At 40.9% G+C, this 144,179-nt stretch overlaps 1 long non-coding RNA gene and 1 other non-coding gene across 4 annotated transcripts; one reads left to right on the top strand and one right to left on the bottom strand.

Annotated features, from left to right (window-relative positions):
• Window positions 1-15,776: 15,776 nt before the first annotated feature.
• On the bottom strand, window positions 15,777-15,883 carry LOC131820181 (U6 spliceosomal RNA). Its single transcript, XR_009349500.1, has one exon. It is a non-coding gene; the product is annotated as a U6 spliceosomal RNA (small nuclear RNA).
• Window positions 15,884-58,253: 42,370 nt separating this feature from the next.
• On the top strand, window positions 58,254-142,781 carry LOC131819925 (uncharacterized). 3 transcript variants are annotated; one of them, XR_009349383.1, is made up of 3 exons: window positions 58,254-58,458; window positions 131,537-131,596; window positions 142,580-142,781. It is a non-coding gene; the product is annotated as an uncharacterized LOC131819925 (long non-coding RNA). The 3 variants fall into 3 exon arrangements; XR_009349382.1 differs by lacking the exon at window positions 58,254-58,458 and adding an exon at window positions 122,983-123,069; XR_009349384.1 differs by lacking the exon at window positions 58,254-58,458 and adding an exon at window positions 129,200-129,286.
• The last annotated feature ends 1,398 nt before the right edge of the window (window positions 142,782-144,179 follow it).

Below are 144,179 nucleotides of genomic sequence, written 5' to 3'. Positions count from 1 at the left end.
AGATTGCTGTGCTTTCCAAGAGAGGATGCCACGGCAAAGAGGCTTTCGCTCTATTCGGGTTTCACCCTTCGTGCTGCGAATAGTAGGCTAAGGCAAGCAGCAACAGCAGTCCACAGAACCGACTCTGATTTCCCAGCGACTGCTATGCGTTCTCAAAGGTTTTCAGCTTGGCACAAACCGCACTTCGCTGCTGCTTCCTCAGAAAGTCATTGGGTGTTCACTCTGCGGGGCAGGGAAGAACTGCCGCGGGAGAGGTGGTGCCTCTTGGCATTTGATTTCCCTGGCTCCGAGGTTACGCCCGGGATTCACCTTGCTATGCTGAAATAAGCAGACAAAGTCACAACCCTGCAGCAGCGAGCTTGGCCTAGCATGGCACTCTATGCCTATTACCATCTCCTGGGGTAGGTTAGGCTTTGCTTTTTGTTCCGGCTCTAAGGCAGACTCGGCTAGGCCAGTGCCTTCACCACAGGAGAGAGGAGGCGACAGGATCCCTGCACACGGCCCGTGCACTGATTATGGAGCTTTTGGGGATTGTCCCCACTCCTTCCCCATAAACCCCGTGCCTCCTCCAAGCTTCCACATCCTAGAGGAAGACAGCATCTGACTCCACGTTCTTTCAGGGAGCTGTTTCTGCGAGTTTAGCGTAGGCGCCTGGTGACTAGCGCAGTCTGCCCCAGGGACAGGAGGCCATGGAGCTGCTGTCTCCTTAGGCAAAGAGGTTCAGGAAAGGCATGCTTTCTGCCCAGACTCCTTCCTAAGAGTGGAGCACGCACCCTGCCCTACTCATGCCCTCCTGTCTCCTTAGTAGCCAGGCTTCTTTCACTCTGCATTTCGAGCTGGTGACATTGTATTGCCACCGGCCGCTGTGCCTGCCAGGGCCGGATCTCCTGCTCCGCAACCTTTTCCAGACCAGAATGCCAACGGCACCTGCTCTTCTCCCTGGGCAGCATGCTGCACCTTCCACAGACATACTCCTGGAGACCGCACTGAAAAACGTGTCCCTTTCCTTAAAGCTCTTTCCACAGGCACAACCGCGCTTCTCTCTCTGGCAGAGGGGATGCCCAGGCAAAGAGGCTTTCGCTGTATGTGGGTTTCTCCCACCGCGAGACTGGGCTCAAGCAAGCAGCAGCAGCCCACAGAACATTTCTCAGCGAATGATGTGCTTTCGCAGAGGCTTTGGCTTGGAGCGAACAGCACTTCGCTGCTGCTTCCTCATCAAGGCTTCAGTCGCGTCAGGGAAGAAGAGCTACGGGAGAGCTGGTGCCCCTTGGGCCTTGCTTTCCAGGGCTTCATGTTCGTGTCCTGGGTTCACCCTGCCAGGCCGTACTAAGCAGATACAGCCACAGCCCTGCAGTAGCCTGCATAGCCTAGGATGGCACTCTATGCACACTACCATCTCCCAGTGTAGGCATCGCTTGGCCTTTTACTCTGGCGCTCAGGCGGATTCTCGGACTAGGCCAGTGCTTTCCCCACAGGAAACGAGAGGTGACAGGATCCATGCACACCGCCCGTGCACTGAATAGGGAGCTTTGGGGGACCTTCCCCACTCCTTACCCTTAAACCGCATGCCTCCTCCAAGCTTCCACATCCTGAAGGAAAGGAAGACGGCATCTAACTCCCCATTATTTCAGGGAGCTGTTTCTGCGAGTTCAGCATAGGCGCCGGGTAGCTAGCGCATGTCTGCCCCAGGGACAGGTGGCCAAGGAGCTGCTGTCTCCTTGGGCCCAGAGGTTCAGGACAGGCATGCTTTCTGCCCAGACCCCTTCCTAAGAGTTAGCATGCACTCTGCCCTACTCATCCCCTCCTGTCTACTTTGCAACCAGGCTTCTGTCTGTCTGCACAGGGAGCGGGTGATAATTGTATAGCCGGCTCTCCTGCTTCGCAACCGTTTCCAGACCAGAGGGTTAATGGCTCCTGTTCTCCTTGGACAGCGTGCTGCACCTTCCACAGACATGCTCCTGGGGACCGCACTAAAAAACGTGTCCCTTTCCTTAAGGCTCTTTACACAGGCGCAACCGCGCTTCTCTCTCAGGCAGAGGGGATGCCCAGGCATAGAGGATTTCGCTCCATGCGGGTTGATGACACCGTGCTGAGGAGACCAGCTCAGGCAACAGGAGCATCCCTCAGACCGGACTCTGATTTCCCAAAGATTGCTGTGCTTTCCCAGAGGGGATGCCAAGGCAAAGAGGCTTTCGCTCTATACGGGGTTCACCCTTCGTGCTGCGAATATTAGGCTAAGGCAAGCAGCAACAGCAGCCCACAGAACCGACTCTGATTTCCCAGCGACTGCTATGCGTTCGCAGAGGTTTTCAGCTTGGCACGAACCGCACTTCGCTGCTGCTTCCTCAGAAAGACATTGGGTGTTCACTCTGCGGGGCAGGGAAGAAGTGCCGCGGGAGAGGTGGTGCCTCTTAGGATTTGATTTCCCGGGCTCCGAGTTTACGCCCGGGATTCACCTTGCTATGCTGAAATAAGTAGACAAAGTAACAACCCTGCAGCAGCGAGCTTGACCTAGCATGGCACTCTATGCCTATTACCATCTCCTGGGGTAGGTTAGGTTTTGCTTTTTGATCTGGCTCTAAGGCAGACTCGGCTAGGCCAGTGCCTTGACCACAGGAGAGAGGAGGCGACAGGATCCCTGCACACGGCCCGTGCACAGATTATAGAACTTTTGGGGACTGTCTCCACTCCTTCCCCTTAAACCCCGTGCCTCCTACAAGCTTCCACATCCTAGAGGAAGACAGCATCTGACTCCACGTTCTTTCAAGGAGCTGTTTCTGCGAGTTTAACGTAGGCGCCTGGTGGCTAGCGCAGTCTGCCCCGGGGACAGGTGGCCATGGAGCTGCTGTCTCCTTAGGCAAAGAGGTTCAGGAAAGGCATGCTTTCTGCCCAGACTCCTTCCTAAGAGTGGAGCACGCGCCCTGCCCTACTCATGCCCTCCTGTCTCCTTAGCAGCCAGGCTTCGTTCACTCTGCATTTTAGCGGGTGACAGTTGTATTGCCACAGGCCGCTGTGCCTGCCAGGGCCGGTTCTCCTGCTTCGCAACCCTTTCCAGACCAGAATGCCAACGGCTCCTGCTCTTCTCCCCGGGCAGCGTGCAGCACCTTGCACAGAAATGCTCCTGGGACCGCAGTGTAAAACGTTTCCCTTTCCTTAAGGCTCTTTCCAAAGGCACAACCGCGCTTCTCTCTCAGGCAGAGGGGATGCCCAGGCAAAGAGGCTTTCGCTGTATGTGGGTTTCTCCCACCGCGAGACTGGGCTCAAGCAAGCAGCAGCAGCCCACAGAACATTTCTCAGCGAATGATGTGCTTTCGCAGAGGCTTTGGCTTGGAGCGAACAGCACTTCGCTGCTGCTTCCTCATCAAGGCTTCAGTCGCGTCAGGGTAGAAGAGCTACGGGAGAGCTGGTGCCCCTTGGGCCTTGCTTTCCAGGGCTTCATGTTCGTGTCCTGGGTTCACCCTGCCAGGCCGAACTAAGCAGATACAGCCACAGCCCTGCAGTAGCCTGCATAGCCTAGGATGGCACTCTATGCACACTACCATCTCCCAGTGTAGGCATCGCTTGGCCTTTTACTCTGGCGCTCAGGCGGATTCTCGGACTAGGCCAGTGCTTTCCCCACAGGAAAGGAGAGGTGACAGGATCCATGCACACCGCCCGTGCACTGAATAGGGAGCTTTGGGGGACCTTCCCCACTCCTTACCCTTAAACCGCATGCCTCCTCCAAGCTTCCACATCCTTAAGGAAAGGAGGACGGCATCTAACTCCCCATTATTTCAGGGAGCTGTTTCTGCGAGTTCAGCATAGGCGCCTGGTGGCTAGCGCATGTCTGCCCCAGGGACAGGTGGCCAAGGAGCTGCTCTCTCCTTGGGCCCAGAGGTTCAGGACAGGCATGCTTTCTGCCCAGACCCCTTCCTAAGAGTTAGCATGCACCCTGCCCTACTCATCCCCTCCTGTCTACTTAGCAACCAGGCTTCTGTCTGTCTGCACAGGGAGCGGGTGATAATTGTATTGCCGGCTCTCCTGCTTTGCAACCGTTTCCAGACCAGAGGGTTAATGGCTCTTGTTCTCCCCGGACAGCGTGCTGCACCTTCCACAGACATGCTCCTGGGGAACGCACTGAAAAAGGTGTCCCTTTCCTTAAGGCTCTTTCCACAGGTGCACCCGCGCTTCTCTCTCAGGCAGAGGGGATGCCCAGGCATAGAGGATTTCGCTCCATGCGGGTTTATGACACCGTGCTGAGGAGACCAGCTCAGGCAACAGGAGCATCCCTCAGACAGGACTCTGATTTCCCAAAGATTGCTGTGCTTTCCCAGAGGGGATGACAAGGCAAAGAGGCTTTCGCTCTATACTGGTTTCTCCCTTCGTGCTGCGAACATTAGGCTAAGGCAAGCAGCAACAGCAGCCAAAGGAACCGACTCTGATTTCCCAGCGACTGCTATGCGTTCGCAGAGGTTTTCAGCTTGGCACGAACCGCACTTCGCTGCTGCTTCCTCGAAAAGGCTTTGGGTGTTCACTCTGCGGGGCAGGGAAGAACTGCCGCGGGAGAGGTGGTGCCTCTTGGCATTTGATTTCCAGGGCTCCGAGTTTACGCCCGGGATTCACCTTGCTATGCTGAAATAAACAGACAAAGTCACAACCCTGCAGCAGCGTGCTTGACCTAGCATGGCATCAATGCCTATTACCATCTCCTGGGGTAGGTTAGGCTTTGCTTTTTGCTCTGGCTCTAAGGCAGACTCGGCTAGGCCAGTGCCTTCACCACAGGAGAGAGGAGGCGACAGGATCCCTGCACACGGCCCGTGCACTGATTATGGAGCTTTTGGGTACTGTCCCCACTCCTTCCCCTTAAACCCCGTGCCTCCTCCAAGCTTCCACATCCTAGAGGAAGATGGCATCTGACTCCCCGTTCTTTCAGGGAGCTGTTTCTGCGAGTTTAGCGTAGGCGCCTGGTGGCTAGCGCAGTCTGCCCCAGGGACAGGTGGCCATGGAGCTGCTGTCTCCTTAGACCAAGAGGTTCAGGAAAGGCATGCTTTCTGCCCAGACGCCTTGCTAAGAGTGGAGCACGCGCCCTGCCCTACGCTTCCCCTCCTGTCTCCTTAGCGGCCAAGCTTCTTTCACTCTGCATTTGGAGCGGGTGACAGTTGTATTGTCACCGGCCGCTGTGCCGGCCAGGGCCGGTTCTCCTGCTCCGCAACCTTTTCAAGACCAGAATGCCAACGGCTCCTGCTCTTCTCCCATAGCAGCGTGCTGCACTTTCCACAGATATGCTCCTGTGGACCGCACTGAAAAACGTGTCCCTTTCCTTAAGGCTCTTTCCACAGGCGCAACCGCGCTTCTCTCTCAGGCAGAGGGGATGCCCAGGCATAGAGGATTTCGCTCCATGCGGGTTTATGACACCGTGCTGAGGAGACCAGCTCAGGCAACAGGAGCATCCCTCAGACCGGACTCTGATTTCCCAAAGATTGCTGTGCTTTCCCAGAGGGGATGACAAGGCAAAGAGGCTTTCGCTCTATACGGGTTTCACCCTTCGAGCTGTGAATATTAGGCTAAGGCAAGCAGCAACAGCAGCCCACAGAACCGACTCTGATTTCCCAGCGACTGCTATGCGTTCGCAGAGGTTTTCAGCTTGGCAGGAAACGCACGTCGCTGCTGCTTCCTCAGAAAGGCATTGGGTGTTCACTCTGCGGGGCAGGGAAGAAGTGCCGCGGGAGAGGTGGTACCTCATGGCATTTGATTTCCCTGGCTACGAGTTTACGCCCGGGATTCACCTTGCTATGCTGAAATAAGCAGACAAAGTCACAACCCTGCAGCAGCGTGCTTGACCTAGCATGGCATCTATGCCTACTACCATCTCCTGGGGTAGGTTAGGCTTTGCTTTTTGCTCTGGCTCTAAGGCAGACTCGGCTAGGCCAGTGCCTTCACCACAGGAGAGAGGAGGCGACAGGATCCCTGCACACGGCCCGTGCACAGATTATGGAGCTTTTGGGGACTGTCCCCACTCCTTCCCCTTAAACCCCGTGCCTCCTCCAAGCTTCCACATCCTAGAGGAAGATGGCATCTGACTCCCCGTTCTTTTAGGGAGCTGTTTCTGCGAGTTTAGCGTAGGCGCCTGGTGGCTAGCGCAGTCTGCCCCAGGGACAGGTGGCCATGGAGCTGCTGTCTCCTTAGACCAAGAGGTTCAGGAAAGGCATGCTTTCTGCCCAGACGCCTTCCTAAGTGTGGAGCACGCGCCCTGCCCTACTCTTCCCCTCCTGTCTCCTTAGCGGCCAAGCTTCTTTCACTCTGCATTTGGAGCGGGTGACAGTTGTATTGTCACCGGCCGCTGTGCCGGCCAGGGCCGGTTCTCCTGCTCCGCAACCTTTTCAAGACCAGAATGCCAACGGCTCCTGGTCTTCTCCCATGGCAGCGTGCTGTACTTTCCACAGATATGCTCCTGTGGACCGCACTGAAAAACGTGTCCCTTTACTTAAGGCTCTTTCCACAGGCGCAACCGCGCTTCTCTCTCAGGCAGAGGGGATGCCCAGGCATAGAGGATTTCGCTCCATGCGGGTTTATGACACCGTGCTGAGGAGACCAGCTCAGGCAACAGGAGCATCACTCAGACCGGACTCTGATTTCCCAAAGATTGCTGTGCTTTCCCAGAGGGGATGCCAAGGCAAAGAGGCTTTCGCTCTATACGGGTTTCACCCTTCGAGCTGTGAATATTAGGCTAAGGCAAGCAGCAACAGCAGCCCACAGAACCGACTCTGATTTCCCAGCGACTGCTATGCGTTCGCAGAGGTTTTCAGCTTGGCAGGAAACGCACGTCGCTGCTGCTTCCTCAGAAAGGTATTGGGTGTTCACTCTGCGGGGCAGGGAAGAAGTGCCGCGGGAGAGGTGGTGCCTCTTGGCATTTGATTTCCCTGGCTACGAGTTTACGCCCGGGATTCACCTTGCTATGCTGAAATAAGCAGACAAAGTCACAACCCTGCAGCAGCGAGCTTGGCCTAGCATGGCACTCTATGCCTATTACAATCTCCTGGGGTAGGTTAGGCTTTGCTTTTTGCTCTGGCTCTCAGGCAGACTCGGCTAGGCCAGTGCCATCCCCACAGGAGAAAGGAGGCGAAAGGATCCCTGCACACGGCCCTTGCACAGATTATGGAGCTTTTGGGGACTGTCCCCACTCCTTCCCCTTAAACCCCGTGCCTCCTCCAAGCTTCCACATCCAAGAGGAAGACGGCATCTGACTCCGTGTTCTTTCAGGGAGCAGTTTCTGTGAGTTCAGCGTAGGTTCCTGGTGGCTAGCGCATGTCTGTCCCGGGTACAGGAGGGATGGAGCTGCTGTCTTCTTAGGCCCATAGGTTCAGGACAGGCATGCTTTCTGCCCAGACTCCTTCCTAAGAGTGGAGCACGCGCCCTGCCCTACTCTTCCCCTCCTGTCTCCTTAGCAGCCTGGCTTCTGTCTCTCTGCACTGGGAGCGGGTGATAATTGTATTGCAGGCTCTCCTGCTTCGCAACCGTTTCCAGACCAGAAGGTTAATGGCTCTTGTTCTCCCCGGACAGCGTGCTGCACCTTTCACAGACATGCTCCTGGGGACCGCACTGAAAAACATGTCCCCTTCCTTAAGGCTCTTTCCACAGGCACACCGAGCTTTTCTCTAAGGCAGAGGGGATGCCCAGGCATAGAGGATTTCGCTCCATGCAGGTTTATTACACCGTGCTGAGGAAACCAGCTCAGGCAACAGGAGCATCCCTCAGACCTGACTCTAATTTCACAAAGATTGCTGTGCTTTCCAAGAGAGGATGCCAAGGCAAAGAGGCTTTCGCTCTATTCGGGTTTCACCCTTCGTGCTGCGAATAGTAGGCTAAGGCAAGCAGCAACAGCAGGCCACAGAACCGACTCTGATTTCCAGCGACTGCTATGCGTTCGCAGAGGTTTTCAGCTTGGCACGAACCGCACTTCGCTGCTGCTTCCTCAAAAAGGCATTGGGTGTTCACTCTGCGGGGCAGGGAAGAAGTGCCGACCACCGGTGGTGCCTCTTGGCATTTGATTTCCCGGGCTCCGGGTTAACGCCCGTGATTCACCTTGCTATGCTGAAATAAGCAGACAAAGTCACAACCCTGCAACAGCGAGCTTGGCCTAGCATGGCACTCTATGCCTATTACCATCTCCTGGGGTAGGTTAGGCTTTGCTTTTTGTTCCGGCTCTAAGGCAGACTCGGCTAGGCCAGTGCCTTCACCACAGGAGAGAGGAGGCGACAGGATCCCTGCACACGGCCCGTGCACTGATTATGGAGCTTTTGGGGATTGTCCCCACTCCTTCCCCATAAACCCCGTGCCTCCTCCAAGCTTCCACATCCTAGAGGAAGACAGCATCTGACTCCACGTTCTTTCAGGGAGTTGTTTCTGCGAGTTTAGCGTAGGCGCCTGGTGACTAGCGCAGTCTGCCCCAGGGACAGGAGGCCATGGAGCTGCTGTCTCCTTAGGCAAAGAGGTTCAGGAAAGGCATGCTTTCTGCCCAGACTCCTTCCTAAGAGTGGAGCACGCACCCTGCCCTACTCATGCTCTCCTGTCTCCTTAGTAGCCAGGCTTCGTTCACTCTGCATTTGGAGCGGGTGACAGTTGTATTGCCACAGGCCGCTGTGCCTGCCAGGCCGGTTCTCCTGCTTCGCAACCCTTTCCAGACCAGAATGCCAACGGCTCCTGCTCTTCTCCCCGGGCAGCGTGCAGCACCTTGCACAGAAATGCTCCTGGGACCCCAGTGTAAAACGTTTCCCTTTCCTTAAGGCTCTTTCCAAAGGCACAACCGCGCTTCTCTCTCAGGCAGAGGGGATGCCCAGGCAAAGAGGCTTTCGCTGTATGTGGGTTTCTCCCACCGCGAGACTGGGCTCAAGCAAGCAGCAGCAGCCCACAGAACATTTCTCAGCGAATGATGTGCTTTCGCAGAGGCTTTGGCTTGGAGCGAACAGCACTTCGCTGCTGCTTCCTCATCAAGGCTTCAGTCGCGTCAGGGAAGAAGAGCTACGGGAGAGCTGGTGCCCCTTGGGCCTTGCTTAACCGAGCTCCATGTTCCTGTCCTGGGTTCACCCTGCCAGGCCGAACTAAGCAGATACAGCCACAGCCCTGCAGTAGCCTGCATAGCCTAGGATGGCACTCTATGCACACTACCATCTCCCAGTGTAGGCATCGCTTGGCCTTTTACTCTGGCGCTCAGGCGGATTCTCGGACTAGGCCAGTGCTTTCCCCACAGGAAAGGAGAGGTGACAGGATCCATGCACACCGCCCGTGCACTGAATAGGGAGCTTTGGGGGACCTTCCACACTCCTTACCCTTAAACCGCATGCCTCCTCCAAGCTTCCACATCCTGAAGGAAAGGAAGACGGCATCTAACTCCCCATTATTTCAGGGAGCTGTTTCTGCGAGTTCAGCATAGGCGCCTGGTGGCTAGCGCATGTCTGCCCCAGGGACAGGTGGCCAAGGAGCTGCTGTCTCCTTGGGCCCAGAGGTTCAGGACAGGCATGCTTTCTGCCCAGACCCCTTCCTAAGAGTTAGCATGCACCCTGCCCTACTCATCCCCTCCTGTCTACTTTGCAACCAGGCTTCTGTCTGTCTGCACAGGGAGCGGGTGATAATTGTATTGCCGGCTCTCCTGCTTTGCAACCGTTTCCAGACCAGAGGGTTAATGGCTCCTGTTCTCCCCGGACAGCGTGCTGCACCTTCCACAGACATGCTCCTGGGGAACGCACTGAAAAACGTGTCCCTTTCCTTAAGGCTCTTTCCACAGGTGCACCCGCGCTTCTCTCTCAGGCAGAGGGGATGCCCAGGCATAGAAGATTTCGCTCCATGCGGGTTTATGACACCGTGCTGAGGAGACCAGCTCAGGCAACAGGAGCATCCCTCAGACCGGACTCTGATTTCCCGAAGATTGCTGTGCTTTCCCAGAGAGGAGGCCTGGGCAAAGAGGCTTTCGCTCTATGCGGGTTTCTCACATCGTGCTGCGAATATTAGTCTAAGGCAAGCAGCAACAGCAGCCCTCAGAACCGACTCTGATTTCCCAGCGACTGCTATGCTTGCGCAGAGGTTTTCAGCTTGGCGCAAACCGCACTTTGCTGCTCTTTCATCAGCAAAGCTTTGGGTGTTCGCTCTGTCGTGGTAGGGAAGAAGAGCCGCGGGAGAGCTGGGGCCTCTTGGACTTGCTTTCCCGGGGTCCAAAATCACTCTCGGGGTTCACCTTGCTATGCCGAAGTAAGCAGACGCAGTCACAAATCTGCAGCAGCGTGCGTGTCCTAGCATGGCACTCTATGCCTATTACCATCTCCTGGGGTAGGTAAGGCTTTGCCTTTTGCTCTGGCGCTCAGGCAAACTCGGGATCTAGGCCAGTGCCTTCACCACAGGAGAGGGGAGGCCACAGGATCCTTGCACACGGCCCGTGCACTGGCATGGGGTACTGTGGGGGACTGTCTTCACTCTTTCACCGGCACACCCCCTGCCACCCACATCGCTGCCACATCTTGGTGGAAGACGGCATCTGACTGCCCGTTTCTCCGTGGGGTTGTTTCTGGGAGTTCCGAGTATGGCACCCGGTGGCAAGCCCAAGTCTGCCCTTGGGACAGGTGGCCAAGGAGATGCTGTCCCTTTGGGACCAGAGGCACAGGACAGGCCTACCTTCTGCCCAGACTCCTTCCTCAGAGTGGAGCACGCGCCTCTGCCCTAGAGATCCCCTCACGTTTCCTTAGCATCCAGGCTTCCATCTCTCCGCACAGGGAGCGGGTGACACTTGTCTTGCCACCGGCCTGCTGTTTGTGCCACGGCAGGCTATCCTGCTTCCCGAGCGTTTCCCGACCCCAAGGCCAACGGCTCCTTGCCTTCTCCGGGGGCGGCATGCTGTGCCTTCCCCACCCTTGGCTTCTCTCTCAGGCAGAGGGGATGCTAGGGCAAATGGTATTTCGCTCCATGCGGGTATCTTCCACCGAGCTGCAGAGACTAGCTCAGGCAAGCAGCAGTAGCATCCCCAAACCCAACTCTGATTTCCCAAGGAACGCTGTGCTTTCCCAGGGGTGATGCCCAGGCAAAGAGGCTTTCGCTGTATGCGGGTTTCTACCACCGCGAGACTGCGCTCAGGCAACCACCAGCTGCCCGCAGAACATTTCTCAGCGAATGCTGGGCTTTCGCAGAGGCTTTGGCTTGGAGCGAACAGCACTTCGCTGCTGCTTCCTCAGCAAGGCTTCCGTCGCGTCAGGGAAGAAGAGCTGCGGGAGAGCTGGTGCCTCTTGGGCCTTGCTTTCCCGGGCTCCATGTTCACATCCTGGGTTCACCCTGCCAGGCAGAACTAAGCAGACACAGCCACAACCCTGCAGTAGCGTGCATAGCCTAGGATGGCACTCTATGCACACTACCATTCCCAGTGTAGGCATCGCTTGGGCTTTTACTCTGGCGCTCAGGCGGAATCTCAGTCTGGCCAGACCAGCCCTGGGAAACAGTAGCAGCGCTCAGACTGGACTCTGAGTTCCCAAAGAATGCTGTGCTTTCCCAGAGGGGATGCCAGGGCAAAGAGGCTTTCGCTCTATGCGGGTTTCTCCGATCCTGCTGCGAATACTAGGCTAAGGCAAGCAGCAACAGCAGCCCTCAGAACCGACTGATTTCCCAGCGACTGCTATGCTTTCGAAGAGGTTTTCGGCTTGGCACGATCCGAACTTCGTTGCTGCTTCCTCAGAAAGGCATTGGGTGTTTACTCTGCGCGGCAGGAAAGAAGAGCTGAGGAAGAGCTGGTGCCACTTGGGATTTGATTTCCGGGCTCCAAGTTTACGCCCGGGATTCACCTTGCTATGCTGAACTAAGCAAAGTCACAACCCTGCAGCAGCGAGCTTGGCTTAGCATGGCACTCTATGCCTATTACCATCTCCTGGGTTAGGTTAAGCTTTGCTTTTTGCTGTGGCACTCCGGCAGACTCGGCTAGGCCAGTGCCTTCCCCACAGGAGAGAGGAGGCGACAGGATACCTGCACACGGCCCGTGCACAGATTATGGAGCTTTGGGGGACTGTCCCTACTCCTTCCCCTTAAACCCCGTGCCTCCTCCACGTGCTAAGACAAGTGTCACCCGCTCCCTTTGCGGAGTGATTGAAGCCTGGCTGCTAAGGAGACATGAGGGGACGACTAGGACAGGTACGCATGCTCCACTCTGATGAAGGAGTCAGTGCAGAAGGCAGGCCTGTCCTGTGCCTCTGGTCCTGTCCTGTGGCCTCCTTGGCCACCTGTCCCAAGGGCAGACGGGCTTGACCCCAGGTGCCATACCCGGAACTCGCAGAAACAATCCCATGGAGAAACGGGCAGTAAGATGCCGTCTTCCACCAAGATGTGGCAGCGTTGTGGGTGTCAAGGGGTGTGCCGGGGAAGGAGTGGATACAGTCCCCCACAGTTCCCAAACCCAGTCCACGGGCCGTGTGCACATATCCTGACGGCTCCTCTCTCCTGTGGTGAAGGCACTGGCCTAGACACCGAGTCTGCCTGAGCGCCTGAGCAAAAGGCAAAGCCTTACATACACCAGGAGATGGTAATAGGCCTAGAGTGCCATGCTAGGCCACGCACGCTGCTGCAGGGTTGTGACTGTGTCTGCTTAGTTCGGCTTAGCAAGGTGAACCCCGGGCGCGAACTTAGAGCTCGGGAAAGCAAGGCCCAAAAGGCACGAGCTTTCCCGCGGCACTTCTACCCTGTCTCGACAGAGCCAACGACAAAGCCTTGCTGAGGAAGCAGCAGCGAAGTGCGGTTTGCGCCAACCTGAAAACCTCTGTGAAAGCATAGCAGACACTGGTAAATCCGAGTCGGTTCTGTGGGCTGCTTTTGTTGCTTGCCTTAGCCTAGTATTCGCAGAACGATGGGAGAAACCCGCATAGAGGAAAAGCCTTTTGCCGGGGCATACCCTGTGGGAAAGCACAGCATTCTTTGGGAAATCAGAGTCGGGTCTGTGGGATGCTGCCTGCTGCTTGCCGGAGCTAGTCTCCACAGCACGGTGTCATAAACCCGCATGGAGCGAAATCCTCTTGGCCTGGGCATCCCCTCTACCTGAGAGAGAAGCGCGTTGATGCCTGTGGAAAGAGCCTTAAGGAAAAGGACAAGTCTGTCACTGCAGAGCGATGGAAGCCTGGCTGCTAAGGAGACACGAGGGGAAGATTAGGGCAGGGGAAAGGGCTCGACTCTGAGGAAGGAGTCTGGGCAGAAAGCCTTTGGGCTCAAGGAAACAGCAGCTCTTTGGCCACTTGTCCGTGGGGGAGTCATGGGCTTGCCACCAGGCGCCTACCCTGAGCTCGAGAAACAACTCCCAGAAAGAACTGGCCATCAGGTGCCGTCTTCCTCCAGGATGTGGAAGCTTGGAGGAGGCACGGGGTTTAAGGGGAAGGAGAGGGGAAAGTTCCGCAAAGCTCCCTGTTCAGTGCACAGGGCAGTGTGCAGGGATCCTGTCACCTTCCTTTCCAGTGGGGAAAGCGCTGGCCTAGTCCGCGAGTCCTCCTGAGCGCCTGAGTAAAAGGCCAAGCGATGCCTACACCGCGAGATGGTAGTGTGCATAGAGTGCCATCCTAGGCTACGTACGCTACTGCACGGTTCTGGCTTTGTCTGCTTAGTTCGGCCTGACAGGGTGAACCCAGGATGGGAACATGGATCCCGGAAAGCAAGGCCAGGAGGCACCAGCTCTCCCACAGCTCTTCTTCCCTGATGCGAATGAAGCCTTGTTGAGGAAGCAGCGGCGAAGTGCTGTACGCTCCAAGCCAAAGCCTCTGCGAAAGCACCGCATTCCCTGAGAAATGTTCTGCGGGCTGCTGCTGCTTGCCCGAGCCCAGTCTCTGGGTGGGAGAAACCCGCATACAGCGATAGCCTCTTTGCCTGGGCATCTCCCCTGGGAAAGTACATCTTTTGTTGGGAAATCAGAGTTGGGTTTGGGGATGCTGCTGCTTGCCTGTTCTAGTCTCCACAGCAGGTTGGAAGATACCCGCATGGAGCGAAATTCTCTTTGCCCTAGCATCCCCTCTACTTGAGAGAGAAGCGTGGTCGCACACTTGTGTCACCGCGGTACCCAGGAGCAAGTGTGGGAAGGTACAGCACGCCACCCCCGGGAAGAGAAGGTGCCGCTGGCCTTAGAGTCGGGAAAATTGAACAGCCACATGCAGAAAAATGACATTGAATCATTTCCTTACACCATACATGAAAATAGACTGGAAATGGATGAAGAAGTATAATGTGAGAAAGAATCCATCAAAATCCTTGAGGAGAGAGCAGGTAGCAACCTCTTTGACCTCAGCAGCAGCAACTTCTTCCTAGGAACATCACCAAAGGCAAGGGAAGCAAGGGCAAGAATGAACTATTGGGATTTCATCAGATCAAAAAGCTTTTGCCCAGCAAAGGAAACAGTTAACAAAGCCAAAAGATGACTGTCAGAAGTTATCTGGGTGAAGATATTTGCAAATAACATACCAGATAAAGGGCCAGTATCCAAAATTTATAAAGAGCTTATCAAACTCAACACCCTAAGAACAAATAACCCAATGAAGAAATGGGCAGAGCACATGAACAGACATTTCTGCAAAGAATACATCTAAATGGCCAACAGACACATGAAAAAATGCTCCACATTACTCGGCATCAGGGAAATACAAATCAAAACCAGAATGAGATACCACCTCACACCTTTCAGAATGGCTAAAATGAACAAGTCAGTCAATGACAGATGCTGGCGAGGATGTGGAGAAAGGGCGACCCTCCTACACTGTACGCGGGAATGCAAGCTGGTGCAACCACTCTGGAAAACAGCGTGGAGGTGCCTCAAAAAGCAGAAAATAGAACTACCCTATGACCCAGTGATTGTAGTACTGAGTATATACCCTAAAGATACAAACGTGGCATTCTGAAGGGGCACATGCACCCAAATGTTTATAGCAGCAATGTCCACAATAGTTAAACTATGGAAAGAACCTAAATGTCCTTCAACAGATGAATCAATAAATAAGATGTGGTATATATGTACAATGGAATACTATGCAGCCATCAAAAGAAATGAAATCCTGCTATTTGTGATGACGTGGATGGAACTAGAGGGTATTATGCTTGGCGAAATAAATCGATCTGAGAAAGACAACTATCCTATGATTTCCCTGATATGATGAAGTAGAGATGCAACATAGGCGGTTTCGGGCGTACGAAAAGAAAAATAGAAGATGGGATTGGGAGGGAGACAAACCATAAAAGACTGAATCTCACAAGACAGACTGAGGGTTGCTGGGGGGAGGTGTGTTGGGAGAGGATGGTGGGGGTATGGACATTGGGGAGGGCAAGTGCTATGGTGAGTGATGGTGAGTGCTATGAAATGTGTGAACCTGGTGATTCACATACCTGTACCCCTAGGGATAAAAACACATTATATGTTTATAAAAAAATTTAAAAAATAATTTTAAAAATCCATTAAAGAGAAAACACATATTGCAAGCCCAGAGCTAATCTCATATTCAATCAAAAAAGTTTGAAAGTTTTCCCCTTAACGATCAGAAAAAAGACAAGTGTATCCACTTTCACTACTCTCATTTGACATACTACTGGATGTCCTAGCCAGAGAAACAAGGAACACAAGGAAATAAGAGACTCCAAAAAAAAAAAAAAAAGGAAGAAGTAAAATTTTATTTTTTTGGATAACATGAACTTACATGTTAAAAAATCCTAAAAACTTCACAAAAAATTTTGAATAAACAAATTTAGTAAAGCTGCCAAATACAAGATCAATATATAACAGACAAGAATTTTGTTTTGTTTCATTTCTTTTTAATATGGAATGCTTCCCAGTTTTTCATGTCATCCTTGTTTAGTGATCACGCTAATCTTCTCTGCATCATTCCAATTTTAGTATATGTGCTGCCAAAGTAAGCACAAGACAGGAGCATTTTAACACTCTAATGATGAACTATCTGAAAAAATAAAGAAAACAATCTAATTCACAATAGCATCAAAAATAATAAAATACTTAGGAATAGATTTAACTAAGAAGATGAAAGATCTGTACTCCATAAACTATGACATTGATAAAGAAATTGAAGGAGACACAAACGGAAAGATAGCTCATATTTATGAATGGCAAGAATTAACATTGTTAAAATGTCCATACTACCGAAAACCATCTGTAAATCCAATTCCTATCAAAAATCCAATGTTAGGGGCGCCTGTGTGGCTCAGTGGGTTAAGCCGCTGCTTTCGGCTCAGGTCATGATCCCAGGGTCCTGGGATCGAGCCCCGCATCAGACTCTCTGCTCAGCAGGAAGCCTGCTTCCTCTTCTCTCTCTGCCTGCCTCTCTGCCTGCTTGTCATCTCTCTCTGTCAAATAAATAAATTAAAAATCTTAAAAAAAATCCATATAATTTTTTACAGAAGTAAGTAAAGAATCCTAAAATTTATATGAGACCATAAAAGACGACAAATAATCAAAGCAGTTCTGAGAAAGAATGAAGAAGAGAAATTACACTTCTTGATTTGAAACTATACTACAAAGCCCTCATGCTCAAAACAATAAAGTATACTGGCATAAAAAAAGACCCATAAACAAGTAGAACAGAATTGAGAGTCCAGAAATAAATCCTTTCATAGTCACCTAATATTTGACAGGGGCCAACATATGTAATGGGTAAAGATAGTCTGTTCAATAAATGATATTTAAAACTGAATAGTCACATAAACAGTAAAACTGGAACCTTATATCACTCATAAGTCTTAACTTGAAATAGATTAAAGACTTAAAGGTGATGCATGAAACTACATTTCCTAAAGGAAAACATAGGAAAAATTCTCCTTGACATTGGTCTTGCCAATAGTTTTCTGGATACCAGACCAAAAACACAAGCAAAAAAAAAGCAAAAATAAATAAATGGTACTACATCAAACTAAAGTTTCTGCATTGCCAAAAAAAAAAGAGAGAGAGAATGAAAACACAATCCACAGAATGTAAGAAAACACTTACAAATCTTATATCTGAAAAGAGGTTAATAACCAACAGATACAAATAGAAAAAATATATATAATTAAAAAATAGCAAAAGGATCTCAATAGACTTTTTTTTTTCAAAAAAGTTATATAAATGACCAACAGGAGCATTAAAAAGTGCTCAACGTAAAAAACTCAGGGCAAAGTCATTATGTTGTTGTTGTTGTTGTTTACCTCTGAAAAACACAGCAAGATATTACTACCTCTTATAATACATACTACCCAAAAATTGAAACTAACAAATTTTGGTAAATATTGGGGAAAATGGGGAACTTATGCACTGTGATAGGGATATAAATTTGTATGGAAAACAGTATGGAGATTATTCATATTATTAAAAGTAAAATTACCATATGATTCAATAATCCCACTTCTAGGTATATATCTAAAGGCAACGAAATCACTGTTCAAAGACATATCTGCACTCTTATGTTTATTATAAAATTATTAACTCTAAGCAAGAGATGGAAATAACTTCAGTATCCATTAATGGATGAAAGAATAAAATAAGTATGGTAAAAATATACTATGGAATACTACTTAACCATGAAAAATTAAGAAATACTGCCATTTACAACAGCATGGATGGATCTTGAAGGCGTTATACTAAGTGAAATATTTCAAAGATTGTATATATTTTTTAAATTTATGTATTATGATATCCCTTACATACAGAATCTGAGGAAAAGGCAAACTAATGGAAACTTAGAGTTGAGTTGACAAGAGGTGAACCTGGGTGGAATAAGGTGGTCAAAGGGTACAAACTTGCAACTATAATATGAAAAAGTTCTGGGGATCTAATGTACAGCATGATGATCATAGTTAATAATATATACATACATTTTTATTGTGCTTCCCTTTATTAAACTTTGCATATATCACATTCTTACAAGTTGAAAGTTTATAGCAATCTTGTATAAAAGAGGTCTGCTGCCACCATTTTTCTAACAACATTTGTTCATTTTGTGTCTCTCTGTCACATGTTGGTAATTCTTGCAATATTTCAAGTTTTTTCATTATTATTGTATTTGTTATGGTGATCTGTGATCAGTAATTATGACCCACTGAAAACTCAGAACTAGTTTACTTAAGGTATATACATGGTTTTTCTTAAAAAGCATAATGCTTTTGAACAGTACAGTATAGTGATTATTTTTTATATGCACTGGGAAACATAATTTTTTATTTGCACTGGGAAACCAAAAAAAAATAATAATTTGACTTAGTTTTTTGAGATAATCACTTTATTGAGGCAGTCTGGAACAAAACCCACAAGACCTCTGAAGTTTATCTCTACTATACTATATACATAAAAGTTGCTAAGAGAATAGATCTTAAAATTCCTTACGATACATGCATAAAAAACAGTGGCAACTATACAAGATAGTAGATGTATTAACATTTTTATATAGATTATATTGCAATAAAGATGTATACCAATTTATCAAATTGTACAAAATTTACACAATGTTAAAAGTTTGCAATGTTATAAGAAATCATTTCTTACATTTACAAATTATAATATGTCGTTTTTTTTCAATAAAGCTGGAAAAAACTTTTTGTAGAATTAATCTATTTTTCAAAAAAGGAAGTAAGGAAGTAGAAACTGCAACGAACTCTGAAATAATAGAATATAAAATCCATTTTCGTTATAGACACTGTGACAAAAACTATTACTTAGTTTACAATGAAGGAGTACTTATGAAGCATGAAGGATGGCCTATAAATAAGGCTGAAGGAGCTCAGTTTTAAGGTTTAAATTTAAAATCTTCTTTTGAAATACTAAACTGACCACCCATTTTTCCAAACATAAATGTCTTAACTGCATGAATTTATTTCATACAACTCTATAATCTAGTTTCATAAGAAAGCAGCATGCAAATTTTGAATTAGACAGACTTGCTTATTCAGTAAAGGATACTTCACTAAAAATAAATAGAAGAAAAATCAGCATATTTATTATGATAATTATTATTCATAATGAGATTCATATTGAATTAGGGAATATATATCCTCAGAGGGGGTAAAGTAAAATGAAATTTATTTTGGTAAATGTATCTGTGAATAGTCAATACAATGCCTCAATATAAATGAATATTACCATTTTGAACAATTTAATTACTATTATTAGAATTATTATAAGTATAAAAATAGCTATCATTTTAGCATGGAATATGAGACTCTCATGCTCCATGCTTCATCACATCCACACAACAACTCTGCATAATAAGTATTATCATCACCATTTCATGGGTGAAAAAACTGAGGCTAACACATTTAGATAACTGGTTTATGATTACATGGCTAGTAAAGATGCATCACACTAATTTAGGCTTTATGATTTCAGAATTGTATTCTTTCCACTGCACATTCTATTACTCTGTAAATACTTGGCTTGTTTTCATTTAGTTCTTTAATTTTATTCATGTGGTGATGGCTTAAAGCTTCATTTAAAGGAAGCTTAAAAAATTCATTTAACCAAAAGCTCCCAAGAATTAAAAATGTCATGGATCTAATGTAGACATGGATATCATTAGTTAATGGGTAACTATATATTTTCCACTCTAGTGAGATAACAATCAGAGTATTTTTCTATGTTTTAGACTCTCAGTGTTAAAAAGGACTTTGTTAAAATAGAAATATTTAGACAAAGGTGATCAAAAGTCTGGATCAGGTCACCTTAAGATAAATATGAGGAAACTGAGGAAACAAATGGAGATTTGAACACTGAGCTATGATATAATGAATGGTTTAAAGTATTTAGTAGAGCATAGAAAAGCCCTTTAAAGCCTGGTCTTAGCCTAGCATTGCAGCTTCTGGTATATTTGTCTATCTATCATCTACCTACCTATCTATCTATCTATCTATCTATCTAGATATAAATTTGAAAACTTTTTTAACTTAAAGATTTTGAGAAATAGAACATAATCAGCACCATAGAAGATCTGTTTATGATAACAACCTAGCCCCTCCTCCCAGTTTGTTAATATTCTCTCTTATTTAATGTAACATTGTGCAAATAGACCACTACTGATCTGCCGTTATGAATGAAATAGCTATAATCATCTGTGTGCATATCCTGGTGAAAATATTCATTTAGTTCCATGTTGTATTTCTAGGAATGGACCAAATCTTTATTTAAGTTTTTTAAGTTTTCTAAATATTGTCCAACTTACCTCAAATGTTTTTATTATGGGCACTTTCATTCTTTCACATTCTTGCAAGACAATTTTACTGTTGCCCAATATGGTAAGTGTGTAATAGTATGTCATTTTAGGTTTTAATTTATTTTTAATTTAATTCAATTTAATTCCAGATTCATAATAAAGATAAACAGTTTTTATATATGAGTGGCCATTTGGATTACCCTTTCTGTAAAGTACATGCTCAAATCTTTTGATTTGTGTCATACTGACTTCTTTAATAGTAGATATTCTGAATGAACTTTTAGCTGTGTAGGTCTTCTCTATTTTATTTTGAACTTGTTTTCATTTCAAAATCTTTATATTTATTTTCATAATCTGCTTTTATTTTGCTTTGTCTATTATCTATCTATCTATCTATCTATTTGCAAGCAAGAGAGAGCGAGCAAGTGAGAGCGCAGGGAGGGATAGAAAAAGAAGGGGAAAGAATCTTAAGCAGGCTCCAGGCTCAGCACAGAGCCCAACTCTGGGCTCTATTTCACAACCCTGACATCATGACCTGAGCCAAAATGAAAGAAATAAAATACAATTAAGGTGTTAAAAAAAAAAGGAAAATGAATTGGAGGTTTAATTAAGTGAGCCACCCAGGCACCCCTGTGGTATCTTAAATTAGCTGTCATATCTTTAAAGTTCTAGAGTATCCATTTGGTTCATTTATAAAACCTTTCTCAATATCATTTTTAGTTTCAGTTTTTTGTTCAATTTGCTTCCCCTCTCATTTCTTTGAGCAAAGTAATCAAGTCATTTTACAATCTTTATTGATCATTTTAACATCATACTTAATCCCATTTTGTCTATCAAATCTTGTTAATGGTTTTTCTTTGTGTGCTTTGTTACATTTTGCTATGTTCAAGACATTATATTTGAAACTCTTATTGAGTAGGGATAATTAAGAGCTATAATAATGGTATGGTCCTCCTTGGCAGGATTTTCTCTTATATCTGAGACTCTACAAGACAATCATACTCCAAATTCAATGATTGACTTTCTCAGTTTACACAGAAGGCATGGTAGGCTATAGTCTTATTTCTGCTTCTTCTTGTGCTTTGGGGATCTCAACTTAAATTTGGGTTGTACCAAAGTCCTCAAATTTGATTGCTGCTGGATTTTGAATTTTGTTTCTCTAGTATCAAGAGTCTATTAACAACACAGCTCAGTGTGTTTTAGCAGTTTCAAATGCTCTCATAGCTAAAATGGCTTCAGGGCATATATCTCTAGGCTCTCATTGTATTTCGTATTTTGGCCCAGTAATCCCAACCTTAATTTTTATAATCATTCTGATATTTTTAATTTTAAAAGCTATTTTGTCTGGATTATTAGTTGTCTTAAGTAGGAGTTTTTAGATCACCATTACTAGAAGCAACAACAAATATACATGAAAATGTCTGCAGTAGTTTATCACATCGTTATGGCTTTGAACTTCCGTAAGCTGAGGCATCCTTCTCTAATCACTTAGGCAAACTCCAATTTACCCTTTAAAACAACACAAGAATTGCTTCATTTAAGAACATGTTCAGGGATGACTCTTCCCCACTGTTCTTACCAACATTCCCACACACTCTTTGCTACCCACACCTTGTTTATGAACTTTCATTAGGTATATCAGCGTGACCAGAATTTTGCTCTATTGTATTTTTGTCCTTTAGAGCTTTAATTAAATATGAATTCCATAGGAAGTCTGTCCCTTTTCTTTCAAACCTGGGTTAGTTATTTCTTCTCATTCTTTGTCAGAAGTTACTTTATTAGAGAAACTTATAGCTCTATTGTGACTTTGGAGCCTTTACAGTTTTTTGACTGGAAAAATCACCCATCCCTGAGATTTTTACGCAGCTTCCTAGCTGATATTATTCAGAAATCTGTTCAAAACAGACTTTTTCAGGGAGGCCCTTTCGGACCACTCAGTTAAAAAGCCTCTTCTCAATCACTGCTCTTTTTAAAATGTGCTAATTTAGTTCAAATATGCATCACTATTAAAGAAAAACCAGTACGATTTTTTTTTAAGTTGGCTTACCTATTATCTATCTCTCCCACTAAAATGATTCCTCTGTGCTGGGGTTTTGTTGTGCTCATCTTAGGCCTGGCACTCCATAAATTGTCTCTGAATGATTGAATTGTTTGACTCCCTTGCTAGATTCTCAACTTCATGAGGCCAAGGATTGTTCTATTCAGTCCTTCTTTATCCTCCATGTCTGTTATATTGCAGTCCCTTACGTGACTAATGGGAAAAATCACAGAAAGAAAGAGTTAAAACAACAGAAAAACCCTGTAGGTTCAATAACACAAAGCTTTCTAAAATTATTTAGCCCAGGAATTGAATACTGGCTGCACTTTTGATTTTTTTTAAATGGTATTGAATTTAATTTAAATGGAAATACTTGAATGGTAGAACAATTAAAAAATTATAAAAGCAACTTGCTCCTTAAAGTAAGAATTATATAGGGCATCTCTCCTAAAAGCAAAATTTTCAAATGTCAAACATCTGAAAGCATAGAAGGAGAAGTAAGAGTGTGAATTGTACTTCAATGCTCTTTTCTTTATATTCAGCAAACAGCTTCATTCACACCTTTCCAATTTTTTCAACTCTTTTGACAAAGCCTTAAGAGGAGTTACTGCTGATGACAACCATGACAGCCTAACAGGAGAAATTTTATAAAGAAAAATAATAGCATGTTTTTCCCAAATTGTTAAGGATATGGTGAAGCTCTGTCGGATTCAAAGGAGGAATGTGCAATTCCATGCTATATATCATAATAACTTATTTTAATAGTGGCTTTGCAATTTTTCAGATATATCCATTTACTGAAACCACTATCAAATAAACAGAAACAAACAAATTTACAGGGGTTCGAGACAGAAGTTATCTAATCTAAAAATAGCACATGTTCACAGAATACACAACACATATCCCAAGTACTACTATAGGTTTCAAGTAATAGTCAAAACAATAGTAAAAATGATTCAGACCCTACCAGTCAAATCATAAATGGGACCTTAACTGTAAATCCTTATCTTTAGATCAAAGCGCGTAATTGGGTGCTGAAGATACATTATAGAACTAATATGTTATAGAACTCCTCTGAAATGAGTCATTTATTCCATCACTTTTCCTGCACAGCTGCTGACCCATGTTTTGGTTCCTGGAAATAGCTGCTACCCTGTCATACTTCTTAAAAGCACATATATTGATAACTCTACTCATTCCTCCATTCCTCTGTGACTGTCACTGTGTTAAAATGTGGAATCAGCTGACTCACTTGGGGTGGTAATAAAGTAGATGAGTTTGCAAAGTATTTTGTTATTTCTAAAAATGCAAAAACCAAATTACATTGAAATCATAAGGGGTGTTTCAGGGAGAGCTGTAGGATGTGGTTTCTTGTGTAATCCACAGAGATTAGCTCCAACACATATTTCAACTCTCCTCTAGGAGCAACCTTAGTGGTAAAGCAAGAAGATAAACAGATGTATACGCACCCTGGCACAAAATTATCACTTATGTTTGGCTTCCTAGTCTCCTCGTGTTACTTATTTATCTTAACTTCTCTCTGAAATCAGGGAACACAGAATCTCAATCAGTTGACATTTTTCTACTGAATGACCCAATAGTGTGATCATACCCCTAAGACTTTTTTAAATTATTTCACTCATAATCCCAAATCTGCTTTGCTTCCTCATCTGAGTACACTGTAATTTGATTTCAAAATGAGGACAGTTGTCAGTAATGCCACATTCATTAATCTATTTTACAATTCCATGTACTTAGAACTATGAAGATATGTTAATAACATCCATTCCAATAAGCCACCCTAAATTTATTATCATGAAACAAGACCTCAAGTAAGAGAATTCAAAATCATCCATGTATTTGCAACTTATTGCAATAAAGCCTTTATCAATAGACTTCCCTGTGCACATGGTGGTCAAATTGCTGGTGAAAACCAGCCAGATCTATTACAAGCTTTCTCATGGCTTCTAGGTAACCCAAGTGAGCCTTTATTGATACTGGGAAGGGATAAAGCAGGGAAGGGATAAACAGTGGTGTAAGAATTGGCTAGACAAAAGTAATGACTCTCATTGCAAAGTGAATATTTGAAAGCAAAAGAGCCTGTTGGGAATATTGTTTTATAAAATAGTGGTTTTTTAAATTAACTTTTTAAAATTCAATTAGTTAACATATAGTGTACCATTAGTTTCAAATGTAGATTTCAGTTATTCATCCATAGCATATAATAGCTAATGCTCAGTACATACTGTTATAGCTTCTTGAAAGCAGAATTTTAACCCACTGAGCCACCCAGGCGCCCTTGAAAGCAGACTTTTAGATCACATTTTCTGATTACTTCCATGTAGTACAACACTTTCCTGCTAGCAACCATCAAAACATACTGTTTGTTAGAGGAATTTCTTTAATAATAAATAAATAGGAATTTATTTAAATTTATAAATATATAAAATAAATAGGAATTTATTTAAATTTATTTAAAATTGCACACTTTCATTGTTCATAGTTGGTAGCACTGATATATCACTTTCTTTTTACTTCTCAGTGCATTCTCTTTACACAAAATAGATATATATTTTAAAAGAATCTGAATCTGTGGCAAACTTTTAAAAAACCCAATACAGTAAAGTTTATCATTTTTTTTTTAATAATTTTTTTATTTTTTATAAACATATATTTTTATCCCCAGGGGTACAGGTCTGTGAATCACCAGGTTTACACACTTCACAGCACTCACCAAATCACATGCCCTCCCCAATGTCCATAATCCCAACCCCTTCTCCCAAACCCCCTCCCCTCGGCAACCCTCAGTTTGTTTTGTGAGAATAAGAGTCACTTATGGTTTCTCTCCCTCCCAATCCCATCTTGTTTCATTTTAAGTAATCTCAATTATCTTCCTCAATTGTGATAGTATATCCTTCTATCTAGGCCAGATATTGTATGAGGGATTTGAAGAGACATACTTTTCTAAATTTCACTTTTCTCATCTGCAAAATGCTTATCAGGATCCTACAATAAAATACACTTACAATTTTTAGATGAAAATTTATTTACTTATTTTAAGATTTTATTTCTTTATCAGAGAGAGTGGGCGAGAGAGCAAGCACAGGCAGACAGAATGGCAGGCAGAGGGAGAAGCAGGCTCCCGGCCGAGCAAGGAGCCCGATGCGGGACTCGATCCCAGGATGCTGGGATCATGACCTGAGCCAAAGGCAGCTGCTTAACCAACTGAGCCACCCAGGCGTCCCTTTTGATGAAAATTTAATCTGTATAAACAATATATTTGCTGTAATGCATGGTTCATGGAAAACATCTTATTTAATTGTAAGCAACAACAGTATTAGAAATTAAGTAAATGTGTCTATAATATTTAAAGTTTTAACACATAATGCCAGTGCTTTGCCTTATTTTCTCAAATCCCTTTACCACTTTCACTGACAGAGTCAAATGTACTTTTTGAAAGAAAGATGCCCTTGTGAATTATTTATAATAGAGATATTAGCAATAATAATAATAATAATAATAAGTAGCAATGAAAATGTTAAAAAAAAAGTTTTCTTAACTAATTAGGGTTCTTAGACATCAATTAGAGGAACCACCTCTGGCAAGCAAATTAATCTGCAAAACATTCCCAGAACTAACAAGTCAGTCAGATACAGGGTTGTCCGTAGACTGAAAGGTGAAGCAAAAGGACTAGGTTTGGAAAATAGGTAAGGACAGTGAAAAAAATGATCAAATTTTTAGGCAAAATAAATTCTTAGGTGTCCTTTCAATGGAGTCCTGGGCATTATGTAGCAGAAACTCTGGAGATTATCTCAATCCATTGGAGTCACCCCGTTTATTAGCTTGCTATTGAAAAAGTTATTTACAAACTGTAGAGCAAGAGGTTGTAATGTAGAAAACTGATGGTAATGCACAAGATTCTTGGTAACAATAATGCAAGTTAGTGATTTTTCATTAGAGAACATAAATTCTATAACCCAAATTATGGGCCCAGAGCACTTCTGCTGCACAACTCTGCTTATATCCCAAATAACCATGTGAACTAGTTTTAATATCTGCTTCTCTTATTAATATTTGAATAAAAATTATTGACACAAGTATTTTATAATTGTGTGATAATCATATTTAATTTCATGGAGAACAAAACACACTTTAGCATAGCTAGGTTCGTTCACAGAACCAGCCTTGATAACACACTTCTATAAGTTAGAAATGATGTAATAAATGTAGAATATTGGGCACTTGTTTGGTATTCTTTGCCATGTTTTGCACTATCTAAAAAGAGATCAGTGAACTTGGACTGGAGTTAGTAGACATGGAAGAAAATAAAATATTACAGAGAAGAATACTCTGTGGTCCACAACCTAAACGGGCTGGGATTCCCATCATTTGGATCCCTGTAGCTTTACAAAAGTCAATTAAATTTTTGTATCTCCGATTAAAGTTGATCCCCCAGTACTTTTTCAAACATCTCTTGTAAAGTATTGTTTCCCAGAAAAAAAAGGATTTTGCACATATATCTGCCTTTGTCTCTGATCATGATCTCAGTCAGGATCCTGGGATCGAGCCCCATATCGGGCTTCCTGCTCATTACGGAATATACTTCTCAGTCTCTCTCTGCCGCTACATCCCCCTGCCCCACTCATGCTCTCTCTCTCTCTCAAATAAATAAATACAATCTTTAATTTTTTAATTAAAAATAAGATAAATAAAATAAAAAGTCTGGTCTTACTGCCCCATTTAGCTCCTTTTTTTTTCAGTTGTATTTAAAGCAGCATGAGAGAACATGAGGCTCTCAAACTTAAAAAAAAAAAGGAAAAAATTGAGTTTTGTTAGGATTTAAGATCTTGTCTGCTAGACAAAAATGTTGGCTTTGTTAACATGTGAAAATTAACAAAAGAGAATAAGATAGAACTCTAATAATTTTTGTAGAAATTAAAAATTTCCTCCAACCCAATTACATACAGACCCATTAAGTAAATTCATTCCAATGTCCCAAACCGACCTTTTCTAATAGTTATGCATCCGTGTAAACAGGGTCAACCCAAGGAATGAATAAATATTATTATTTTTTTCCTGTCTCTTCCACAGTCACATCTGGGTAGATTGGTAGCAAGCCAATTATCTATCTTATAAGACATGATATCATAAGGAAGGGTATTCTGTCCATTTGGAACAACTGAAAATCGTTGTAATTTTATCTTGGTGCAGTAACTTGAGATGGCACAGTGTGGGTTATGAATATATTTTATTTTTTTTACTGGGAAGAAGAGATTATAGAGATATTGGTTATCCAAGAGAAACTGACAGGTGTTGATAGTTGCCAGGTCAATATCCATTTACTTTTTCCTTTAATATCAGAAAGCACTGAGGGATTGACAACAAGGAAATTTAAAACAACATCAAATATTTTATTGTCTCTTTTCTAGTTACATTGTAACCATATGACAAAGTATCAGTCGTACAAGATATCATTCTCTTTTACCTCTATCTTTCTGCCAGAAATGTGGGCTTAATAGTGAGAACTCCAACAGCAATTTTTGCAACTGTGAATAAAAAGCCATGAAAACCTCTAAGATACTTCACTTGACTTTCTTAGGACTCTGAACCAACACCAGAAAACACTCTCTGTAGTCTTCTTGTTAAATGAAAAAATATGGTTAAACCACTTTTGACAGTCTACTACATACAGCAAAATGTAAATCTTAATTGAAATATGTCCTCTCAGCTGTGCTTAAGCAACTGAGTCCTGAGCTTTTCAGGTTTTCAGTCTGAAAGAGTACACCTCTGGTGCTCTGAAAGGGAAGAGAAAGGACACCCTGTTCTCCATATAAATTAAAGAAGAGAAATCTGTGCATTTAAGTGGGCCATATAAAATTTATCAAGCAATTATCTCCTAACTCCTTCCTATCCAAATTACCTGATATGCTCTCCCTACTCCTTTAATCCACGTTACTGCCTTTTCCAGGATTCTGTATCACATCACAACATGTCTTCTGTTATTTCCTTCTTGCAAGCTAGTTTTGTTTTCTCCATCTAAAAAAATCAACAATCATTGTGTATTTCAATTCCCATTTTCCTCAAATGCATTGATTCTTCTTATCTATTACTCTTTTCTCATACTCAGTGTCTTTGTCTTTATGGGGTTTGTACTTTGCTTTACCCCATCCTTTACTGCCCTTATATAATCAAATCTAATAACTTCTTAGAGAAAGTTAAAAATTCCTGCATAGCCACACGTGAACACAAAGTCACTGATTTTTAGCAAACCTATAAGATAGTCAGACATCCATTCAATTTCTTTTTTTAAAGATTTTATTTATTTATTTATTTGACAGAGAGAGATGACAAGCAGGCAGAGAGGCAGGCAGAGAGAGAGGAGGAAGCAGGCTCCCTGCTGAGCAGAGAGCCTGATTTGGGGCTCGGTCCCAGGACCCTGGGATCATGACCTGAGTCGAAGACAGTGGCTTAACCCACTGAGCCACCCAGGCGTCCCTCCATTCAATTTCTTAACTGAGTCTCAAATGCATCCTGAGTTCTAACCTAAACCTAAGTTCTACTTCTTACACGTTGTTCTATGACCAAATTCTTTCAGTTCAGTATTTTGTAACATGTAAATATTACTCAATTGATGCTTTGTTTGTGTATTTCTATGAAAATAATTTGAATGATTTATTGTTATATTTATAGATTTATAATCAAAGTTTCATCAGTTGAAGTTTTTGGAAATTTCAGATATAATGATTAACCTAAAATGATACTGCCTCAAATCCCTCTGATATCAAGGCCCAACACCTGATTATAGCCAAACCTGTGGTGGATAGTTCCATGGGAAATTGCAGCTACTTAACACTGATAGCATCTCATGTTCTCTCTCTCATTTTAGAATGTCTCCAACACAACCCAAAAGTGTAGGAGAGTTAATGTCCTCTGAGGACAGCTCTCAGTGAAGTGGAAATAAGAACCATAGGTAAAATTGTCAGTTTTCAGGTCTTCATGAGGACAACTTAAAGAAGTTTCTTAGGACCTTTCAGTAAAAGCAAGCCTTCATTTTCTATCCACAACAATTATATCAACAATGTACCTCTTTGACAAAGTTGCTTCTTCACTGTATCACTTTCCCATTCTTTTCTACCTTGGGTAATCTCCCAGATAAACTAACAGTACTCAAATCCTTTGTCCTACTCTTTGCTCTCAGGATAAATGGAGCCAAAAGTCTTAGATTAATATCAAGTTCTGAATGGGATCTTAGAGCTATTTCTGTCCAGATTTTCATAAACATAGGGACCTTTGAATTATCAGGCTATAAGTAAGTTCTAAATGGAGGGGGCAAAAGCAAAAAGTAGAAATTTTTATGTTTGATTTTTAATCATGATTAATTGACTTTATTGATTATTAAAAATACTAACATTATAAAAGCATGGATCTTTGTAAAACAATGTCATTATGTAAGAAATAAGTTGCATAGTCCTTTTGAGAATATTAAACCAAGTGTTCAGGTGCCATCTAATTTCTTGTTTAATCCAGAACTTTGGTGTGCATTATCTTGAGGAATAGGATTTTGAAGTCCAGACAGACTAACAGAAAACTGATCGAAATGTGTGTGTTTATATTTCTGCTTTTGTTGTAAAAATCAAAGTGTGATTGCTGGTTTAAAATGGTAAAACTAATAATGTTCATGGACTCTATTATAAATTTTCTAATTGTATGGGAAGAATCCAATAAACATAGAATTAATTGATTTGCAAATCCTCAAAGAGCTACAGGATCAGGTAGTGGTATGTTCTGATTCAACAGCATCATAATGCAGCATTTTATATGTGTGGCTAATAGATATTTTCATGAGTGTTTGCTAGCTAGTCATCCAATACAGAGAAATATTAGGTAGGGTAATTACTCACAGTTGTGTTTAATAAAATGAGAGAAAATTATCAAATGACACTAATAATAATAATCCTATAGCAGGCTAAATAATTCAATGATAATTACAAGTATTAATCCGGCTTTCTTCCCTGATTATGACTCTTTTCTCCTTTATCCTAATGGGAGTAGCAGATTGTCTGCAATGAATTGTGAAAACCCAGCAGTGACTTTGGCAGTGAAGGCCTCCCATCAATTTTGATAGGTTAAAATGATTCTGGTTGGTCTTGAGCAAATGTGCCAATTTTTTTTTCGGTGTGTGTCAGAAAAGAAAGAAGCAATAGTAAATTCTTGCTGTTATTCCATGGAGCCAATAAAATCATACTGCCAACAAGAGGCTGTTGACACCGTAACTGTAGTTAACTGTCTTGAATACTAGGCCTGGAAATAAAATTCCAATATTTCACATAACCTCTTTTTTTTTTTAAAGAAAAAAACAAAACAAAACAAAACAACTATACAGCTTACATATAGGGCCCTGCTATTGTGTAACTATTTTTGAACATGTCTACTGTGTGTGTATATATATATGTATTTTTTTTCTGTGCAATAAATTCATTTGGAGATAAATTTGGATTGCAAATTATTTTGGGGGAGGCATGGTATTTGTGGCTAGTCTTACAAGTAAAAAGGACTAAAAGAAAGAAGAAAAACATTGTTTATTACAGCATATTTACATCTGTCCAAAGTACTTATTTACTATAATACTGACTAATGTATAATACTGTACACAAAGAAAGAAGTTAAATGAGTTATAATTCAGTTGAAGTATAGCTGGCCATTTTAAAACTTACCACTGAATCTTTCTGGTATGAAATGTGATATCTGGCAATCTGGTCCAGTTCATTACATCAGGTCATTTGTATGTTCTTATTACCATTTTGATAGCATAGCACATTTTATAACCCAGACATTTTACAATGGAACTATGATGCATGTATTTTCAAAAGTATAGACATACATGAAGCTAAGAGGTCAAAAAAGATGAATGTCCGTAGTACCATATAGACTCAACAAATAAAAGTGTCCAAGGCTCTGAGTGAGATTTATGAATATTGTATAAGATTAGGCCAACATGTGGTTTTGATATAAATAATCTGTTCTTAAATTAGAATTACAGTCGTTGAGTACAGTGTTGAAAATGGCAGATAGATTTTAGCTATCTTTGCTCACTAGGGAAAATGGAAAAATGTTTAGTTTGGTCAGATTTTCACTTAACTTCTGAAAAATCTTAAGTTTGAGAGAACCCTTCTGAAATAAGAATCGTTAAAGACATAACCCCTTTGGCACAAGTTTTCAAGAAACTTGTTGGATGTTGTAGACAATTATATGGCACGCGTACTGCTCTAGATGTTTCATGCCAATAATATGTAATCCATACCAAGGCGACATATACATATAGAGATGTTCCTCAGCTTACAAGGGGGCTATGTACAGAGAAACACATAAAAAATTGAAAATGCATTTAATACCCCTAAACTATCAAATATCATAGCTTACCTTAAGCTTATTTAAACATACTCAGAACACTTACATTTGCCTGCATTTGGGAAAAATCATCTTAAGCAAAGCCTATTTTATAACAAAGTATCAAATATCACATGCAATTTATTAAATATTACACTAAAAAAAAGAAGAATGGTTATATATAGAATGGTTGTAAGAATATCAGGTGTTCACCCCTGTAATCTTCTAGCTGACTGGGAGCTGTGGCTCACTGCCGCTGCCCAGCATCACAAGATGGCACCACCACATGTCACTGGCCCAAATTTATAAAGACCCAAATTCAAAATTCAAAGTACAGTTTCTACTGAATCACTTTCACTTTCACATCATTGCCAAATATATCATAAGTTGAATCACTGTAAATCAGGAGCCATCTTATTTGAAAGGTAAATCACAGTCACCCATATACACACAAAAAAAGGCCTTCATGTAGGGCCATCTATGGATCTCTAAACAACATAGCATGACATATCAACGGCAAAAAATGGACGTGAAGGGGACAATTGCTTTGCGTCAGTACTCTGAGCAGTAACATACATGGCCTTACTCACCTAGCAGAACTCCAGAGCTAGCTGATGGCAAGGAATTTTACAAATGTTTGCTGAACAGATGAAGCACTATTCTTTTTAAATTAGTGTGCATATCTGTTTTCTAAAAATATGTTAATTTATTTTATTGACTTATTACAAAACCAAATAATTTCCTCTTATTTAAGTGGCAGGTAAACAGAATTCTTTTTAATTTAAATCAAATGGCTTTTTAGGGAAAATATACTAAAAATTCTGAAACTTGTATTGCTTATGAATCTTTTATTGGAATCCTTATCAAGTTGTATTTTTCAAGTTTTTCCTAAATAATCTTCAATGAATTGAAAATATTTTTTGGATTTTATTCAAGGCTATTAACACACAATTTCACTTTGTTAAATATAGTGCTAAACTTTCAACCAAAACGTTGTTTCTTTTTTTTTCCACTACCACATCCTCCATCTACTGAATGGATTCTCTCCCCAACTAGCACATATATACCATTGTCTATCTTTAGGATAAGTAAGGGTCATCTTTTGTCTTTATTCTATTCCTCGTATGCTTCTGAACTTGTTGAATTTTAATATAGTCACACCATAAGCATCACATATTTGATTCCGCTTTAAATAGTAAACAGTGCACAACCAGAGCATACCTTCAAAGCTATCAATAGACTTACTCTGATATATTATTTTTGTATTTTTGTAAATTAAAATAATTAAATTATAGAACAAGAGTTTCAGGTGGTAGGTATTGTAAGTTTTACCCAAACTGACTTTTGTCAAACTCGTTTTTGTCATCATATATGTCAAGTAGTTTTCTCGGGTTTATTTTTAGAATATCCTTGTATAATGAATATTTACACTGATATCTAGTATAAAAATCTTGCAATTTATTTTAGAAACATTAAGATATTGAAAATCAATCTATTTCTTTAATTCATTGAAGACATTTTTGGCTTGTTTCTAGTACTTTCTTACTGGTTAAAAAATAAATTTGAAGTAGTCTGAATTTCATTATCATATGGCACTTGCCCTTTGATGAATACAAAGACGATATTCTATATTAGCTATCTGAGAAGAATTTATTTTTTTAATTTTATTTATTTGTAAGAGAGTGAGTGAGAGAGAGCACAAGCAGGGGTAGCAGCAGGGTGAGGGAGAAGCAAACTCCCGGCTAAGCAGGGAATCTGTTGCAGAACTGAGTGCCAGGACCCTAAGATCATGACCTGAGCTAAAGGCTCAGGCGTTTAACTGACTGAGCCACCCAGGTGTCCCAATCTGAGAAGAGTTCTGTATGTTATTCCTATTAATATGCAGTTTAAAGTCTAGGTAATTAACTTAATATTTAAGTGGCTATTACATAGATAGCACTATGTTCCAGGCAGAGGGTAAGAAAGAAATATTAAATCAACCATATTCTATGCATTCTAAATGAAAATAATTAATCAATCATAATAAATCCTTCTATTTATGGAATATCAACTTATAAGCTTTCCTCCATATGAACAATGCCAAATACCAGAATAAAGGGTCATCTAATACAAATAAAGGATAGAATTAAAGAATTCTGGTAAGCCATTTAATTTTGAAAAATGGTGTTCTATTGTTGCTGAGTTGTGGTTTTCAGTTACATAATATCTGATAAGTGTAGAAGTAACATGAGTGTTACGTGAGATGAGAAATGGTATATAATTAAGATATTTTTAAATGTACAGATAAATACAAATTTGTAAACATAGCATTATGGAGGAATAAAAATAAATGATAGCTACACACTCTAAAGTGAATAAATCTTGGAAAGCTAATAGAGAAGTAAAACAAGGACAGTGCAAAAAGTATGGTACATTTTTATGAAGTTCAAACAAATTCTGTGAAACCATAGATGGACTTAAAGATACTATTATGTATCAAATATTGTAAAAATTAAGCAAGGAAATAGCAAACATAAAATAACCAAAGCATACAAACTTGGGTAGATACAATAGGTGTGATCATGTTCTACTTCATAAAGAGATGAGTTAATAGATAAATAAAAGTAACTAGACTTTTTAGAAGTTAATAAAACTTTGCCTGTTATTTCTTAGTCATATAAAATATATGGTTTTCTAACAAAAACGTTTATCTTAAAAATATTTAAAAATAAATTTCAGGCTACTCATAAGGTTATATTTACTTTTCCACTGAAGGAAAAGCTGGTTGTTGTAGTTGTAGTTGTTTGTTTGTTTTAGTCTCCTTCTAGTTTTTATTATTATAATGTGGAATGAGGAATGTTAGATTGAAAAGGGAATTATTTTATAGACAAAAATCATTACTTGATTCACCTCCTGGTACAGCAGATGGAACTCCTGAATATATGCCCTTTTGCCTTACGGAAGAGTAACAGTTACGCTTACTTCTGAAACATACTTGGTGGTGGCCCTAAATAGTGACACCATAGTAAACATTTTGAATATTTGCAATTAATTTTTATAGTCATAGGGCTCCAAAAGGCACTGCTGGTATCGTAGCAGGTATTTCAATAAAGCTTAAAGTTGCCTGACTGTTAAAAATATTAACAAGGCACAAAACATGGCAGAAGTATTGTCCTCAGATATTATTTTTTCCATATGCTCCTGATTCCAGACATGACAAGTTATTTTTTAAAAAATTTTTTAATAAAAGATTTTATTTATTTATTTGACAGAGATCACAAGTAGGCAGAGTCAGGCAGAGAGAGAGAGGAGGAATCAGGCTCCCTGCTGAGCTGAGAGCCCGATGTGGGACTCGAACCAAGGATCCTGGGATCATGACCTGAGCCGAAGGCAGAGGCTTTAACCCACTGAGCCACCCAGGCGCCCCCATGACAAGTTATTTTTGATAGATATATATACAATGTATTTTCCAGTTATAAGAAAAATGGTTCTGCTATTTTAAACCTTTTTTTAAAATTACATAATTTTTTAATTAAAATTTTATTTTTTAATGTTTTACTTTTCTTTTCTTTTTTAAAGATTTTATTTATTTATTTGACAGACAGAGATCACAAGTAGGCAGAGAGGCAGGCAGAGAGAGAGAGAGAGAGGGAAGCAGGCTCCCTGCAGAGCAGAGAGCCCGATGCGTGACTCAATCCCAGGTCCCTGAGATCATGACCCGAGCCAAAGGCAGCAGCCCAACCCACTGAGCCACCCAGGCGCCCCAATGGTTTACTTTTCAATATACTACTTAGAATATAAAACCTATTCCATTTTGTAAGAAGTTTAACCATTTAAAAAATGGTAATTTTCTCATTGTGTCTTCCCCTCACATTGCTTTATTTTGAAAAAAAATTTTCACAATAAACATAACTGATGCTTTCCTTCTGATGGTCCCTCTGTTGGTCATAGTGTATATGAGCCATGACAATTAGTTTTACAAAATTTATTGATGTTTGTTGATATGTTTTATCATAACTAATTTTCCCTCCCTTATCTAGATTCCCCAGCTTTCAGACAGGTGGACACTTCAATAAACCATACCCAAGGGTTGTATCAAGTACTTCTTAGACATTCTCTCAGATCCTTGAGGTCTAATCTTGCCTAGGGATTTGCAATAGGTTCTGCCAGAGGCACCACTGTGACAACTGATGTCCATGGTCTATCTCCTGCTAAGCTAAAGAGGTCACTGGTTTCCAAGTTTATCTATACAATTAATGCATTCCAGCAAGTTCTTTTTTTTTAATATTAACAAACTTATTTTAAAGTTTATATGGAGAGGCAAAGACTCACAGTAGTCAACATAGTGTTGAAGGAGAACAAAGACTGAGGACTGACTTAAAATTTACCATAACGATGGGGTGCCTGGGTGACTCAGTGGGTTAAGCCTCTGCCTTTGGCTCAGGTCATGATCCCCAGGGGCTTGGGATCGAGTCCCGCATTGGGCTCTATGCTCAGCAGGGAGCCTGCTTCTCCTCATCTCTCTCTCTGTCTGTCTCTTGCCTATTTGTGATCTCTATCTCTGTCAAATAAATAAATAAAATCTTTAAAAAAGTTTACCATAACGATAATTGTAAGCAAGATATTGTAATACCACAGAAAGACTAGATTAAAGCAACAGAATATATATTATCAATTATATTTTATATTTAATATAAAAGCAAAAGCAATACAAGAGAGCAAAATACAATCTTGTAAACAAATGGTTCTGGAGTAATGGTGAAGCTAAATGTAAAAATATAAAATAAAATAAATTAAAAATATAAAATAAATCCAGGCAGATATCATACACTCTTCACAAAAATTAACTCAGATTGGATTATAAACCTAAACATGAAACATGTAGAAGGTAATATAGAAGAAAATTTAAATGACCTTGGTTTTGGCAATAACTTTAGCTACAAAAGCACAAGCCCTGAATTTAAAAATGTCTACTCTGTGAAACACAATGCCAAGAGAATGAAAAGGCAAAGCACAGACTATGAGAAAAAATTTGCAAAATACACATCTGGCAAAGGACTGTTAATCAAAAATACACAAAGACCCCTTAAAACTCAACAATGGGGAAAAAACCTGATTAAAAATGAGCCAAAGACCTTAGCAGATACCTCACAAAAGAAAATATTACAGATGGCAAATAAGCATATAAAAAGATGCTTCACATCATATGTCATCAGGAAAATGCAAATTAAAACAAAAAAGAGACACCAGTACATACCCAGAATCCAGAGCACTGACAACAGAACACGAAATGTTGGTGAGGATGTGGAGCAACAGGAATGTTCTTCCATGTCTATTGAGAATAAAGAATGGAAAACAACTTGGCAGTTTCTTAAAAAACTAAACATATTCTTGCCAGATGATTCAGCAGTAGCAGTTCTTGGTATTCATCCAAAGAAGATGAAATCTATACCCACAAAGATGTCTATAGTAGTTTTATTCATAACTGACAAAAGCTTGGAAGCAACCAAGATATCCTTCCATAGGTGAAAGGAAAAATAAAGTGTAGTATAGGCAAACAATGGAATATTATTTAATGCCAGAGAAATGAATTACCAAGCCATGAAAATATATGGATATAAATATTTAATAAATATTTGATTTTAGGCTTCTACCAGTCTATCAATAGTATTAGTATATTTTAACAGTGAATGCTCAGCATTCATGAATTTACCTAATAAAATATTTTGGTCTCAATATTTTAAATACTTCAACCTCTATGATTATATTCCTAATAATTTTGAATTGGGGTAAATAAACCTTAATTTTTTGTAACTTGTTTCTTATTGCAAAAGAGATCAATGAAATTTTAGAAAATACAAATTTACAAAAAAAAGTTTAGTTTACTATTGCCAAATAATTTAAAACTTTATCTTATATTCAAATACATATATTTTTCTAAATTGATTTATATGCTACTAAAACCAAAAACTTTTAGTTATACTAGATTTCATATCATGCAATCAATGCCAGAAATCCATCTGGCAATGATTTGTCTTAAATAGAGTTAAGATGGGTGTTATTACAATGCAAGATGGAAACAAAGATAGTATAACAATTGGTGTTACATAACTTTTCCGTTTTGATCAAGTTACTAATCTACAAAAGGCTTTTATCAGTGACAGACTTGGGAATTTAACAAAACTTTTAAACTAGCATGTGCGACTCATTCCTAGAAAACAACACAAGAAAACAACACTTTATTTAGATTAAATCATGACTATTTCTCCATTTGAATAAAAAAGGTCGCAACCCCAATAAGTTTATTGAACATGAAAAGTTGAAATGCTATAATGCTCCTAAGGAATTAAATGATCCAGTCATGAATTACAAAAAAAGGATATAAATTACCAAAGTGTTTGTATAATTGGAATGTACAACTGCCCATTATCGTTCAATAGTGTAGGCTTGTACAAGAACTCTATAAAAGAACTCCACTTCTAAACTGTGGAACATATGTTCCCTTTCCCCCTATATACAACTATTAAGCCATTCATTTAGCTTTTAAAATATCCACTTAATACAGGCTTTTTACACATTTGAACAGGCAGCAGGGCTCTATTCTTATTGCTTACATCTGAAGGATAGACGTCTAGCGTAAGAGGTAAAGCCCATAAAGGAGCCCAATAATAACAACAAAATACAGTTTAGTGAGCCCTTACAATCTGCCAGCTACCTTTCTGAGAATACTTCAATTAATAAAACATATAAAATACCTGACCACAAAGAGCTTACATTCTTTTGAAATATAATAGTGAAATAAACCAATAATAGAGGGGCACCTCGGTGGCTCAGTCCATTGAGTGACTGCCTTTGGCTTGGGTCATGATCTCAGGGTCCTGGGATGTAACTCCCCAGCACGCTTTCTAGGCAGTGGGGTGTTTTCTTCTTCCTCTGCGCACCCTCCCAATTCTCTCTCTCTCTGTCTCAAATAAGAAAATAAACCAGTAATAGAATAATGATTGATGGTTGATGGTGATAAGTGTTACAAAGAAATACAAGAAAGGGAAAAGCCATTGCAGAATGCTGGGATGAAAGTTAATTTTATTTTGTGTTGGGTGGTTATATCTCATTTAGGAGATATTATTTGCACAAAGACCCAGGAAGTGAAGGAGAGTTTTATACAAATATTAAAGGAAAAGATTGCTCTAGGCAGAGCAAGTAAGTATATAGACTTTGTGTGAACAGCTTGTCTGTTGCTTTTGAGGAAAAGCAAGGAGGCCAATGTGGAGTTCATACTGGTAGAGAGAGGAAGAATGTATTGATGTATGACCTTCTAGTACATTGAAACGCCTTCAGTTTTTATTTAATATGAAAGGGGAACATACCAAAAGACTTTCAACAGCAGAATAAAATCATCTGACTTGATTTTTAGGTTAAATTGCTGTACCAAAATAAATTTGCAGGGAGAAAGGAGTGCAGTATGTGTGGAAGTGGGGTTATCAATCAAGTCAATAATTCAGGAACATATGATGGTGTTTTTAGCATGCTGGGTGTTAATAGAAGTGGTGAGGTATGGTTTTCATTTTGTATATATTTGGATGGTGAATATTCTGGTGAACGGGATGGGGTATGTGCAGGACAGACAATATCAACATTTATTTTACCTGCACAAACAGAAGGGTGGAGTCTTCATTTCCTGATATGGAGAGAACTCTGAGTTCAAATGTTCTTCCTCATTAAATGGCATAGTGATGATGAGGATTTAGTCAGACAGTGAAAGAGAGCAGTAAGCAAAGTGTTAAGCGGTAAGACATTATAATACATTTGAACATCAAAAAACGTTGTGTTGGATCATCTGTTTATGTGAGTAAATAAATAAATAAAGCTTCCTGGGGTTCTGATAGAGGTAAAGAAGACTGCTATATGATCCAAAGGGGCACGTGCACCAAATGTTTAAGGCAGTAATATCCACAATAGCCAAACTATGGAAAGAACCTAGATGTCCATCAACAAATGAATTTATATATATATATATATATATATATATATATATATATATATATGCGATGGAATACTATGCAGCCATCAAAAGAAATGAAATCTTGCCATTTGCGTTGACATGGATGGAACTAGAGGGTATTATGCTTAGCAAAATAAGTCAACCAGAGAAAGACACTATCATATGATCTCCCTGATATGAGGAAATGGAGGTGCAATGTGGGGGGTTTGGGGGACAGGAAAAGAGTAAATGAAACAAGATGGGATCGGGAGGGAGACAAACCATAAGAGACTCTTCATCTCACAAAACAAACTGAGAGTTGCCGGGGTGGTGGGGAGGGTAGGGAGAGGGTGGTGGGGTTATGAACATTGGGGAGGGGATGTGCTGTGGTGAGTGCTGTGAAGTGTGTAAACCTGGCGATTCACAGACGTGTACCCCTGTGGCAAATAATACATTATATGTTAATTAAAAAAGAAGAAGAAGAAGAAGACTACTATAAATCATATGCTCTGGTGTTCAGCAAAGAGTGTGTAATCAGGCATATTTTATTAAAGTAACCAAGTAAAATGATGGTCGAAAATTGGAATAACAGAAAACATAAAAATCAGAGATTTTAAAAAAAATATGGGACAGTGTAGAGAATATAGTCAATGATATTATAATAGTGTTATATGGTGACAGATGGTGGCTATATTTGTAGTGATCATAGAATAATGTATGGAGATATTGAAAACCTGAAACCAATGTAACACTGAATATCAACTATACTCAAATGAAAAAATAGTAAAAATTAAACATTTTAATTTAAAAAGATAAAAAGAGGGACAAGAATTTGAAAAGTCAATTTCAAAAAGAGTAAGATGAGGCTAAGACATACTCTGAACCTTGAGGAAAACACCATTTTGAAAATTCTTCCCATTCTGAGAAAACTCAAATGAATCAGTACCATAAAAGAACCCATTTTAACTGAGAGATGTAATGAATGCTCAAGAAATAATTTTATGACAGGATAATTCCTCCCTCTGAAACAGCATACAGAAACCAGGGGAAACACCTGGAAGCAAAATAAGCTATACTGAAAATAAGAATTAGGAAAAAGATAAATGATGAAAGATAAGAAAATTAGACCTGCGACAAAGACCTAGTGAAGAGAATTTTTAGCTTGTGGTTTAATGTTTTTGAGGATAATCTAGAGTTCATAACTGCCTTTAGGCAGACTGGTTGTAGGCAGTTTAGGCAGACCCCTAAGACAGGCCTACTTTGGGCAGGTGGTGTTGGAGGAGGCCATTGGGCTGGACAAAGACAAATCCAACCATTTGACTAAAGTGTCTGTGAAGATGTTGAAGTCAGATGCAACAGAGAAAGACCTGTCAAACCTAATCTCAGAAATGGAGATGATGAAGATGATTGGACAGCACAAGGACACCATCAACCTGCTGGGTCCTGCACACAGGACGGTCCTTCGTACACTCTCATGGAATATGCCTCCAAAGACAACATACAGGAGTACCTGCAGGCCCAGAGGCCTCCTGACCTGGAGTACTGTTACAATATCAGCCACAATGCAGCAGAGCAACTCTCCTCCAAGGACCTGGTATCCTGTGCCTACCAGGTAGCCTGAGGCATGGAGTACCTTGCCTCCAAGAAGTGCATACACCAAGACCTGGCCACCAGGGAAGTGCTGGTGACAAAGGACAACATGATGAAGATCTCAGACTTCAGCCTTGCCAGAAATATCACCACATCAGTTACTATAAAAAGACAACCGACAGTGGACTGCCTGTGAAGTGGATGGTCCCTAAGGCCATGTTTGACCAGATCTACATCCACCAGAGTGACTTCTGGTCTTTTGGGGTGATCCTGGGCAAAATTTTCACTCTGGAAGCCTCCCATATCCTGGAGTGCCTGTGGAGGTGGTTTTCAAGCTGCTGAAGGAGTCATTTGATGGATAAGCCAATAAGTGCACCAGAGAGTTATACACAATAATGAGGGGTGGCTGGCATGTGGTACCTTCGAGCTGCTGGTAGAAGACCTGGATCATACTGTGGCCTTGACCTCCAACCAGGAGTACCCGGACCTGTCCTTGGCCCTGGAACAATACTGTCTATGCTTTCCCAACACCCAAAGCTCCACCTGCTCCTCAGAGAAGAATTCCACCTTCTCTCATGTGCCGTTGCCCAGGGAGGCCTATCTGCCCTGACACCCAGCCCAATTGCCAATGGTGGACTCAAATGACTAGTATCCCTATTACTCCTGTCCAGATTCTGTCATAAGCTGTAACCCTTACCCCCCACCCTCCCTGAAAGACTCACTGCCTTCTCCTTTGTCCCTTTCCTACTGGCAGGAGCCGGCTGCCTACCTGAGGCCTCCACCCGTTGAAGTTCACCTCTCTTCCCCTTTCTCTTCCTCCTCCTTACAACCTGCTCATGAAAGAAAGGCACAGAGAGGCAGGTACTTGCTCGTGGCTACTTCCTTCCCTCCCATATGTTGGACCAAGACCCCTCCCTGTCATCTGGTACTGCCTGGACGTCGAGGGAGTTGGAGATGAGGCATGCCAGTGAAAGCTGTCGGAGCTTTCCTGTTTTGGTTTTGTCTGCTTAGCATAACATGTAAGACTGAGTTCTGGTGGCAGGGACCTAGTCCTTGGGGCTATAGCACTAGCGAGGGGAGGTCAACTGCTCTGGGCCTTGGCTAAGAGCAACCCCTGCTCCAGAGATATGGTGCCAAGGGCTTATTAATTTTGATACTAATTTGCTTTTCTGACCAAATACCTGGTATCAAAAGATGGGAAGGCAAAGACTGGAAGCAGTGTTGTGACCATTGGGTCCAGCCCCAAACTATGAAGAAAACACAAAGTGTATAAATCTGAGTAAGTATATATTTACACACCTTTTTAAATAGGTTGTTATCAAAGATTTAATCAATGGGTAATATGCTTCTCGTGGCTGGGAAGCATCAGTTGCCATATATTAAAAACAAAGAAAAGAGGTGTCTGGGTGGCTTCCTCCATAAGTGTCCCTTCTTTTCAGGTCATGATCCCAGGGTCCTGGGATGGAGCCCCACATCAGGCCCTATGCTCAGTGGGAAACCTGCTTCTCCTTTTCCCTCTGCCCTGCTTATAGTTCCTCTTCCTGTCTCTCTGTCTGTCAAATAAATAAAATATTTAAAAAAATACAAGAAAGAAAAAAATGTTTTTAAAAGGTCTTTTTTTTTTTTAATTTTCTAGGGGTGCCTGGAAGACTCAGTTGTTTAAGCAGATGTTTGCCTTTGGCTGAGGTCATGATTCCAGTGTACAGGGATCCAGCCCTGCATGGGACTACTTGCACCCCAAGGAGCTTGCTTCTTCCTCTCCCTTTGCACGTGATTCCCCCTGCTTGTGTGCTTCTTCTTCTCTCTCTCTCTCTCTCTCTCTCTCTCTCCTGCTGTCAATAAACAAAATAAAATCTTTTACTAAATAAATAAATAAACAAACAAATAAATAAATAAATAAATAAATCTACTTTCACTCTAGGTCCCTTAACAAAAATTGGTACTGCTTTATTTTAAAAAAAAAAAAAGATAATTTAGAAAGATGCTTCCAGAGTTAAAAAGCTGTTTTGTTTCTTTGTCAGGATTAAATATATAAGTGCTTTAAAAAGTAAAAGAAAATATATGCTATATTAACACTAATCACACTATAACTTTGGTGGTTATATCAAGATAATGAAAAGTGATTTTAAAGCAAATTTCATTATCAGACATAAAGATCAATTCAAAATTACAGAAGAGTAAAAGGATGAATTCATCAGGGAGTATAATAATTCTTGACTTTTAATACTTAATAACAGGGCACCTGGGTGGCTCCGTGGGTTAAGCCGCTGCCTTCGGCTCAGGTCATGATCTCGGGGTCCTGGGATCGAGTCCCACATCGGGCTCTCTGCTCAGCAGGGAGCCTGCTTCTCTCTCTCTCTCTCTGCCTGCCTCTCTGTCTACTTGTGACCTCTGTCTGTCAAATAAACAAATAAAATCTTTAAAAAAAATACTTAATAACTGATTTGGGGATATATAGGGAAAAACTAAGAACAAAAATCATAACTTCTACCTTAGAAGAGAAATGGAAAAAAATTTCAACACCCTTATTTTAAGATTATATAAGATTATATAGACAAATGGTCATCAAATTGGTAAGATATGTAAGACTTGAACTAAATTATCAACTAACTAGATATGCTTGATATTACAGAACACTCCCAACAACTGCAGACTACATATATCTTAATCCATGATTTTCTTTGCAAAATCAACATTGATAATATTCTAGTCATACCGCCGTGTACCAGGAAAGAAGTAGCATATTTCTTGAAAAACACAGCTATCAAAGCTCCATTGAGAAACCGTAAAGATGGAGAAGGGATTTGCAAATTATATATCTGATAATGGACATCTACTCTGATTATTAAAAAATGAATAAAAATAAAAAACCTTACTAATAACCAAACAGAGTATCCAATTTTACATGTGAAGAACATTATTGAAGAGACATGTCACCAAAAGTATATGGATGGCTTATAAGCACATGACAAATTTCTCAACATTTAGACATTGAAGAAATACAAATTAAAATCATAATGAGACATGCTTACATATCTATTAGAATGGCTAAAATTATGAAGGCTAATTGTACTTCGTCTGAGCTCGATTGGGAAGCAACAAAAAATCTAAACTGTTGTTGGCATATATCATGATACCACCACTTTGGAAAATAGTTTGAAAATTTTTTTAAATGCAAAATATGTTGCAGTTACACAAATAGCCATTTTACTTCTAGGCATTCAACCAAGAGAAACAAACCCTATGTTCATACAAGGACTTGTATATGAATTTCATAGCAGCTTTATTTTTAAGAATTGAAAACAGTGGAAATGTTCATCAATGTCCATCAATAGAGCAAAGACAAATTATGATCTTTTCATTAAAGAGATTACTGTTCAACATCAAAATGAACTATTTACAATTGGAGATTCTCAAAGTAATGATGCTGAGAAAAGAAAAGCCAGACAATGAATAGTATATACTGTGTGATTCCATGACTATAAAAAATCAAGAAAATACAAATTTATATATAGTCACAGTCATCAAATATATTGGTGTGATTTTAGTGCCTTCTTCTGTGCTCCCATAGCTTCCTCCACTTGGATCTCCGAGCATTTGTTACACCATGTGAAAATATGAACTCTTTTTCTTTATTCTGTATTACTAGAATAAGAATCCTTGAAATTTTATGGACATTTGAACTCTCCGTTATTAGCAGAAATTCTATCACACAGTAAGTTTCCAAATATAAAAGCCAGAGTTTTACAATGACTTCTAAGCTTTTACATGATCTAGCCACTCATTTAACCTCTGTGACCTCTTTCCCTGCTACTCTTCAGTCACTCACAGTGGCCTCCTTGCTATTCCTCAGATATGCCAGGCATGATCCAACCTTATGGCCTTCAAGATAGCCAATTCCTTTGTCTGGAGTGACCTTATTGCTGATAGTTCTGGGCAAATTCATCACCTTTCCATACCTTTGTTCAATTGTCAGCTTCATTGTAACTACCCTGATCTTCCTATTAAAAATTTTAACTCCCCATCCCCTGCCTAGCAATCTTGATTTTTCTCACCCTGATCGAATTTTTCTTTTTCCCCATTGTACTCATCATTTTTGAATGCACTATGCAATTTTTATTAAGGTGTATAGCTTTTGATTGTCTCACCCATTAAAATAAAAGTTCTACAAAGCCAAGTATTTCATTTACCAGTGTAGTCTGAAGTAATATCTGCCATATAATAGGTTCAGTAGACAACTGGTAAATTTCAAAATAAATTAATGTTGAGAGTATACTGAATTTCATAAGTCATTTCAATATTTTTTCCAAAAAATAAACTATGTAAAACATACTTTATATTTACTTTCAAAATATTTTATAGCATATAATGGACAATATACATAAGCCTTAAAGAAACAATCATATAAATAACCATTTCATACCTGCTTAAAAATTGCATAATACCACACTCCTAGATCCTCTCTGAACGCTCTAAAATAACCCATCAAAGGAAATACATTTTTAAAAATAACAGAGTTTTTGGCAAATAATTTAATAAAATTAAAGTTTCATTCATCTATGTAGATCATAATAAATGTTTTTAATAAGCATGAAATTATAACTCTGAAGTGTGCTAAAATGAAACCACCTGCGAAGGGTGAGAGAACAAAAATAAACATCATTTTTCCAAATAAGAGGAATTTATTGCCTTTGAATCAAAGCATGTGGATTTGTTCAAACTGGCAATAAAGGATTATGGAAACACAAACCATAGAAAGTCAGATTTTAGATTTCTAAAAGACTTCGAAGTGAAGAGTATACATTTTTTAAATGCTACATAATGCTACATAATGACAAGATGACAGGTTGTGACAAATAGCATTTTAAAAGCTCTACTCATAATGGAACGGAAGGTGTCATTTCCCTATAATTTTATATATATCATTAATTTACTATATCTGGATACAACATATTACCAAACAGATGTTCATCAAAGACTAAATCATTTCTAATGGAACATAATAATTTGAACCTACATGTATTAATCATTTTTTCCGATCTAACATTTATAGTCTCGCTAAACATTTTATCAGTTGTCGACAAAATTCAAATAAAATAGGATAAAAAGTCGTGTTTGGAAAAGTAGATTTTTTTTCAAATTTGCATTTAAATGAAAATATTTGCTGATATTTTTAAAACTTTAAATGTAATTTTATATATATCTGACCTATCAGATGATATAAAATTCTTAGAGAAAATATGACATATTTTTTTATCTTGGTTGAAGGTATTAATAAAGAGTAACTGTTTGTATTATTTGTATTGTGATATCTTAGTTAATAAACATGAATAACTGGTATAAAATATGTTTTTTTAAAAATTTTATTTATTTACTTGACAGAGATCACAGGAAGGCAGAGAGGCAGCCAGAGAGAGAGGAATGGAAGCAGGCTCCCTGCTGAGAAGAGAGCCCACTGTGGGACTCAATCCCAGGAACCTGGAATCATGACCTGAGCTGAAGGCAGAGATTTTAACCCACTGAGCCACCTAGGCGCCCTAAAATATGTTTTTTTTTATATAGAATTATAGTTCTTGCCAAAATATGGAACTAGCTGGAACTGAATGCCTCCTTCAAAGTCCGCTCTGGAGAAATTATGCAAGTGTAATATGGAACTATTTCAGATATTAACCAAAAACAAAGAAATGATGATAAATTCCTTAAAAGACTCAAAGTTGCTCTTGACTGGTATGTTTCAAGCTCTATTCCTGGTTTGAAGACAGGTTTTAACAGGCCTGTCACTGTAGAAATCAGCTGGATGTTTAGAGGCTATCAGAACTGTACAAAAACCTTAAAGGGGTAAGGACTTGAAAATCCTTTAGAGAGATTAGATCCCTAAGGCATTATTCCTCCACACATTTTCCTCCAATCAATTAAGACTGATGGATGAGGGGCACCTGAGTGGCTCTCTCATCACGTGGGTGGTGGGTTAAACCTCTGCCTTCATCTCAAGTCATGGTCTCTGGGTCCTGGGATCCAGCCCCACATCGGGCTCTACTCAAAAGGAAGCCTGCTTCCCTCCCTGCTTGCCTGCCTCTCTGCTTACTTGTGATCTCTCTCTCTCTCTCTCTCTTTCTCTCTCTCTGTGTCCAATAAATAAATAAAATCTTAAAAAATAAAGGCTGATGGATGATAAATTATGAAAACTGCTCCCTCCAAATGATGCTTCTTCATAAGGATTTAAGAATTTAAAATTTTAAGAATTTAAAATTGAAACTTGATCATAGGATTTATCTTATAGAATAACATCAAGTGAAGGCAGTTATTATTAGTTCTTAAGTATTTGTGATTCTGAACTCTTGGCCTCATTAGTAAATTTATTTTTAAATTCTCCCATGGAGTGGTGATTGGCCTTCAGTCTTTCATTGATGTACATCATTGGGTCAAATGAGATGTGTGAGCCCAGAACTATATATAATCTTCTTTGTATTTCACTGGAGATGGCATTTCTGAGTTTTGTTCAATTGAATTTGGACAGATGTTTTAATAGTCACTTCTAGAGTTGGCCCTGGAGAATATCTTCCTTTTTTTCTCTTCCCGATTCTCTGAAAAACCTAATTCACATTATCACAGTGATATCACAATTCAAGTTTTTCCAAGCACTATAGCTGCAAAATAGAAGGAAGCTACTCAGAATGTAATACTATTGTGAATGATTGAGAAAGAAAACATTATTATAATTAAGCTACCAGGTTTCAATGTATTTTATTGTTGCTTAGAAAATCCTAGCATACCCAGACTTTACAGAGATTTGATGATCCGAAGAGGAGCTGAACTCATGGACCAAAATAACTATGCACATAAAAAGTACAATTACTTACCTAAAAAAGATGATGTGGTTAACTTTATATGGCAATCCAAGTGTTATTGGAACAGGAATATAAAAAAAAGCTTAGGGGCGCCTAGGTGGCGCAGTGGATTAAGCCACTGCCTTCAGCTCAGGTCATGATCTCAGGGTCCTGGGATCAAGTCCTGCATCAGGCTCTCTGCTCAGCAGGGAATCTGCTTCCCTCTCTTTCTCTCTCTCTCTCTGCCTGCCCTCCTTCTACTTGTGATCTCTCTCTGTCAAATAAAGAAAGAAAGAAAATCTTAAAAAAAAAAAAAAAGAATGACTGTACTTTTAAAAAATAGCTTAAAAGGGGCGCCTGGGTGGCTCAGTGGGTTAAGCCGCTGCCTTCGGTTCAGGTCATGATCTCAGGGTCCTGGGATCAAGCCCCACATCGGGCTTTCTGCTCAACAGGTAGCCTGCTTCCCTTCCTCTCTCTCTGCTCGCCTCTCTGCCTACTTGTGATCTCTCACTGTCAAATAAATAAATAAAATATTTTTAAAAATAGCTTAAAAGTATATGATAAAATAATGATATACATATACAAAGAAAAGATACTATACTGTGAATATAAATTAAGTGAAAATTGTTGAAATAAAGAATACAATAAATGGAGACTAAGATGAATATAGCTGTAAAATGAATAAATGAGTTGGGAAAAACAAACAAACAAACAAATTAATGACTTCTGCCCAAATGCAGCAGAAGAGAAAAAAAAATAAAGAAAATATTTAAATAAGTACTGAGATAAATTTTGGAGAATTAAAGAAAGATAAAAGACACCAGACTTAAAATGATGCCAAACATGAGAAATCAGAAACAAAACAAAACAAAAACCACACACAAAAAAAAACCACTCATATACATTATGGTGAGTTTTAAGAATATCAAAAACAGAGAAGAGCATAAATGATGCCCAAGAGAAGAACAGATCACCTAAAATGTACAAGAATAATACTGACAACAGAATTCTCAATAGTAATAGCATATAAAGGAGACAGCTGGGTGTTTGTATAGATGGAAAAGATATTTGAAACTAGATATTATACATCAACCCAAATTATTTTTTTTAAAGATTTTATTTATTTATTTGACAGAGATCACAAGTAGGCATAGAGGCACAGAGGCAGGCAGAGAGAGAGAGAAGGAAGCAGGCTCCCCGCCAAGCAGAGAGCCCGATGCGGGACTCGATCCCAGGACCCTGAGATCATGACCTGAGCCGAAGGCAGCGGCTTAACCCACTGAGCCACCCAGGCGCCCCCATCAACCCAAATTATTGATTAAATTTGAGAGCACAGTAAAAATACAATGAAGCATGTTAGGTCTTAGAACATTTATCACACAGCGACACACATTTTAGAAAACTTCCTTGGAGGACAGCTCAATTTAGATAGAGAAAACAGAATTATGTACTCAAAGGCACATTTTGAAGGAAGGATTGAATATAGTCTGCACTGCAAATATTCTTTAATCGTATGTTCTGAATTTCCTAAATTTAAGAAGTATTTGTTTAAATATTTATCTTTAAATAAACCCTAGGAGACTTTTTCTTGGATTCTGGAAAATCAGTCCATTGGGATACAAATCTTTTTGCCACTGATGGAAATTGCCTAATGTATTGTTACAGCAATTGTGATTTGCCAATACATGGGTGATGTGTGTGTGTTGTGTGTGTTTATTTTTATTTTTGATGGTTTTACTCTTCTATGAGATTTTTAAGTAGACATAATTTTAATAAATTATGATTTGTTGAAATTTATCTGAGGTTATATATAATAAAATGAAATTTGTGTGAACTAAAGAAGTGCGTCTCCATTTTTTTGTTTTAAGAGTAGACTGGTCTTTAAATATTGTCCAAAGAAGTACATTATATTCATTATTAAATTTGATAATATACAATAAAGTATTTATGGGCATATGGAACCATATCAAATTCTACTATTAATTCATATTAATAATTACCATAAGAGGAAAAAGGGATATTTTTCAAAATGAAAATTAGCATATTCTTCGGAATATGATATAGTGTTATTCACTGAACAGAGGGAACAAATGTCAAAGTTTAACACAGTTTACAGAATGTTTTAACATAAATTGAAATTTAAATCTGACCAAATTTCACAGTTTTAAGTAAAATGGTAGCATTTTATATCCTTGAAAAGTGGTAAGTGACCCAAAACATTGCTTAGAAAAACAAATTTAACACTACACTAGTCTGCGATGGTTAAGTGATGGTACAACTTGCCATTGTGTATCATCAAATGGTATATTTTTTTCTTTTGGTCTTGTCATTATATTTTATTTTAGCCATTCTGGTAAGTGTGTAGTGATATCTCAGTGTCATTTTAATTGCATTTCCTTGATGTCTAATTATGTCAAAATATATTATTTTGATGTTTAATGTTCTGAGCTTTCTCAGTTCAAGACCATGAAGCCACTTGGGAAAAATACAGTTGCAGATGCACTCATAGACCAACTCTTATTTAGAAATAAGAAGAAACATTACTACCCATTCCAACAAAAAATAGACTTGTTATGCAGTAGGGATTTTATAAATTACCTGACACAACTTATATAGTAAGATGAAATGGGACAGGTGGCTTCTTGCAGCTATATACAACATCATTTTAATTTCAATTTTCAGTATAATTTTTCCAAGGTATACACAGAATATATATTTAATGTAAATTGTGAACATTTTAAACTCTGTATATGGAAATTAATCAATCTTAAGTTTATAACAATCAAAATTAACGGAAGTTTATTTAAAATTAGTTAGCTTTTTGCAACATGGAGGCTTAAGTGGGTAGAAGAATAAATGAAACAAGATGGGATTGGGAGGGAGACAAACCATAAGTGACTCTTAATCTCACAAAACAAACTGAGGGTTGCCGGGGGGAAGGGGTTGGGGAGAAGGGGGTGGGATTATGGACATTGGGGAGGGTATGTGATTTGGTGAGTGCTGTGAAGTGTGTAAACCTGGTGATTCACAGACCTGGGGATAAAAATATATGTATATAAAAAATATATGTTTATAAAAAATAAAAAATTAAAAAAAAAAATTAGTTAGCTTTCTCTGCATTGCAAGACAGAATAATCAAGAATTGGTAAGAAAAAAATAATCTCTGTAAAATTACCGGGGGTGCATTAATAAGTGTTCGGTAACCGATCAAACTCACAATTTGGATTGAATGGCAAGTGATTTTTAAAATCTGGAACTCATTGTCAATTTTTTTTTCTTCATTGTGTCTTAATAAATTACTCTGTTCATTTGCATGGAAGTGAAGAAAAATGCATGACATTTCATCTCAACACTAACACTTTTAACTGGCAACTCTGAATGTACTTTACAGCAGTGTCACAAACTAAAGATCAATGATGTTTCATGAAATATTTGTTATAATTCTCAAGGAGATAGGGAGTTTGTGCAAAAATGCAAATCACTTTGCGACTAAACACATTGTTTATTTCAGCTAATTTTAAGAAAGTATGCTAAGACTCTCTCAAAAAAGGAAGCAATGATTTAGGTTTTCCTTCAAACTCCTTATCTAATCCTGAACCAACAGCACATAGTTCAAAGAGCAACTAATTGGAGCAGCTCCAATTTACACGTTTCCTAACAATGCTTAATTTAGTGGAATTTCTGTCCAATTATGTTAATTTGGTGTAGTGAAAGACAAACATTCAAAAAGATCATCCTTAATTTATATAGATTGCCAAACTCTGCATTTTCTGAATGACGCCCAGGAACGTATTTTCAAAAACAAACAAACAATGGCAGAACCACTATTATGTCATCTCTAGGCAGAAAGTGACTCAGAGCCTACATTACTCTCTACCTGAAAGTATACTGTAGGCACTGAAACTACTACCCTGAGTCTGTGCTATCAAATTCCTTAAGTTAGAAAGTTTTAAACCCGTCTGTGTGGGAGTATTTCATTTACAGATAGAGACTTGGTTGTTTATACATTTTCATACTTGATTTTTAGGGTGTAATAACTATGTTTTAAAATTCATGGTGGTGGGACGCCTGGGTGGCTCAGTTGGTTAAGCAGCTGCCTTCCGCTCAGGTCATGATCCCAGCGTCCTGGGATCGAGTCCCACATCGGGCTCCTTGCTCGGCGGGGAGCCTGCTTCTCCCTCTGCCTCTGCCTGCCACTCTATCTGCCTGTGCTCCTGCTCTCTCTCTCTCTCTAACAAATAAATAAATAAAATATTTAAAAAAAAATTCATGGTGGTTTTGAATACTGTTGGATAATTGTGCTAAAATGGTATATCCATTCCTCCTAGGAAACAGAAATTATAGAAAGGTAGTGCTTTTCAGATCTGACATCTTTGAGTCATTGCAGTTTCAGTATAAATGCAATAGGAAAAGTGACATTCATGTTTATGATATTTTCTATAAATAAATTAGAATGTACTGGAGGCCTGATATAAAGTGGGATGCCTAAACTTCAGTAAGATCTTGTTTTCAATTCAAAATAAATTTTATTTTTTATTTTTTTTATAATGTCCCTCAATTTCAGATAAGTACCCCCCATTAGGTCCACTCCATTTTTTTTAAGATTTTATTTATTTTATTTGACTTATAGAGATCACAAGTAGGCAGAGAGGCAGGCAGAGAGAGAGGGAAGAGGAAGCAGGCTCCCTGCTAGGCAGAGAGCCCGATGCGGGGCTCGATCCCAGGACCCTGGGATCATGACCTGAGCCAAAGGCAGAGGCTTTAACCCACTGAGCCACCCAGGCGCCCCCAAAATAAATTTTAAAGTGAATTATGCACCTCTAAGTTCAGAGACAATAAACATCAACCAACACAATTAATAAGTTCTATTTCTTGAAATTTCGGGAGCATTGATAGTCTCATCTCCTGGAAGAACAACAGCTAAAATTTTTGGTCATGGATTCTTGCTAAAATATCACTTTCCCAAAGAAAATTAATCGAATTTTCATTGATTGTTATTGATCATGAAGAATATAACAACCACGATAAAAAGAATAGGAAAACCATGATATCTCATCTGTAAGGGCATGTGGAAAGTAGGAAATGCTAATAAAAATAACTACCATTATTTCCTAAGTTTACATAATATAACAGAACAAAAATATTTCATAACAATATTTTCTAGGCTCATTCTGATAACTCTTTTCTACATTCAAATTTAAAGGTTGAGGCATGTGATATATATTACACAAAAAACATCCCAAGGAATTTGTTAAAAAAAAAAAAAAACTCTTAATAAAGGACAAATGCAAAGGAATTTTTTTCTAATTTAATTAACAAATTGTGAATCGACTTACCTATTTCATCGCAGTGTATCAGGCACCAATAATATTTTTTAATCGTCATACCTGATGCAATAGTTACCATCTTTCAGACATACTGATCAGGAACAAGCAAATAAACAAGAGCACTGTAGCTTAAGATCTACCTGCATAAATATAGGACTACTTCAGACAATCTCTTCACCACAACATAGCAATGAATAGAAATCATACATGCTCTGTAATGGACATACAGATGAGATAGAAGGGGATGGGTGTTAATATATGCAGAATCTTTATTAATTACATTGTAAAACATAATATGGAAAAACAGAATACAATTTTAGAAATACCCAGGTCACCATCATTGTTTTATTTTTATATGTGTAGATAAGGAGTTTAATAAACAATCCATGACTATTCAACTTCTTATATTTTGTAAATTTTAGCAAAAGTAACAAACCTAGCAACTAGAAAATTGTATCGATCTGCAAAATACAGCTTTGCCAGTATGGTAGAGGAAAAGCAAAACAAAATAAGTAAGAAAAGTTTAACATTTCACAAGAGTTTTACTTTTATTTTTTTATTTATTATTTTTTATTTTTCATTTATTATTTACTTCTATTTTCTACTTTATTTTAATGAAAATGTCATGACCATAACATAAAAGCAGAATTAAACCAACATGAGAAATTATTTTTTCATAAGTTATAATAAACTAGCTTGGTGATTCATTCAAAAATTATATTACAAACTTCAGTGTTCTTGCAGTAAGTATCACTGCATAAACAAATGAGTCAGGAGTCATAAACTAATGATGATTCTAAATGTTATTTAGAGAGACATTCTGTTCTTAATATATTTCAAATATTCTACACAAGGCAAAGTGGATCCAAGTAATCTGTAGGCAAAATAAGATTTTAGAGAAGTATATATTTCCAACAGTATTTATAAAATATTACCTTTATGTAAGGCATCATCCTGGACTTTGTGGAGAACACACAAAGGAGTAAGAAGTGGCCCTTCAAGAAACATATACAATATCAAGGTTTAACATGAAGCAGCATGTCTTCTCTAAGTAAAAACACATTGTACCAACTGACTTTACTGAAACTTTATATTTATTGCTCTCGTTTTAGGTCATAGTGTCCTTCTGCATGCAGGCTGCTATAACGGACATGATATAGACTGAATAGCTTATAAAGAACAGGAATTTATTTCTCACAGTTCTAGAACTGAGAAGTTCAAGACTAAGGAAGGGGCAGATCCAGGGAGAGCCCACTTCCTCATAGATGGCTATCTTCTCACTGTAAACGTACATGATGAATGAATCAAGAGAACTCTCTGGGGTCTCCTTTAAAAGGACTGTCATCCCACTTATGACCTAATCACCTCCCAAAGGCCCCTATGTTTTAATACTATCACTTCCAGAGTTAGATTTCATAATATGATTTTGGGAGACACAAACATTCACACCATAGTATATATAAACAAAAAAAGACACAAAAACAACAAACAACAAAAATTATTTTAACTACCTATTATTTTCAACTACATAAAATTTTAATTTGTTTCTATATAATATTAAATAACTCATTTGAGTGATTCACTTATATCCAATGCATCTGAGTGCAATTAAATTTGCTTACCCAACATATCCAGCAGCACATTTCTTCAGACTATCCCATTCCCCACCTTACAGGATTTACCACAATTAGAAGACAGGGGATAGAGGATAGATAGATAGATGTATACGTAAACACACTTGTACATACACATATGCACAATTTTCCCTGTTAATGATACTCATGCAAATAAAATTGAAGCTCAAGGAAACCTGTCTTGTGTGTTACTTAATATCCAGTTTTTAGTCAACATCCAAAAACAAATAATCCAATAAAAACCTGGATAGAAGACATGAACAAGTGTTTCCCCAAAGAACACATTCAAATGTTCAGTAGATACATGAAAAGATGTCCATCATCATGTATCATCAGGAAATTGCAAAGCAATACTAGAAAGACATACCACCTCACACCTGTCAGAATGGCTAAAATCAACACTACAAGAAACAAAAAGTGTTGGAGAGAATGTGAAAAAGTAACACTTGTGGGGGCTGCCTGGGTGGCTCAGTGGGTTAAGCCTCTGCTTTCAGGTCAGGTCATGATCTCAGGGTCCTGGAATCAAGTCCCACATCGGGCTCTCTGCCAGGCATGGAGCCTGCTCCCTCCTCTCTCTCTCTCTACTTGTGATCTCTCTCTGTCAAATGAATAAAATCTTAAAAAAAAAAAGAAAAAGTAACAATTGTGAACTGTTGGTGGTGATGCAAACTGATACAGCCATATTTGAAAACAGTATGGAATTTCCATAAAATTTAAAAATAGAAGTCCTTTGTGATCCAACAATCCTGTTGGTGTGTATTTACCCAATGAATATAAGAAAACTTATTCAAAGGGATGCTAGCACCCCTATGTTTATAGCAGCATTATTTGTAAAGCTAAGATATGGAAAGAGCCCAAGTATCCATCAATTTATGAACAAATAAAGAATAAGTGGTATGTATATACAATGGAATTTTAATCTGCCATAAAAAAGACTGAAATCTTGCCATTTGCAATAACATGGATGGAACTAGACAGCATAATGCTAAAAGTGAAATAAGTCAGTCAGAGAAAGACAAATACCTTTACTCATATATGGAATAAAAGAAAAGGAAACAAACAAGCAAAGGGGAAAATAATAAGACATAGAAAGAGAAACAAAGCAAGAAACAGACATTTCATTACGGAGAGCAAACTGATGGTTACTTGAGGGGATCGGAAAGGAGTGATGGATTAAATAAGTGATGGGGGTTAATTAGAGCACTTGTCATGATGAGCACTGAGTGCTATATGTTATATTGTACACATGAAACTAATACAACCATATATGTTAACTAACTGGATTTCAAATGAAAACTTTTTTAAAATCCCAGTTTTTAGCTCACATTCTGGCTTACAAAAGGGATTTAGTCAGGAATTTGGAAATTAGTTAATGAACAAATAAGGGGTGAACAGGCAGTTGTTAGATAAAATTACTATCCTTTCTGGCATGATCTTATACCTTTTATCTAGAATTATTTTTAGCACATTAGACTCTTCTTATTTTATTTTGAGTCATTAAACAAAAATTTCCTCAAAAGACCTTAGACTCCATCCAATTTGAGCAACACTGTGAGAGAGGAAATGGTGTCAAAGAGGAAAAAAAAAAAAGATGAAACTACATGTGTTTACTAGTGAATGCATAGTTCTTCCACAGAAGAAGCTCTAAATGGTCATGGCTCCAGCTTTATATGTGTTCAGTCATATGTTCAGAAGTAGGTAACACTATCAAAAAATATAAAGCATCTGAGATTATTTTCCCTTATTTGAAAGCTGGTGTATGAGTCTGCCGTGGTTTCTTGGGTGTTGATAGAAGACGCAGACTCATGGTTCAGAAATAATATAGTTTATTATTCACAGCAATAGAGGTAGCCAGAATATTAACAGTATTTGTGTGTGTGTGTGTGTGTGTGTGTGTGTGTGTAGGGGTGGGAGTTATATATCAGTTCTGAGCCTCAGTTCCCACAAAAAGAATCAAAACAGAGGCAGATAATATTTGCAAACACAACAGGTTAAGTTAAAAAAAAAAGATACTATTTCTGTCTTCCAAGTCTATTCAATACAACCATCTTCAAAGGATGGTCTAGAACAAATAATAAATGCAGAAATGTAAGCAACCAATTGAAAAGTGTCTCCCAAGAAACACACTTTGAGAGTCTTCATTTGACAAAAATACTATAGGATATTACATGGATCAGGTGCATTGAATACTGGAAGGTTAAAATTACAAGGGACCAAATATTTTTAAGCAGTTCTGGCATCCAGTAGAGTTCAAATAGGTTTTATAAGATTGAGGAAAGAAGCCATCAAAACCTGGGCCCAGGGGCGCCTGGGTAGCTCAGTGGGTTAAGCCTCTGCCTTCGGCTCAGGCCATGATCTCAGGGTCCTGGGATCGAGCTCTGCATCAGGCTCTGTGTTCAGCAGGGAGCCTGCTTCCCCCTCTCTCTCTGCCTCTCTGCCTACTTGTGGTCTCTGTCTGTCAAATAAATAAATAAAATCATAAAACAAAACAAAAAACCTGGGCCCAATTTTCCCAAAAGTATGATTCTGATCCCAAAAGTATGATTCTGATTCTAGTCTCTATGATGTTATCCCTTGAAGACAATGTCTCTAATTGACTTGAATTAGTTTACTAAAGAGCATACCCCCATTTGTTGTAGGAGATGAACAATATTTTAACCTATGCTCACGTAAGTAACTTGGTGCATAATCCCTTTTCTATTAAACCATAGTGCAAGGACCAATGCCGCGTTTTTGAGAGAACCCCAAGCTATTTTTCTAGAATGGCCGTATGCCTATATATCAGGCGTCCTGTTTTCACTCCCTTTGTGGAGCACCTACCCTGGAGGTCATGTAATAACCAATGACCAAAAAACAATCAAAAAGCCCAAACATCCAGGTCGAAGTGCCATCCCTGCCTGGAGATGAGTAGACTGCTCAACAGATCCTGGGCAGGCATCTCAGCCCAGGCCTGTGCTGGGGAAGCTGGTTGCTGGCTTTGGGCGCAATCAGGAAGCCAGCAAACTGACTGGAGAGTGCAGCCAGGGTTAACAGGACTGATGACCTTTTCGCAGCCAGGCCATGGGCGGACACCCGCTCAGGGAGCCAGGCTAGGAGTCTGCCCAGAGCCGGCGCTGGCCACGCTTGCAGCCCCCCAGGGCTTCGGTCCCGCGCCCCAGCCCGGGCCGGCCTCAGGAGGGAGGGGGGCGGGGGCGGCGCAGAGAAGGGGCTTTGCTAATTGCCAAAGCGGGTAGTGAGCTCGGGGAGGACTCAGGAGGGATGGGGGCGGGGGCGGGTCGAGGGCGGCGGGAGAAGGGACTTTGCTAATTGCCAAAGCGGGAAGTAAGCTCTCGGAGGATGTGGCGGAGAGTCTGGGAGGAGGTGGAGCGGCTGGCGGAGGAAAGGCACGCAGCGCCGCGGTGCTGTGCTGCGGCCCAGTCGGGACTGCAGGACCCACCGGACTCGCCGTCCGTGGGCTCCTGCGTGAGGCCCTGCAGTCCCGCTCCTGCTGCCTGCTGCCCCTTCCCGCCCCAAGGCTTCTCCGAACCACCCTCTGCGCACAGGTAAAGTTACACCGCGCCGCGCCCTCACCAGGAGCAGAAAGCTGGGGACGCGACCTGGGGGCGGGGAGGGGGGTTGTCTAGGCCCAGCCTCCCAGGAACCCCAGGGCACCGGGACCACCCCGGACGCTGGGCCGAACCCGGGTCCGCATGGGGTCGGGCTGGGGACAGTGCCTTGCGAGGTGCCCCCCACCAGCGGGCGCACTAGCCCCCATCGTTGGGCACCCCCACTCCCGCGTGCTGAGGACCACCTTCCCTCCCCAGCCTTGGCCCCGCTGCTTTTGTTCTGGACTTGGGATCCCAGGTGGAAACTAGACCCTCAGACCTCCCTGGCAGCAAGGAGGGCAGGGAGGGATTCTTGGTCTTCTGCCCTGGCTCTTCCTCTCTCCCCATTCACAAGCCTTCTGGCTTCCCTTTCCTCTCCTCATTGTCAGTTTTATTAAATGGTTTTCTTCTGCATGTTGACCCGAAGAGCTATTTCATGAAAGAATATACACGAAACTGAGTCGGAGCCCACCTGTGAGAGCCCACCTGTAGAGGCCTTTCTTTAGAATGGTCTCTGGTTCTAGCCTCAGTTCAGAATACTGCATGTACCTGAGGACCTAGTCCAGATGTTTCTTTCATCTCTGACTTGAATTTGAAATCCTCCTCAGACTTCAGCTTCCAGGATTTCTCCAGTCCTTGCTCTCCCACTGTCTTGGTGGGGATCCGCCATGAGTGTTGAACCCAGGAATGAATGAATGATATATACCACAGATCGCTGGGGCTTTGTCTTGTTTTGCTGAGGTTGGAAAGGCTTGGGAGAGACCCCCTGTATGCAGATACAGAGCAGCATGCAATTGCTTAGATAAACGTGATCCCCACTATATTGCTTGGGCATTGAACATTTCGCCCTTAACCTGTGGCTTGAGCAGTTAGGAGGAGACAATCTGGAGGTGAATCAGAAGATGGCTGAATCCACATGGTGGTGGTCTGGGTTTGGGAGATTTTCCTGGAGATTCAAACGAAAGATCTAAATTCTTCCAGTGGGGAGTGGTAAACATTTTATGGATGGGAGATGGAAAATAAATGGTCTGGTTAACGTTTCCCTCCCCCTCAAAACCCATTATTTGAAAAAACAAAAAGAGAAGTGAAGGGAGAAATCCTCCCACTCCCATCCCCACTCACCTCCATAGCCACCTCCTCTTCCAAGAACCGAACAAACAAGGTGCCAAGAAGTGTTAGGTACCAGCAGTGGTCTCAGATCTCATTCAAGGATCATGGTGAAAGGCATTCAGAGATTGTGGGGGCACAGGGATCCAATTAAGGGGGACAAGTTTAAGGTTTGCCTGGCCCCCTAAAAATTAATGGCACTAGAGAAGATGAGTTTTGGGAACTATAGGTTAATGGATACAATGTGTAAAAAGCTTCAGTGAGTCATGGTGGGAAGAGGCCATGAGGGCAGCAAATACAGTCTTAGATGATGTTATTAATAGCACTACAGGCTCTAGATTTCCTGTGGTGGCAAGACCAGCCCGGCCAAAGTGGATACTCACAACCTGGAACAGAGGGTCTTGGAGATCCCAGCACGTGAGTTATGATGAGAAGGTAAAATGATAGGAGGTGTCCTTTGGAAGGGCTGTCTCCTTGACTTTAAAAGGGAGAACCCACATCTGTAGGTGAAATCTTTTTGGCTACAAAGAGGGCCGAGGCCTCCTAAGGTCAAGGTCTCCTCGTCACTTGCAAAGATGTTGAAGAACATATTCAGACATTTCAAAGATGTCCTCATGTCCATCGGTTCCCACTCTGGAATTCTATCAATAAGGTGAGAGTTCCTCTAGTTGCAAAAAAGATCTAAAAAGACGTCCCTTTCTCATGTAATTTCTGTAACCTCCAGGGCACACCCACCTCCACCTTCCAGCTCTGTAATGAAGCCACAGCTGGTGCCAATTTGTGGAACTCCTTAAAGGCTATTCTCCCTTATATACCCCCGGACCAAGTTCCCATGCTCCCTCACCTGATTTCCTGCACTCACCTCCCACCTGGTGTGTTCACACCTGCAAGTGCCTTTTACCAACCCCTTTGCCAAAAGGCAGCCAGAGTGACCTTTCAAAGACCTATCAGTTCCTGGCATTTGTCTCCATAGAAATCTGCACTGATCTTCTAACAAATTCCCAGTCCTCCAAAGGCACCCATAATCCTCGCATCAGTTTCTTCATAGCCCTCCAACTGACTGATGCCTGTTCTGCCCCATCTCTCTGCCCTTCAACCACACTGCCTCCCTCTTCCTGTGGAGACCCCTCATGGCGCCTGCCTCCAAGCACAGGTGATTCCCATTGATGGGAAGACCCTCTTCCTCTCCCCTATCTCCCCACTCCAGTTACTCCCAGTTATTCCTGAGCTCACAAGCCCCATGGTACACACTCTCCATGCAGCCTGCTCTCTCTTTTCTAGCACTGGCCTCCGTTTCTAGCTGTGGTTGTGTCATGGATGTCCCTCCCCAGCCAGCCTCCAAGCTCTCCTTCCCTTTAGCTCCAACACCTGACACAGTGCCTGGCACGTAGTAAGCCCTGGCTAGCTTCTAAGAGCCTCACTGAGGGACTGAAAGCATTTTAAAAACGTCACCACGTAGGCTCCAAACTGTAGGCAGAAAAATCTTTGCCTGGATTGACATTTTAGAGACGTATTCGTCAAGTTGGATATGTTCACTGACTTTACCTTGTAAAATTAAAAAAAAAAAAAAGGACCTCTGTATCGCTTCGCATCTAACGAAGGCACATGTATACTATTAGACCACGTTATGAGCTTAATGGAAGGAGACAAGATGTTTTCGCTAAGAAAATGTATAAGACTGTTGAGGTCAAGTGGGAGGAAACAGTCCGTTTGTTGGAGCATTGCTATCTTACTCTATCACAGCCACTCATAAAAATCTGACACGGGGTGAGTCAGAATTGTCTGTCGGAGATGAGTTAGATCTTGCTCATGTTCCTACAGACATGAAATCCAGGAATGAAGAAGGAGGCTTTGAAAGCCTGGGTTGAGGAGGCGGTGTGGTTCACTGCGATGAGCTAAGTGCCCAGGGCCACCGGAGGACATGCGGGCCTGTGTCCTTCCTTTGTTCTGGGGTCCCTCTTGCACCATGTGGTGAGGCTGGTGGCTGGGAGCAGCTCAGGTCAGGACCCGGTGGCATCTTACCTCTCCCACCCTCCTGTGGGCTCCAGTGGGCTCCAGTAGGTCCCAGGGGACAGCCTGCCTTCCTTGCAAAGCCCAGTAGCACTGGGAACAGAAACTGGGACCAAAGAGTGAGCACCCTGTTTGACAAGCTGGACCAGCCACCTCTTCTCCAGATGCAGGGGGAGCCCTGGCATGCTGACTCCTCCCTTCTCCCTTTCCCCTTTCCTCTCTTCCTCCCTCTTCCCTTCCCCTCTCTCCTTCCCTGGTGGTGCCCTTTCCCAATGCCCACTTCATCCCTTTTCCTTTCTACATGCCTGTCTTCTAGAGTTTCTTCTCTTTCCTCCCCATTACTTCCCTTCATCTGAATCTCCTCTTTGGTCCCTTTGTCCCTGCTCTCTGCTCCTCCTCCCCTTCCCTGGCCCCTGTTCCCCTCCATCCCGACTGCAGGCAGAGCTGGACTAACATGCTCACTTGCTAGCTCAGCCACCCTCCAGAGAATCACTCCTTGGTGGCCACCTTCCTGACCCCCTGGTCCCTTCTCCACTTGTTCAGATATTGCTCTGAAGTCTGAGGAGGACAGAGGCGGGGCTGCCACAGAATCAGGCCAGAGGAGAACCAAACCATGTGTCCACACTGTCCCCCAGCACTGCTGCTCTGAGAGCTTTCAGAGTCCTCAACAGGGTTAGGATTTAGGGGCTTCTTCAGAACCGGGAGTGAAAACAACCATAGGTCAAAAGAAAAGCTATGGCCCCCACACAAAAATAATAATCACAAATGAAAACTATGTAAACTCTGAAGTCCCAAAGTCGAAGAATTGCCTTGAATCTGTCGCCAGAAAGCACCCAAGGCCTCACTCTCTGGGTTCTGGGTGCCCTGGGAATGGCAGGAGGCTCTGACATGCTCCTGCCAAACGATGGGGGCTAGCCCGCCCACTGGCGGGGGGGTGGGGGTTACTTCGTGCAGCGCTGTCCCCGGCCAGACCCCTGGCGGACGGGGTGCAGGGAGGCGTCCGGGGTGTTCCCGGTGCCCTGGGGTTCGCGGGAGGCTGGGCCCCGACACCCACCCACCCCGCTCGTGCTCGTGGCCCGGGTTTTCTGCTCCAGGTGAGGGCGCGGTGCGGTATCACTTTACCTGTGAGCAGAGGGTCCTCCGGAGAAGATATGGGGCGGGGAGGGGCAGCAGGCAGCGGGAACAGGACAGCGCGGCCTCGGAGGCTAGGCTGGAGCACGGGAGCGCAAGGGCGGCGAGTACTGTAGGTCCTGCAGTCCCGACTGGGCCGCAGCACAGCACCCTGGCGCTGCGCGCCCCTCCTCCGCCAGCCCCTCCACCTCCTCCCGGACTCTCCTCTGCATCCTCCTCGAGCTCACTTCCCCCCTCAGGAATTAGCAAAGCCCCTTCTCCGGGCCGCTCCCGCCCCGCCCCCGCCCCCCTCCCTCCTGAGTCCTCCGCGAGCTCACTTCCCGCTTTGGAAATTAGCAAAGCCCCTCTCTGCGCCGCCCCCGCCCCCCTCCCGCCTGAGGCCCGGGCCCTGGCTGGGGTGCAGGGCAAAGCCCAGGCGGGCTGCGAGCATTGCCAGCGCCCACTCTGGGCAGCCTCCTAGCCTGGCTCCCTGAGCAGGTGTCCTCGCGCGGCCTGGCTGCAAAAAGATCATCAGTCCTAAATGCCAGCTGCACTCTTGGGTCAGTTTGCTGGCTTCCAGATTGCGCCCAAAGCCAGGAACCAGCTTCCCCAGCACAGGCCTGGGCTGAGATGCCTGCCCGGGATCTGTCTGAGCAGTCTCCTCTTCTCCATGCAGGGATGGCACTTCGACCTGGATGTTTGGGTTTTTTGTTTGTTTTTTTTGGTCATGGGTTATTACATGACCTCCAGGGTAGGTGCTCCACAAAGGGAGTGAAAACAGGACACCGTGATATATAGGCATACGGCCATTCTAGAAAAATAGCTTGGGGTTCTCTCGGAAACGCGGCATTGGTCCTTGCATTATGGTTTAATAGAAAAGGGATTATGCACCAAGTTACTTAAATGAGCATAGGTTGAAATCGTTTACTGAGAGTAAATATGTAAAATAGTTATATTTTAACTATAAATCTATCATCAATCATAAATCTATTACACGAAGGTTACAGGCAATTGAAATGCAAGAGCACTCTCTTCAGGGTTTTAAATAATCCGTGTCTGTCTTGGCACATGAGAATGCAAAGATAGGAAATGGTTTGTAAAAGATCATATAATAGCTTTTACTAATTCTATTTATTTGACAGACAGAGATCACAAGTAGGCAGAGAGGCAGGCAGAGAGAAAGATGGGGAAGCAGGCTCCCCGCCAAGCAGAGAGCCTGATGAAGGGCTGGATCCCAGGACCCTGAGATCATGACCTGAGCCCAAGGCAGAGGTTTAACACGCGGAGCCACCCAGGCGCCCCCAGATGAAATACATTTCTGACTTAGAAACTCCATATAGAATTTTTTTGTCCATGATGACAACTGAAGAAAATGTGTCATCCCTAAACCTAACCTTAACCCCTAACAACGCTGAAACCTAAGCTGACCTTAAAGCCCAAACTAGAACCCTGAATCCCAAACCTGAAATGGAACCCAAAGCCTGTACCTGAGCCCTGGATCCAAGCCCTGAACCACGAACCCAAACCCTAAACCAGACCTCCAAGTCATGAACCCTGAACCCAAATCTCAGCATGAAGCCAAACCCCAAATTTGACCTTGAACTTTATCCCCTAAGCCCTGAGTCTTAAAGCCTAAATCATAAACTTAAAGCCCTAAACTATAACTCTGTTCCCTTGTCCTTCACTCTAAATCCTCACCCTAACACTAAACCCAAAGCCTGATCTAGAACTCTGACTAAAACCTGAACCTGAACCCAAATTCAAACCCTTCACCACACTTTGCTTATGCACTTGCCATGGATGGATATTTGCAGTTTCTACCTTTTGATTCTTGTGAACATTGTTTGGGTTGGGGGCTAGGGTTAGGGTCTTGGATTAGGGTAGGGTCCAGGCTTGAGACCAAGTTGAGGTCAGAGTGTGGGTCTGCATCAGGGCCATGTTCAGTGCCACTCTTTGGGTCAAGGACTGTTGTAATTCCACATTGTTTCCAATTCATTGTTCCTTAGCTATTTGGGGGGAAGTTGGGGGGTATTGGGCTCCATGCAGCTTGAATTTCCGGAATGAAATGGCGTCAGCTGGACCCCGGGAGGGAGCAGGACCTTCCACTGAAGGGTGAGCTCCCACAGTCCTGCACTGCCTTCCACCGCCTGCAGAGGGCGCCAGACCGCAGCTCCCGCCCTGAGCCCAGGCTGCGCAGCCACAGCTGGGTTCGGAGCCCCGGAGCCCCGCCTCTTCAGGACCCACTGTGGAGACTTCTGGAGAATGTGGGGCGCCTCCCACCCTGACAGGACAAGCTGAGGAGGGTGTGGCTCTGCAGCCACACTGACCGGACCCGTTGTGGAGGACGCGCCCACACTGGCAGCAGTCCGACCTCCTAAGGACTCTGGAGGAGGTGAGGAGAAGCCGCCTGAGTGGACTGTCAAGGGGTTCGTGGTCTCAGGACCCCACAGAGGAAGGGCGCCCTGTGTAGACACTGGGGCTTCCGTCGTTTTGTGTGAGGAGACGTGGCCTCCTGCTGTGCTGTGCGCGGGGCTGTGGGGTCCCCCCTTTCTGGGCTCGGGTGCTCCTCGGTCCTTGTCTGTGTTTGTGTGCTCGCGGATTCGGTTCCTGGGGCTCCTCAGATGGTCTGCAGTCAGGGAGCGTCCGCCTGCTTCGGTGCTTGTGCTCCCCCCACCTCAGCCCTGCGGGGTCCTTCCCGTGTCCACACCCACTCCAGGCTTGTGCCGAGTCCCGAAATTCAGGAGCCAGAGTGAGGACTCTGTAGACGGTTTTGGGGAGAGTAGGTATTTTCCCAGTGTGGGTTCTTCCCTGAGCACAGTGCCTCCCCATCTCCGTGTGTCCCCCTCCCTGTCTGTCGTCATTGTTGCAGGGCTGTCAGAGGACAGGTCTGTCACCTTCTTGGTTCAGGGGCCTCCCGGGTATCTTGCTGCCTTGGATGCAGGTGTAAATGAGATCGTTCTCCGTAGTCTCTTTCTGATGGTTCCTTCTGAGCACGTAGGAGTGCCACTAATTTGTGCATATTGATTTTTTTCCTTGCAAGTTCTTGAATGTATTAGTTCGATTTGCCTTAAACTCCATCTGCCAGTTATTTGACCAGCAGCATGGGTTTATTTGGGAAGAGCAGAGAATGGCAGTCTGGGCTGAGCAAGCTACGGTCCCATCACAGGCAAGTGCGAGAAACAAAGGAGAGGAACATTATTTCATGGAGGAGGAAGAAGTTGGGAAGGGTGCTTGAAGGAAAGTCCCCTGGAGAAAGGCAGAGTGATGGAGAATTCTCACCAGCTGAGCTGCAAAGCTCCTACAAAAAGTCAGGAGATGAACCTCCGGCTTCCCCTGTGGGGCCTGGAATTGGTGAGTCTCTCCTGTGGGGGATTGCAATGTGGGGTCTGTAATGGGCACTGAGCACCAGGCGCCCCCTTCCAGCCTCCCCTTCTGGCATCCCCCGTCCACTTTACTGGGGCTTCCCTTCCTGCTTTTGCACAGTTCTAACCAGCTTGTGGTGGAAGGTTGTGGAAAACTGAAATTCCAAGTCCACTGCTTCTACTGCACCTGAGATACAGGGGTCCATTATTTAATCCTCCCATGAGTCTCTTGCTAACATGTGTCCTCTCCATGTTGGGTGACCTGGATCTGGGAGGGCTTGGCCTCCATCCCAAAGTCTGATGTTCTCCCTGCTTCCGTGTCGTCGTGCTAACATGGATGTTTGGAAGAGTCATTTCCTCTGCGGTGATTTCAAAGTGCAGTCAGCTTGTTATAGCAGCACAAATACGTGCTGTCTCCACACTCAGATTCCCCAGCCGTCATTTCTTTACCACGTTTGCCACTTCACACGGGATGCTTCAGTGTGTTTGATCCCACACCAGGACAATGTCCTGCAGAACCACCACATAACCTGAAATGAGGAGATCATTACAGAACCCATCCAAGGGTTAGTGTTAGGGACCAGGGACATGGCAGGACTAACCTGAAGACCCCATGGAGAGCTGTCTGGGTGGCTGAGTTGACAGTGTACGTGAGGGTGTCTGGCTCTGGCTTTGTGTCCAGGAGTCAGCTCTGTGTGGGTGTGTCCTCAGCTGGGCATGCAGATTTCTGCTCCTCTGAATCCTTTCCGGAGTTCCAAATGGCACAGTTTCCTTCTGGGCGGCAGGCTGAGTCCTCTGGGATTGCCCAGGTGTCCCCAAATTGTAGGGCACCTACTGCAAGGCCTTAGGGGTCAGAATCCTGAGAACCAAACCAAAGGTTATGGTTAGGGCCCACCACATGGCAGGCCCGATCTGCCAGCACTCTGTCCATCTTTCTGGGGGAGGGGGCAGTCGAGGGATTTGTTCAGGGTGAGTGTCAAGCTCCAGGTTTGCATCCAGGGGCCTGCTGAATATGGGGGTGTCCAGAGGTAGGAATGCAGATTTCAGTTCCTCTGAATCCTTTCTGGGGTTCCAAATGGCATGGTTCCTTTCAGGGTGGCAGGGTGAGTCCTATGGTGTTCCTACTGTCTTCAATCTCTGAGGCTTTGGAGCCAGGCCGTCGGGGACAGACCTCTCAGGACAGAATCTAGGCTTAAGAGTTTGTGCCTATGGGCATGGCTGCACTGATCTGAAAGCACTGTGGCGAGGATCACAGGGGTCTGAGTTGAGAGCATGGTTCAGGATCAGTATCAAGGTCTGGGTTTGTGTCCAGGGGACCGCTGAATGTGGGGGTGGTCTCAGATGTTCAAGACGATTTCCCCTACTCTGAATCCTTTCCAGCATTCCAAATAGCCGGTGGCAAGCTGAAATCTCTGGGATTTCTCAGGTCTTGCCCTTGCCCTTGCAAGGGCAAGATACTTTTTACAGTAAAAGAATTCACCAGATGAGCTGAACAGCAGAAAAGACACAGCTCAGGAGTAAATCAGTGAACAGGAATATCATGCCAAAATCTTCTTTGAGAACACACTACAGAGCAAGGGAAGATAGGAGAGAAAGCTGAGATATAAAGGACAAACCCTCCAACTTTCCAACATCATTCCCTACTTGTTTATTTCCATTGCTGTCAGCTCCTCCCCAGTCAAAAATAAGTCACCTGAGCCAGCCTTTTTTCTTCCTGAGTTTGGGGCACTGCAAAGCCCACCAGAGGGGCCAAGGGCACCCCTGTACCTGCTGAGCTGAGCCCATTTGTACCCCAACATGGAGAAGGTACCAGCCTGGCCCTCTGGTGCTCCATGGTCTGTGGCAGTCCTTCCTTCTGGACCCTGCTTTGCTGCTCTTCCTTCCCTAACCCTGGTCTCAAACTAGGGATTGCTCCTGGAGGAGGAACTCAGGGAGATGAGGCTCAGGAGGGCCTCCCTGCCTGGAATCTCCGTGTGAGGAGTGCACAGCCAACAGATTTTGCGCAGGGACTTGCAAAATGCAGAGAGGCAGATTTCCTTTCTCTCTTTCTCTCTCTCTCTCTCTAGCCTCATACCAGCCGGGAGTTCTTAGAACTTTCTTCAGTGACTTCTAGGTGTAGCTTGGCCACTATTTCCACAGAAAGGCCACTTGAGCATGATCAAACACACGTATAAGCAATTACATTAAAAAAAAAAAAAACAATAAGCCAATGCACACAGACCTTTGACAGCAGCACAGGACGCTCAAGGGACCAGAGTTCCTACCTTGGGCAATAGTGGTAGAGGCCGGGTTCTGCCACGCAGGTCCCTAGACCTTTGGCAGTTTCCATGATTGCAAATCCAGACATTCAGAATCCTGAGGGGCAACATACTAACCACAAAAGAGCAAAAATTCATCAGGATTCAGAGAGTGGAAATCCATTTGTACTGGAAAAGAAAGAAGTAGGCTTGCTGTGAATCCAGCAGGGAGGACAGGCATAGATAAAGGCTGGTGTATGGGTCACGGAAACTATTGTTTCTCAAGGGTCATGCTGTCTCTGTAAAATGCTATGAGGACTGTCTCTTGGGGAACTCCTGCTTTCCTACCAGTGACGCCCCCAGATTCTGCTTTGCTAGTCCCATGGATTCCTGGGGATACCCAGTTGATAAGCTACGCTGTCCTCATGACAACACTTGCTAATGGACTGAATGTGTGTGTCTTGTCCCAATTCAGATGTTGAAGCCCTGACCCTCAAGGAGTGCCATCAGGAGGTATGGGCTTTGAGAGGTGATGAGGTCATGAGATTGGAACACTTGTGAATGAGATAAAAGCACTTCTGAGAAAAGACCTGAGAGATTGTTCTGCCAGCTGTCATCCATGCAAGGCTACAACAGAAATATGGGCATCTATAGATAATGAAGCAGTCTCTTGCTAGATATCAGATCTCCCAGGATCTTGCTTTTGGACTTCTCAGTCTCTAGAACTGCAAGGAATAGTACATGTTTTGCTGTTTCAGCCACCCAGTCTGTCATCATTTGTTGCAGCAACTTGAACTGAATAAGGCAGAGCCCAAGTCCTGGTTAATCCCTGCTTCTACTCATTTCCCCTCAGAAAGAGCTTCTAATCCAGAACTGACCTCTGCTTTCCATTCACGTGCTTCAGACTCCTTCTGTGAGAGCCCAGACTTTGTAAAAGACTCTTCCCTCATGGCAACCAGCATTCTGTGACTCCTGAGGAATGTCCTCCCTGACTATATTGAGTCAATCAATCTGATTTTGATTCTGGAGTCCCAGGATCAAGGACTGCATCAGGCTCCCAGCTTCATGGGGAGTCCGCTTCTCCCTCTGACCTTCTCCCCTCTCATGCTCTCTCTCTCACTCTCTCTCTCTCTCTCTCAAATAAATAAATAAAAATCTTTTAAAAATCTGATTTTAACGGACCATAAGCTTGTTCTTGCTGGTCTTTGGAAGATTAGGCATTAGCCCTTCGGAGAAAGTTCTGAATGTCTGCTTCATGAAGGGGTGAACTGTGTCCCCAAAGTCTAATCACAGATGCTGAGACAAATCCTCCCAGGTGCTGGTTTTTCAAAGCACTTAATGCTTTGGCTTTGAAGTTCCTCACTTGACAGTTCTGCTTTAATCAGTTTGTGACAAAACAACCAATTGGTGGTGGATGCAAAGTGCACTGATAAAGTTAATGTCAGGGAACAATTTTTTGAGTATCAAGCATGTGCATGTGTGTGCACACACATATCCATGTGCTAAGCATTATGGTAAATGTCTGACAAGAACTAAAACATCAAAATGTCAGGATACCCCATTAGCTGATATTTTTATTATTCCTACATCCTAAACTATGAAAATCAGGGTCAGAGAATAAGAAGTGGCAAAAAGAATCAAGATTTGAGGCAGTTCGATTTCACAGCCAGCCTTGATCAATAGGCATGTACACCTGTGTCTACTTTCAGCTCTGTGTAACCTTGCCATAACCTTGGATAAGCCATTCATCTCTCAAGTTCAGGTTCTTGGTCCAAAGAGGGAAGGGGCACAGGTTGAGTACCTCCGGTGGGACTTCCTGGCAGGCTTGTTCATCCAAGCATTCCTGTTTCAGTTTGAGTAATTGAATCAAGTCTTTGTTTTACCGAAGGCCAAGCTTGTCCAGTGTGTCCATGCCACCAGCCAACAACATTTGTCCATGCCATGTAACAACTGAGCAACGTTCATAGGAATGGGGGGAGGAAAAGATGTCCACAGGTGTTGACAGATGTTCTGCATGGAGGGACAGGAGCTGGGGCCATCACCTGCTGTTTCTAGTGGCCTTCTCTGTCGAGTTAAAATAAATGGCAATAATTTGCAACGACAGGGATGAAAGTAGAGGGTATTATGCCAAGCGAAATAAGTCAGTCAGAGAAAGACAATTATCATATGATCTCACTCATATGTGGAGTTTAAGAAACAAAACAGAATCATAGGGGAGTAAAGGAAAAAAATAAAACAAGATGAAGTCAAAGAGGGAGACAAACCAGAAGAGACTTTAAAAAAAAAAAAGATTTTTATTTACTTATTTGACAAACAGAGATCACAAGTAGGCAGAGAGGCAGGAAGAGAGAGAGAGGAGGATGCAGACTCCCCAGGGAGCAGAGAGCCTGATGTGGGGCTCGATCCCAGGACCCTGAGATCATAACCTGAGTTGAAGGCAGAGGCTTTATCCCACTGAGCCAGCCAGGTACCCCTCAGAAGAGACTCTTAATCACAGTAAACAAACTGAGGGTTCTTGGAGGGGAGGGGGATGGGTGGATGGGGTAACTGGGTGATGGACATTAAGGAAGGCATGTGATACAGTGAGCACTGGGTGTTATAAAAGACTGATGAATCACTAACCTGTATGTCTGAAACTAGTATTATATGTTAATTAATTGTATTTAGATTAAAATTTTCTTTAAAAATAATTTTAAAATAAAATAAATAACAATCAAATAATGATCAGAGTTATCCAGCAGGGAGTATCAGATCTAGATGTCAGTTAAATTTAAGGGGCTTGCCGAAGTTTAGGAGAGTCACGCTAGGTCATTTTCCTGTGTGGGGAAGTCTTCAGGGGCAGTTCCAAAGACAAAGAATATTAATATTTCTCCTTCCCCCATTCCTCCTAGAGCCAAAGATGTTTCCTCCACTCACCCACTGGCCCTGTATGTAGGTGTTGCTTTCTCTCTACCAATCAAAAAATCAGTGAGTAACTAGAACTTCACCTTTTCCAGTATCCCCCTACCCCCGACCTTTTGTCTTTAATGGCCATGGGCAACAGGGACAAAGACATTTTTTAAAAACTTACAGAGATCTATTATGCTCTACTACCTTGGCCCGCATGGGCCACTGCAAAGGGATTCTGTGAACCGTGTACTCAGATGAATGGTCATTATCTTCAAAAAGGCAGGGGCAGTGATAGACACAGGAATCAAAAAAGCAAGAGTTAATGGACCATCAGAATAATGGAGTACCAACACTTTTTTGTCCTTGGCTTGAATCCTCAAGGTCCAGTGTCTCAACAGAATTTTCATTTTGGTCTCATCTGACTCACTTGTCCACCCCTGGGCCAGTTGGCAGTTATACTGAGAACTGGAAATTTTCCTTAGAAGAGAGAAAGAGTATTTGTCAGGTAAACCAAGGAAATGTCCATTATAGGAAGTTAGGCCTTTTGTCGTGGTACTCCATTAGCACCCTCCTGACTGTTAAAGAAAAAAAAAATTTGTGACACCCATTAAAGACAGTAAGGAAGATTTTATTCAAGGGATGCTACTACGATGGGATTTTATTTTATAGTATGGGAGAGAAATCTGGCTCAGCTCAGACAAATGGAGATTTACAGCTAAAGAGCATGGTGGGGGTCACTGAATGTAAAATTAAGATGGAACATCAAGGGTAAGGATGAAGGGATTCTGGCTAAATCATCTGGACAGTAATATTGTTGAAGAAAGGCTAGGGTCATAAACTATTGAGATCAGGGGATAAGGAATTTTTTAAAAGACTTATTAATATATTTTAGAGAGAGGGAGCAGGGGTAGGGGTAGAGGGAGAGGGAAAGAGAATTTTAATCAGACTCTTCACTGAGCATAGAGCCTGAGGTGAGGCTTAATCTCAGGACCGTGAGATCATGACCAGAGCAGAAACCAAGAGTCAAACGTTCAACCAGCTGCACCAACCAGGTGCCCTGGGAATAAGGGATTTGATCAGATATTAAGCATTATAGATACTGAAGCACCTGGGTGGCTTAGTTGGTTAAATCTCTGGCTTTGGCTTAGGTCATGATCTGATCCCAGAATCAAGCCTGGCATTGGGCTTGCTGCTCAGTGGGGAGTCTGGTTCTCTCTCTCCCTCTGCTATTCCCCCTGCTCAGGCTCTCTCTCTGTCAAAATAAATAAATCTTAAAAAAAAAAAAAAAAAGAGTGGTAAGATACCAGGGGTGAGAGATAAGGAATTTGATCAGATATGAAGAGTAGGATAGGAGATTGCTGAAAAATTGACTAAGCAGATTTCTTGCTAAAACTGGGCTAAGTGGGCGGAGCCTGAGGTCAAGGCTGGACAGAAAGAGGACTCAGAGGAACTTGACTCCAGTCTGGTCAAGGAGAAAATCTTCATCATCCATGACCATTGTATTTTCTGCAGTCACACATTTTACTAATTCTTTTATCAGACATTCAGTGAACGAGAAACATGAACACAGCAGCAATAATATAACAAATGTAAGTGCTCTAGCAGAGACAAAGGCAGTATAGGAATCCACTTCATCAGATTTAGAATATGCATGACTCCATGACTGAATTACTATCACTGCTTGACTGTTGAGATTAAGATGTAGTACAGAGGATCAGAGGGAAGGAAGGGAAATCTGAATGGGAGTTATCAGAAAGGGAGACAAACCATGAGGCACCTTTAACTATAGGAAACAAACTGAGAGTTGCTGGGGCGGGAGGGGAGTGGGAGACATGGAGTAACTGGGTGATAGGCATTAAGGAGGACACGTGATGTGATGAGCACCAAGGGTTATCCACAACTGATGAGTTACTAAATTCTCTGAAACCAATGATGTACTATCTAATGGCTAATTGAATTTAAATATCTAAAAAAGACACTTAAAAAAAAGATGTAGCATAACTCACAATATCCTTTGAGTGGAAGAATGTGCGGACTTTCCACACCTCTGCTGTCCAAGTCCCATGGCTAGTAGCCACATGTGGCTAATGACCACTTAAAAGGTGGCCAGTTCAAATGGAGAAATGCTGTAAAAGCAGGATAAACACTGGCTTTCAAAGACATATTGTAACCAAAGGTCAGAGAGTATTGCCACCCTCACATCACAAACATCGCATGACTTCTACAGCTAATGAGAGTGGGACCCAAGATGGGAGAGGTCAACCTGAAAGTCCAGGATGTCAGAAAGAATATGGGGAAGAAAGAGTCACAATCCTGGAGTGGATGGGCTGAGGACTGTCAGATTGCCTTTCTTTTTTTTTTTTTTTTTTTTTTCTTGGTGATTCTGTCTGTATACGGACAAGGATAATTCACTGGAGATGACATCTGTATGCCTCACCTTTTCAAGGGAAAATTATGAAAACGCATATACACCCACAGCCATAGTTTAATTATATTTGAAATGTATTCAGAACTACTCCAGTCAGTAAATTGCATATTTTCACATTTAGCTTCTCAATTTTCTCTTCGGCACCTCCCATTCTTGAAATGCCAACACAAATCCCATCTCTTGACTAAGGACCATAAACTACCTCACTATCAGAGTCTACACAGTTCATTCATTCATTTGATTCATTCAAAGCAACCTAATCTTGAGTGATGTCTTAGGCGCTCTTCTAGGGACTGGTGACACGGTGAACAAAATAGGTAAAGATCTCACTTTCATGGAGCCTATCTGGTATTTAGGGGAAAATCTTTCCTTATCAACATAAAAAGACTTATTATGGATGTTGCTTAGAATTTCAGTTTTTTTTTTTTCTTGACAGTATCTCAGGTGATCATCTTTGAGGGGGTTCTCCTGAAAAATACCTTTGGGGGGTGCTGACTCGACTTTCTGAGTCAGACACTTTCCTAAAGACAGGGGTCACAGAAAAAGTGACAACTGTCACTCTTGCAGTAAGAACAGGGATCACAGTACTTGAAACAGAGATATGCTGCTCAGCTGTCAGAAAGTCCACAAGGCTCCAAATGTGTGTGGCCAACTAATGGAACCTGTAACTCAGAGGTTGTCATCCTGAGAGCAATGGGAAATCCCTCTATTTAAGGAATCTCCTTGACGGAAGCTTGACAATGGCCTTGATTTACTTACTATGATGTTTAGGTGATTATACACATTAAGAAAAGTGCACAAGGCACTTACATTTCCATGATACCATCAAAGATATTGTTGTTTTATTAAAATGTTACATCTAGAGCTGTAACGTATAGAGTAATTAAGTCAATCAGTATGTGGTACAGGTGAGACTATTGTAACAGCCATACTTCCATAAAAAAAGAAAAATTTTTTGTGGTTTCTGATCTAGGAATCAGCCAGTGAATAATTCTATATCAGTGTCCAGTTACCGGGCTAAACATGTAATCTATTTATATTTCTGAGGGTAAGCTGAATTGTGATCACTGAGCCAGCTGTGTTCTAGTAACTACTCATTTACCCAACATAACAGATATAAGAAGGTAAAAGGCTTCTAAGGAGACTGGTTACTTATATTTTGAACCACATTTTGGCAGGTATAACTTGCAACTTGTGCTTAGTGCTAAGATTTCTGATATTTACTTTCTCCTTCCTTTGGCAAGTCAAGTTAGTTAAAAAGTAATTAGAGTTGAGTCCATTGTTTTCTTAAATGTTTACAGAGATATAGAACTCTCAAGTTTCTTTACTAGACAGGATTAGATCACATTAGTGATAAAGATCAGAATGATTTACATTGCTAAAACGAGAACTTCCTGTCAGTTTGGAGAAAGCTCATTTTTATAACCAACATATTGGCTGGGCTAGAGATTAATGAGTGCTATGGGTGGGGTGATGAAAGTGATATATTCAATGACCTGTGGAATTTGTTCTGTAATTTCCCCACTCCTCTGGTCAGCAGAGCGTCTTCTTCAGTACCCAGCACTGCCCATAACTGCATTCAGAAAATCACTCTCCAAAAATGGTTATTTGTTTTGCCTTTTTGATAATTTTTTAAAACATTTGATTTATTTACTTGTCAGAGAGAGAGAATGAGAGCATAAGCAGGGGGAGCAGCAGAGGGACGGGGAGAAGCAAGCTTCCTGCTTGGTGGGATTGCACAAGGGCTGAAGAAGACAGAATGGGAAGGGGACAAGGAGAATAGTGGGTTTCAGATTCTTGGGAACAAAGCCCACATTTATTTCTATGTTTATCTCACTGCTCTAAACCCAGGTCACAGCACAGTGCCTGCAGCAGAGTCATGGAAGTGCTCCAGAACTGATAACTATTGCTATTTATGCTACTCAAATTCCTCCACAAAGGGCCAAGTGTCATAGCTTCTCCCAGTTCCCCACACTGAACGCAATGAAGAATCAAACTATCGGGTTAAGGATGGCGAGGGGCATTTAACAGGACCCAGATCACAGGAGCCATATTGTATTGCAGGACCAGGGGTCTTACCAGTGACTAGGTATTCACTCCTCTTGAGAGGCTAGCTCCTTGGATCTCCCTCTTCAATCCTCTGAACCCATGTCTGGCATCAGAAACAAAAGTAAACATAACGTATCGCCCTCGTTTATTTTTTACTATTATTTGTTACAGAGGAAGAGAGAGATCACAAGCAAGGGGAGCAGCAGGCAGAGGGAAGGCAGGCCCCCTACTAGAGCCTGGTATGGGATCCAATCCCAGGACCCTGGGATCATGACCTGAACCAAAGGTAGATGCTTAACTGAGTAAGCTACCCAGGCATCCCTTATTGTCCTTCTTTAAAATTTAATGTATTCTCTCTCCCTCTCTCTTTGTCCCCACTCTGTCACTCATACTCACACAATCACAGAGTCACAGACAATAGCAAGGTATTTCCCATTCTAATTCGCTAAGGCACTATGAGCTTAAGCTCAACAGAATCACTTTGCCAGCTGCTGCTCTACCGTGCCCTGATCCCTGCTCTATCCCCAAGCTCGATCTGTAACTCAAGTGTCATGGTGGTGGCTCTTTCTGCCCTCCCTCCACAAGGCTGTCATCAGCACACTCTTCCCCGTGGCTCCACTCCCCGGCACTGGCTGCCTTTGGTCTACTGGTATGCCCTCTCCTAGAGCTTTTCCACTCTCCCTGAGGGGAAGACAACCCTTACTTCTCCCCTGTGGCTGTCACGTGTCCGCTATATATTGTGACGATCAGCCCAATTAAGAGATTGGGAACTAAAAGACCGGCTTCTGCTTATGGATAAAACTAACTCTGGGGTTTGGGACACATGACAGCAGCACATGGTGGTAGAACTGAGATGGTTAGGGAGTTAATCTGCATTTTCACATCTGGTCAGCAGCAGAACAAAGAGGACACCCCAGATCTCCTATCTCCCAGAACAGTACTCTTCAGGTAACTTACAGCACCATCCTTCTCCAGCTTTGGAAGTGGCACTTTTCCAACCCCAAAGTCTTGATTCTAGGCAGCACTCCGAGAGATACTCCCTCCAGAATCACCCCTGGCTGGAAGTAGTGGTTGGCCAAGGCCTCTCAAATATCTTCCCTTCAGAGTTGCGCTTGCATCAAACTCAAAACTGTGGCACGTACGGGACTTTCCTGTCGGCCTCTAGCTCTAATGACCTATTGGACTTCAGAGGTGCTCTTTTATACCCACTTACCTTATAACATCAACGTGTGACTCCTCTAGAATTCTCTCCATGGTTTTTCTCCTGTACTAATTGTTATGGACTGAATTGTGTCCCCACAAAAGTCATATGAAGAATTCCTAATCTCCAGTGTGACTGCATCTGGAGATAGGGCCTACCCAGAAGGGGGTACTGAAGGCTTGGTGAGGTCACAGGAGTCCTAATCTGCTAGGACTGGTGTCCTCATAAGGGCCCTCATAAGGGCCCCCTCTCTGGGGGCCCACAGAGAAGAGGTCATCTGAGGGCACAGTTGAAAAGATAGTGATCTATAGACCAACAAGAAAATGCTCACTGGAGACCAACCTTGCTGGCACCTTGATCTGGAACTTCTGGCCTCCAGATCTGTGAGAAAATACATTTCTGCCATTTAAGCCCTCCAGCCTGTGTTTGGTATAGCATCCTGAGTAGACAAAAATATACTGATAAAGCCTTCTGTCAAGCTTGGGAGAAACTTTCTATACACTGTGCTCCATGCTTTTGGGTCTAACCCTTCTCTCCATAGCCATTGCTAATATTTGAGCCAGAGAAGTCATAAGTACTAGCAATGTTGGAATTGGATAGGGGATCAATAACCATCTAACACAGTATCCCCAGCTATGAAGAATTAACACACAGACACACACACACACACACACACACACACACACACACACACACTACAAACATGGTTATCTCACTTAATTACATTGGTGATTTCTTGATACCCAAGCCCACATGCCAGCTCCCCTTCGGAGTACTAACCTCACTATCTCCCTGTGACCTACCCACCTCCATGCAGACCTAGGACCTTATAACTCAACTCCTGCTGAGCTAATGACAAAAGTTTATGATTCAGTTCCTATCTCTCCTGCTTTATTCATGACCTCTTAAAGTCTAGTGACCCATCCTCCTCTTCTTTCTAAAAAACAAAACAAAACAAAACCCACTGCTTCCTGGGAACCTTTCAGATTTTTAAAAAATTTTTAAAATTTTTTATTTCTTTTCAGCATAACAGTATCCAGTGTTTTTGCACCACACCCAGTGCTCCATGCAATACGTGCCCTCCCCAGTTCCCACCACCTCATTCCCCCTACCCCCCCACCCCTTTTAAATCCTCAGATTGTTTTTCAGAGTCCATAGTCTCATGTTTCACCTCCCCTTCCAATTTCCCTCAACTCCCTTCTCCTCTCCATCTCCCCTTGTCCTCCATGCTATTTGTTATGCTCCACAAATAAGGGAAACCCTATGACCATTGACTCTCTCTGCTTGACTTATTTCACTCAGCATAATCTCTTCCAGTCCCGTCCATGTTGCTACAAAAGTTGGGTATTCATCCTTCTTTCAGATGTTTTTTACCTCTATAATCTACTGGAGGATAACAATGTACCAGAACCCTTGAGTGACCATTAATGCCTATTGGTCACATCGTGTATGCTACGTAGGACCCTATTCTGTGTTCTTAACAATCATGGCTTCGACTCGTTCTGAAGGTGGACTTTAACTGGAGTCTATTGTGCAAATACCTGAAGCAGGAAGTCCCCTGCCCAGTGAATGAGGCATGCAGACTTCCAGAGGTCTTGAGGTCCTCTCTTCAAATATACACATTCACTTTGAGAAATCAGGATTCCCACCCAAACGAGAGACAAATGAAAAGAAAAAAAGTAAAAAAAGAAAAGAGGAAAAAAGAGAGAGAGAGAGAGAGAGAGAGGGGGGAAAGAAAGGGAAGATGAAAAATAAGGTTCAGCCCAGATGGGCCCCAAAATAAGATTAATGAAGTAGACAAACAAAAAGAGATAAAAAGACTGATACAAGTATATGACAAGAGAAATATATATATATATATATATATATATATATATATATACACACACACATATATGTATATATATACATGTGCAAATAAAGAAAGAACCTCGTCAAAAAGAACCACAAGTGTAAAATTTATATGCTATCAGGACAAACACAAAAAACACAGAAACACTGGTGGAAGAACATGGGAAAGTTCTTATAAATTCTCAGTGTGTGCGAGGAAGGTTGTTTTGATTCTTCCTGGATGTATCTTGATATCTTTGTTAAAGGACTCAACTTTCCTAAGATAATGGGGATTAAAAATTGGTTTACCTATAGGGGTAGTATTGATTGGGGAAAGGGGATTACTTTAGAGTTTAACTCTATATGAATATTAGAGGATAAAACTAAAAAGGAATAAACTAGACTAAACTAAAATTTTAAAAAGGGAATTCAAAAAATAAAAATGCAAAAGAAAAACATAGGTGTATGTATCGAAAAGTTAGGTTAGAAAGGTATTTGGAATTTGATGTACTGTACAACTCGCTGTGATGGTAAATAGGTTAAAAAAATTACCTATGTGTAAAAAAAAAAAAAAAAAAATGAACCGGAATAGTGGGAACAAGTGAACAATACAAGTTTTCCTATGAAGTAGTGGTTGTTCTCTTGTAGTCGTTTTTTTTTCTTTCTTGGTTTGTTTTCTCGGGGAGGGGCCTGCCACGTGGGTTGTCAGTCAATTATGAGTGGCTGCCTTCGGCTCAGGTCATGATCCCAGGATCCTGGGATCGAGTCCATCTTCAGTCTCTCTGCTCAGCAGAGAGCCTGCTTGTAACTCTCCCTTTGCCTGAAGCTCTGCCTACTTGTGCTCTCTCTGTCAAATAAATAAATAAATAAAATCTTTTTAAAAAACTGGAAGGGCTTCTCAGTCACTCTTTCCTACTATCCCCATTTGTACATAAGGAAAGGCAGTGCAAACCTGGAGGGAGGATCCAAGAATAAAAATGAAAGAAAGAAAGAGAGAAAGAAAGAAAGAAAGAAAATGAAAAAGAAAGAAAATGAAAGGAGAACTGGATGAGAGACTAGAACCAGAGCTTCACCAAAGTATAGCCTTCCAGGAAGTAGAAAATGGGATGTTTGCTTCCAGCTTGGAGAGTATTGGAGCTTGGGTAAAAGAAACAAGCAAAATCCCAATGATTACGAGGCTCTGGAGGAATGGGGTGGGGTACCCAGGTGACCAGTAGGTTACAAACACTGATTCTACCCATTTTCATTAGAAAGAAAAAAAAATACCCTGCAGTTCATCCTCTTCATGCCCCTCCCTCCTGAAAAGAGAGTACAAAGCAGTGACTCTCGAGGTACATAAAAATGAGTGAGACATAAACCAACAATCACAAATGTTTCAGAAAAATCAAGCCACGGAATAAAAGAACAGCTTTAATATGTTTTATCCTTTCTTTCAAGAGAGAATATGCACCTAAGGGGGGGAAAAAGTGTTAGACATTAACATCAATGTAATTAAATTAATCATATGGATAAGCCAGAATATCTTATCATGAAATGAGAGCAGGCAGTTATAAAAATAATTAACCGATATCTTGGAAATACAAATAGCAACAGAAGTAAAAAGAAACCTTTCAAAGAGATGGGTTGAATAGCAGAATGAGCACTGCTTAAAACCAAACCAGAGAGATGGAATATCAAGCTAAGGAATTCTCTAAGAAGGCAACCCAAGGAAGTAAAAGAAAAAACCTCTGAGTGACAGGTAAGGAATTACAGAAGACAGACCTAAAGTTCCAGTAGAAGTCTACAGACATCCCATCGGTTTGTTATCCTTCCTGCTTATCTTCTCAGCCAAAAGTAAAGCACCTTAGCGCCGTTGGACATTTTCCCAGTTATTGTTGGCTTCTGGCTCAGAGGCTCAAGTGCTGGTTTGGGCCCCAGTTTTCCCCCAGGATTCCCCTACCAGCACCTGTGACTTTTTCAGACAGCCTCCTCAGGAAGCCCAGGACAACCAGCAGCTTCAGCGCTACCCAGTCCCTAGCACTGTGCCTCCTAAGCTAACACTTCGTTACACTCTACCCGTCGAGAGCCGGTCCGAGGCGACGCCCCAGGACTCCAATGAGTCCAGCTGCCAGATGCCAATCCAGCGATGAGAAAGCTCCTGAGCTCCAGAAAGCCACATGGGGACGCTGAGCCCCAAGACCCCTGCATCATGGTCCCGCCCCTCCACGCAGACCCCGCCCCTTTATCAGCCAGGCTCTGTTGGAGTGCGGGGCCTTGTGGGAGTTGTGGTCCCCGCAGGGCCTCCAGCCTCCTGCGGGAAGGTGGGGCTGGCAGCTGGAAGAACCCGGGAACCACAGCTGCGAAGGACGAAGGACGCCTCTGCCTCCCTGGGAACTCAGGCTCTATGGCGGCCAATTAGGCAGGACCACGTGAGTCTCCAAAACAAAGAGCAGGAGCAGGCTGGGCGCCTTCCCCTAGGCCCGCCGCCCTCCTGTCCTCCCACCCTCTCGCACTCCCTCACTCCCATGAGCCCCCTCTCAGGTTTGGGACTTGATGAGGGAGCAGGAGGCTGACTGAGGAAAAAGCAAAAGCTGGCACCTTGCACCCCCTCTCCACCCGCTCCCCTCTGTAATATGTGTAACATTCCTCAGGCACCCCTGACCGCCATAAACGAGAAACAAAGAGTTAACTTGCAGAGCTCACAATCCTGCAAGACAGGCATCTCCCAACTATCTTGATGTTAATGGCTTGGTAAAAGACAACTCCTCTTTAGCATATGAAAACTCCCTTGAAACCTCCCTTACCCTCACCTTCCCCCAACCACAGATTTCTTAACCTGCAGCTCTTCCTGCCCACAGGTGCTGTCCCCATGCCTCAATAAACCACCCTTTTGCAGCAAATATGTCTCAAGAATTCTTTCTTGGTCATCAGCGCCGGACCTCAGCCCACTGAACCTCGACATTAAAGAAATACAAATTAAAATCATAATGAGACATGCTTACATATTTATTAGAATGGCTAAAATTATAAAGGCTAATTGTACTTGGTCTGAGCTAGATTGAGAAGCAACAAAAAATCTAAACTGTTGTTGGCATATATCATGATACAACCACTTTGGAAAATAGTTTGAAATTTTTTTTAAATGACTACTAATATCACCTACATTATTTTAAAGCCTGTTTAAGGCTTCTGAAATACATAGGTTTTGTAAACACTTATTAAGCATCTTGTATATATCAAACACTTTAAAAATCTCTGCTTTAAAAACAAAACAAAACAAAAAAACTCTACCTCAATGGAACTTTGAGTCTGAAAAAGACACAGGCAATATACAAGGCAACAGATAGAATAATTACATATTTGATTATATACTCCGAGGATGTCACATTAAATTGATATGAAAATGATGAGAAGGATCTGGATTTCTTGTCAAAATTTTTTGCCTTAAAAAGAAATTGATATTTAGGGAAAGTTGTTACTGAAAGAGGTCCTGTGTCAACCAAAAATGTTAAACCATGATCTGACTAAATTTTCCAGTTGTGATCATTGCTTTGTTTAGCTGTCTTATATTAAGACTGAATTTAGTAATTCAGTCTCAAATTTCAGTAAGTCTTTTTTTAATGATTTTATTTATTTATTAGAGAGCGAGAGGGAGGGGCAGAGGGAGAGGAAGAACCAGACTCCTTGCTGAGCAGGCAGCTGATGCAGGACTGGATCCTAGTACCCTGGCATCATGGCCTAAGCTGAAGGAAGACACTTAACCAACTGAGCCACCCAGGCACTCTAGACTGTAAACTTCTTAAAGGTAAAAACGTTTATTCTTCTAGTAGTTCCACAGACATTTCTAACATCCATAAGAAAGCATGTACTGATGTAAAATGCCAGCAAATCCAATTATTTAGAAAAGAAAGAAAGAAAGAAAAGATATATCTGGATAAAGAGAAAAACAGAAAATCTAATAATACATTGAATTATTAGAGCAAAGAGTGGAGGAAGAGAAAATAAATATGAAATAGAGATTTCCACTAAAAGAAAAAAATTGAATAAGGCAGGAGATTTAGAAAATTATTATGACAGACTTGAGAAAAAAATAAAATGGGAATTTTTAGAAAATAGCAATGAATGAAAAGGTAAATTGCTCCTACCTCTATAATATTAGCTGTTTGTTGTTGTTGTTGTTGCTAATTTACCTATTTAAGCTAATAAACAAAGAAAGGTTTCATTTAGGGATAAGGTTTATATATATATATATATATATATATATATATATATATATATTGCATTTAGGGATAAGATATATATATATATATATATATACATATATTAATTTTCATTGTTATAAAATGTGTCACAGGGCGCCTGGGTGGCTCAGTGGGTTAGGCCGCTGCCTTTGGCTCGGGTCATGATCTCAGGGTCCTGGGATCGAGTCCCGCGTCGGGCTCTCTGCTCGGCGGGGAGCCTGCTTCCTCCTCTCTCTCTCTCTGCCTGCCTCTCTGCCTGCTTGTGATCTCTCTCTGTCAAATGAATAAATAAAATCTTTTAAAAAAAATATGTGTCACAGAAAGTGTTTAAACTTTAAGATACAGATGCAACATGTAACGAACTACGTTGTTTGAACGTCCAATTTGTAAATGCTATTAGAGGAAACTTGGTGGAAATGTCCTTATGTGGTTGTGTTTCTGGAACTAAGTATATTTATTAATAAGGAATAGTTTAAAATTATGAAATGACCAGGAGTGGACAATTTTCCTAATCCTATCAGCTCTTTGCAGCTCTTTTATTAGCCCCCTTCAGGAATATCAGTTTTATTTATCTAATTAAATTTTATATTAATGTGCTTTTGACTTTTGGCCTTTCTCTTCCTTCTGTTCTTTTTTTCCCCCTAAATTACATGTTTCTGTTTAACAGCTACTATCAATTTTTTGATATGAATTCTCAGCATCAATTTACTAACTCCAGAGATGAAGCAGCATCAATATTTAGAAGCGAAGAATACAAAGCCTTGGGCATCTGGATGGCTCAGTCAGTTAAGCATCTGCCTTTGACTCAGGTGGTGATCCCAGGGTCGTGGGATGGAACCCCAGGTTGAACTTTCTGCTCAGCTGGGAGCCTACTTCTCCCTCTCCCTCTGCCTGCAGCTCCCTTTGCTTGCGTTCTCCCTCTTTTTGTCAACTAAATAAAATAAAATAAAATAATGTAAATAATACAATTATTTATTTATTAAAATGCATTTATTACACAATACATAATGTACTGCATAATTATAATAATGATTAAATAATTTATTAAATATTTATATTAAATATATCGATTTAATTAAATAAATATTTTTTAGAATTTAAAATATTTCAAATTTAGATTGTTAAATATTAAATCATTAAATTAATAAATATCTAAACATAATTAAATAAAATAATTTATTTATTAAAATGAATAAAATAATGTTGTCATTATCTGAGCATGTATTTTTAAATAGTCTAAAAAAACCATCTAATACAGTCTAAATACATTGAGTTCAGATATTTATACAAGTTAACCCAGACACTCAACCCACAGACAGTTTCAAAATATTTGTTTTTATCTACTACTCAAAATACGATTGTAATGTATTTATTTATAACTTTGACATAGCAAGGAAACTTGGAGGAAAAGGAGACATTTGCTTTTAATATTTGAAAATTATTTTGTTGATTTAAAAACAATAAAAACCTTAACACATGAGCATTTCTTCTTAAAAAACACTGTGAAGTTTCTGAGTCACATTCTATTAAAAGTGCTGATAAAATGGCCTCAGTTACTCATTTAAATTATCAGCTGAATGGGTAACAAATGAAGTAGAGAGCTTTTTAATTATTTATGAATGTATTGCTTGTGGATGGAGTGCCACATAGAGTTACCTCTCTTTTTGGCTTTGTTTTGTGAGCAGCAGTGGAATCTATGAATGAGATTAAACATAAGGACATTCACAGAAATTCTTAATGAACTTCTGGGGAAGGGCAATAAGTGCAAGGAAAAACTGCAGCAAGACTAATTACAAATTTCAAGTGGTCATCGCTTAATTATAGAAGCTTTTAAGTTCAAGTAATATATCTTTTTTATGAGCCTATCATATTGTATTAATTACCACAAACTGCACTCTTGAACACTTATCTTTTCACATATTTCTTATTCTTAGTACTTAAAATTACCCTTATGATTGATCAGTAAATGGATTTTACTGACAATGCATTTATTTACATAAATAAATAATGCTGTTTATATATATAAAAACAATTGAATATGTGTATGTGTTCAATGAAATTTTTTTTCAAATTAACATCTTAATTCTACCACATAGGTTACAAATAGATATAGACTTTATAGATTCATCAAATATTTTATTCTCAAATTTATATCTCCTTTGTGAAGTAAATGAAACTGTATATTTTAAATATAATCCTATCACATGTAACAGTTACTAGTGCATCCCAGGACATACATAGGTCAGGTCCTACTCAAGGCATCACGGATAACTGGATTTAACTTTCTATCCTGGGAGTCTTCTGTATATTTCTGTGGCTTTTATACTACAATCAGGAGGAAGAATTCTTTTGCTAAAAGCTTCCAAATCACTATGTGAGTAGATTATTTGTAGACTAGTGATATAATATTATAGTTTAATATGTAAAGCATGATAAAATAAAATGCTATTGCCATATTTAATTTGTTCAGTAAAGCATTCATTTAGTTATCAAGCATTCATTTGCTTTTTTTTAAGATTTTATTTATTTATTTGACAGACAGAGAGCACAAGTAGACAGAGAGGCAGGCAGAGAGAAAGGAAGGGAAGCAGGGTCCCTGCTGAGCAGAGCGCCTGATGTGGGGCTCTATCCCAGGACTCTGGGATCATGACCTGAGCAGAAGGCAGAGGCTTTAACGCACTGAGCCACCCAAGAGCCCCAAGCATTCATTTTCTTTATACAGAAGAGATAGAACAATATTATATAGTAGAAAATACAGTAAATAATCTAGAAACCTTGATCATTTTGTTTTGGCAATTTTAGAACATAAAATTAGCTAAAGCTCAAGTGCAAGTTATATTTGTATCATAGGAGGAAAAGTTAATTAAAAGTTTGTTTATTACCATAGTTTAACACTTCAACAAAATGATAACGAGTCAAAAATTAATGAATATATGAAGTATACAATAAAAACAATAATCTTGAGTGTACGTGACTCACTGTAGGTATTGATAGGCTAGAAATCAAAGGGAAAGTATCTATAGGGTTTGTTCAGTTCCATGCTCATCAGATTAATAGGCTTTCTCATATTGCTTCCTTCACCACATTAATTTGTCTAATGAAGTTTTCAAGAGTAAAAGACAGTGATAGGTTCATGGCTGGAGAGAAGGTACAGAATCTAAGATAGTTCAGCAGTGCTTATTATTTAAGAGAAAGACAGCATGGGAGGTGAGGGGTGGAAGTAAAGGGATAAGAAGAGAGAATCTTAAGCAACCTCCTTGCCCAGCACAGAGCCTATAGGGGCTTCGTCTCATCGCCCTGAGATAACAACCTGAGCTGAAATCAAGAGTCAGATGCTTATCTAATTGAGTCACCCAAGTGCACCATTTTTTTTTCCTGTATCTTTATTTTCATCTCTTTCTGTAACTGAGTTTCCCTTCAAAATCAGGACTTGCATACACAATCTAAATAATTATTTTGGGATTTGATCACGTGGAAGAGGAGAGAATGAGAAGAGCTAAGTGGTCCAGGAGAAACATATATGAGTTCAGACTGAGTGGATTATGATTGTGGACAACTGAGCATCAATCCTAATGCACAGAATACATCTCAGAATTATTTTCCTGAAACAAGAAAGAATCTGTTTAACCCACTGGCTTCTGCATCCTATCCACAGTGGTTAAAATTCATCCCAGAAGTAATTAATGTCCCTGACTTTTCTATTACTGGGCATGAGAGAGGAGCTGAGTGGGCTTGGTCAGTGTCCCACCTAATGAAAGGCAGAGCAGATTCAGGCAAAAAAAAAAAAAAATTATTAGTTCTTTCCAAATTAGATTTAATGGGATTCTATTTTTCATTCATGAATTCATTTTACATTTTATATTTTATCGATTTTTCTAAGCTTTGGCCAATATTCACTGCATTTTTGAATAGCTTTTATCTATTATTGTAAATCATTTTTCTGCTACATTTGTTTAGTCATGGTTATCCATTTCTTCTTCCAAGTTTTTCAGATATGTGATATCAATTTCCAAATAAATTATTTAAAATGTTTATTTTTTATACTAAACTTCTATGAAAAACATTGATATATGTATTATGGCATATTGTTCCCCTTTCAACTTATTTTTTAAAATGTGAATGTGCCTTGGCAAATATATATTGTTTCTTTTTATGTTTATGTAGATTCTTCATAATTTTCCCAAGTTCATTGGCTTATGGTTTCTATTTTTTAAATAATTTTCCTACTGCCAATTAATAGATTTTTTTCCATTACCTTGTCTAAGTTGCTATTGCCATTATAAGTAAAAAAGCATCTGGAAATCTATATCCCTGTCCAGTTTCCTCAAATCACTCATTATTTTCAGGATCTAGTTGGATTTTCTTACAGGTTCCAGGTGGACAAGCTTTTGAACTGGTGCTAATTATTATTTCTGTTTCTGGCTTCCTGCATTTACCAGCTTAGGGATCATTTTTAACAATTATGATGAAATGAGGCATCCTATTCTTATTCTCAACTTCATTAATAATGATATTAGTGTAACATGTCCTACAAGATAATAATAGATACATGTAAAATAATTTCATTGACCAAAAAAGTGGTGGAAAATGTAAATAAAACACAGTGGCAACCAACTAGTCATTTCAAGTTGAGCTATTTTTTTCCCCCTTTATCTCCCTGTCTCTTTAATTTCCTGTAGCACATTCCTACAAAGTATTTTAAGGTGTTTTATATGCACATACATAGAGATCATCATGGAGTCTAAATCTAATAATTCCTTGTCAGTTTTAAATATTTTAAGTATTGTTCATTCCTATGTCAGTTGTCTATTAACTTTTTCTCCACACTGCACTTAATTGCAAGGAAATATTTAATTTTAATATAAATTAATTAATCACTTTAATAAATATTTTTACCTTATGGATTAATCTTTGATGCTTATTTCTTAATTTTTTTTAACTTTTAAAATTTTATTTATTGAGAGAGAGAGAGAGTGAGAGAGAGAGAGAGAACAAGCGCAAGCAGGGGAAGCTGCAGAGGGAGAGGGAAAAGAAGAAGCAGGTTCCCCACCAAGCAGGGAGTCAAGCTCAGTCTCAGGGCCTTGGGATCATGATCTGAGGTGAAGGCAGAGGCTTAGCTGACTGAGCCACTGAGTCTAATTGTTATCTTTGATATTTAAGGAAATACTTTATCATCTCTAATTGATCCCCTATGTCACAAATACAGTTTTCTCTATGGTGCTATTAATTTTATTGTCTTCAGATTAGACTCTTTTTCTAGAAGCATTTTTAATCAGTCTCTTAGGTCTATAATTTAGTTTTTATACATTTCATTTAGTATTTTATTTTATCTTCATCATTTCTGAGTATTCCTGACCAGTACTCATTGGTCAAATCTTTCTTATTAATCTATTCCAAAAATTTGTTTGTTTCTATAAGATTTTGTTATTACTGCTGTCGTTCTTAGGTTTTGCCTTTATATTCTTTTTGTTTTGTTTTGTTGTTTTATGCTTTGGTGTTTTTGTTGTATTGTTTTCTCTTTCTTTTGAATTAATACAATCAAAGTTTTAGATTTCCTTCATACCTTTAATTATTGTCACTTATTTTCACAAATGATATTACCATAGTACAGTGATTCTAAATATTTCTGAATTAGCTGTATTATTTCTTTTTAGGTATAAAGTTAACTTCCAGTTACATGGACTTAATATTTTGGTCATTCTATTCTAGTTTTATTGCCTTATCATTGGAAAATATAGCCTGATACTGAACTCTAGGTAATGATGTGGGAGAGCTAGGTTCTTGTCTCTTGGAGTCAAAGAAGGAATCTCGTGGGCAATGGAGAGTGAGTAAGTGACAGAAGTTTATCAAGTGAATATTCTTTTTGCACCACACCCAGTGCTCCATGCAAGCAGTTCCCTCTATAATACCCACCACCTGGTACCCCAACCTCCCAACCCCCCGCCCCTTCAAAACCCTCAGATTGTTTTTCTGAGTCCATAGTCTCTCATGGTTCAGCTCCCCTTCTAATTTCCCCCACCTCCCTTCTCTTCTCTAACTCCCCATGTCCATGAAAAATTAACTTAAAAGCATTCATCCACCAGAGTACCCAAAGGGCTCCCATATAAACTATCTGTCGTTACATTATGTCCCAATGTGGAGCTCGATCCCAGGATCCTGAGATCCTGAAGGCAGAGGCTTTATCCCACTGAGCCACCAGCCCCAATGTATTCTCTTCAGTACCAGAATCTGTAACCAATTGACAGATGAAAAAGGAGGCAGTCAAGTGAAAAACAATAGGTCTTAGACCTGCAAGAAATTCGAATTAGATGAATTCAGCTACTCAGGCACTGTTTTACATTTTCAGATCTCTGCAGAATAGGGGTTAACCTTTTCACAGCATGTAAAAGAGAAGACTATAACACATAATATGTGTAAGCATGTAAATATCAAAATATATCCCATTAGCTGCTAAGACACACAGGGCCTATTTTTTCTCTCAAATTCATGAATATGTAGGAGCAATAAGTGAGAAGTGAATGTATACTCTTCTCTTCGAAGTCTTTTAGAAATCTAAAATATGACTTTCTATGGTTTGTGTCTCCATATTCCTTTATTGCCAGTTTGAACAAATCCACATGCTTTGATTCAAAGGTAATAAATTCCTCTTATTTGGAAAAATGATGTTTATTTTTGTTCTCTCACCCTTCGCAGGTGGTTTCATTTTAGCACACTTCAGAGTTATAATTTAATGCTTATTAAAACATTTATTATGATCTACATAGATGAATGAAACTTTTGTTTTATTAAATTATTTGACAAAAAATCTGTTATTTTTAAAAATGTATTTCCTTTGAAGGGTTATTTTAGAGCATTCAGAGAGGATCTAGGAGTGTGGTATTATGCAGTTTTTAAGTAGGTATGAAATGGTTATTTATATGATTGTTTCTTTAAGGCTTATGTATATTGTCCATTATATGCTATAAAATATTTTGAAAGTAAATTTAAGGTATGTTTTACATAGTTTATTTTTTGGAAAAAATTATTGAAATGACTTATGAAATTCAGTATACTCTCAACATTTATTTATTCTGAAATTTACCAATTGTCTATTGAACCTATTATATGGCAGATATTACTTCAGACTACCCTGATAAATGAAATGCTTGGCTTTGTAGAACTTTTATTTTAATGGGTGAGATGATTAAAAGCTATAAACCTTAATAAAAATTGCATAGTGCATTCAAAACTAATGAGTACAAGGGGGAAAAAGAAAAATTCGATCAGGGTGAGAAAAATCAAGGTTGCTAGGCAGGGGATGGGGAGTTAAAATTTTTAATAGGAAGATCAGGGTAGTTACAATGAAGCTGACAATTGAACAAAGGTATGGAAAGGTGATGAATTTGCCCAGAGCTATCAGCAATAAGGTCACTCCAGACAAAGAAATTGGCTATCTTGAAGGCCATAAGGTTGGATCGTGCCTGGCATCTGAGGAATAGCAAGGAGGCCACTGTGAGTAACTGAAGAGTAGCAGAGAAAGAGGTCACAGAGGTTAAATGAGTGGCTAGATCATGTAAAAGCTTAGAAGTCATTGTAAAACTCTGGCTTTTATATTTGGAAACTTACTGTGTGATAGAATTTCTGCTAATAACGGAGAGTTCAAATGTCCATAAAATTTCAAGGATTCTTATTCTAGTAATACAGAATAAAGAAAAAGAGTTCATATTTTCACATGGTGTAACAAATGCTCGGAGATCCAAGTGGAGGAAGCTATGGGAGCACAGAAGAAGGCACTAAAATCACACCAATATATTTGATGACTGTGACTATATATAAATTTGTATTTTCTAGATTTTTTATAGTCATGGAATCACGCAGCATATACTATTCATTGCCTGGCTTTTCTTTGAGAAAAGCATCATTACATTGAGAATCTCCAATTGTAAATAGTTCATTTTGATGTTGAATAGTAATCTCTTTAATGAGTAGATCATAATTTGTCTTTGCTCTATTGATGGACATTGATGAACATTTCCACTGTTTTCAATTCTTAAAAATAAAGCTGCTATGAAATTCATATACAAGTCCTTGTATGAACATAGGGTTTGTTTCTCTTGGTTAAATGCCTAGAAGTAAAATGGCTATTTGTGTAACTCCAACATATTTTGCATTTCAAAAAATTTTCAAACTATTTTCCAAAGTGGTGGTATCATGATATATGCCAACAACAGTTTAGATTTTTTGTTGCTTCTCAATCTAACTCAGACCAAGCACAATTAGCCTTTATAATTTTAGCCATTCTAATAGATATGTAAGCATGTCTCATTATGATTTTAATTTGTATTTCTTTAATGTCTAAATGTTGAGAAATTTGTCATGTGCTTATAAGCCATCTATATCCTTTTGGTGACATGTCTCTTCAATAATGTTCTTCACATGTAAAATTGGATACTCTGTTTGGTTATTAGTAAGGTTTTTTATTTTTATTCATTTTTTAATAATCATAGTAGATGTCCATTATCAGATATATAATTTGCAAATCCCTTCTCCATCTTTACGGTTTCTCAATGGAGCTTTGATAGCTGTGTCTTTCAAGAAATATGCTACTTCTTTCCTGGTACACAGAGGTATGACTAGAACATTATCAATGTTGACCTTTGCAAAGAAAATCATGGCTTAAGATATATGTAGTCTGCAGTTCTTGGGAGTGTTCACCATCCTTGCCTCTAACTCATCTCTCACTGCCCACACATTCAGATATAGGGGAATATTGATTGACAAAATATTAATTGCCAAATAACACTAGTTGGAGAATAAGAAAAATGCAGGCACCTAATTATATAATATTACTTAAATAAAATATGTTTTTATAAGTGCTATTGGAAGTAAATTCCTCAATACTTTAATCACACAGAATGATGGAATCCTAGATTTTTTTTTCTTGTATTTACTAAGAAAATGATCATGCCTCAAGTATATTAAAATGGAATAGGGAAAATTAAAATTTGTTTTAAGTTGATTTGCATGTGTTGTGCATATGTGAGAGAGAAAGTGAGAGAGAAAGAGAAAGAGAGAAAAAGAGAAAGGGAAAGACAGAGAGGTGGCTGCAGTGAATTGATGAGTTGCAGGATAGATTTTAAAGATTTGTCTTTTGCTTTCTACATTTCCTTTTCCTTAGGTTCAAGAGAACAATCAGTAATATCTCAGATGACTGCTGGTAACATCAGCAGAAAGAGTGAGAGGTTCCCAGAAAATTAAAGATGAGATATAGTTTTCCTGACATAAGAAAAGTCATTTTTTGTCCCCAGCTATTTTCAATGATCTATACCCCACCTGTGTACTTGCCCAAGCACACTTCTTCCAAAACTCCCTGGGAGGTTCTTACAAAGAAATGCAAAAACCTCACTAGTTAAGGATTTTGAGGGAACAAGGCAATGGGAAAACTCACAGTCACCACCAGACCAGGAAATAGCCTAAGCTATTGAGACAATAAATCAGTGGTAAAACTCCTAGTGCTATTTCAAAAGTAATCAAGGCCTTGCATTCCTTGTCCCAGAAAATGAGCCCAAGACCCCATCTAGTTTATAGCTGCTCTTGAAGCCTGCAGAGTCCCTTTCCCTTCTCCAACAGTTACCTCTGCTTTATTCTAACGTTGAAGTTTCTGCCCTCGGTGGAATACAAGCTTCATTCAGGTGAACATGCAATACATATTGCACAAATACATATGTGGATGTGCATGCATCCACAACCTTATGACCAACCATACATGGGATAATAAAACTCTCCCTTCTGAGTATTCATCTTAAATACTAAATAAAAATGTCTCTCCTGTTCAAACAGTCAAGGCTTTGGAACTTATTCCCTGTGATCTCCTTGTATGTTGTAAACAAAGATTCCTTTGTTTGACAACTCCACCTGTTTCTGTGATTCACCAAAGACTGACCTCAGTTAGTTCCGTTACTGTAATGGCTTTCACTACTCTGATTCTACCTCTGCAAGTCTCCAAATTTAACTATTTTTTTCTCCCAATTCCGCATGTTCTTGGCTTTAAACTGCAACTCTGAAGAGATGATTTGCTTGTTTAAAAAAAAAATCAAGAAAAGGGAGTAGTAGTCAACATTGTTACTTTGAACTTCCTGCCCTAAGGGGCTCTCCTGTTGTTTCTCTTTGACTTCCTGGACTGAAACGACAGAAATTTGGCAATGCATCACTCCCCAATCCAGATTACTGACAGAACAGTTTAGACTCTTAGAAAAATATTAGTTTAAAAGATCACATAGTTAAATACTTAAGCATGTAGTGTAATATAGTGGTTTACAAGAAATATATTTTGGTCATCTGAATATTTGGTTTTCAACCATGGCTACTGACTCACAGCTCCTAAAACTCTTGGGATTTCCTGTGATAAGGGTGAGACAGGTGTGTTTTGTTATGTTAATGAAGTGACCTTCAGACCTCACTCAAGGCAAGGGCTGTTTGCCTGAAGGACCAACCACTTGGTGAAAGCCTTCATAACTTTTTGCCCAACATGCCTCCCCTTCCTCCCAATTCAGGATTATCTGGGGAGGGAAGAGGAGCTGGAGATTAGATCAGCAAATGACAATGATTTAGTCAGTCATGACTATGTCATGAAGCCTCCACAGAAAACCTGAAAGGACTGGGTTCAGAAAGCTTTTAGTTTGTTAAATGTATGAAAAGGCAGGAAGAGTGGCAGTCTTACAGAAGGTAATAGAAACTCTGTGCCCATTCTCCATACCTTGCCCTGTGCACTTCTTTATCTATCTATTGATTTAAATCTTCTATTATATCTTTTAATAAGCTGGCAAACATAAAGTAAGTATTTTTCTGAGTTTTTTGAGTCCCTGTAGCAAATTAAAAGAACGTAAGAAGTAGGCCACTGGGACTTCCAACCTGTAGTTGCTCCGTCACAAGCACAGGTAATAACCTGGGGCCTACAGTGAGACTGGCATCTGAGATGGGGTTGGAGATAGTCTTGGAGGACTGATCCCTTAACTGATGAAATCTTAGGCTATGTTCAGGTAGATAGTGTCAGAATTTAGTCGAATTCTTGGAGATCCTGCTGTTGTCTGAAAATTATTTGGCATTGTTGGTATGATGTCCTAAAACCCAAAAAGATATAGCTACCTCAAAATAAGAATAAGGTTGACAGCTTATATATACTAAGTGAGTATATCAGGGATTTAAAATATACCCAATAAATAATGTAAGGAAATAAGGAAAGATTTTGAAATAAAAACAAGAATAAGAACCTAGTGGTACTACTAGATTAAATATATGTAATCTAGTTGAATTAAGAATACAATGGGTAGAATACGTAATGGATTCAATAGAGATAAGAAGTCACTTAAGGATATAGTCATCTGGATACCAGCAAAGCATTAAAATTATCAATATAAAAGAGGTGTAAGATGTAGGTGATGTGTGTGGAACAAAAGCTAGAGAAAAAATTAGATTTCCTTACTACTCATAGCCTGTTGACAAGTCCTTGAAGTTCCTCTGGGGACTCAGCTGCTTCCATGTGGACACATCCACTCAGGGCAAAAAGCATTCTTAGTCCACCCCCCCAGGATACTGAAAATCTACTTTCACATGTAAAAATTACTTTGGAAACTTCTTTATCTCTACTCCCCACCCCTGCCCTCAAGATATACATTGGCAATCATCTCCCAAGCATATACCCACTGATACACATCAGAAGAGTCTCTTCCCTGAGTTTTTACTAAATAGTAATAAATGACCTTTCCCTAACAATAGCTAGCCCCCTCAAGGTCCTGGAAACCTTGTTTATAAACTACCTTGGAGGCTTGTGCTATCCCTAACCTCCTCCCAAATTGAAAGTATATAATCAGCCACTCTTCATGACCCTCTCTCTCTACTCCAAATAAATAAATAAATATTTTTTAAATAAAATAAAATAAATGACTTTTTTTAAATGAAAGAAGAAAACGGAAAGAAATATTTGAATATTAATGAACATCTATTTCTCAATCATAAAATAGTCAAGACACTGGATTAAAACTTACATACAAGAAAAGAAAGAAAATATTCATAACTATAGTTGAATCTATGAATCCGAAACTAGGGCATACATACCAAAGACAAAAAAAAATAAAAATCATAAGTGTTAGAGAGAAAAAAAAATAATTCATTAATAAAGAAACAAGAATCAGACTGACAGAAATTTTTTAAATAACATCAGATATAAAAAAGAATGAAGTAATAGCTTTATTATCTTGAAAAAAATAATCACAAATGTAAACATTTAGATCCTTATAAAATGTCATTGGATTAGGAAGGCATAATAAAAAAAAATATTTTCAGGAATACAGACCACAGATAATTTGCCTTAATTTGTGTAGGCAGCACTTAAATACTAATATTATTTTAACAGTTAAAATGTACTCTATGACCTATGGGGTGGGGGAAAAGAGGATGACCAAGTCATCTTGAAATAATTCAGTTTTATGAAAAAAGTAAAAAGATCGAAAAAAGACTTGAAGAAAAGAGAGATAAAACATATGCATAATAAAAATAAATAAATAAATAAACAACTGGAGTGCCTGGGTGACATAGTCGGTTCAAGTGTCTGTCTTCAGCTCAGGTGATGATCCCAGGGTCCTGGTATTGAGCCCTGCATCAGGCTCCCTGCTCAGTGGAGAGTCTGCTTCTCCCTCCCATTGAGAAAAAAATTTGACTTATTTATTTGAGAGAGATAATCTTTAAATTTTACTTATTTATTTGAGAGAGAGTGAGAAAAGGAAAACATGCACACAGCAGGGGGATTAAGAGAGGGAGAGGAAGAAGCACCCCACTGAGCAGGGAACCCCCTGCGGGGCTCTATCCCAGGACCCGGGTATTATGACCTGAGCTATAGTTAGACACTTAACTGACTGAGCCACTCAGGTACCCCAATAAATACAATCTTTAAAAATAATAATAATAATAATAATAATAAATAATATTTCAGATAGTATGATTTTTTTAAATGTAAACTTGGTATAAAAATAGGATGACATACTTGTCTAATTATAGCAAAAGACTTTGATAAGTTTAGATACAGTAGTACATAAAAAATTTAACTTCTTTCATTAACTGATAATTTAATTAGATTAAATTAAGAGACATTAAAATTTACAGAATCTAATAGTCCTGATTTATTAATAAATGTAGCAATCCTGACCCCAAAACTATAGTCTTCAGTAACTATATAAGCATAAGTTGAACATTTACACAAACAGGCCATTATTTAGGCCAGAAGTATATGCCAATAAATTCCTAGAGTTAAATATCAGGCTATATTTTCCAAGAATAAGGCAATATAATTAGAAAACAATGACCAAAATATTAAATTCATATAATTGGAAGTTAACTTCATACCTAAAAAGAAATAATACAGCTAATTCAGAAAATTTTAGAATTACAGTACTTGGTAATATCAACTCTCAAAATGAGTAATGGACATGTGGGGCTAAGGAAGAAGAGATCCACAGGGAACTTTGTGAACAGGCTCTCAGAAATCCCCAAAATGTGGTGTGGCAAAACCAGAGTAAAGAGATAAATTGGACCACCCTACCCCAGGGAAGAGCACCCTGATCTAGGCATGTGGGATGGAGGACCACCCTGCTCTAGGTGTATGGGGTGGGTCATGTGGGGTGGGTGTCTCTATGATAAACACCTGTAACCAAAAAAGAATAATCAGACCCTAAAAAGGAGGTAAGCCATTGCAGCAGTTATTGATAGAGATGTTAAAAGGATTAAAGTTGCCTGGTTACCTTTTTGTAAAAAATAAACCCTGAAGGCACTCATTGTTAACTGTGTGGGGATCCCTCTTAGTTGTGAGAGCTTTTTCTATATATTCACTTGGTAAACTTCTGTCACTTACTCACTCTCCATTGCCCACGAGATTCCTTCTTTGACTCCAAGAGACAAGAACCTAGCTCTCCCACATCATTACCTAGAGTTCAGTATCAGGCTATATTTTCCAATGATAAGGCAATAAAACTAGAATAGAATGACCAAAATATTAAGTCCATGTAACTGGAAGTTAACTTTATACCTAAAAAGAAATAATACAGCTAATTCAGAAATATTTAGAATCACTGTACTATGGTAATATCATTTGTGAAAATAAGTGACAATAATTAAAGGTATGAAGGAAATCTAAAGCTTTGATTGTATTAATTCAAAAGAAAGAGAAAACAATACAACAAAAACACCAAAGCATAAAACAACAAAACAAAACAAAAAGAATATAAAGGCAAAACCTAAGAACGACAGCAGTAATAACAAAATCTTATAGAAACAAACAAATTTTTGGAATAGATTAATAAGAAAGATTTGACCAATGAGTACTGGTCAGGAATACTCAGAAATGATGAAGATAAAATAAAATACTAAATGAAATGTATAAAAACTAAATTATAGACCTAAGAGACTGATTAAAAATGCTTCTAGAAAAAGAGTCTAATCTGAAGACAATAAAATTAATAGCACCATAGAGAAAACTGTATTTGTGACATAGGGGATCAATTAGAGATGATAAAGTATTTCCTTAAATATCAAAGATAACAATTAGACTCAGTGGCTCAGTCAGCTAAGCCTCTGCCTTCACCTCAGATCATGATCCCAAGGCCCTGAGACTGAGCTTGACTCCCTGCTTGGTGGGGAACCTGCTTCTTCTTTTCCCTCTCCCTCTGCAGCTTCCCCTGCTTGCGCTTGTTCTCTCTCTCTCTCTCACTCTCTCTCTCTCTCAATAAATAAAATTTTAAAAGTTAAAAAAAATTAAGAAATAAGCATCAAAGATTAATCCATAAGGTAAAAATATTTATTAAAGTGATTAATTAATTTATATTAAAATTAAATATTTCCTTGCAATTAAGTGCAGTGTGGAGAAAAAGTTAATAGACAACTGACATAGGAATGAACAATACTTAAAATATTTAAAACTGACAAGGAATTATTAGATTTAGACTCCATGATGATCTCTATGTATGTGCATATAAAACACCTTAAAATACTTTGTAGGAATGTGCTACAGGAAATTAAAGAGACAGGGAGATAAAGGGGGAAAAAAATAGCTCAACTTGAAATGACTAGTTGGTTGCCACTGTGTTTTATTTACATTTTCCACCACTTTTTTGGTCAATGAAATTATTTTACATGTATCTATTATTATCTTGTAGGACATGTTACACTAATATCATTATTAATGAAGTTGAGAATAAGAATAGGATGCCTCATTTCATCATAATTGTTAAAAATGATCCCTAAGCTGGTAAATGCAGGAAGCCAGAAACAGAAATAATAATTAGCACCAGTTCAAAAGCTTGTCCACCTGGAACCTGTAAGAAAATCCAACTAGATCCTGAAAATAATGAGTGATTTGAGGAAACTGGACAGGGATATAGATTTCCAGATGCTTTTTTACTTATAATGGCAATAGCAACTTAGACAAGGTAATGGAAAAAAATCTATTAATTGGCAGTAGGAAAATTATTTAAAAAATAGAAACCATAAGCCAATGAACTTGGGAAAATTATGAAGAATCTACATAAACATAAAAAGAAACAATATATATTTGCCAAGGCACATTCACATTTTAAAAAATAAGTTGAAAGGGGAACAATATGCCATAATACATATATCAATGTTTTTCATAGAAGTTTAGTATAAAAAATAAACATTTTAAATAATTTATTTGGAAATTGATATCACATATCTGAAAAACTTGGAAGAAGAAATGGATAACCATGACTAAACAAATGTAGCAGAAAAATGATTTACAATAATAGATAAAAGCTATTCAAAAATGCAGTGAATATTGGCCAAAGCTTAGAAAAATCGATAAAATATAAAATGTAAAATGAATTCATGAATGAAAAATAGAATCCCATTAAATCTAATTTGGAAAGAACTAATAATTTTTTTTTTTTTTTGCCTGAATCTGCTCTGCCTTTCATTAGGTGGGACACTGACCAAGCCCACTCAGCTCCTCTCTCATGCCCAGTAATAGAAAAGTCAGGGACATTAATTACTTCTGGGATGAATTTTAACCACTGTGGATAGGATGCAGAAGCCAGTGGGTTAAACAGATTCTTTCTTGTTTCAGGAAAATAATTCTGAGATGTATTCTGTGCATTAGGATTGATGCTCAGTTGTCCACAATCATAATCCACTCAGTCTGAACTCATATATGTTTCTCCTGGACCACTTAGCTCTTCTCATTCTCTCCTCTTCCACGTGATCAAATCCCAAAATAATTATTTAGATTGTGTATGCAAGTCCTGATTTTGAAGGGAAACTCAGTTACAGAAAGAGATGAAAATAAAGATACAGGAAAAAAAAATGGTGCACTTGGGTGACTCAATTAGATAAGCATCTGACTCTTGATTTCAGCTCAGGTTGTTATCTCAGGGCGATGAGACGAAGCCCCTATAGGCTCTGTGCTGGGCAAGGAGGTTGCTTAAGATTCTCTCTTCTTATCCCTTTACTTCCACCCCTCACCTCCCATGCTGTCTTTCTCTTAAATAATAAGCACTGCTGAACTATCTTAGATTCTGTACCTTCTCTCCAGCCATGAACCTATCACTGTCTTTTACTCTTGAAAACTTCATTAGACAAATTAATGTGGTGAAGGAAGCAATATGAGAAAGCCTATTAATCTGATGAGCATGGAACTGAACAAACCCTATAGATACTTTCCCTTTGATTTCTAGCCTATCAATACCTACAGTGAGTCACGTACACTCAAGATTATTGTTTTTATTGTATACTTCATATATTCATTAATTTTTGACTCGTTATCATTTTGTTGAAGTGTTAAACTATGGTAATAAACAAACTTTTAATTAACTTTTCCTCCTATGATACAAATATAACTTGCACTTGAGCTTTAGCTAATTTTATGTTCTAAAATTGCCAAAACAAAATGATCAAGGTTTCTAGATTATTTACTGTATTTTCTACTATATAATATTGTTCTATCTCTTCTGTATAAAGAAAATGAATGCTTGGGGCTCTTGGGTGGCTCAGTGCGTTAAAGCCTCTGCCTTCTGCTCAGGTCATGATCCCAGAGTCCTGGGATAGAGCCCCACATCAGGCGCTCTGCTCAGCAGGGACCCTGCTTCCCTTCCTTTCTCTCTGCCTGCCTCTCTGTCTACTTGTGCTCTCTGTCTGTCAAATAAATAAATAAAATCTTAAAAAAAAGCAAATGAATGCTTGATAACTAAATGAATGCTTTACTGAACAAATTAAATATGGCAATAGCATTTTATTTTATCATGCTTTACATATTAAACTATAATATTATATCACTAGTCTACAAATAATCTACTCACATAGTGATTTGGAAGCTTTTAGCAAAAGAATTCTTCCTCCTGATTGTAGTATAAAAGCCACAGAAATATACAGAAGACTCCCAGGATAGAAAGTTAAATCCAGTTATCCGTGATGCCTTGAGTAGGACCTGACCTATGTATGTCCTGGGATGCACTAGTAACTGTTACATGTGATAGGATTATATTTAAAATATACAGTTTCATTTACTTCACAAAGGAGATATAAATTTGAGAATAAAATATTTGATGAATCTATAAAGTCTATATCTATTTGTAACCTATGTGGTAGAATTAAGATGTTAATTTGAAAAAAAATTTCATTGAACACATACACATATTCAATTGTTTTTATATATATAAACAGCATTATTTATTTATGTAAATAAATGCATTGTCAGTAAAATCCATTTACTGATCAATCATAAGGGTAATTTTAAGTACTAAGAATAAGAAATATGTGAAAAGATAAGTGTTCAAGAGTGCAGTTTGTGGTAATTAATACAATATGATAGGCTCATAAAAAAGATATATTACTTGAACTTAAAAGCTTCTATAATTAAGCGATGACCACTTGAAATTTGTAATTAGTCTTGCTGCAGTTTTTCCTTGCACTTATTGCCCTTCCCCAGAAGTTCATTAAGAATTTCTGTGAATGTCCTTATGTTTAATCTCATTCATAGATTCCACTGCTGCTCACAAAACAAAGCCAAAAAGAGAGGTAACTCTATGTGGCACTCCATCCACAAGCAATACATTCATAAATAATTAAAAAGCTCTCTACTTCATTTGTTACCCATTCAGCTGATAATTTAAATGAGTAACTGAGGCCATTTTATCAGCACTTTTAATAGAATGTGACTCAGAAACTTCACAGTGTTTTTTAAGAAGAAATGCTCATGTGTTAAGGTTTTTATTGTTTTTAAATCAACAAAATAATTTTCAAATATTAAAAGCAAATGTCTCCTTTTCCTCCAAGTTTCCTTGCTATGTCAAAGTTATAAATAAATACATTACAATCGTATTTTGAGTAGTAGATAAAAACAAATGTTTTGAAACTGTCTGTGGGTTGAGTGTCTGGGTTAACTTGTATAAATATCTGAACTCAATGTATTTAGACTGTATTAGATGGTTTTTTTAGACTATTTAAAAATACATGCTCAGATAATGACAACATTATTTTATTCATTTTAATAAATAAATTATTTTATTTAATTATGTTTAGATATTTATTAATTTAATGATTTAATATTTAACAATCTAAATTTGAAATATTTTAAATTCTAAAAAATATTTATTTAATTAAATCGATATATTTAATATAAATATTTAATAAATTATTTAATCATTATTATAATTATGCAGTACATTATGTATTGTGTAATAAATGCATTTTAATAAATAAATAATTGTATTATTTACATTATTTTATTTTATTTTATTTAGTTGACAAAAAGAGGGAGAACGCAAGCAAAGGGAGCTGCAGGCAGAGGGAGAGGGAGAAGTAGGCTCCCAGCTGAGCAGAAAGTTCAACCTGGGGTTCCATCCCACGACCCTGGGATCACCACCTGAGTCAAAGGCAGATGCTTAACTGACTGAGCCATCCAGATGCCCAAGGCTTTGTATTCTTCGCTTCTAAATATTGATGCTGCTTCATCTCTGGAGTTAGTAAATTGATGCTGAGAATTCATATCAAAAAATTGATAGTAGCTGTTAAACAGAAACATGTAATTTAGGGGGAAAAAAAGAACAGAAGGAAGAGAAAGGCCAAAAGTCAAAAGCACATTAATATAAAATTTAATTAGATAAATAAAACTGATATTCCTGAAGGGGGCTAATAAAAGAGCTGCAAAGAGCTGATAGGATTAGGAAAATTGTCCACTCCTGGTCATTTCATAATTTTAAACTATTCCTTATTAATAAATATACTTAGTTCCAGAAACACAACCACATAAGGACATTTCCACCAAGTTTCCTCTAATAGCATTTACAAATTGGACGTTCAAACAACGTAGTTCGTTACATGTTGCATCTGTATCTTAAAGTTTAAACACTTTCTGTGACACATATTTTTTTTAAAAGATTTTATTTATTCATTTGACAGAGAGAGATCACAAGCAGGCAGAGAGGCAGGCAGAGAGAGAGAGAGGAGGAAGCAGGCTCCCCGCCGAGCAGAGAGCCCGACGCGGGACTCGATCCCAGGACCCTGAGATCATGACCCGAGCCAAAGGCAGCGGCCTAACCCACTGAGCCACCCAGGCGCCCTGTGACACATTTTATAACAATGAAAATTAATATATGTATATATATATATATATATATATCTTATCCCTAAATGCAATATATATATATATATATATATATATATATATATATATATAAACCTTATCCCTAAATGAAACCTTTCTTTGTTTATTAGCTTAAATAGGTAAATTAGCAACAACAACAACAACAAACAGCTAATATTATAGAGGTAGGAGCAATTTACCTTTTCATTCATTGCTATTTTCTAAAAATTCCCATTTTATTTTTTTCTCAAGTCTGTCATAATAATTTTCTAAATCTCCTGCCTTATTCAATTTTTTTCTTTTAGTGGAAATCTCTATTTCATATTTATTTTCTCTTCCTCCACTCTTTGCTCTAATAATTCAATGTATTATTAGATTTTCTGTTTTTCTCTTTATCCAGATATATCTTTTCTTTCTTTCTTTCTTTTCTAAATAATTGGATTTGCTGGCATTTTACATCAGTACATGCTTTCTTATGGATGTTAGAAATGTCTGTGGAACTACTAGAAGAATAAACGTTTTTACCTTTAAGAAGTTTACAGTCTAGAGTGCCTGGGTGGCTCAGTTGGTTAAGTGTCTTCCTTCAGCTTAGGCCATGATGCCAGGGTACTAGGATCCAGTCCTGCATCAGCTGCCTGCTCAGCAAGGAGTCTGGTTCTTCCTCTCCCTCTGCCCCTCCCTCTCGCTCTCTAATAAATAAATAAAATCATTAAAAAAAGACTTACTGAAATTTGAGACTGAATTACTAAATTCAGTCTTAATATAAGACAGCTAAACAAAGCAATGATCACAACTGGAAAATTTAGTCAGATCATGGTTTAACATTTTTGGTTGACACAGGACCTCTTTCAGTAACAACTTTCCCTAAATATCAATTTCTTTTTAAGGCAAAAAATTTTGACAAGAAATCCAGATCCTTCTCATCATTTTCATATCAATTTAATGTGACATCCTCGGAGTATATAATCAAATATGTAATTATTCTATCTGTTGCCTTGTATATTGCCTGTGTCTTTTTCAGACTCAAAGTTCCATTGAGGTAGAGTTTTTTTGTTTTGTTTTGTTTTTAAAGCAGAGATTTTTAAAGTGTTTGATATATACAAGATGCTTAATAAGTGTTTACAAAACCTATGTATTTCAGAAGCCTTAAACAGGCTTTAAAATAATGTAGGTGATATTAGTAGTCATTTAAAAAAAATTTCAAACTATTTTCCAAAGTGGTTGTATCATGATATATGCCAACAACAGTTTAGATTTTTTGTTGCTTCTCAATCTAGCTCAGACCAAGTACAATTAGCCTTTATAATTTTAGCCATTCTAATAAATATGTAAGCATGTCTCATTATGATTTTCATTTGTATTTCTTTAATGTCGAGGTTCAGTGGGCTGAGGTCCGGCGCTGATGACCAAGAAAGAATTCTTGAGACATATTTGCTGCAAAAGGGTGGTTTATTGAGGCATGGGGACAGCACCTGTGGGCAGGAAGAGCTGCAGGTTAAGAAATCTGTGGTTGGGGGAAGGTGAGGGTAAGGGAGGTTTCAAGGGAGTTTTCATATGCTAAAGAGGAGTTGTCTTTTACCAAGCCATTAACATCAAGATAGTTGGGAGATGCCTGTCTTGCAGGATTGTGAGCTCTGCAAGTTAACTCTTTGTTTCTCGTTTATGGCGGTCAGGGGTGCCTGAGGAATGTTACACATATTACAGAGGGGAGCGGGTGGAGAGGGGGTGCAAGGTGCCAGCTTTTGCTTTTTCCTCAGTCAGCCTCCTGCTCCCTCATCAAGTCCCAAACCTGAGAGGGGGCTCATGGGAGTGAGGGAGTGCGAGAGGGTGGGAGGACAGGAGGGCGGCGGGCCTAGGGGAAGGCGCCCAGCCTGCTCCTGCTCTTTGTTTTGGAGACTCACGTGGTCCTGCCTAATTGGCCGCCATAGAGCCTGAGTTCCCAGGGAGGCAGAGGCGTCCTTCGTCCTTCGCAGCTGTGGTTCCCGGGTTCTTCCAGCTGCCAGCCCCACCTTCCCGCAGGAGGCTGGAGGCCCTGCGGGGACCACAACTCCCACAAGGCCCCGCACTCCAACAGAGCCTGGCTGATAAAGGGGCGGGGTCTGCGTGGAGGGGCGGGACCATGATGCAGGGGTCTTGGGGCTCAGCGTCCCCATGTGGCTTTCTGGAGCTCAGGAGCTTTCTCATCGCTGGATTGGCATCTGGCAGCTGGACTCATTGGAGTCCTGGGGCGTCGCCTCGGACCGGCTCTCGACGGGTAGAGTGTAACGAAGTGTTAGCTTAGGAGGCACAGTGCTAGGGACTGGGTAGCGCTGAAGCTGCTGGTTGTCCTGGGCTTCCTGAGGAGGCTGTCTGAAAAAGTCACAGGTGCTGGTAGGGGAATCCTGGGGGAAAACTGGGGCCCAAACCAGCACTTGAGCCTCTGAGCCAGAAGCCAACAATAACTGGGAAAATGTCCAACGGCGCTAAGGTGCTTTACTTTTGGCTGAGAAGATAAGCAGGAAGGATAACAAACCGATGGGATGTCTGTAGACTTCTACTGGAACTTTTAGGTCTGTCTTCTGTAATTCCTTACCTGTCACTCAGAGGTTTTTTCTTTTACTTCCTTGGGTTGCCTTCTTAGAGAATTCCTTAGCTTGATATTCCATCTCTCTGGTTTGGTTTTAAGCAGTGCTCATTCTGCTATTCAACCCATCTCTTTGAAAGGTTTCTTTTTACTTCTGTTGCTATTTGTATTTCCAAGATATCGGTTAATTATTTTTATAACTGCCTGCTCTCATTTCATGATAAGATATTCTGGCTTATCCATATGATTAATTTAATTACATTGATGTTAATGTCTAACACTTTTTCCCCCCCTTAGGTGCATATTCTCTCTTGAAAGAAAGGATAAAACATATTAAAGCTGTTCTTTTATTCCGTGGCTTGATTTTTCTGAAACATTTGTGATTGTTGGTTTATGTCTCACTCATTTTTATGTACCTCGAGAGTCACTGCTTTGTACTCTCTTTTCAGGAGGGAGGGGCATGAAGAGGATGAACTGCAGGGTATTTTTTTTTCTTTCTAATGAAAATGGGTAGAATCAGTGTTTGTAACCTACTGGTCACCTGGGTACCCCACCCCATTCCTCCAGAGCCTCGTAATCATTGGGATTTTGCTTGTTTCTTTTACCCAAGCTCCAATACTCTCCAAGCTGGAAGCAAACATCCCATTTTCTACTTCCTGGAAGGCTATACTTTGGTGAAGCTCTGGTTCTAGTCTCTCATCCAGTTCTCCTTTCATTTTCTTTCTTTTTCATTTTCTTTCTTTCTTTCTCTCTTTCTTTCTTTCATTTTTATTCTTGGATCCTCCCTCCAGGTTTGCACTGCCTTTCCTTATGTACAAATGGGGATAGTAGGAAAGAGTGACTGAGAAGCCCTTCCAGTTTTTTAAAAAGATTTTATTTATTTATTTATTTGACAGAGAGAGCACAAGTAGGCAGAGCTTCAGGCAAAGGGAGAGTTACAAGCAGGCTCTCTGCTGAGCAGAGAGACTGAAGATGGACTCGATCCCAGGATCCTGGGATCATGACCTGAGCCGAAGGCAGCCACTCATAATTGACTGACAACCCACGTGGCAGGCCCCTCCCCGAGAAAACAAACCAAGAAAGAAAAAAAAAACGACTACAAGAGAACAACCACTACTTCATAGGAAAACTTGTATTGTTCACTTGTTCCCACTATTCCGGTTCATTTTTTTTTTTTTTTTTTTACACATAGGTAATTTTTTTAACCTATTTACCATCACAGCGAGTTGTACAGTACATCAAATTCCAAATACCTTTCTAACCTAACTTTTCGATACATACACCTATGTTTTTCTTTTGCATTTTTATTTTTTGAATTCCCTTTTTAAAATTTTAGTTTAGTCTAGTTTATTCCTTTTTAGTTTTATCCTCTAATATTCATATAGAGTTAAACTCTAAAGTAGTCCCCTTTCCCCAATCAATACTACCCCTATAGGTAAACCAATTTTTAATCCCCATTATCTTAGGAAAGTTGAGTCCTTTAACAAAGATATCAAGATACATCCAGGAAGAATCAAAACAACCTTCCTCGCACACACTGAGAATTTATAAGAACTTTCCCATGTTCTTCCACCAGTGTTTCTGTGTTTTTTGTGTTTGTCCTGATAGCATATAAATTTTACACTTGTGGTTCTTTTTGACGAGGTTCTTTCTTTATTTGCACATGTATATATATACATATATGTGTGTGTGTATATATATATATATATATATATATATATATATATATATATTTCTCTTGTCATATACTTGTATCAGTCTTTTTATCTCTTTTTGTTTGTCTACTTCATTAATCTTATTTTGGGGCCCATCTGGGCTGAACCTTATTTTTCATCTTCCCTTTCTTTCCCCTCTCTCTCTCTCTCTCTCTCTCTCTCTTTTTTCCTCTTTTCTTTTTTTACTTTTTTTCTTTTCATTTGTCTCTCGTTTGGGTGGGAATCCTGATTTCTCAAAGTGAATGTGTATATTTGAAGAGAGGACCTCAAGACCTCTGGAAGTCTGCATGCCTCATTCACTGGGCAGGGGACTTCCTGCTTCAGGTATTTGCACAATAGACTCCAGTTAAAGTCCACCTTCAGAACGAGTCGAAGCCATGATTGTTAAGAACACAGAATAGGGTCCTACGTAGCATACACGATGTGACCAATAGGCATTAATGGTCACTCAAGGGTTCTGGTACATTGTTATCCTCCAGTAGATTATAGAGGTAAAAAACATCTGAAAGAAGGATGAATACCCAACTTTTGTAGCAACATGGACGGGACTGGAAGAGATTATGCTGAGTGAAATAAGTCAAGCAGAGAGAGTCAATGGTCATAGGGTTTCCCTTATTTGTGGAGCATAACAAATAGCATGGAGGACAAGGGGAGATGGAGAGGAGAAGGGAGTTGAGGGAAATTGGAAGGGGAGGTGAAACATGAGACTATGGACTCTGAAAAACAATCTGAGGATTTAAAAGGGGTGGGGGGGTAGGGGGAATGAGGTGGTGGGAACTGGGGAGGGCACGTATTGCATGGAGCACTGGGTGTGGTGCAAAAACACTGGATACTGTTATGCTGAAAAGAAATAAAAAATTTTAAAAATTTTTTAAAAATCTGAAAGGTTCCCAGGAAGCAGTGGGTTTTGTTTTGTTTTGTTTTTTAGAAAGAAGAGGAGGATGGGTCACTAGACTTTAAGAGGTCATGAATAAAGCAGGAGAGATAGGAACTGAATCATAAACTTTTGTCATTAGCTCAGCAGGAGTTGAGTTATAAGGTCCTAGGTCTGCATGGAGGTGGGTAGGTCACAGGGAGATAGTGAGGTTAGTACTCCGAAGGGGAGCTGGCATGTGGGCTTGGGTATCAAGAAATCACCAATGTAATTAAGTGAGATAACCATGTTTGTAGTGTGTGTGTGTGTGTGTGTGTGTGTGTGTGTGTGTGTGTGTCTGTGTGTTAATTCTTCATAGCTGGGGATACTGTGTTAGATGGTTATTGATCCCCTATCCAATTCCAACATTGCTAGTACTTATGACTTCTCTGGCTCAAATATTAGCAATGGCTATGGAGAGAAGGGTTAGACCCAAAAGCATGGAGCACAGTGTATAGAAAGTTTCTCCCAAGCTTGACAGAAGGCTTTATCAGTATATTTTTGTCTACTCAGGATGCTATACCAAACACAGGCTGGAGGGCTTAAATGGCAGAAATGTATTTTCTCACAGATCTGGAGGCCAGAAGTTCCAGATCAAGGTGCCAGCAAGGTTGGTCTCCAGTGAGCATTTTCTTGTTGGTCTATAGATCACTATCTTTTCAACTGTGCCCTCAGATGACCTCTTCTCTGTGGGCCCCCAGAGAGGGGGCCCTTATGAGGGCCCTTATGAGGACACCAGTCCTAGCAGATTAGGACTCCTGTGACCTCACCAAGCCTTCAGTACCCCCTTCTGGGTAGGCCCTATCTCCAGATGCAGTCACACTGGAGATTAGGAATTCTTCATATGACTTTTGTGGGGACACAATTCAGTCCATAACAATTAGTACAGGAGAAAAACCATGGAGAGAATTCTAGAGGAGTCACACGTTGATGTTATAAGGTAAGTGGGTATAAAAGAGCACCTCTGAAGTCCAATAGGTCATTAGAGCTAGAGGCCGACAGGAAAGTCCCGTACGTGCCACAGTTTTGAGTTTGATGCAAGCGCAACTCTGAAGGGAAGATATTTGAGAGGCCTTGGCCAACCACTACTTCCAGCCAGGGGTGATTCTGGAGGGAGTATCTCTCGGAGTGCTGCCTAGAATCAAGACTTTGGGGTTGGAAAAGTGCCACTTCCAAAGCTGGAGAAGGATGGTGCTGTAAGTTACCTGAAGAGTACTGTTCTGGGAGATAGGAGATCTGGGGTGTCCTCTTTGTTCTGCTGCTGACCAGATGTGAAAATGCAGATTAACTCCCTAACCATCTCAGTTCTACCACCATGTGCTGCTGTCATGTGTCCCAAACCCCAGAGTTAGTTTTATCCATAAGCAGAAGCCGGTCTTTTAGTTCCCAATCTCTTAATTGGGCTGATCGTCACAATATATAGCGGACACGTGACAGCCACAGGGGAGAAGTAAGGGTTGTCTTCCCCTCAGGGAGAGTGGAAAAGCTCTAGGAGAGGGCATACCAGTAGACCAAAGGCAGCCAGTGCCGGGGAGTGGAGCCACGGGGAAGAGTGTGCTGATGACAGCCTTGTGGAGGGAGGGCAGAAAGAGCCACCACCATGACACTTGAGTTACAGATCGAGCTTGGGGATAGAGCAGGGATCAGGGCACGGTAGAGCAGCAGCTGGCAAAGTGATTCTGTTGAGCTTAAGTTCATAGTGCCTTAGCGAATTAGAATGGGAAATACCTTGCTATTGTCTGTGACTCTGTGATTGTGTGAGTATGAGTGACAGAGTGGGGACAAAGAGAGAGGGAGAGAGAATACATTAAATTTTAAAGAAGGACAATAAGGGATGCCTGGGTAGCTTACTCAGTTAAGCATCTACCTTTGGTTCAGGTCATGATCCCAGGGTCCTGGGATTGGATCCCATACCAGGCTCTAGTAGGGGGCCTGCCTTCCCTCTGCCTGCTGCTCCCCTTGCTTGTGATCTCTCTCTTCCTCTGTAACAAATAATAGTAAAAAATAAACGAGGGCGATACGTTATGTTTACTTTTGTTTCTGATGCCAGACATGGGTTCAGAGGATTGAAGAGGGAGATCCAAGGAGCTAGCCTCTCAAGAGGAGTGAATACCTAGTCACTGGTAAGACCCCTGGTCCTGCAATACAATATGGCTCCTGTGATCTGGGTCCTGTTAAATGCCCCTCGCCATCCTTAACCCGATAGTTTGATTCTTCATTGCGTTCAGTGTGGGGAACTGGGAGAAGCTATGACACTTGGCCCTTTGTGGAGGAATTTGAGTAGCATAAATAGCAATAGTTATCAGTTCTGGAGCACTTCCATGACTCTGCTGCAGGCACTGTGCTGTGACCTGGGTTTAGAGCAGTGAGATAAACATAGAAATAAATGTGGGCTTTGTTCCCAAGAATCTGAAACCCACTATTCTCCTTGTCCCCTTCCCATTCTGTCTTCTTCAGCCCTTGTGCAATCCCACCAAGCAGGAAGCTTGCTTCTCCCCGTCCCTCTGCTGCTCCCCCTGCTTATGCTCTCATTCTCTCTCTCTGACAAGTAAATAAATCAAATGTTTTAAAAAATTATCAAAAAGGCAAAACAAATAACCATTTTTGGAGAGTGATTTTCTGAATGCAGTTATGGGCAGTGCTGGGTACTGAAGAAGACGCTCTGCTGACCAGAGGAGTGGGGAAATTACAGAACAAATTCCACAGGTCATTGAATATATCACTTTCATCACCCCACCCATAGCACTCATTAATCTCTAGCCCAGCCAATATGTTGGTTATAAAAATGAGCTTTCTCCAAACTGACAGGAAGTTCTCGTTTTAGCAATGTAAATCATTCTGATCTTTATCACTAATGTGATCTAATCCTGTCTAGTAAAGAAACTTGAGAGTTCTATATCTCTGTAAACATTTAAGAAAAACAATGGACTCAACTCTAATTACTTTTTAACTAACTTGACTTGCCAAAGGAAGGAGAAAGTAAATATCAGAAATCTTAGCACTAAGCACAAGTTGCAAGTTATACCTGCCAAAATGTGGTTCAAAATATAAGTAACCAGTCTCCTTAGAAGCCTTTTACCTTCTTATATCTGTTATGTTGGGTAAATGAGTAGTTACTAGAACACAGCTGGCTCAGTGATCACAATTCAGCTTACCCTCAGAAATATAAATAGATTACATGTTTAGCCCGGTAACTGGACACTGATATAGAATTATTCACTGGCTGATTCCTAGATCAGAAACCACAAAAAATTTTTCTTTTTTATGGAAGTATGGCTGTTACAATAGTCTCACCTGTACCACATACTGATTGACTTAACTACTCTATACGTTACAGCTCTAGATGTAACATTTTAATAAAACAACAATATCTTTGATGGTATCATGGAAATGTAAGTGCCTTGTGCACTTTTCTTAATGTGTATAATCACCTAAACATCATAGTAAGTAAATCAAGGCCATTGTCAAGCTTCCGTCAAGGAGATTCCTTAAATAGAGGGATTTCCCATTGCTCTCAGGATGACAACCTCTGAGTTACAGGTTCCATTAGTTGGCCACACACATTTGGAGCCTTGTGGACTTTCTGACAGCTGAGCAGCATATCTCTGTTTCAAGTACTGTGATCCCTGTTCTTACTGCAAGAGTGACAGTTGTCACTTTTTCTGTGACCCCTGTCTTTAGGAAAGTGTCTGACTCAGAAAGTCGAGTCAGCACCCCCCAAAGGTATTTTTCAGGAGAACCCCCTCAAAGATGATCACCTGAGATACTGTCAAGAAAAAAAAAAAAAACTGAAATTCTAAGCAACATCCATAATAAGTCTTTTTATGTTGATAAGGAAAGATTTTCCCCTAAATACCAGATAGGCTCCATGAAAGTGAGATCTTTACCTATTTTGTTCACCGTGTCACCAGTCCCTAGAAGAGCGCCTAAGACATCACTCAAGATTAGGTTGCTTTGAATGAATCAAATGAATGAATGAACTGTGTAGACTCTGATAGTGAGGTAGTTTATGGTCCTTAGTCAAGAGATGGGATTTGTGTTGGCATTTCAAGAATGGGAGGTGCCGAAGAGAAAATTGAGAAGCTAAATGTGAAAATATGCAATTTACTGACTGGAGTAGTTCTGAATACATTTCAAATATAATTAAACCGGGGCGCATGGGTGGCTCAGTGGGTTAAGCCGCTGCCTTCGGCTCAGGTCATGATCCCAGGGTCCTGGGATCGAGCCCCGCATCGGGCTCTCTGCTCAGCGGGGAGCCTGCTTCCTCCTCTCTCTCTCTGCCTGCCTCTCAGCCTACTTGTAATCTCTCTCTGTCAAATAAATAAAATCTTTAAAAAAAAAAAAATATAATTAAACTATGGCTGTGGGTGTATATGCGTTTTCATAATTTTCCCTTGAAAAGGTGAGGCATACAGATGTCATCTCCAGTGAATTATCCTTGTCCGTATACAGACAGAATCACCAAAAAAAAAAAAAAAAAAAAAAAAAAAGAAAGGCAATCTGACAGTCCTCAGCCCATCCACTCCAGGATTGTGACTCTTTCTTCCCCATATTCTTTCTGACATCCTGGACTTTCAGGTTGACCTCTCCCATCTTGGGTCCCACTCTCATTAGCTGTAGAAGTCATGCGATGTTTGTGATGTGAGGGTGGCAATACTCTCTGACCTTTGGTTACAATATGTCTTTGAAAGCCAGTGTTTATCCTGCTTTTACAGCATTTCTCCATTTGAACTGGCCACCTTTTAAGTGGTCATTAGCCACATGTGGCTACTAGCCATGGGACTTGGACAGCAGCGGTGTGGAAAGTCCGCACATTCTTCCACTCAAAGGATATTGTGAGTTATGCTACATCTTTTTTTTAAGTGTCTTTTTTAGATATTTAAATTCAATTAGCCATTAGATAGTACATCATTGGTTTCAGAGAATTTAGTAACTCATCAGTTGTGGATAACCCTTGGTGCTCATCACATCACGTGTCCTCCTTAATGCCTATCACCCAGTTACTCCATGTCTCCCACTCCCCTCCCGCCCCAGCAACTCTCAGTTTGTTTCCTATAGTTAAAGGTGCCTCATGGTTTGTCTCCCTTTCTGATAACTCCCATTCAGATTTCCCTTCCTTCCCTCTGATCCTCTGTACTACATCTTAATCTCAACAGTCAAGCAGTGATAGTAATTCAGTCATGGAGTCATGCATATTCTAAATCTGATGAAGTGGATTCCTATACTGCCTTTGTCTCTGCTAGAGCACTTACATTTGTTATATTATTGCTGCTGTGTTCATGTTTCTCGTTCACTGAATGTCTGATAAAAGAATTAGTAAAATGTGTGACTGCAGAAAATACAATGGTCATGGATGATGAAGATTTTCTCCTTGACCAGACTGGAGTCAAGTTCCTCTGAGTCCTCTTTCTGTCCAGCCTTGACCTCAGGCTCCGCCCACTTAGCCCAGTTTTAGCAAGAAATCTGCTTAGTCAATTTTTCAGCAATCTCCTATCCTACTCTTCATATCTGATCAAATTCCTTATCTCTCACCCCTGGTATCTTACCACTCTTTTTTTTTTTTTTTTAAGATTTATTTATTTTGACAGAGAGAGAGCCTGAGCAGGGGGAATAGCAGAGGGAGAGAGAGAACCAGACTCCCCACTGAGCAGCAAGCCCAATGCCAGGCTTGATTCTGGGATCAGATCATGACCTAAGCCAAAGCCAGAGATTTAACCAACTAAGCCACCCAGGTGCTTCAGTATCTATAATGCTTAATATCTGATCAAATCCCTTATTCCCAGGGCACCTGGTTGGTGCAGCTGGTTGAACGTTTGACTCTTGGTTTCTGCTCTGGTCATGATCTCACGGTCCTGAGATTAAGCCTCACCTCAGGCTCTATGCTCAGTGAAGAGTCTGATTAAAATTCTCTTTCCCTCTCCCTCTACCCCTACCCCTGCTCCCTCTCTCTAAAATATATTAATAAGTCTTTTAAAAAATTCCTTATCCCCTGATCTCAATAGTTTATGACCCTAGCCTTTCTTCAACAATATTACTGTCCAGATGGTTTAGCCAGAATCCCTTCATCCTTACCCTTGATGTTCCATCTTAATTTTACATTCAGTGACCCCCACCATGCTCTTTAGCTGTAAATCTCCATTTGTCTGAGCTGAGCCAGATTTCTCTCCCATACTATAAAATAAAATCCCATCGTAGTAGCATCCCTTGAATAAAATCTTCCTTACTGTCTTTAATGGGTGTCACAAATTTTTTTTTTCTTTAACAGTCAGGAGGGTGCTAATGGAGTACCACGACAAAAGGCCTAACTTCCTATAATGGACATTTCCTTGGTTTACCTGACAAATACTCTTTCTCTCTTCTAAGGAAAATTTCCAGTTCTCAGTATAACTGCCAACTGGCCCAGGGGTGGACAAGTGAGTCAGATGAGACCAAAATGAAAATTCTGTTGAGACACTGGACCTTGAGGATTCAAGCCAAGGACAAAAAAGTGTTGGTACTCCATTATTCTGATGGTCCATTAACTCTTGCTTTTTTGATTCCTGTGTCTATCACTGCCCCTGCCTTTTTGAAGATAATGACCATTCATCTGAGTACACGGTTCACAGAATCCCTTTGCAGTGGCCCATGCGGGCCAAGGTAGTAGAGCATAATAGATCTCTGTAAGTTTTTAAAAAATGTCTTTGTCCCTGTTGCCCATGGCCATTAAAGACAAAAGGTCGGGGGTAGGGGGATACTGGAAAAGGTGAAGTTCTAGTTACTCACTGATTTTTTGATTGGTAGAGAGAAAGCAACACCTACATACAGGGCCAGTGGGTGAGTGGAGGAAACATCTTTGGCTCTAGGAGGAATGGGGGAAGGAGAAATATTAATATTCTTTGTCTTTGGAACTGCCCCTGAAGACTTCCCCACACAGGAAAATGACCTAGCGTGACTCTCCTAAACTTCGGCAAGCCCCTTAAATTTAACTGACATCTAGATCTGATACTCCCTGCTGGATAACTCTGATCATTATTTGATTGTTATTTATTTTATTTTAAAATTATTTTTAAAGAAAATTTTAATCTAAATACAATTAATTAACATATAATACTAGTTTCAGACATACAGGTTAGTGATTCATCAGTCTTTTATAACACCCAGTGCTCACTGTATCACATGCCTTCCTTAATGTCCATCACCCAGTTACCCCATCCACCCATCCCCCTCCCCTCCAAGAACCCTCAGTTTGTTTACTGTGATTAAGAGTCTCTTCTGAGGGGTACCTGGCTGGCTCAGTGGGATAAAGCCTCTGCCTTCAACTCAGGTTATGATCTCAGGGTCCTGGGATCGAGCCCCACATCAGGCTCTCTGCTCCCTGGGGAGTCTGCATCCTCCTCTCTCTCTCTTCCTGCCTCTCTGCCTACTTGTGATCTCTGTTTGTCAAATAAGTAAATAAAAATCTTTTTTTTTTTTTAAAGTCTCTTCTGGTTTGTCTCCCTCTTTGACTTCATCTTGTTTTATTTTTTTCCTTTACTCCCCTATGATTCTGTTTTGTTTCTTAAACTCCACATATGAGTGAGATCATATGATAATTGTCTTTCTCTGACTGACTTATTTCGCTTGGCATAATACCCTCTACTTTCATCCCTGTCGTTGCAAATTATTGCCATTTATTTTAACTCGACAGAGAAGGCCACTAGAAACAGCAGGTGATGGCCCCAGCTCCTGTCCCTCCATGCAGAACATCTGTCAACACCTGTGGACATCTTTTCCTCCCCCCATTCCTATGAACCGTTGCTCAGTTGTTACATGGCATGGACAAATGTTGTTGGCTGGTGGCATGGACACACTGGACAAGCTTGGCCTTCGGTAAAACAAAGACTTGATTCAATTACTCAAACTGAAACAGGAATGCTTGGATGAACAAGCCTGCCAGGAAGTCCCACCGGAGGTACTCAACCTGTGCCCCTTCCCTCTTTGGACCAAGAACCTGAACTTGAGAGATGAATGGCTTATCCAAGGTTATGGCAAGGTTACACAGAGCTGAAAGTAGACACAGGTGTACATGCCTATTGATCAAGGCTGGCTGTGAAATCGAACTGCCTCAAATCTTGATTCTTTTTGCCACTTCTTATTCTCTGACCCTGATTTTCATAGTTTAGGATGTAGGAATAATAAAAATATCAGCTAATGGGGTATCCTGACATTTTGATGTTTTAGTTCTTGTCAGACATTTACCATAATGCTTAGCACATGGATATGTGTGTGCACACACATGCACATGCTTGATACTCAAAAAATTGTTCCCTGACATTAACTTTATCAGTGCACTTTGCATCCACCACCAATTGGTTGTTTTGTCACAAACTGATTAAAGCAGAACTGTCAAGTGAGGAACTTCAAAGCCAAAGCATTAAGTGCTTTGAAAAACCAGCACCTGGGAGGATTTGTCTCAGCATCTGTGATTAGACTTTGGGGACACAGTTCACCCCTTCATGAAGCAGACATTCAGAACTTTCTCCGAAGGGCTAATGCCTAATCTTCCAAAGACCAGCAAGAACAAGCTTATGGTCCGTTAAAATCAGATTTTTAAAAGATTTTTATTTATTTATTTGAGAGAGAGAGAGAGAGTGAGAGAGAGAGCATGAGAGGGGAGAAGGTCAGAGGGAGAAGCGGACTCCCCATGAAGCTGGGAGCCTGATGCAGTCCTTGATCCTGGGACTCCAGAATCAAAATCAGATTGATTGACTCAATATAGTCAGGGAGGACATTCCTCAGGAGTCACAGAATGCTGGTTGCCATGAGGGAAGAGTCTTTTACAAAGTCTGGGCTCTCACAGAAGGAGTCTGAAGCACGTGAATGGAAAGCAGAGGTCAGTTCTGGATTAGAAGCTCTTTCTGAGGGGAAATGAGTAGAAGCAGGGATTAACCAGGACTTGGGCTCTGCCTTATTCAGTTCAAGTTGCTGCAACAAATGATGACAGACTGGGTGGCTGAAACAGCAAAACATGTACTATTCCTTGCAGTTCTAGAGACTGAGAAGTCCAAAAGCAAGATCCTGGGAGATCTGATATCTAGCAAGAGACTGCTTCATTATCTATAGATGCCCATATTTCTGTTGTAGCCTTGCATGGATGACAGCTGGCAGAACAATCTCTCAGGTCTTTTCTCAGAAGTGCTTTTATCTCATTCACAAGTGTTCCAATCTCATGACCTCATCACCTCTCAAAGCCCATACCTCCTGATGGCACTCCTTGAGGGTCAGGGCTTCAACATCTGAATTGGGACAAGACACACACATTCAGTCCATTAGCAAGTGTTGTCATGAGGACAGCGTAGCTTATCAACTGGGTATCCCCAGGAATCCATGGGACTAGCAAAGCAGAATCTGGGGGCGTCACTGGTAGGAAAGCAGGAGTTCCCCAAGAGACAGTCCTCATAGCATTTTACAGAGACAGCATGACCCTTGAGAAACAATAGTTTCCGTGACCCATACACCAGCCTTTATCTATGCCTGTCCTCCCTGCTGGATTCACAGCAAGCCTACTTCTTTCTTTTCCAGTACAAATGGATTTCCACTCTCTGAATCCTGATGAATTTTTGCTCTTTTGTGGTTAGTATGTTGCCCCTCAGGATTCTGAATGTCTGGATTTGCAATCATGGAAACTGCCAAAGGTCTAGGGACCTGCGTGGCAGAACCCGGCCTCTACCACTATTGCCCAAGGTAGGAACTCTGGTCCCTTGAGCGTCCTGTGCTGCTGTCAAAGGTCTGTGTGCATTGGCTTATTGTTTTTTTTTTTTTAATGTAATTGCTTATACGTGGGTTTGATCATGCTCAAGTGGCCTTTCTGTGGAAATAGTGGCCAAGCTACACCTAGAAGTCACTGAAGAAAGTTCTAAGAACTCCCGGTTGGTATGAGGCTAGAGAGAGAGAGAGAGAAAGAGAGAAAGGAAATCTGCCTCTCTGCATTTTGCAAGTCCCTGCGCAAAATCTGTTGGCTGTGCACTCCTCACACGGAGATTCCAGGCAGGGAGGCCCTCCTGAGCCTCATCTCCCTGAGTTCCTCCTCCAGGAGCAATCCCTAGTTTGAGACCAGGGTTAGGGAAGGAAGAGCAGCAAAGCAGGGTCCAGAAGGAAGGACTGCCACAGACCATGGAGCACCAGAGGGCCAGGCTGGTACCTTCTCCATGTTGGGGTACAAATGGGCTCAGCTCAGCAGGTACAGGGGTGCCCTTGGCCCCTCTGGTGGGCTTTGCAGTGCCCCAAACTCAGGAAGAAAAAAGGCTGGCTCAGGTGACTTATTTTTGACTGGGGAGGAGCTGACAGCAATGGAAATAAACAAGTAGGGAATGATGTTGGAAAGTTGGAGGGTTTGTCCTTTATATCTCAGCTTTCTCTCCTATCTTCCCTTGCTCTGTAGTGTGTTCTCAAAGAAGATTTTGGCATGATATTCCTGTTCACTGATTTACTCCTGAGCTGTGTCTTTTCTGCTGTTCAGCTCATCTGGTGAATTCTTTTACTGTAAAAAGTATCTTGCCCTTGCAAGGGCAAGGGCAAGACCTGAGAAATCCCAGAGATTTCAGCTTGCCACCGGCTATTTGGAATGCTGGAAAGGATTCAGAGTAGGGGAAATCGTCTTGAACATCTGAGACCACCCCCACATTCAGCGGTCCCCTGGACACAAACCCAGACCTTGATACTGATCCTGAACCATGCTCTCAACTCAGACCCCTGTGATCCTCGCCACAGTGCTTTCAGATCAGTGCAGCCATGCCCATAGGCACAAACTCTTAAGCCTAGATTCTGTCCTGAGAGGTCTGTCCCCGACGGCCTGGCTCCAAAGCCTCAGAGATTGAAGACAGTAGGAACACCATAGGACTCACCCTGCCACCCTGAAAGGAACCATGCCATTTGGAACCCCAGAAAGGATTCAGAGGAACTGAAATCTGCATTCCTACCTCTGGACACCCCCATATTCAGCAGGCCCCTGGATGCAAACCTGGAGCTTGACACTCACCCTGAACAAATCCCTCGACTGCCCCCTCCCCCAGAAAGATGGACAGAGTGCTGGCAGATCGGGCCTGCCATGTGGTGGGCCCTAACCATAACCTTTGGTTTGGTTCTCAGGATTCTGACCCCTAAGGCCTTGCAGTAGGTGCCCTACAATTTGGGGACACCTGGGCAATCCCAGAGGACTCAGCCTGCCGCCCAGAAGGAAACTGTGCCATTTGGAACTCCGGAAAGGATTCAGAGGAGCAGAAATCTGCATGCCCAGCTGAGGACACACCCACACAGAGCTGACTCCTGGACACAAAGCCAGAGCCAGACACCCTCACGTACACTGTCAACTCAGCCACCCAGACAGCTCTCCATGGGGTCTTCAGGTTAGTCCTGCCATGTCCCTGGTCCCTAACACTAACCCTTGGATGGGTTCTGTAATGATCTCCTCATTTCAGGTTATGTGGTGGTTCTGCAGGACATTGTCCTGGTGTGGGATCAAACACACTGAAGCATCCCGTGTGAAGTGGCAAACGTGGTAAAGAAATGACGGCTGGGGAATCTGAGTGTGGAGACAGCACGTATTTGTGCTGCTATAACAAGCTGACTGCACTTTGAAATCACCGCAGAGGAAATGACTCTTCCAAACATCCATGTTAGCACGACGACACGGAAGCAGGGAGAACATCAGACTTTGGGATGGAGGCCAAGCCCTCCCAGATCCAGGTCACCCAACATGGAGAGGACACATGTTAGCAAGAGACTCATGGGAGGATTAAATAATGGACCCCTGTATCTCAGGTGCAGTAGAAGCAGTGGACTTGGAATTTCAGTTTTCCACAACCTTCCACCACAAGCTGGTTAGAACTGTGCAAAAGCAGGAAGGGAAGCCCCAGTAAAGTGGACGGGGGATGCCAGAAGGGGAGGCTGGAAGGGGGCGCCTGGTGCTCAGTGCCCATTACAGACCCCACATTGCAATCCCCCACAGGAGAGACTCACCAATTCCAGGCCCCACAGGGGAAGCCGGAGGTTCATCTCCTGACTTTTTGTAGGAGCTTTGCAGCTCAGCTGGTGAGAATTCTCCATCACTCTGCCTTTCTCCAGGGGACTTTCCTTCAAGCACCCTTCCCAACTTCTTCCTCCTCCATGAAATAATGTTCCTCTCCTTTGTTTCTCGCACTTGCCTGTGATGGGACCGTAGCTTGCTCAGCCCAGACTGCCATTCTCTGCTCTTCCCAAATAAACCCATGCTGCTGGTCAAATAACTGGCAGATGGAGTTTAAGGCAAATCGAACTAATACATTCAAGAACTTGCAAGGAAAAAAATCAATATGCACAAATTAGTGGCACTCCTACGTGCTCAGAAGGAACCATCAGAAAGAGACTACGGAGAACGATCTCATTTACACCTGCATCCAAGGCAGCAAGATACCCGGGAGGCCCCTGAACCAAGAAGGTGACAGACCTGTCCTCTGACAGCCCTGCAACAATGACGACAGACAGGGAGGGGGACACACGGAGATGGGGAGGCACTGTGCTCAGGGAAGAACCCACACTGGGAAAATACCTACTCTCCCCAAAACCGTCTACAGAGTCCTCACTCTGGCTCCTGAATTTCGGGACTCGGCACAAGCCTGGAGTGGGTGTGGACACGGGAAGGACCCCGCAGGGCTGAGGTGGGGGGAGCACAAGCACCGAAGCAGGCGGACGCTCCCTGACTGCAGACCATCTGAGGAGCCCCAGGAACCGAATCCGCGAGCACACAAACACAGACAAGGACCGAGGAGCACCCGAGCCCAGAAAGGGGGGACCCCACAGCCCCGCGCACAGCACAGCAGGAGGCCACGTCTCCTCACACAAAACGACGGAAGCCCCAGTGTCTACACAGGGCGCCCTTCCTCTGTGGGGTCCTGAGACCACGAACCCCTTGACAGTCCACTCAGGCGGCTTCTCCTCACCTCCTCCAGAGTCCTTAGGAGGTCGGACTGCTGCCAGTGTGGGCGCGTCCTCCACAACGGGTCCGGTCAGTGTGGCTGCAGAGCCACACCCTCCTCAGCTTGTCCTGTCAGGGTGGGAGGCGCCCCACATTCTCCAGAAGTCTCCACAGTGGGTCCTGAAGAGGCGGGGCTCCGGGGCTCCGAACCCAGCTGTGGCTGCGCAGCCTGGGCTCAGGGCGGGAGCTGCGGTCTGGCGCCCTCTGCAGGCGGTGGAAGGCAGTGCAGGACTGTGGGAGCTCACCCTTCAGTGGAAGGTCCTGCTCCCTCCCGGGGTCCAGCTGACGCCATTTCATTCCGGAAATTCAAGCTGCATGGAGCCCAATACCCCCCAACTTCCCCCCAAATAGCTAAGGAACAATGAATTGGAAACAATGTGGAATTACAACAGTCCTTGACCCAAAGAGTGGCACTGAACATGGCCCTGATGCAGACCCACACTCTGACCTCAACTTGGTCTCAAGCCTGGACCCTACCCTAATCCAAGACCCTAACCCTAGCCCCCAACCCAAACAATGTTCACAAGAATCAAAAGGTAGAAACTGCAAATATCCATCAATGGCAAGTGCATAAGCAAAGTGTGGTGAAGGGTTTGAATTTGGGTTCAGGTTCAGGTTTTAGTCAGAGTTCTAGATCAGGCTTTGGGTTTAGTGTTAGGGTGAGGATTTAGAGTGAAGGACAAGGGAACAGAGTTATAGTTTAGGGCTTTAAGTTTATGATTTAGGCTTTAAGACTCAGGGTTAGGGGATAAAGTTCAAGGTCAAATTTGGGGTTTGGCTTCATGCTGAGATTTGGGTTCAGGGTTCATGACTTGGAGGTCTGGTTTAGGGTTTGGGTTCGTGGTTCAGGGCTTGGATCCAGGGCTCAGGTACAGGCTTTGGGTTCCATTTCAGGTTTGGGATTCAGGGTTCTAGTTTGGGCTTTAAGGTCAGCTTAGGTTTCAGCGTTGTTAGGGGTTAAGGTTAGGTTTAGGGATGACACATTTTCTTCAGTTGTCATCATGGACAAAAAAATTCTATATGGAGTTTCTAAGTCAGAAATGTATTTCATCTGGGGGCGCCTGGGTGGCTCCGCGTGTTAAGCCTCTGCCTTGGGCTCAGGTCATGATCTCAGGGTCCTGGGATCCAGCCCTTCATCAGGCTCTCTGCTTGGCGGGGAGCCTGCTTCCCCATCTTTCTCTCTGCCTGCCTCTCTGCCTACTTGTGATCTCTGTCTGTCAAATAAATAGAATTAGTAAAAGCTATTATATGATCTTTTACAAACCATTTCCTATCTTTGCATTCTCATGTGCCAAGACAGACACGGATTATTTAAAACCCTGAAGAGAGTGCTCTTGCATTTCAATTGCCTGTAACCTTCGTGTAATAGATTTATGATTGATGATAGATTTATAGTTAAAATATAACTATTTTACATATTTACTCTCAGTAAACGATTTCAACCTATGCTCATTTAAGTAACTTGGTGCATAATCCCTTTTCTATTAAACCATAATGCAAGGACCAATGCCGCGTTTCCGAGAGAACCCCAAGCTATTTTTCTAGAATGGCCGTATGCCTATATATCACGGTGTCCTGTTTTCACTCCCTTTGTGGAGCACCTACCCTGGAGGTCATGTAATAACCCATGACCAAAAAAAACAAACAAAAAACCCAAACATCCAGGTCGAAGTGCCATCCCTGCATGGAGAAGAGGAGACTGCTCAGACAGATCCCGGGCAGGCATCTCAGCCCAGGCCTGTGCTGGGGAAGCTGGTTCCTGGCTTTGGGCGCAATCTGGAAGCCAGCAAACTGACCCAAGAGTGCAGCTGGCGTTTAGGACTGATGATCTTTTTGCAGCCAGGCCGCGCGAGGACACCTGCTCAGGGAGCCAGGCTAGGAGGCTGCCCAGAGTGGGCGCTGGCAATGCTCGCAGCCCGCCTGGGCTTTGCCCTGCACCCCAGCCAGGGCCCGGGCCTCAGGCGGGAGGGGGGCGGGGGCGGCGCAGAGAGGGGCTTTGCTAATTTCCAAAGCGGGAAGTGAGCTCGCGGAGGACTCAGGAGGGAGGGGGGCGGGGGCGGGGCGGGAGCGGCCCGGAGAAGGGGCTTTGCTAATTCCTGAGGGGGGAAGTGAGCTCGAGGAGGATGCAGAGGAGAGTCCGGGAGGAGGTGGAGGGGCTGGCGGAGGAGGGGCGCGCAGCGCCAGGGTGCTGTGCTGCGGCCCAGTCGGGACTGCAGGACCTACAGTACTCGCCGCCCTTGCGCTCCCGTGCTCCAGCCTAGCCTCCGAGGCCGCGCTGTCCTGTTCCCGCTGCCTGCTGCCCCTCCCCGCCCCATATCTTCTCCGGAGGACCCTCTGCTCACAGGTAAAGTGATACCGCACCGCGCCCTCACCTGGAGCAGAAAACCCGGGCCACGAGCACGAGCGGGGTGGGTGGGTGTCGGGGCCCAGCCTCCCGCGAACCCCAGGGCACCGGGAACACCCCGGACGCCTCCCTGCACCCCGTCCGCCAGGGGTCTGGCCGGGGACAGCGCTGCACGAAGTAACCCCCACCCCCCCGCCAGTGGGCGGGCTAGCCCCCATCGTTTGGCAGGAGCATGTCAGAGCCTCCTGCCATTCCCAGGGCACCCAGAACCCAGAGAGTGAGGCCTTGGGTGCTTTCTGGCGACAGATTCAAGGCAATTCTTCGACTTTGGGACTTCAGAGTTTACATAGTTTTCATTTGTGATTATTATTTTTGTGTGGGGGCCATAGCTTTTCTTTTGACCTATGGTTGTTTTCACTCCCGGTTCTGAAGAAGCCCCTAAATCCTAACCCTGTTGAGGACTCTGAAAGCTCTCAGAGCAGCAGTGCTGGGGGACAGTGTGGACACATGGTTTGGTTCTCCTCTGGCCTGATTCTGTGGCAGCCCCGCCTCTGTCCTCCTCAGACTTCAGAGCAATATCTGAACAAGTGGAGAAGGGACCAGGGGGTCAGGAAGGTGGCCACCAAGGAGTGATTCTCTGGAGGGTGGCTGAGCTAGCAAGTGAGCATGTTAGTCCAGCTCTGCCTGCAGTCGGGATGGAGGGGAACAGGGGCCAGGGAAGGGGAGGAGGAGCAGAGAGCAGGGACAAAGGGACCAAAGAGGAGATTCAGATGAAGGGAAGTAATGGGGAGGAAAGAGAAGAAACTCTAGAAGACAGGCATGTAGAAAGGAAAAGGGATGAAGTGGGCATTGGGAAAGGGCACCACCAGGGAAGGAGAGAGGGGAAGGGAAGAGGGAGGAAGAGAGGAAAGGGGAAAGGGAGAAGGGAGGAGTCAGCATGCCAGGGCTCCCCCTGCATCTGGAGAAGAGGTGGCTGGTCCAGCTTGTCAAACAGGGTGCTCACTCTTTGGTCCCAGTTTCTGCTCCCAGTGCTACTGGGCTTTGCAAGGAAGGCAGGCTGTCCCCTGGGACCTACTGGAGCCCACTGGAGCCCACAGGAGGGTGGGAGAGGTAAGATGCCACCGGGTCCTGTCCTGAGCTGCTCCCAGCCACCAGCCTCACCACATGGTGCAAGAGGGACCCCAGAACAAAGGAAGGACACAGGCCCGCATGTCCTCCGGTGGCCCTGGGCACTTAGCTCATTGCAGTGAACCACACCGCCTCCTCAACCCAGGCTTTCAAAGCCTCCTTCTTCATTCCTGGATTTCATGTCTGTAGGAACATGAGCAAGATCTAACTCATCTCCGACAGACAATTCTGACTCACCCCGTGTCAGATTTTTATGAGTGGCTGTGATAGAGTAAGATAGCAATGCTCCAACAAACGGACTGTTTCCTCCCACTTGACCTCAACAGTCTTATACATTTTCTTAGCGAAAACATCTTGTCTCCTTCCATTAAGCTCATAACGTGGTCTAATAGTATACATGTGCCTTCGTTAGATGCGAAGCGATACAGAGGTCCTTTTTTTTTTTTTTTAATTTTACAAGGTAAAGTCAGTGAACATATCCAACTTGACGAATACGTCTCTAAAATGTCAATCCAGGCAAAGATTTTTCTGCCTACAGTTTGGAGCCTACGTGGTGACGTTTTTAAAATGCTTTCAGTCCCTCAGTGAGGCTCTTAGAAGCTAGCCAGGGCTTACTACGTGCCAGGCACTGTGTCAGGTGTTGGAGCTAAAGGGAAGGAGAGCTTGGAGGCTGGCTGGGGAGGGACATCCATGACACAACCACAGCTAGAAACGGAGGCCAGTGCTAGAAAAGAGAGAGCAGGCTGCATGGAGAGTGTGTACCATGGGGCTTGTGAGCTCAGGAATAACTGGGAGTAACTGGAGTGGGGAGATAGGGGAGAGGAAGAGGGTCTTCCCATCAATGGGAATCACCTGTGCTTGGAGGCAGGCGCCATGAGGGGTCTCCACAGGAAGAGGGAGGCAGTGTGGTTGAAGGGCAGAGAGATGGGGCAGAACAGGCATCAGTCAGTTGGAGGGCTATGAAGAAACTGATGCGAGGATTATGGGTGCCTTTGGAGGACTGGGAATTTGTTAGAAGATCAGTGCAGATTTCTATGGAGACAAATGCCAGGAACTGATAGGTCTTTGAAAGGTCACTCTGGCTGCCTTTTGGCAAAGGGGTTGGTAAAAGGCACTTGCAGGTGTGAACACACCAGGTGGGAGGTGAGTGCAGGAAATCAGGTGAGGGAGCATGGGAACTTGGTCCGGGGGTATATAAGGGAGAATAGCCTTTAAGGAGTTCCACAAATTGGCACCAGCTGTGGCTTCATTACAGAGCTGGAAGGTGGAGGTGGGTGTGCCCTGGAGGTTACAGAAATTACATGAGAAAGGGACGTCTTTTTAGATCTTTTTTGCAACTAGAGGAACTCTCACCTTATTGATAGAATTCCAGAGTGGGAACCGATGGACATGAGGACATCTTTGAAATGTCTGAATATGTTCTTCAACATCTTTGCAAGTGACGAGGAGACCTTGACCTTAGGAGGCCTCGGCCCTCTTTGTAGCCAAAAAGATTTCACCTACAGATGTGGGTTCTCCCTTTTAAAGTCAAGGAGACAGCCCTTCCAAAGGACACCTCCTATCATTTTACCTTCTCATCATAACTCACGTGCTGGGATCTCCAAGACCCTCTGTTCCAGGTTGTGAGTATCCACTTTGGCCGGGCTGGTCTTGCCACCACAGGAAATCTAGAGCCTGTAGTGCTATTAATAACATCATCTAAGACTGTATTTGCTGCCCTCATGGCCTCTTCCCACCATGACTCACTGAAGCTTTTTACACATTGTATCCATTAACCTATAGTTCCCAAAACTCATCTTCTCTAGTGCCATTAATTTTTAGGGGGCCAGGCAAACCTTAAACTTGTCCCCCTTAATTGGATCCCTGTGCCCCCACAATCTCTGAATGCCTTTCACCATGATCCTTGAATGAGATCTGAGACCACTGCTGGTACCTAACACTTCTTGGCACCTTGTTTGTTCGGTTCTTGGAAGAGGAGGTGGCTATGGAGGTGAGTGGGGATGGGAGTGGGAGGATTTCTCCCTTCACTTCTCTTTTTGTTTTTTCAAATAATGGGTTTTGAGGGGGAGGGAAAGGTTAACCAGACCATTTATTTTCCATCTCCCATCCATAAAATGTTTACCACTCCCCACTGGAAGAATTTAGATCTTTCGTTTGAATCTCCAGGAAAATCTCCCAAACCCAGACCACCACCATGTGGATTCAGCCATCTTCTGATTCACCTCCAGATTGTCTCCTCCTAACTGCTCAAGCCACAGGTTAAGGGCGAAATGTTCAATGCCCAAGCAATATAGTGGGGATCACGTTTATCTAAGCAATTGCATGCTGCTCTGTATCTGCATACAGGGGGTCTCTCCCAAGCCTTTCCAACCTCAGCAAAACAAGACAAAGCCCCAGCGATCTGTGGTATATATCATTCATTCATTCCTGGGTTCAACACTCATGGCGGATCCCCACCAAGACAGTGGGAGAGCAAGGACTGGAGAAATCCTGGAAGCTGAAGTCTGAGGAGGATTTCAAATTCAAGTCAGAGATGAAAGAAACATCTGGACTAGGTCCTCAGGTACATGCAGTATTCTGAACTGAGGCTAGAACCAGAGACCATTCTAAAGAAAGGCCTCTACAGGTGGGCTCTCACAGGTGGGCTCCGACTCAGTTTCGTGTATATTCTTTCATGAAATAGCTCTTCGGGTCAACATGCAGAAGAAAACCATTTAATAAAACTGACAATGAGGAGAGGAAAGGGAAGCCAGAAGGCTTGTGAATGGGGAGAGAGGAAGAGCCAGGGCAGAAGACCAAGAATCCCTCCCTGCCCTCCTTGCTGCCAGGGAGGTCTGAGGGTCTAGTTTCCACCTGGGATCCCAAGTCCAGAACAAAAGCAGCGGGGCCAAGGCTGGGGAGGGAAGGTGGTCCTCAGCACGCGGGAGTGGGGGTGCCCAACGATGGGGGCTAGTGCGCCCGCTGGTGGGGGGCACCTCGCAAGGCACTGTCCCCAGCCCGACCCCATGCGGACCCGGGTTCGGCCCAGCGTCCGGGGTGGTCCCGGTGCCCTGGGGTTCCTGGGAGGCTGGGCCTAGACAACCCCCCTCCCCGCCCCCAGGTCGCGTCCCCAGCTTTCTGCTCCTGGTGAGGGCGCGGCGCGGTGTAACTTTACCTGTGCGCAGAGGGTGGTTCGGAGAAGCCTTGGGGCGGGAAGGGGCAGCAGGCAGCAGGAGCGGGACTGCAGGGCCTCACGCAGGAGCCCACGGACGGCGAGTCCGGTGGGTCCTGCAGTCCCGACTGGGCCGCAGCACAGCACCGCGGCGCTGCGTGCCTTTCCTCCGCCAGCCGCTCCACCTCCTCCCAGACTCTCCGCCACATCCTCCGAGAGCTTACTTCCCGCTTTGGCAATTAGCAACGTCCCTTCTCCCGCCGCCCTCGACCCGCCCCCGCCCCCATCCCTCCTGAGTCCTCCCCGAGCTCACTACCCGCTTTGGCAATTAGCAAAGCCCCTTCTCTGCGCCGCCCCCGCCCCCCTCCCTCCTGAGGCCGGCCCGGGCTGGGGCGCGGGACCGAAGCCCTGGGGGGCTGCAAGCGTGGCCAGCGCCGGCTCTGGGCAGACTCCTAGCCTGGCTCCCTGAGCGGGTGTCCGCCCATGGCCTGGCTGCGAAAAGGTCATCAGTCCTGTTAACCCTGGCTGCACTCTCCAGTCAGTTTGCTGGCTTCCTGATTGCGCCCAAAGCCAGCAACCAGCTTCCCCAGCACAGGCCTGGGCTGAGATGCCTGCCCAGGATCTGTTGAGCAGTCTACTCATCTCCAGGCAGGGATGGCACTTCGACCTGGATGTTTGGGCTTTTTGATTGTTTTTTGGTCATTGGTTATTACATGACCTCCAGGGTAGGTGCTCCACAAAGGGAGTGAAAACAGGACGCCTGATATATAGGCATACGGCCATTCTAGAAAAATAGCTTGGGGTTCTCTCAAAAACGCGGCATTGGTCCTTGCACTATGGTTTAATAGAAAAGGGATTATGCACCAAGTTACTTACGTGAGCATAGGTTAAAATATTGTTCATCTCCTACAACAAATGGGGGTATGCTCTTTAGTAAACTAATTCAAGTCAATTAGAGACATTGTCTTCAAGGGATAACATCATAGAGACTAGAATCAGAATCATACTTTTGGGATCAGAATCATACTTTTGGGAAAATTGGGCCCAGGTTTTTTGTTTTGTTTTATGATTTTATTTATTTATTTGACAGACAGAGACCACAAGTAGGCAGAGAGAGAGGGGGAAGCAGGCTCCCTGCTGAACACAGAGCCTGATGCAGAGCTCGATCCCAGGACCCTGAGATCATGGCCTGAGCCGAAGGCAGAGGCTTAACCCACTGAGCTACCCAGGCGCCCCTGGGCCCAGGTTTTGATGGCTTCTTTCCTCAATCTTATAAAACCTATTTGAACTCTACTGGATGCCAGAACTGCTTAAAAATATTTGGTCCCTTGTAATTTTAACCTTCCAGTATTCAATGTACCTGATCCATGTAATATCCTATAGTATTTTTGTCAAATGAAGACTCTCAAAGTGTGTTTCTTGGGAGACACTTTTCAATTGGTTGCTTACATTTCTGCATTTATTATTTGTTCTAGACCATCCTTTGAAGATGGTTGTATTGAATAGACTTGGAAGACAGAAATAGTATCTTTTTTTTTTAACTTAACCTGTTGTGTTTGCAAATATTATCTGCCTCTGTTTTGATTCTTTTTGTGGGAACTGAGGCTCAGAACTGATATATAACTCCCACCCCTACACACACACACACACACACACACACACACACAAACACACACACAAATACTGTTAATATTCTGGCTACCTCTATTGCTGTGAATAATAAACTATATTATTTCTGAACCATGAGTCTGCGTCTTCTATCAACACCCAAGAAACCACGGCAGACTCATACACCAGCTTTCAAATAAGGGAAAATAATCTCAGATGCTTTATATTTTTTGATAGTGTTACCTACTTCTGAACATATGACTGAACACATATAAAGCTGGAGCCATGACCATTTAGAGCTTCTTCTGTGGAAGAACTATGCATTCACTAGTAAACACATGTAGTTTCATCTTTTTTTTTTTTTCCTCTTTGACACCATTTCCTCTCTCACAGTGTTGCTCAAATTGGATGGAGTCTAAGGTCTTTTGAGGAAATTTTTGTTTAATGACTCAAAATAAAATAAGAAGAGTCTAATGTGCTAAAAATAATTCTAGATAAAAGGTATAAGATCATGCCAGAAGGGATAGTAATTTTATCTAACAACTGCCTGTTCACCCCTTATTTGTTCATTAACTAATTTCCAAATTCCTGACTAAATCCCTTTTGTAAGCCAGAATGTGAGCTAAAAACTGGGATTTTAAAAAAGTTTTCATTTGAAATCCAGTTAGTTAACATATATGGTTGTATTAGTTTCATGTGTACAATATAACATATAGCACTCAGTGCTCATCATGACAAGTGCTCTAATTAACCCCCATCACTTATTTAATCCATCACTCCTTTCCGATCCCCTCAAGTAACCATCAGTTTGCTCTCCGTAATGAAATGTCTGTTTCTTGCTTTGTTTCTCTTTCTATGTCTTATTATTTTCCCCTTTGCTTGTTTGTTTCCTTTTCTTTTATTCCATATATGAGTAAAGGTATTTGTCTTTCTCTGACTGACTTATTTCACTTTTAGCATTATGCTGTCTAGTTCCATCCATGTTATTGCAAATGGCAAGATTTCAGTCTTTTTTATGGCAGATTAAAATTCCATTGTATATACATACCACTTATTCTTTATTTGTTCATAAATTGATGGATACTTGGGCTCTTTCCATATCTTAGCTTTACAAATAATGCTGCTATAAACATAGGGGTGCTAGCATCCCTTTGAATAAGTTTTCTTATATTCATTGGGTAAATACACACCAACAGGATTGTTGGATCACAAAGGACTTCTATTTTTAAATTTTATGGAAATTCCATACTGTTTTCAAATATGGCTGTATCAGTTTGCATCACCACCAACAGTTCACAATTGTTACTTTTTCTTTTTTTTTTAAGATTTTATTCATTTGACAGAGAGAGATCACAAGTAGAGAGAGAGAGAGGAGGGAGCAGGCTCCATGCCTGGCAGAGAGCCCGATGTGGGACTTGATTCCAGGACCCTGAGATCATGACCTGACCTGAAAGCAGAGGCTTAACCCACTGAGCCACCCAGGCAGCCCCCACAAGTGTTACTTTTTCACATTCTCTCCAACACTTTTTGTTTCTTGTAGTGTTGATTTTAGCCATTCTGACAGGTGTGAGGTGGTATGTCTTTCTAGTATTGCTTTGCAATTTCCTGATGATACATGATGATGGACATCTTTTCATGTATCTACTGAACATTTGAATGTGTTCTTTGGGGAAACACTTGTTCATGTCTTCTATCCAGGTTTTTATTGGATTATTTGTTTTTGGATGTTGACTAAAAACTGGATATTAAGTAACACACAAGACAGGTTTCCTTGAGCTTCAATTTTATTTGCATGAGTATCATTAACAGGGAAAATTGTGCATATGTGTATGTACAAGTGTGTTTACGTATACATCTATCTATCTATCCTCTATCCCCTGTCTTCTAATTGTGGTAAATCCTGTAAGGTGGGGAATGGGATAGTCTGAAGAAATGTGCTGCTGGATATGTTGGGTAAGCAAATTTAATTGCACTCAGATGCATTGGATATAAGTGAATCACTCAAATGAGTTATTTAATATTATATAGAAACAAATTAAAATTTTATGTAGTTGAAAATAATAGGTAGTTAAAATAATTTTTGTTGTTTGTTGTTTTTGTGTCTTTTTTTGTTTATATATACTATGGTGTGAATGTTTGTGTCTCCCAAAATCATATTATGAAATCTAACTCTGGAAGTGATAGTATTAAAACATAGGGGCCTTTGGGAGGTGATTAGGTCATAAGTGGGATGACAGTCCTTTTAAAGGAGACCCCAGAGAGTTCTCTTGATTCATTCATCATGTACGTTTACAGTGAGAAGATAGCCATCTATGAGGAAGTGGGCTCTCCCTGGATCTGCCCCTTCCTTAGTCTTGAACTTCTCAGTTCTAGAACTGTGAGAAATAAATTCCTGTTCTTTATAAGCTATTCAGTCTATATCATGTCCGTTATAGCAGCCTGCATGCAGAAGGACACTATGACCTAAAACGAGAGCAATAAATATAAAGTTTCAGTAAAGTCAGTTGGTACAATGTGTTTTTACTTAGAGAAGACATGCTGCTTCATGTTAAACCTTGATATTGTATATGTTTCTTGAAGGGCCACTTCTTACTCCTTTGTGTGTTCTCCACAAAGTCCAGGATGATGCCTTACATAAAGGTAATATTTTATAAATACTGTTGGAAATATATACTTCTCTAAAATCTTATTTTGCCTACAGATTACTTGGATCCACTTTGCCTTGTGTAGAATATTTGAAATATATTAAGAACAGAATGTCTCTCTAAATAACATTTAGAATCATCATTAGTTTATGACTCCTGACTCATTTGTTTATGCAGTGATACTTACTGCAAGAACACTGAAGTTTGTAATATAATTTTTGAATGAATCACCAAGCTAGTTTATTATAACTTATGAAAAAATAATTTCTCATGTTGGTTTAATTCTGCTTTTATGTTATGGTCATGACATTTTCATTAAAATAAAGTAGAAAATAGAAGTAAATAATAAATGAAAAATAAAAAATAATAAATAAAAAAATAAAAGTAAAACTCTTGTGAAATGTTAAACTTTTCTTACTTATTTTGTTTTGCTTTTCCTCTACCATACTGGCAAAGCTGTATTTTGCAGATCGATACAATTTTCTAGTTGCTAGGTTTGTTACTTTTGCTAAAATTTACAAAATATAAGAAGTTGAATAGTCATGGATTGTTTATTAAACTCCTTATCTACACATATAAAAATAAAACAATGATGGTGACCTGGGTATTTCTAAAATTGTATTCTGTTTTTCCATATTATGTTTTACAATGTAATTAATAAAGATTCTGCATATATTAACACCCATCCCCTTCTATCTCATCTGTATGTCCATTACAGAGCATGTATGATTTCTATTCATTGCTATGTTGTGGTGAAGAGATTGTCTGAAGTAGTCCTATATTTATGCAGGTAGATCTTAAGCTACAGTGCTCTTGTTTATTTGCTTGTTCCTGATCAGTATGTCTGAAAGATGGTAACTATTGCATCAGGTATGACGATTAAAAAATATTATTGGTGCCTGATACACTGTGATGAAATAGGTAAGTCGATTCACAATTTGTTAATTAAATTAGAAAAAAATTCCTTTGCATTTGTCCTTTATTAAGAGTTTTTTTTTTTTTTTAACAAATTCCTTGGGATGTTTTTTGTGTAATATATATCACATGCCTCAACCTTTAAATTTGAATGTAGAAAAGAGTTATCAGAATGAGCCTAGAAAATATTGTTATGAAATATTTTTGTTCTGTTATATTATGTAAACTTAGGAAATAATGGTAGTTATTTTTATTAGCATTTCCTACTTTCCACATGCCCTTACAGATGAGATATCATGGTTTTCCTATTCTTTTTATCGTGGTTGTTATATTCTTCATGATCAATAACAATCAATGAAAATTCGATTAATTTTCTTTGGGAAAGTGATATTTTAGCAAGAATCCATGACCAAAAATTTTAGCTGTTGTTCTTCCAGGAGATGAGACTATCAATGCTCCCGAAATTTCAAGAAATAGAACTTATTAATTGTGTTGGTTGATGTTTATTGTCTCTGAACTTAGAGGTGCATAATTCACTTTAAAATTTATTTTGGGGGCGCCTGGGTGGCTCAGTGGGTTAAAGCCTCTGCCTTTGGCTCAGGTCATGATCCCAGGGTCCTGGGATCGAGCCCCGCATCGGGCTCTCTGCCTAGCAGGGAGCCTGCTTCCTCTTCCCTCTCTCTCTGCCTGCCTCTCTGCCTACTTGTGATCTCTATAAGTCAAATAAAATAAATAAAATCTTAAAAAAAATGGAGTGGACCTAATGGGGGGTACTTATCTGAAATTGAGGGACATTATAAAAAAAATAAAAAATAAAATTTATTTTGAATTGAAAACAAGATCTTACTGAAGTTTAGGCATCCCACTTTATATCAGGCCTCCAGTACATTCTAATTTATTTATAGAAAATATCATAAACATGAATGTCACTTTTCCTATTGCATTTATACTGAAACTGCAATGACTCAAAGATGTCAGATCTGAAAAGCACTACCTTTCTATAATTTCTGTTTCCTAGGAGGAATGGATATACCATTTTAGCACAATTATCCAACAGTATTCAAAACCACCATGAATTTTTTTTTAAATATTTTATTTATTTATTTGTTAGAGAGAGAGAGAGAGCAGGAGCACAGGCAGATAGAGTGGCAGGCAGAGGCAGAGGGAGAAGCAGGCTCCCCGCCGAGCAAGGAGCCCGATGTGGGACTCGATCCCAGGACGCTGGGATCATGACCTGAGCGGAAGGCAGCTGCTTAACCAACTGAGCCACCCAGGCGTCCCACCACCATGAATTTTAAAACATAGTTATTACACCCTAAAAATCAAGTATGAAAATGTATAAACAACCAAGTCTCTATCTGTAAATGAAAGACTCCCACACAGACGGGTTTAAAACTTTCTAACTTAAGGAATTTGATAGCACAGACTCAGGGTAGTAGTTTCAGTGCCTACAGTATACTTTCAGGTAGAGAGTAATGTAGGCTCTGAGTCACTTTCTGCCTAGAGATGACATAATAGTGGTTCTGCCATTGTTTGTTTGTTTTTGAAAATACGTTCCTGGGCGTCATTCAGAAAATGCAGAGTTTGGCAATCTATATAAATTAAGGATGATCTTTTTGAATGTTTGTCTTTCACTACACCAAATTAACATAATTGGACAGAAATTCCACTAAATTAAGCATTGTTAGGAAACGTGTAAATTGGAGCTGCTCCAATTAGTTGCTCTTTGAACTATGTGCTGTTGGTTCAGGATTAGATAAGGAGTTTGAAGGAAAACCTAAATCATTGCTTCCTTTTTTGAGAGAGTCTTAGCATACTTTCTTAAAATTAGCTGAAATAAACAATGTGTTTAGTCGCAAAGTGATTTGCATTTTTGCACAAACTCCCTATCTCCTTGAGAATTATAACAAATATTTCATGAAACATCATTGATCTTTACTTTGTGACACTGCTGTAAAGTACATTCAGAGTTGCCAGTTAAAAGTGTTAGTGTTGAGATGAAATGTCATGCATTTTTCTTCACTTCCATGCAAATGAACAGAGTAATTTATTAAGACACAATGAAGAAAAAAAAATTGACAATGAGTTCCAGATTTTAAAAATCACTTGCCATTCAATCCAAATTGTGAGTTTGATCGGTTACCGAACACTTAATAATGCACCCCCGGTAATTTTACAGAGATTATTTTTTTCTTACCAATTCTTGATTATTCTGTCTTGCAATGCAGAGAAAGCTAACTAATTTTAAATAAACTTCCGTTAATTTTGATTGTTATAAACTTAAGATTGATTAATTTCCATATACAGAGTTTAAAATGTTCACAATTTACATTAAATATATATTCTGTGTATACCTTGGAAAAATTATACTGAAAATTGAAATTAAAATGATGTTGTATATAGCTGCAAGAAGCCACCTGTCCCATTTCATCTTACTATATAAGTTGTGTCAGGTAATTTATAAAATCCCTACTGCATAACAAGTCTATTTTTTGTTGGAATGGGTAGTAATGTTTCTTCTTATTTCTAAATAAGAGTTGGTCTATGAGTGCATCTGCAACTGTATTTTTCCCAAGTGGCTTCATGGTCTTGAACTGAGAAAGCTCAGAACATTAAACATCAAAATAATATATTTTGACATAATTAGACATCAAGGAAATGCAATTAAAATGACACTGAGATATCACTACACACTTACCAGAATGGCTAAAATAAAATATAATGACAAGACCAAAAGAAAAAAATATACCATTTGATGATACACAATGGCAAGTTGTACCATCACTTAACCATCGCAGACTAGTGTAGTGTTAAATTTGTTTTTCTAAGCAATGTTTTGGGTCACTTACCACTTTTCAAGGATATAAAATGCTACCATTTTACTTAAAACTGTGAAATTTGGTCAGATTTAAATTTCAATTTATGTTAAAACATTCTGTAAACTGTGTTAAACTTTGACATTTGTTCCCTCTGTTCAGTGAATAACACTATATCATATTCCGAAGAATATGCTAATTTTCATTTTGAAAAATATCCCTTTTTCCTCTTATGGTAATTATTAATATGAATTAATAGTAGAATTTGATATGGTTCCATATGCCCATAAATACTTTATTGTATATTATCAAATTTAATAATGAATATAATGTACTTCTTTGGACAATATTTAAAGACCAGTCTACTCTTAAAACAAAAAAATGGAGACGCACTTCTTTAGTTCACACAAATTTCATTTTATTATATATAACCTCAGATAAATTTCAACAAATCATAATTTATTAAAATTATGTCTACTTAAAAATCTCATAGAAGAGTAAAACCATCAAAAATAAAAATAAACACACACAACACACACACATCACCCATGTATTGGCAAATCACAATTGCTGTAACAATACATTAGGCAATTTCCATCAGTGGCAAAAAGATTTGTATCCCAATGGACTGATTTTCCAGAATCCAAGAAAAAGTCTCCTAGGGTTTATTTAAAGATAAATATTTAAACAAATACTTCTTAAATTTAGGAAATTCAGAACATACGATTAAAGAATATTTGCAGTGCAGACTATATTCAATCCTTCCTTCAAAATGTGCCTTTGAGTACATAATTCTGTTTTCTCTATCTAAATTGAGCTGTCCTCCAAGGAAGTTTTCTAAAATGTGTGTCGCTGTGTGATAAATGTTCTAAGACCTAACATGCTTCATTGTATTTTTACTGTGCTCTCAAATTTAATCAATAATTTGGGTTGATGGGGGCGCCTGGGTGGCTCAGTGGGTTAAGCCGCTGCCTTCGGCTCAGGTCATGATCTCAGGGTCCTGGGATCGAGTCCCGCATCGGGCTCTCTGCTTGGCGGGGAGCCTGCTTCCTTCTCTCTCTCTCTGCCTGCCTCTGTGCCTCTATGCCTACTTGTGATCTCTGTCAAATAAATAAATAAAATCTTTAAAAAAAATAATTTGGGTTGATGTATAATATCTAGTTTCAAATATCTTTTCCATCTATACAAACACCCAGCTGTCTCCTTTATATGCTATTACTATTGAGAATTCTGTTGTCAGTATTATTCTTGTACATTTTAGGTGATCTGTTCTTCTCTTGGGCATCATTTATGCTCTTCTCTGTTTTTGATATTCTTAAAACTCACCATAATGTATATGAGTGGTTTTTTTTTTGTGTGTGGTTTTTGTTTTGTTTTGTTTCTGATTTCTCATGTTTGGCATCATTTTAAGTCTGGTGTCTTTTATCTTTCTTTAATTCTCCAAAATTTATCTCAGTACTTATTTAAATATTTTCTTTATTTTTTTTTCTCTTCTGCTGCATTTGGGCAGAAGTCATTAATTTGTTTGTTTGTTTGTTTTTCCCAACTCATTTATTCATTTTACAGCTATATTCATCTTAGTCTCCATTTATTGTATTCTTTATTTCAACAATTTTCACTTAATTTATATTCACAGTATAGTATCTTTTCTTTGTATATGTATATCATTATTTTATCATATACTTTTAAGCTATTTTTAAAAATATTTTATTTATTTATTTGACAGTGAGAGATCACAAGTAGGCAGAGAGGCGAGCAGAGAGAGAGGAAGGGAAGCAGGCTACCTGTTGAGCAGAAAGCCCGATGTGGGGCTTGATCCCAGGACCCTGAGATCATGACCTGAACCGAAGGCAGCGGCTTAACCCACTGAGCCACCCAGGCGCCCCTTTTAAGCTATTTTTTAAAAGTACAGTCATTCTTTTTTTTTTTTTTTAAGATTTTCTTTCTTTCTTTATTTGACAGAGAGAGATCACAAGTAGAAGGAGGGCAGGCAGAGAGAGAGAGAGAAAGAGAGGGAAGCAGATTCCCTGCTGAGCAGAGAGCCTGATGCAGGACTTGATCCCAGGACCCTGAGATCATGACCTGAGCTGAAGGCAGTGGCTTAATCCACTGCGCCACCTAGGCGCCCCTAAGCTTTTTTTTATATTCCTGTTCCAATAACACTTGGATTGCCATATAAAGTTAACCACATCATCTTTTTTAGGTAAGTAATTGTACTTTTTATGTGCATAGTTATTTTGGTCCATGAGTTCAGCTCCTCTTCGGATCATCAAATCTCTGTAAAGTCTGGGTATGCTAGGATTTTCTAAGCAACAATAAAATACATTGAAACCTGGTAGCTTAATTATAATAATGTTTTCTTTCTCAATCATTCACAATAGTATTACATTCTGAGTAGCTTCCTTCTATTTTGCAGCTATAGTGCTTGGAAAAACTTGAATTGTGATATCACTGTGATAATGTGAATTAGGTTTTTCAGAGAATCGGGAAGAGAAAAAAAGGAAGATATTCTCCAGGGCCAACTCTAGAAGTGACTATTAAAACATCTGTCCAAATTCAATTGAACAAAACTCAGAAATGCCATCTCCAGTGAAATACAAAGAAGATTATATATAGTTCTGGGCTCACACATCTCATTTGACCCAATGATGTACATCAATGAAAGACTGAAGGCCAATCACCACTCCATGGGAGAATTTAAAAATAAATTTACTAATGAGGCCAAGAGTTCAGAATCACAAATACTTAAGAACTAATAATAACTGCCTTCACTTGATGTTATTCTATAAGATAAATCCTATGATCAAGTTTCAATTTTAAATTCTTAAAATTTTAAATTCTTAAATCCTTATGAAGAAGCATCATTTGGAGGGAGCAGTTTTCATAATTTATCATCCATCAGCCTTTATTTTTTAAGATTTTATTTATTTATTGGACACAGAGAGAGAGAAAGAGAGAGAGAGAGAGAGAGATCACAAGTAAGCAGAGAGGCAGGCAAGCAGGGAGGGAAGCAGGCTTCCTTTTGAGTAGAGCCCGATGTGGGGCTGGATCCCAGGACCCAGAGACCATGACTTGAGATGAAGGCAGAGGTTTAACCCACCACCCACGTGATGAGAGAGCCACTCAGGTGCCCCTCATCCATCAGTCTTAATTGATTGGAGGAAAATGTGTGGAGGAATAATGCCTTAGGGATCTAATCTCTCTAAAGGATTTTCAAGTCCTTACCCCTTTAAGGTTTTTGTACAGTTCTGATAGCCTCTAAACATCCAGCTGATTTCTACAGTGACAGGCCTGTTAAAACCTGTCTTCAAACCAGGAATAGAGCTTGAAACATACCAGTCAAGAGCAACTTTGAGTCTTTTAAGGAATTTATCATCATTTCTTTGTTTTTGGTTAATATCTGAAATAGTTCCATATTACACTTGCATAATTTCTCCAGAGCGGACTTTGAAGGAGGCATTCAGTTCCAGCTAGTTCCATATTTTGGCAAGAACTATAATTCTATATAAAAAAAAACATATTTTAGGGCGCCTGGGTGGCTCAGTGGGTTAAAATCTCTGCCTTCAGCTCAGGTCATGATTCCAGGTTCCTGGGATTGAGTCCCACAGTGGGCTCTCTTCTCAGCAGGGAGCCTGCTTCCATTCCTCTCTCTCTGGCTGCCTCTCTGCCTTCCTGTGATCTCTGTCAAGTAAATAAATAAAATTTTTAAAAAAACATATTTTATACCAGTTATTCATGTTTATTAACTAAGATATCACAATACAAATAATACAAACAGTTACTCTTTATTAATACCTTCAACCAAGATAAAAAAATATGTCATATTTTCTCTAAGAATTTTATATCATCTGATAGGTCAGATATATATAAAATTACATTTAAAGTTTTAAAAATATCAGCAAATATTTTCATTTAAATGCAAATTTGAAAAAAAATCTACTTTTCCAAACACGACTTTTTATCCTATTTTATTTGAATTTTGTCGACAACTGATAAAATGTTTAGCGAGACTATAAATGTTAGATCGGAAAAAATGATTAATACATGTAGGTTCAAATTATTATGTTCCATTAGAAATGATTTAGTCTTTGATGAACATCTGTTTGGTAATATGTTGTATCCAGATATAGTAAATTAATGATATATATAAAATTATAGGGAAATGACACCTTCCGTTCCATTATGAGTAGAGCTTTTAAAATGCTATTTGTCACAACCTGTCATCTTGTCATTATGTAGCATTATGTAGCATTTAAAAAATGTATACTCTTCACTTCGAAGTCTTTTAGAAATCTAAAATCTGACTTTCTATGGTTTGTGTTTCCATAATCCTTTATTGCCAGTTTGAACAAATCCACATGCTTTGATTCAAAGGCAATAAATTCCTCTTATTTGGAAAAATGATGTTTATTTTTGTTCTCTCACCCTTAGCAGGTGGTTTCATTTTAGCACACTTCAGAGTTATAATTTCATGCTTATTAAAAACATTTATTATGATCTACATAGATGAATGAAACTTTAATTTTATTAAATTATTTGCCAAAAACTCTGTTATTTTTAAAAATGTATTTCCTTTGATGGGTTATTTTAGAGCGTTCAGAGAGGATCTAGGAGTGTGGTATTATGCAATTTTTAAGCAGGTATGAAATGGTTATTTATATGATTGTTTCTTTAAGGCTTATGTATATTGTCCATTATATGCTATAAAATATTTTGAAAGTAAATATAAAGTATGTTTTACATAGTTTATTTTTTGGAAAAAATATTGAAATGACTTATGAAATTCAGTATACTCTCAACATTAATTTATTTTGAAATTTACCAGTTGTCTACTGAACCTATTATATGGCAGATATTACTTCAGACTACACTGGTAAATGAAATACTTGGCTTTGTAGAACTTTTATTTTAATGGGTGAGACAATCAAAAGCTATACACCTTAATAAAAATTGCATAGTGCATTCAAAAATGATGAGTACAATGGGGAAAAAGAAAAATTCGATCAGGGTGAGAAAAATCAAGATTGCTAGGCAGGGGATGGGGAGTTAAAATTTTTAATAGGAAGATCAGGGTAGTTACAATGAAGCTGACAATTGAACAAAGGTATGGAAAGGTGATGAATTTGCCCAGAACTATCAGCAATAAGGTCACTCCAGACAAAGGAATTGGCTATCTTGAAGGCCATAAGGTTGGATCATGCCTGGCATATCTGAGGAATAGCAAGGAGGCCACTGTGAGTGACTGAAGAGTAGCAGGGAAAGAGGTCACAGAGGTTAAATGAGTGGCTAGATCATGTAAAAGCTTAGAAGTCATTGTAAAACTCTGGCTTTTATATTTGGAAACTTACTGTGTGATAGAATTTCTGCTAATAACGGAGAGTTCAAATGTCCATAAAATTTCAAGGATTCTTATTCTAGTAATACAGAATAAAGAAAAAGAGTTCATATTTTCACATGGTGTAACAAATGCTCGGAGATCCAAGTGGAGGAAGCTATGGGAGCACAGAAGAAGGCACTAAAATCACACCAATATATTTGATGACTGTGACTATATATAAATTTGTATTTTCTTGATTTTTTATAGTCATGGAATCACACAGTATATACTATTCATTGTCTGGCTTTTCTTTTCTCAGCATCATTACTTTGAGAATCTCCAATTGTAAATAGTTCATTTTGATGTTGAACAGTAATCTCTTTAATGAAAAGATCATAATTTGTCTTTGCTCTATTGATGGACATTGATGAACATTTCCACTGTTTTCAATTCTTAAAAATAAAGCTGCTATGAAATTCATATACAAGTCCTTGTATGAACATAGGGTTTGTTTCTCTTGGTTGAATGCCTAGAAGTAAAATGGCTATTTGTGTAACTCCAACATATTTTGCATTTCAAAAAATTTTCAAACTATTTTCCAAAGTGGTGGTATCATGATATATGCCAACAACAGTTTAGATTTTTTGTTGCTTCCCAATCGAGCTCAGACGAAGTACAATTAGCCTTCATAATTTTAGCCATTCTAATAGATATGTAAGCATGTCTCATTATGATTTTAATTTGTATTTCTTCAATGTCTAAATGTTGAGAAATTTGTCATGTGCTTATAAGCCATCCATATACTTTTGGTGACATGTCTCTTCAATAATGTTCTTCACATGTAAAATTGGATACTCTGTTTGGTTATTAGTAAGGTTTTTTATTTTTATTCATTTTTTAATAATCAGAGTAGATGTCCATTATCAGATATATAATTTGCAAATCCCTTCTCCATCTTTACGGTTTCTCAATGGAGCTTTGATAGCTGTGTTTTTCAAGAAATATGCTACTTCTTTCCTGGTACACGGCGGTATGACTAGAATATTATCAATGTTGATTTTGCAAAGAAAATCATGGATTAAGATATATGTAGTCTGCAGTTGTTGGGAGTGTTCTGTAATATCAAGCATATCTAGTTAGTTGATAATTTAGTTCAAGTCTTACATATCTTACCAATTTGATGACCATTTGTCTATATAATCTTATATAATCTTAAAATAAGGGTGTTGAAATTTTTTTCCATTTCTCTTCTAAGGTAGAAGTTATGATTTTTGTTCTTAGTTTTTCCCTATATATCCCCAAATCAGTTATTAAGTATTTTTTTTAAAGATTTTATTTGTTTATTTGACAGACAGAGGTCACAAGTAGACAGAGAGGCAGGCAGAGAGAGAGAGAGAGAAGCAGGCTCCCTGCTGAGCAGAGAGCCCGATGTGGGACTCGATCCCAGGACCCCGAGATCATGACCTGAGCCGAAGGCAGCGGCTTAACCCACGGAGCCACCCAGGTGCCCTGTTATTAAGTATTAAAAGTCAAGAATTATTATACTCCCTGATGAATTCATCCTTTTACTCTTCTGTAATTTTGAATTGATCTTTATGTCTGATAATGAAATTTGCTTTAAAATCACTTTTCATTATCTTGATATAACCACCAAAGTTATAGTGTGATTAGTGTTAATATAGCATATATTTTCTTTTACTTTTTAAAGCACTTATATATTTAATCCTGACAAAGAAACAAAACAGCTTTTTAACTCTGGAAGCATCTTTCTAAATTATCTTTTTTTTTTTTTTTTAAATAAAGCAGTACCAATTTTTGTTAAGGGACCTAGAGTGAAAGTAGATTTATTTATTTATTTATTTATTTATTTGTTTGTTTATTTATTTATTTAGTAAAAGATTTTATTTTGTTTATTGACAGCAGGAGAGAGAGAGAGAGAGAGAGAGAGAGAAGAAGAAGAAGCACACAAGCAGGGGGAATCACGTGCAAAGGGAGAGGAAGAAGCAAGCTCCTTGGGGTGCAAGTAGTCCCATGCAGGGCTGGATCCCTGTACACTGGAATCATGACCTCAGCCAAAGGCAAACATCTGCTTAAACAACTGAGTCTTCCAGGCACCCCTAGAAAATTAAAAAAAAAAAAAAAAGACCTTTTAAAAACATTTTTTTCTTTCTTGTATTTTTTTAAATATTTTATTTATTTGACAGACAGAGAGACAGGAAGAGGAACTATAAGCAGGGCAGAGGGAAAAGGAGAAGCAGGTTTCCCACTGAGCATAGGGCCTGATGTGGGGCTCCATCCCAGGACCCTGGGATCATGACCTGAAAAGAAGGGACACTTATGGAGGAAGCCACCCAGACACCTCTTTTCTTTGTTTTTAATATATGGCAACTGATGCTTCCCAGCCACGAGAAGCATATTACCCATTGATTAAATCTTTGATAACAACCTATTTAAAAAGGTGTGTAAATATATACTTACTCAGATTTATACACTTTGTGTTTTCTTCATAGTTTGGGGCTGGACCCAATGGTCACAACACTGCTTCCAGTCTTTGCCTTCCCATCTTTTGATACCAGGTATTTGGTCAGAAAAGCAAATTAGTATCAAAATTAATAAGCCCTTGGCACCATATCTCTGGAGCAGGGGTTGCTCTTAGCCAAGGCCCAGAGCAGTTGACCTCCCCTCGCTAGTGCTATAGCCCCAAGGACTAGGTCCCTGCCACCAGAACTCAGTCTTACATGTTATGCTAAGCAGACAAAACCAAAACAGGAAAGCTCCGACAGCTTTCACTGGCATGCCTCATCTCCAACTCCCTCGACGTCCAGGCAGTACCAGATGACAGGGAGGGGTCTTGGTCCAACATATGGGAGGGAAGGAAGTAGCCACGAGCAAGTACCTGCCTCTCTGTGCCTTTCTTTCATGAGCAGGTTGTAAGGAGGAGGAAGAGAAAGGGGAAGAGAGGTGAACTTCAACGGGTGGAGGCCTCAGGTAGGCAGCCGGCTCCTGCCAGTAGGAAAGGGACAAAGGAGAAGGCAGTGAGTCTTTCAGGGAGGGTGGGGGGTAAGGGTTACAGCTTATGACAGAATCTGGACAGGAGTAATAGGGATACTAGTCATTTGAGTCCACCATTGGCAATTGGGCTGGGTGTCAGGGCAGATAGGCCTCCCTGGGCAACGGCACATGAGAGAAGGTGGAATTCTTCTCTGAGGAGCAGGTGGAGCTTTGGGTGTTGGGAAAGCATAGACAGTATTGTTCCAGGGCCAAGGACAGGTCCGGGTACTCCTGGTTGGAGGTCAAGGCCACAGTATGATCCAGGTCTTCTACCAGCAGCTCGAAGGTACCACATGCCAGCCACCCCTCATTATTGTGTATAACTCTCTGGTGCACTTATTGGCTTATCCATCAAATGACTCCTTCAGCAGCTTGAAAACCACCTCCACAGGCACTCCAGGATATGGGAGGCTTCCAGAGTGAAAATTTTGCCCAGGATCACCCCAAAAGACCAGAAGTCACTCTGGTGGATGTAGATC

This window comes from Mustela lutreola, chromosome 17 (assembly GCF_030435805.1).
Source record: "Mustela lutreola isolate mMusLut2 chromosome 17, mMusLut2.pri, whole genome shotgun sequence".
NCBI classification, from domain to species: Eukaryota; Metazoa; Chordata; class Mammalia; order Carnivora; family Mustelidae; genus Mustela; species Mustela lutreola.
This window is presented reverse-complemented; position numbering and strand designations above follow the sequence as displayed.